Here is a 121,896-nt window from a genome sequence, read left to right as displayed (position 1 = left end):
CAGAAGGCTCTGGTGGCTCCTGGCGACAGCAGAGCTGGTGGTGGCACATGGATGACAGCAGGCCCTCAGCTGTCCCCACAGGGACAGCGGGACAGCCCCAGGCTACCTGCACACCTTGCTACCAGCGCCAGATGTGGCTCACCCCCGGGCCTCCGCGAGCCCCTGCTCCCCCAGCCCAGCAGCCATGTCCCTCCTGGCCCCGGCAGGGCTGTGACCACACCGGTGTCACCACCAGAGCCCAAACCCCCTCCCCAGGGCAGGTTTTGCCCAGCGAGCCCCTCCGGGCTGCCCTGCCCAGAGGGGACCCGCCACCATCCACAGCCGCAGGTGGAGCCAGCGCCCGGGGAGGCGGCGGGTGGCCGAGTCCCAGACCACACTGGCCCCCTGCCCTGCCTGTGCCGAGGCTCCCTGGCACCTCGGGGACCGGACACACCTCCGGCAGAGCGGAGCCGGGGGCTGGGGCTTTCCCTTTTTAGCTCCCCAGCTCGCCAGTGACAGCCACACTGCAGGACGGCGGCCGGCAGCCCCTCCGCGGCGATGGAGCGGGCTCCAAACCTGGTAGGTGACTGCACGGCAGCTCAGGGCTTGCTCCTTGTTTTCCTTCTTTAATATAATTATTTGCACGCTTGTTTATGGGTGGCTAGCTGGGTTTGTTTGCTTTGGAGATGCATGCTGTGATCTGCCAGGCCCATCGCTCCCACGCCTGGCACGGTGAGGATGCAACAGCCTCGGAGAGCAAAGCTGCGACAGCCCGAGTGGACGGTCCGGCACCGGAGGGGAAAACAGCCCCGGCTGAGCTGTCCCTGGCCCGGGGCACCGCACGCCCACGGGAAGGGCTGCGGGACAGCGGGCAGGGCTGCGGGGCGGCCTGTGGCTGGCTGCAGGGACACGAATAGCAGGGAACAGGACTACAGAAAGCAACTTTGTTTGCCGCTGGGCAGCCTGCCGGGTGTCAGCACACGGGAGCTCAGCCCTGCGAGGCCGGAGGGAGAAGGAAAGGAAAAAGCATCTTTCTTTTCTCTCTCACCGTCCCCAGAGCACAGAGGGAGGGAGAGGAGGGTTCGGATAAAGATCCCATTCTTGACTGTCATCTCTAAAGCTCCTTTGAAACCAGAGGCTGCCCAGGTACAGCCTGAGCTAAGGGTGTACCCATCGCTCCCAGCATGCAGCCACCTCAGGGTGGGCAGGGAAGGGACCAGGCACAGCTCGGGCAGCACGGGCAGAGGCACTTTGGGCAATGCAAATTGCCAGCTGCAACCAGGGCGAGGGGCTTTGCAGCCACATGCATCAGCTTGGGGCTTGGGCCAGGGGGCTCACCACAGCCATGTGCCCACCACCTCTGCAAATGGCCCTTGTGTGCTTCTATGGGTCTCACCCGCAGGCCAGTGTTGCCCTTCAGGGGTTGCATGTGCCACCCCAAAGTCAGTGCGGTCCTGCCTTCGCTCAGTAACCCATGGGAGGTGGGAAAGCTCTCTTTCCACACCAGCCCTGTGGCCTGGGCAGCCACACACCATCCTCCTTCCTCCTCAGCTTCTCCTCTGCATCTTCACCTTTGCCATGATCCTGGTCCCCGAAGCGAAGGACCAAAGCAAGGCAGCAAAGGGCAGGAGAAGGGGCCTGGCACGGCCCCCCACGGCCACCCCTGCCCTCGCCTGGGCCCTGGATGATCCCTATACCACCATGGCAGACTATGAGCGCAGCATCCAGGACATGGTGCGCCAGCTGAGGAACAGCTCTGAGCCAGGCGACACCAAGTGCCAGGTCAACTTGAGGCTCTGGAGGTCCAACCGGAGGAGCTTGTCGCCCTGGGCCTACAGGTGAGCTTGGGGCAGGGACCCTGGGGACACGCGTGGTGGCTCCATGCTAGCAAGTGCCACGGCAGCCACAGCACCAGCAGCATGGGGCTGTGGCGGCTCATGGGGAGTGCGATTCTAAGCAGCACCCCATTTCACCCTGTGGAGGTATTACCCTGCCCATCCCCAGCTACCCGCTGCCCCCCATCTCACCGTCTCTCCAGCCTCGTCTTGCTTTCCTTCTCCTCCAGCATAAACCATGACGCAACACGGATCCCAGCAGACATCCCCGAGGCCCAGTGCCTCTGCACTGGCTGCATCAACCCCTTCACGATGCAGGAGGACCGCACCATGGCCAGCATTCCCATCTACAGCCGGCTGCCTGTCCGCCGGCTGCTCTGTCAGGCGCCGGGTGAGGTTGGGCACAAGCCCTCTGGGAAGAAGTGTCACAAGAAGTACCAGATGGTCATGGAGACCATCGCCGTGGGCTGCACCTGCATCTTCTGAGGTTGCAAAGCTAACCCCTGCAGCTACCCGTGGGCATCTAACCAGCTTGCTCTTGCTTCCTGAGCTTGCCCAGCCCTCTGGGAGAGGGTCACCTGGCTGAGCATCAGGGTGAGAACCCCTATGCAAGGCGATGGCAGCTCCAAGAGCTCCCCAAAATTCCCCTGCAGACTCCATCAGCCTCAGCCCAAGCAGCCACTTTGGGGACACCCAGCATGGGGACAGCCCCTGCAAGTCACCCAGCTAGGTAGTCCCACAGCTGGCCTCACAGCGAGACACTGCCCTGAGCCCCCTCACCTCCCGGGAGGAGCTCAGCAGGGCAGGCTGGGGAGAGAGGGAGGAAGCTGCCTGCTGGTCCCTCCGCCTGGGCAGGATCAGGCCTCCTCCCTCCCCAAAGTCCCCATTTGTCTCCATTCACTCCATCAGTGCAACAGCTCTGGGAGCTACAAGCTCCTCTGTGCTGGGCCAGGCAGCCCGGGGAGCAGGGCAAGCGGACGGTGGTTTGGGCAGCTTCTGAGGTCTTCAATAAAGCACATCGCTGGTCCCCGTCTGAGCTGCCCCTCTGCGAGTGCATGCTGCCCAGCCTTCTCCCAAGGAGGCTCTTCTGCCCCCCAAAACACAGCCAAGCCCCATGCTCGGGGAAGCCTGGATGCCTCTGGAAACAGGGAGCACCTGGCAGCAGGCACCTCTCCCTGCAAGCCAGGACCTGCGACAGCCCACCCTGCCCATGCCCTGGGCACTGAGCCAGCCATCGGGGCCAGGCTCCACACACGCACGGCATGGAGAGGCCACGGGACCTCCTGGCCCAGCCGGGGCCAGCCCTACCACCGTGTATCCCGGGGGCAAAGCCAGGAAGGCAGCAGACCCTGCAGCGGGAGCCAGGGGGGACCCATCTGCTGCCAATGCCAGCCAGCCTCATCCTTGAAAGTCCCCTGAGGTCCCTCCCAAAACCAGATGCACAGTGACCCTTTTTCACGGGAAAAGGCACAGGCTCCTTTCCAGTAGAGCCTGGGGAGGGGGAACTGGGAAACCAAGGCACGCAGCACAGACACACAGCAACACTGGGCAGGGACTGTATTCCTGAAGGCAACACACGTTCAAGACATCTGGGACACAGTCTGTCCCCTCTCCCCCAGCCCCAAACCCCCTGGTGTCCCCAAGGCAATAAATACTCCCCAGGCTACCACACACAGAAGCTCCCAGCCCACCACCTCCCCTGGGCATCACAGCTCGGTCTTCACCTTGTGCATCAAGTCCTTCTGGTCAATTTTCTCCAGGTCCTGATGCCAGCGGTTGTAAGCCAGCAGGGCCACGTTTTTGGCTGCTACCGCTATCATCTCCATGGAGCTGGCCACCCACTCCACGCCACTGAGGTAGAAGAGGTTTTCATGGAGCACGATGGGTGGGAGGGACTTGGCAGCATCATAGCGGGGATACGTCTGCCACTCTGTCACCTGCACTGAGTAGTAGGACCTGAAGAGGGTCTTTAGCTGCTGCTTGTCCAGCGGCTGCTGAGAGAGGACACGCCACACTGCAGCCTCCTGGGGCTGCTTGCGACGAAAAGCTGCGGAGATGTTGACAGGACAGATGTTGTCCATGGCGTTGAAGAAGAGGTCGGGGGTGTCAGTGGTGAGGATGCTGGCAAAGGGAAAGAGCTTGGGGTCAGGGAAGCCGAAGTAGGAGGAGTTGAGGTAGCCATGCACCACGGAGGTGACAGAGGGCTGGAAGGCTCCAGGGAAGTCGGCGATGGGCGGCTCAAAGTTCTCAAAGGTGAAGTTGCTCCTGCTGGGGTGCAGGGGAGTTGTCACAACTACCATGTCGTAGAAAGCTGAGCCCTGGCCTTCACTGCCCTCGTAGTGCACCTGGTAGAGGGCTCTCCCCTCTGGAAAGAGATTGTGGACAGTTAGGAGTAGCCCTGAGCCCCAAGTGGTATTGCCCTGGTCCCTTTCTTTCTAGCAAGGCCTCCATCCTCTGGTTTTCCAGTACACACTAGTGCTGGACCATAGCATCTGATGGTTATGGATGAGTTGCTGATGCTTTAGGGCAGTGGAAAGAAGATTTTATCAAGTCTGGGGGAGAAAGTTTCCAGAGAAGCCCAGCCTAGCAGGGCCAGGAGGACTGGGGCAGCACAGCCTACCCCCCAAACCTCTGCTATCCAGCCCTTCTGCTGTGTCGGACAGGGGAGCAAGCCTACAACAAGGATGGTGCCATAGGAGAGACCTGAGGGACCTCAGGAGGGAGAGAGGGGAACCTCAGGGCTGAGGTCTGTACTGCAGGGCCCCCACTGGATCAGACAAGGGGAGGAAATGGACAGACCCCCTGGCCCTCGCCCAAATGCTTTACGAGGACCAGGATGCTCTCCAGCCTCCCAGCACTCTGGCTCTGCCCCAGCATCCCCATGCTGCCACCACCAACCTCCTGCCCTGGTGTGTGCTGGCCCACGCCCAGGCTGGCGGCACCCAGAGCAGATCCCGTGCCCAGGCTCACCCGAGCTGTGCAGAGAGACGCCCGTCACCCTGGCCGGGATGACGTTGGCTTTGGTCAGCTTCAGCAGACCCAAACACACCAGCTTGTTGCCTCCTTCCACTGCCCAGGTGCTGCCCTGGGCCCCCGCCAGCGACATGGCTCCTGAGGAGAGGAAGAGGAGGGTGGCTCAACAGCCTGCCCGTGGAGGGGATGCTGGGGAGGAGTCACACAGGGAGGAGAGGGGGTCCCCGGTTTCACCTGCGAAGGCAGGCACCAGCACCGACTGCCCGTAGCTGGAGCGCAGGACGGCCGCGATGACGTCGTCCACGAAGCGCTGCGTGACGCCCACCTCCAGCAAGGACTCGGCCACCGAGCGCTGTGTCATGTTGACGAAGGCATCACCCCCCAGCGAGCGCAGCAGCTCCTCCAGGCTGGAGAAGGCGTAGCCATGAGCCTGGTACTTGTAGATCCTGGAGGGGACAGGAGCACAGCGCACCTGGTGATGCCCCGGTGCCGGGGAAGACCTCCTGTGTCCCCCCATCCCTGTGGGCTCTCTCACCTCATGAACTTCTCCATCACCTCCTCCACCCACATCTGGAGGCGCAGGAAGCTGATGCCATAGTGCCACCAGAGCCGGAAGAGGTTGAGCAGGTACCAGTCGGTCTCTTCCAGGACGAAGTGCTCCCCGCTGAATATGGCACTCTTCCCTGCCACCTCGCGCCGGTGCTTGAGGCCTGCAGGGAGCAGAGGGGCCCCGGCCCGCTGGGCTCACACCCTGGGGCTGGCTGGCTGCGGGGAAAGGCCAGCGCCAAACGCTGCCGCAGCAGGGATGCGGGAAAAGATGCTCTTGGAGTAGCATCAGGGAGCGTGAGACCCCAGGGCACGGGGACCCCAGCCAGATCCTCTACACTGGGGAATCCCATGGAGTTGCTGCTGCCTACTGGGACAAACCGGTGAGAGTTTGTGGGCAAAGTGCCCCCCCCCCCACTACTTCCACCAGGACCCCTTGCCCTGATGCTCTGCTGGGCCACCCCGTCCCTTTCTCTTCCAGAACACATCAGGGCTGGGGCGTGGGGACAGCGAGGGGGTCACCCCATGCCTGGGGTGCCGAGGCAGACTGGAAGCCGCCCCCTCCACTGCCCCAAGTGCACAGCCCAGGGGCACCCCAGCCCCCCACCTCGGGGAGGGAGGCCCCGCAAGCGCTGGGGTGCGTGTGCTCACCCAGGATCTTGACGAAGTCCTGCATGTGGAGGCTGAGGGCGTGGATGGAGGCTCCCCTGCTCTCGTACTGCTGCTTGTTGACGGTGACGGTGGCCAGCCGGCCGCCCACCCCCGCCGCCTCGAACACGTCCAGCTGCACCTGCGGCCCGAAGTGCTGCTGCAGGAAGTAGGCGACGGCCGAGCCGCCCAGCCCGGCGCCCACCACGGCTGCCGGCGGAGAGGGGCGAGGGCAGCCGGGTCAGCAGCGCGCCCTGAGAGAGCAGCGGGGTGCCGCTGCCCCCCGCCCGGGCTCCCGGGTGCACCGGCCGCAGGGGAGAGGGGGGGAAGGGGCCAGCGCCGTGTGCGCCAGCGGGGATGCTGCGGGGATGCATCGCAGCACGCCCTGCTCCCACCGCGGAGCGCTGCCGGAGCTGCCCTCTCCCACCCCCGGAGGCCGGCAGGCAGGAGGCCGGGTGCTGCCGGTACCCAGGATGGGTGCCCCCTCCCCACCCCGCACGCCCCCGCCCAACCCCGCTCCTACCGATGCTGCGCGGCGGGGCGCGGGCGGCGGCGGGCGCGGCCAGGAGGGCGGCGAGGGCCGGCAGGAGCAGCGCGGCGGGCGGCGGGGCCATGGCGCGGACGGCGGCGCGGAGAGCGGGTCCCGGCAGCGCCCGCCCCGGCCCGGCCCGCCCCTTGCCGTAGGCCCGGCCCCCGCGCCCCCCGCTGCCGCCCCGCCCCGCCCGGGCAGCAGCGCGGCCCCCCCAGGCGCGGAGCCCGTTCCTGGCGAGCGCGGGCAGGCCTGCCCCGGCCCTGGGAGCCTGAGCCAGCGCGTCTGCCGGCGGCGAGGCGAGGAGGGGCAGGGCGAGCACGGGGAGGGATGCCCACAGCCTCCCACCGCTCGCCGGCTGCAAGGGAAGCGCTACCGGGGCAGCGCCGGGCTCAGCGCAGACACGCAGCAGTGTAAAAGCAGGCCTTGTGATGGCTTATCCCCCAGCACTCGTCCTCAGGGAACGCCAACGAGGGTCAGAGGAGACCCTCAGCATCCAGGAGCGCTGGGGGTGGCACATGAACCACCCCAGGCACAGCTCCAGCGAGGATCCTCGGTGCTCTCCGTTCCCCACGGGCGGCTGCGCATCCACCGCACGCTCAGCAGCATCCCCCTCGCCATCAACCCCACGGCGAACCAAGGGCCTGACCCCAGTTGCTCCCCCCGGCCTCACCTCTCACCCGCTGCGAGCACATGGGGGCTGCGCCGTAGGGCAGAGCTCGGGCCGAGCTGCTGCCGGTGTGTCCGTGTGCTCAGCCTGCACACGGGCGATGGCACGCGGTGCTCGGTACCCGGCTGGGGGGAGTAGGATGGATCCTGTGCGGCTTGTGCATCGGCAAGGCCATTTCAAAGCTTTTGCTTGCACTTTCCACCCTGGGTAAAAGAAGGTGCCCGACAGCAAGCAGCTTGTGCCATGGGGATCCCACCTGGGAGCCTGCTGCTACTCAGATTACAAAGGATAGCAAAAAGACTGAGCAAAAACTCTGGAACAGGTAGGACATGTAACTACAGCCCCTGAGCCTGCCGTGGCCCAGGGCTGGCTCTGTACCAAGTGACAAAATTTAGTTTGAGAATCCATCACCGAACTGTCTCAGAAGAAAGGCAACACAAGCACAGGCCCCCTCTATCCCCCAGCCAGGAGCTGCTTCAGAGTTCCTGCATGGGGGAGCATGCACGACCCAGACATTCAGGTGTGAACATATGGGGGGGGCACAGACAAAACCTACAGTTGCTCAGCTCACCCAAGTCCTTACAATGGGCACTATCAACCCACCAGAACAGGGAGGCGACGTTCCCAAAGCTGCTTAAAACACAGCACACTACCTTTGCAGCATGCCTCAGGTTTTAACAAGCTCTTACTTAACGGGCCTGATTTCACCACGGCTGTGGGTGACCAGAAATCTGTCTGTACACACAGCAAGGCTCCGAGGAGTCCGGGTCAGCGCCGCGCCCGATCACCTCCCTCTCACGGCAGACCGTGCCCTGCTCGCAGGCGTTCCGCAATACCACACCGTAAGCAAAATGCTCTTCCCCGTGCTCACAAGCCCCGATGCTTTTCTGCAGATGGTGGTGGCTGTGGTTTGAAAACTCCCAACTCTCGCTGTTGCTGCAGAGAAAAACCAGCAGAGCCAGAAATGAACTCATGCAGCAGCAGGCAGCAACGTTTCCTGGTCTGGTCAGCAAACACCGAGCAGTGCCCACACTAACTAGTAGAATGAGGAAGAGCCCCTGTAATGGGACATAGCCTCCGCCATCACAAGGCGACCTTGCTGCCAGATCTTTAGCACAGAAATTTAGATCTCACCCCAGAAAGGCCATTTGTGAACAGCCTTTTGCAAAGGCTTTTTTCTAGTGAGAAGTGCCCAGGGGCACTGTGGCAAAACCAGGAACAGAGGCACGGCTGTTTTTGCAGAGAATGCAGGAAGGGAGAATGAGATCTGTTACAATCACACCCCTACAGAGAAAGCCTGTTCTCTTCTCCAACAAATCCCTGAAATTATAACCCGCCTGCGGATACCACAAGCGCTAACACACACTGTATGTTAAGCCATCCTTAGCGAGCCATACAGCACGCCTGCTACAACACACCACACACAAGGGCAAAAACGCAGCAAAGCAGAGCTGTGAGAGAACAGGATGGCAAAAATAAAACCAGGTATCAAGATCTCAACTGCTAGCAGAGTTCTGCAGAATGAACCACCACCAAAGGCGGGCAGACGGCATTTCTCTACACAATGGTCCATGAGCGGAGTTACCAGGAGCAGACACGGGGGCAGCCATGGAAGTACCAGGGAATGACACACCTGGACAGTTTGTCAGTGCAGAAATCCCCAACAACACACCTGCGTGAGGAAAGACAGCACGCACACACGTGTGAGCATTTCTGGGAGTCCACCTAAAGCATTGTTAATAAAATGTTTAAGGACTACAGCCTTTATTTTAGACCATCGGATCAGGAACGGCGAGAAACCTTCTGCAGTCCCACCTGATTTGAGCAGCAGTCAGAACGAGCAGCAGTTTGGGGCAGGGAAAAAAGGAAAAAGAAGCAACTGCAATTCTTTTTTTTTATTAACAAATGGACAGTATCTGGACATCTAAAGGAAATCAGCCCTTTCCAACATTAACTCAAATGTTGTTGTCAATTACTTGCACCACTCCCACACTTCAGTCTTTGTCTTTCATACAGCCAGGACCTTTGGGTAAACAAAGAGCACAGAAACACACAAAAAAATACAATATATACAGGTTTCCCACTAACTAAATGGACTTAGATTTTTGGAGATTAGCAACGTTTTGTTCATTTGACTTTGCAAGTAATATCAAAACATCTCAAGTTTTAAAATAAAAAAATACTACAATATTCACAATATAAAACTTAAATACATTTTTTTTTTTTAAAATTAAAGGACTGCTAATAGCTATTGATGTATCACAGCTGTCTCTTTCAACAGAAGCTCTGCTGATGAAGCAGAGAATTTAAGGTTCACAAAGCGACATTCACATTCTGCACTGCCCCTGGTCGGAGTTAAGATGCTGCCACACTCACGAGACAGTGCCACTGGAGCCTCGTCCAGGAGCTCAACTCAAACACGTCCCACTGATGGGGTACGGCAAGGTCACAGAACATGGCAAATGCCCACGGTCAGTGGGCTGCCCACTTCCTGAGAGCAGGAACGCAGGTCCACACATCACCACCACATGCACGTCTTATCTAGTCGTCTGCACTCCCAGAGCGAGCTCTTCTGTTCATGGCTGGACAAACGGAGTGGAAATGACTAAGAGGTACATGACACTTCCTCTCCTCTGCTATTCGGTCCCTGCTAACGTACTCCTGTGTGGTATTAAAGAGTCGTTGAATAAAGTGACCAGAGAGAAAAAGCTGACGGGTGGGTCTCCTCTCTGGTGTAACTCTGCAGAGTGCAATGGAGCCGCACCAACGGGGACTCTGCCCCACCGTGCTGAGTGTGCAAGCTTTACACAAACAGGGAGCAAGAACTACAAAGGAGAAATACTATCCACCCTTACGCAATCTCATCCATGATAAAAAAGATCATTAAGTGTGCTTGAAAGGCAAGAGAATCAAATTTTGCCTAGAAAATCTGGATTCTCTGATGGAATCCAGGTTTGGTTATTTCATTTTCACTTCACCATTCAAAGGAAGCAGAAATTAGGACAAACAACAGCTACAGTATTTATCTCTTTGGTAACTTCTGTAAAAGAGTCTCTAAGCAATGGGTACATCTTACAGTATTCATCATAAAAGCCCAATAAGATCCTGTAGAAGTTTCATAGATTTAAAAAGCTGGGGCATGAACTGGGAAAATAGCTTGCCCAAAATTAAACGGGGCCTGTGGGAGGGTGAGAAAGACTGTGCAGGAACTGGATCCCTCAGATTCCTGCTCTAGCCAACAACAGTGCCTCAGTGAAAGCAGATCCCAGATACACAAGCTGAATCACCAACCTCTTAGTACAGACAGAAGGTCTGGAGTGCATTTTAGAGTATTTCCTTAAGGCAAAAAGGGGTGAACACTGGCTGAGGAGACAGGCAGGCTTGGCAAACAGCCTGGAGGTGGACCAAGCAGCTGTAGATACTTTCACAGTCAAGTGGCTCCATGGGTCAGTTTAAAGAGAATTTTGGATCCCATCACTTCTGGTCACACACTACTTTTAAATCCAGCTCAGCTAAGCTGCTGCCTTTCTATGACAGAAAACTACCTGTTGTGTTAAATGCCTTTGCTTTTGTTTAGTTCCTTACAAATAGTTTCACATTCAAAGTTAAGTTTCCATAACCAGCTCTTTCCTCATATTGCAAAAAGACTCAGCTGAGAACCCAACTGCTCCTTCCAGCTGAAGACACATTTCCTTAGAACAGGCTGCAGACAGTCCTGAGGGAGAACAGCAAGACTTGCATTGCCACGTTTCATATCTTACCTGTTCTTTGTCTTGAGTAACAGCATAACCTGTGACCCAGTCAGCACGTAGACTGGCAAAAAACTGAACAGAAATCCTGCGTATCTCTGAAATTTCCAACAGTGTGATAAAACAAGAGCACTGAACAAGCTTTTTCCAAAGTGATCTAACGCCGCCATGAAGCACTGTTCAGGGTTGAAATCTCAAGTACCTGCCTGAAAAACCTAACTACGCAGAAGCAGAAAACTGCGCTTCAAAAAGTATCCACCACCGAGTCACCCCCACACAGCTGTCACTAAAGCAGCTTGCACGGAGCATATCAGAAATGTGCATCTTCCTTAAATTTCTGGAATGACAACCAACTAGCTGCACATAGTCTCCCCAGATAAAACACTGTCGATAGCTGCTAATTGAACGACGCGGTAATCTTGAAGTCCACCACAAAAGGATTATGCACTTAAGCCTGCAAAGGAATGGGAGAAGAATAAGCTTTCTTCCAAACCAGTGATGGCATCCACTGCAAGTAAAGACTTTTTGGAAGTGGATCTCATAACTGTCAGGCCACAGATCTAATTCCAGAAAGCAAAGAAGGCAGGAATTAACCAATTGGTAAGAAACCACCTGAAAACAACCATTCCTGCCTTGGCTTTTTGTAATGCAGACCATAGGCTGGTTTATAGAACTCTTCTGTCATTATACTGCTCGCTGCTCTGTAAAGTGTTAAATTCTGATCTTACTCAGCGACTGCATCCTTTCAGCTGAGATAAATGGACTCCCAGGCAAAAGGACCACTGGGAAATACATATGCCATGCTGCGACAACAACATGCCTCCAACTAAGAGGACGTCTCGAGGTCAGCTTTCACTTCCTCAGCCTTCTGCTTCTCTTGCTTTCTTGTCACCGCTGCTAAAATTGGTTCAAGGGCACTTGAGACTTTTAGTAGAAAAGATTTTTCTCCTTGTATCAAAACTCAAAAGGTTTAATGTTTACTATGACCACGCAAAAGCAGAATCTGAATCTGTACTGGAAGTTAGTGTTATCCGAGTACCATTATTGGGAGAGCTGAGAAAATAAAACAGTCCAGATTTCCTGATCCAGGGCACATCTCCATTTTGCCAGCAGCTGCAATGAAGACCATACAGTTTATCATGCTTGAAAGCTGCACAAATACCCATCGGGGAAGAGAAATTACCCTCCTCTAAAATATGCTTTTTGATTGGAGAAAAAGAGATGTGAGAACAGTTTTCTGGCTCCACCAAGAACCAATACTCCCTGTTTTACCTTTAGAAACAAGGAGGCAAGTTGAAATTTTACCTGGAGAACAAATATTAGTCTGACCCAACAATGGAATTCTTTTTAAAACCTCATTCCTATTCAACTAGTATGACAGAGATTTCATTAATTTAGGATTGTTTTCCTGAAGTGACATAAGAAAAAGCTGCCCCTAAATGTCATTTCAAGGGATCATCTTCATCCCCACCCATGGGGTCTGGGGACAAGGGGAGACACCAAAACCAGCCTGATAATAATACTCAGCCCTTTGGGCTTTTCCTCTTCCAAGTGCTTTGCAAAGAAAAAGCCTTACCACATCCCTGTGAGGTAGGTCAGTAAGTATTATTATATTCCCTTAATACAGACATGGAAACTGAGGCAGAGAAGTTACTTTCCTGAAGGTCACTGCAGGAGTCTGTCTCAGAGATGGAACCAGAAGACGAGATTCCTTAGCTCTCAGAGAATTTCCCTTTCTCTCCCATATCTCCCCTCTTCCCCACACAAGTCTTAATGGAGAAATGAGCGATGGAGAAAGGGGCTACAGTGCCACGTTTCTGACAAATAGCAGGACTCCTAGTACTACTCCATGTATTCCAAAAAGGATTATTAAATATACAAGTACCTTAGAATTAATGGCAAAATGACTGCACACATTATAAAGAAGCCAACATACAATACAAACCTAGCTTAATAAATAAGTAAAGACATGCAGCTGCAGTTGTGACCGAGCGCTGAGGGTTCCTCAGCTCAGTAAGGTCCCAGATGCCAACAGGTAAACCCACGTCATTCCTGTGACTCTACTGCCACGCCGACGAGTGCGTGTCTGATGGTGCGACCATGGAGTTTATAGCCGTCCTGAGTCACCAGCGCTATCGTGCCCGGCTGCACTCCCTCGGCTGGTACATGGCAGACGATTTCATGGTCATATGGATCATATTTGCCACCAACAGGGTTCATCTTCTGAAGGCCGTGTTTGGCAAATACACTTTGTAATTTGGCCTCTATAAGAGACAGGCCTTCATAGATTTTCTTCAGGGTTGGATTTGGATTACTAGGCTCTGCTTCTTCTGCGGCACTCTCGGCAGTCTTCTCCAAGATATCTGCTACCTCCACAAGGTCCCTGCAGAAACTCTGGATCCCTACAGGCACAAGGAAGCAAGAGCTAAATGGAGGGCAGTTAACAGAACATGCAGAGCTACAGTACAATGACAGGCACAAAGTCATAGCAACTTGAAAGCACTTTTAAAGCTGCTAATTGATTTGAACTGTTACTTTAGTGAGAGCGGACAGTGTCTTCTGTATCCTGTAGCCAAAGCTTTATCATTCCATGGGTGGTAATTGAAAGACTCCCCAAATCAAGGTATATGCACGAAAGGTACATCTATACACATTGCCATATATATATACACATATATACATATATACATATAAAGCAGAGCATTAGTATTTCACTCCAAAAAGTTCTTGCATCTAAGACTTGTCATTTAGGACACTGTTCCATGCCCTCTCATACAGTCCCACAGACATAAATGTTTTGCCAGGTAACTCACAAAAATGCCCATACACATGGGGAACAAACACAACAGGGGTAAGTAAAAATAATACGTGACCATTCAAAAGTACATCCACAATTTTATTCTTAAGTTAAAACCACTGTGGAAGGACTGGACAAAATGGTCCTTGGGTTGGTCATGAAAAGTCATGCAGTCTTTTTCATTAGAAAAATGGGTTTAGGTTGTATACATTTCCAGAAGTGATATATTACATCATGCAGAAGTTTCAGGAAAACCAGCTTCCCTCACTTACATAGATGCCATAACTAACTTACTGGAAAGACACATTAGAAAATAGAGAAGAGAAACAATAGTCAGGTGCTCTCTACAGTTGTACAGACATGTTTAAACAGGCACAGAATGAAGTGTGAAGAAGCAACAAAAGAGCAGACAGAAGTAGACCAACTACCAACCATTTCATAGAATCACAGACTCACTTAGGTTGGACAAGACCTTTAAGATCATCGAGTCCAACCATTAACCTAACACTGCCAAGCCCACCACTAAACCGTGTCCCTAAGCGCCACATCTACACCTCTTTTAAATACCTCCAGGGATGGTGACTCAACCACTTCCCTGGGCAGCCTGTTCCAGTGCTTGACAATCCTTTTGGTGAAGAAATTTTTCCCCTGACACAACTTGAGGCTGTTTCCTCTCATTGTATCACTTGTTACCTGGGAAAAGAGACTGACACTCATCCTGCTACAACCTCTTTTCAGGTTTTCCTCTTGCACCTCTACAGACCCCATGAGAAACTGAGCAACCTCATGAGAAACATAGAGCAACTTCTAATAAAGAACCTAATTTTTCTTCAAATCTCAAGCATACTACATATAAAATTCAAAGAGCTTAAAAAAACCCTCTCAAAACCAATGGTGCTGATTAGCCCAGAAGTCAACAGCCATTTTATAGCACAATGGGAAGAACGGTACGAAAAATACAGCAGCTCTAATTTCAAAGCCACTAGAATTAACTAAAAAACCTTCTGAGATTCACGCATTGTGGAGAATAACAGTTTCTCACTCTCAGAGATGGTGCTGACAGAGTGCAATGATTAATCAGCAGTTTCTTCCCACTTCACCTGCCTCTGTAGCCAAAGCTACAAATTCAGCTCACTTCACTGATGCTAAAATATTTCTTATAGAAGTTTTAAAAACCATCTGATATAGGAATTTACAACCTTTGTCCCATGCAGGATCTACCTCCTAAAAGCTAGAGCAAAAGAGAAGCGGCTGTTAATATAGTACAGAAGATCACATCCTGATGACACAGCTAAGAGTATGAAATACACCCTGCCAGAGCCAGTTCTGAGCATACAGAAGAGCCTGTAATTTCAACCAAGTCTGCAGAACTACACGCAACTGCACTGGGCCTATTTTATTAAAAGAAAAATATCACAAAACAGTCACTGAGGTAAACCTGACAGGACACAGCTGGACATACAGAAAAATAGCAAGTAAGCCCAGACACTAAGAGTCCAGACCAGACATCATGCCAGACTACAATGAACGAGGGCAGGACAGGGGGAGAGAAAAGCGTTGATCAGCATTTTATGCTCAGGCGGGCAGGCTACCGCAGTAAACACAGCTCTGCCTCACTTTGCTCACCAAAGAGCTTGGCATCTTCCACAAACTTCTGCGTTCTCCTCCGGACATTCTCGGAATCTGCCAAGGCTTTCCGGTATCGCTCCTGTAACCACAATAGCAAGGGGAGACATCAAACAAGGAGGTAAAACCCATTTCCCAACAGTTGGCAATCCCTTAGAAAGGCTTCAAAAAGAGCCCACTTCATGTCAGAAGGTTGTGCTGGGCTCCTGCGTTTTCATTACATGCAAACCCAAGTCCTTCTCCTACTGATTAATCAGCACCACCACAACTCCCTCAAAAGACCCAAGTGAAGGCCAGAAGCATTCAGGGTGCAGCTCAATTGAGCACGGCATTGTCAGGCTGCTGCCTTCTGCATGACTCACTGCGGCTATTGAGACACTCCTTTCTCTAGCAGGCAAGCTGGCAGGCTCAGCAACAGATCTGCAACTGGCTGATTTATTGCTTGGTGCAGCAGTACTCTCATGGTGACTATCTCCAGAACTGCCTGTCCAGTGCTGCTGTATTTAATCCTCTCCTTAGTCACATCTGTTTTTCAAAGTCTCTATAACAGCATCCCCACCATTTCCACCACACCACTGTCACTGAAGAGGACTTTCCTTCTCAGACAATCTGGATCTGGTGCAACACAACATGTGATGCCAATCAGGATGAAGCCACTGCCATTCTCTCTATACAATGCTGTGAAAGAACAGACCAGACCATCTCCAACATACAGTTTTGCCTGCCAGGATCATACTACCGGTGTCCTGCTCCTAGTTACTACTGATGGATGGTGTTTCCGGGGTAGGCAGACTGTACTTCCGCAGTGCCTCCTCTCACACTTAGAGCACAGCTGCTTTGAAGGCTGCCACAGCCCAGAGGCATTGTGTGCGTGTTACAGGGCTTACAGAAAAAGCTAGGGCTGAAAGACAGACCAAATCAAGGGGACTGAAAAAAGACATCATGATGCCACCAGCAGCATACTCACAGTTAAATCCCGGACTTGTTCTTCCAATTTGATGGCTTTGTGCTGTAAGGCACAGTCAGAAAGAGGATGCTTGGGCTCATCACGGGGATCTTCTGGGCCACACTCATCTCCTGTACTTCTCTGCTGAGCCGCAGTGCTGAAAACACAGGGGGACCCCCTGAAATACAAACTAGTGACAAAGAAGGAAAGTTAAGTAGCAACAGAGGCAACAAGAATTCTAGTTTAGTGTCACTACTAAAAGCAGGCTCTCTTAAAAAAGGTACATATGATTCTAGATAAAATTTTAGCTCTTTTCAGAAAATATGGACATCTAGCACAGAAACACAGAGACAGATGTTATGAAAAATTCTTGTATTTTAGACTCACATGTCATTACAGGGGCTGTACACCACTTCTTTGACATACCTTGAAAAGAGTCAGATTTTCACAGGAAAACAAACTGTGCATTGCATTTTTGCTGACCTCCCAGTACAGGTGGTCAATACCAAATGTCAAACTTCAGAAACGTTTTGCAAGGTAGTCTTGAAAAGGAGGCAGGTAGTATAAAGCTGTTTTTACAGTTATTTAAAAAACCCCAAATGTTCTGAGCAAAATTCAGTAAAATCTTCAAACCCATGGCACTTAATAAGATAGGCAAGCAGAGCCTTGCCTGCTACTTAAGATGGTACAGTGACCACAAAAGGGCAAGTCACATCAGTGGAACGGCTGTGGATTTTGCGCAGCAATTCAGCAAGCAAGGAAAGACCAAACACATCTCAAACTGCTGGCTAACGGAGGATCCAGTTCTCAGATGCTCTGACCCATTTGTTCTCCTGGGTGCAAACAGATATAGTATTTGGTGTATTCGGTTTTCCTCGTATTGAGCAAAAAGGAGGAGAGTTTGAACCTTTTGCCACTCAGTTCTTCTCACAAAGCAGCAATCTCTAGACTGTACCCAGCTTTCATGTTCACTGCACAAAGAACAGTGAAGAAACCAAAGAGAATGGTCCAGACATGACCAAGTTGTGTGCAGCCCAAATATTCTGAGGCCTTCTGCCAGAACCTTCAGAGCACCCTTAGCTGTGTTTGGGAAAGGGACTGAATGTGCTGACTGAAAGTTGTCCCTAATATTCTCCAACAGTTCTAAGCACTTCAGTTGTTTCTCTCTACTGGCAATAAAAGAGTCACAAAGGCAAAAAAAACCCCAAAAGAAGCCCAAGCCTCAAGTGATGAAGCCTATCTTATTTCCAATTACCTTTTTTTGTCCCAAATACGCTTTTCAACTAAAAAGCACACTTGTCAGTGGTTCATGTTGGTACAGCAGGTGGAGGTCACCCAGGAGGCTGACTCCATAATTTGCTGATGGAGTGATGAAACAGCCAAAGAGTCAGATAGTTGGATTGAGCTGTATAAACACCGCCTAGGTGCTTAGCAGCCTATTCTGTACTGTAACAATCTCACAGGTTTCCCAAAAACTAGATAATAGAAGTCAGGCTGAAAACAGTTTGGTGAGAAGATGATCAAAACCAGCATGCTAGACACTTTGTAAAATAGAGAAAATATTTCTCACTTCATTGTCTTTTCCAGAAAGCCCTTCACCTGCAGTAACAACACTGTCACTCCCAAGAGTGAAACCAAGCGTTTTCACTCCCCGTCCTTGTTTTTACAAACCGACCTAGACAGGACCCATTCTTGGCAGCATGAGGCCAAAGCCGCAGTCTACCTCCCTCTCGTGCCTTACACCAGGAACAGAGTCTGCAGAATAAAATTCAACTTACTTCCAAACCAGCTCCATTCAGGAAACATTTTGGTATACACTTAACAAGGAATGGTGTCTCCTTTTTTGGGAACACCCAGGCTCTTCCTCTGGCAGGGGCTTTCAACATCTCCTTTAATAGAGGGGTTTTGCATATACTAAGTGCACATCTACCAACTGAAACGCAGCATGGCACAGAAATCACTGCACTGGCACACTCTCAAACTTCTGTGTTTATACAGCACAATTCAACACTGCACAGAGATGATAATTTAGGCCCCAGAATCGATGTAGCTGGGTTCATGTTACCAGGCCTGCACCATTAAGCTTTCTTACTTTTCAGCAAGATTATATTGCTCGGGTACAATGTCACAGAAGCTCACAGCTTTTGTTTCTGGGTCTATCAAATAAGTCATGAGACCTAAGTGTTGTTCAGCAATCCAGCTAAACTGAGCTTACAGCCGCAACTGGAAGGGACAGGTTTGCTCCCCTTATTCCAGTACTGGAGCTGCGCAGAATGAAGGTTCAGGGAGTTAAACCAGCTGAAAACTAACCCTACAAAACAAAGACTTTTCTGTCTGTGTCCCTGAATAGGTTTGCTGACAGATCAGATGAGTGCAAGTGTCAGTACAAAAGAGAAGACAAATATGTGAAGCCTAGTGAGATGTGGGAGGGAAAATATGGGGAAGGGGTGACCCCTCTGGGTGGCAGCCAGGGCTTAGACTGGCTCAGCTCTATGCCCAAAGCACAGTTTAAGAGATTTCTATCTGCCTAAAGGCCACCAAGCATCTCCTACCACTCCCTACTTGGCAGCCCCGATGTTCCCTCATTTTATCTTTAATACAAGGTTGCTACATGTCCCACAACACTAATGACAAACTTCCTTTTCCCACCTGAACACATTTGCATGTGCAATCTTTTTATTAAGCGGGTACTTAAAACATTATCTGTATGTCACACCACTCATTTTCAACACATTACACACTAAATATAAGTCAGAAAGTGCTTCTGATAAGTACACTTGCTTTAGAATAGGATGTTCCTCACAGTAATCTTTAAAGAACCAGGCAAGGGGCTGTCACCAGGCTCTTTTCATAAAGCTGCCCAGCCACTGCGGTTCTGGGTGCCAGGAATGCCAACAGAAGAAACCCCACATTTTATCCCTGGCTGCAGAGAGATCTCTCTGGGGCACAAGACCCCATCTTGAATGATTTTTAAGGTGCTTGCCACATTTGTTTTGTTGACGGGTTAACACAGCACTTCTTCAAAGTTATAGAAAGTAGACTAAACCAGAGGGGAGGCTGGAGAAGGACCCCCTTCACCAAGCCTTCAAAAGGAATCTGCGAAGCTTTAAACAACTGCAAATCTTTCTTTGTAAATAAAAGGTGTGTCCGTGGTAAGCACCAGCTACAAGCTTTGTCCTTTCATTTAAAGAGCTGCAGGGATGGGAATTAGCCATGCTACAGAATGAGCCAAAGAACCTGAAATGCAGCTGAGAAAGCAGCCTTGCCAGGCACTTCACAGGTTAGACTCCTGTGTCGTAAAAAAGCTATACAAATGAGTTAACTCTTTTGCATCCAAGAAGCAAAAGTTAGTGAGTCACTTCCCTCTGCAAGTGATTTACACTACACGAATGGGTGTGTTTAGGTGTGTAGGAGGAGAGGGGCATGAATGAGCTGGTGCCTCAGCGACGGGACCTGCCTACGTGAAGCAGAGAGCTGCCTGCATGGACTCCTTTCTCCAGCTTGTGAAACCAAGTCCCAGAACACTCCCCCGTGCAGTGACATGCCCTGGGTATCACGTGCTGTTCGGATGAGCCGGCCTTAGAAGTTGTAGGCAAGAAACAAGAGCCACAGACTAACTCTAAAGGGAACTCTTAAAATGGACTAATTATGCAGAACTGAAAGTGCCGCTCAATTTACTTCTTCCTTCAGGATGAAAGAAATACTCCACTAAAAAAGACAAGTGCTATTTACAGCCTGTCCACTGCACTGTGCTCCATCTTCTAAACACAGTCTTGATCACAGCTGCCCTAAAAATAGGCAGAAATCATCACTGGAGGAAGCTGACACATCCCGAAGTGACAGACATGGGGAAGTCCCAGTGCGTGTGAAGGGATTATACAAGTACGCTGGTGATACAGGAAGATTTACAAGCTGATGTCACAGAAAGCCAAATAGATAGGTGTAGCAGAGAAGTTGATTGCAGCCATCTGGTTTAAGCCAACTGTCCTTAAAGGTTAGAATTTAAATGATGAGAACCAGTCTCTCTGGTCAGAACAATAGTATTGCCTCTTTCTGGAGCACGGGAACGATACCTGAACGCCCCAAACCGAGTCTGTCATGTTTCGAATGAACACAAGGGTCCCACCCCATTTCTCCTTAAACACTCCCTCCTCCTCCTCCCAAATCAGCACGACAAAGTACGCAAGTGCTGAGACACACAGAAACATCTGCATTAGTATCTCAGCTCTGATGAACACGCTTTGGAAGGACATCTCCTAATGACTCCCAATTACTGCGCTCCGTTTCATCAGGGAGCGATACCAGAGATTAATACTACGTAGATTCCTCTTCGATGGAGCCGGAGAACAAGCTTGTGCAGTGCACCTCAACGCAGGACAGCTGTAAACCGGGCAGTAGGCTCCCAGACCGCAGCGAGCCCAGGGTCAGAAGTCCCCGAGACACGCACAGCATGGGTGCCTGGGCCCCCCACCCACCGCTTTGCTGTCCAGAGCCGCTCCTGCTGGCTGCGACGCAGGCACAGCCACCCAGAACCTGGGGACAGAGAGGAGTTTCACACCGATGGCAGGTTCTGGAGATCCTCCGGGAAGGAGGCCTGCCCAGCTCCCATCAAAGTCACCAATTTCAAACTCGGTGCACATTTTGAGAGGGCAAAGCAGTTTTCACACATATAAGAGCATATGAAGGAGGAAGGACTTTCAAACACACATCTTCACATTTAGTCCCACACACAGTTGCTTCTGTTATGTGCTGCAGAGTTATTTTTATTGCATTTAAGTGGTCTTTTCAGGCTTTTTCCCCCTGGGAAAAAAAACTCTAGAATAAGCTAACATGCATTTTGACTTTTTTTCATTTCACTGCCCACAAACACAGATGCTTCTATTACATGCTGCAAAATTATTTTATTGCATTTAAATGGGTTTTTTTGGTGTGTTTTTTTTTCCCCAGAGAAAAATTTCTAGGATAAACTAACATGCATTTTGACTTTTTTTCTTTTCACCTGCCCACATTTCACTCAAATAACCAAAGCACCTGTTCTGGATTTCCCTTTTATGAGCTGTATTCCACAATGTCCAAAAATATTACTGGACACTGTTTTTCTGTCTAAATATTTACATAATTAAAAGGACCCTCTTCCCTCGACCATCCAAAACACGCTGAAAGTCCACGTGCTGCATCACAACTAAAAATAAAACCCGAGAACATTAAACATATAGTTCATGAATAAATGGTTCAGATGGACAAGAAGAGATGCAGAAATCACCCGTGGATACGTGTAACGGCAGGAAACAACCTCACAACATGACTTACTGACCACAGAAACGCTTTTCCCTAAAAATTAAAATGCATTTTTCCTCAAAACGTCACTGTCTCTGGAAAGAGCTTACTTATTAAGAGCCTGGTTTTGTTCCAGGCCTTCTGAGGAACTAAGGGCCGGCAGCGTGCCTCTCACGAGGGGTAAAACGGAGACCTCCGGGGGGGACCCCGCCGGCGCCCCGGGCTCTAGGGCGGCGGAGAGGCGCCGCGGCGGGTCCGGGCCCGGGGCGCTGCCACGTCTCGCAGCGAGCCCGCCACGGGAGGGGAGGGGTCAGCGCCGCGGCCCTTCACGGCTGAGGCGGAGGGAGGCCACAGCCCCCCTCCTCCCGCTCTCACACCGCCTCACGTACCTGCCGCGCCGCGGCGCGCCGCCGACGGAGAGGACGGTCCCGAAGCGCCGCAAGGAGCGGGCGGCCATGGCCCCGCAGACCGACGGCGGGCGGGCGGACTGACGGGCGGAGGGAGCGACGCGCCGGCGCCGCCCGCCAACTACAGCTCCCGGCAGCCCCTGCGCGGACGGCGAGTCCCGGCAGGCGGCGGGGGGCGCCCCGGGGAGGGGCGGGGCGGGGCCTGGCCGGGGCGGGCGCGGCCCCCCGGGACACGCGGCCGGGGCTCGGCTCCTGCCGCCGCTGCCTCCGCCGCTTGGGGAGGGCGGGGGGTTCATAACGCGGCAGGTTTCACCTCTTGTTCCGTAAAGACTGCGGGGGGCCAGCAGGCTGACCTGGGGTGGAAGAAAGTGTTTCTTACCTCAGGGTGAATAAACATTGAAAAACCCCAAAACCTTGGCCGAGTGTGCCTTTGAGCTGAGCACTGCCTCCACGGGGGAGGGACTCTGTCAGCGAGCGTAGTGACAGGACAAGGGGTAACAGTTTTAAACTGAAAGAGGGCAGATTTACATTAGATATAAGGAAGAAATTCTTCCCTGTGAGGTGGCGAGACACTGGCACAAGTTGCCCAGAGAAGCTGTGGCTGCCCCCTCCCTGGAAGGGTTCAAGGCCAGGTTGGACGGGGCTGTGAGCAACCTGGGCTAGTGGAAGGTGTCCCTGCCCATGGCAGGGGGGTTGGAACTAGATGGTCTTTAAGGTCCCTTCCAACCCAAACCATTCTATGATGCGCTTCCACAGGCTGTGGTGGTCCAGCTCTTATTTCTCCCCACTGCAGGCACAGGCTCCTCCTATCTTTAGTGGAACAGGTGATGCTTTGAGGAGAGGGTTTTTACCCTTTTCTGAAGTGAAATGAGATGGTGCAGTTCCAGGTCCCAGAGGGACAGGAGCAGGGACAACCGGCACAGGAAAGCTGCTGCCGAGAAGAGGACGAGCACCACCAGGAACAGGTCTTTCCTGCACCCCATCCCTGGGAGCCAGGGAGCCCTTCCAGCCTGGGCAGCGGGCTACGCTCACGGCTCTGAGCTAGCTGCAGTCACTGACCCAGCGTACAAGATTCACCCAGCCTGCCTGTCCCAGCAGCTGCTGCCACCGGGGTGCCGAGCTCACCCCACACCCGCCCTGGCCCATTTCACTGTGAGCAGGAGTAGTCTACCCACCGTGCTCCCTACAGCCAGAGGAAGGGGCATGACAGTGCCAGTGTTTTATTAAAAGCTGCTTATCTAGTTACTAACAAGAGGGCTTTGAAAGAACGAGCTCCAAAGGTTAATTGTGACAGTCATTAGCATGAGTGGGTGATGGGCCTGCTCCCTTGTTCCTGGCACAAAAGACCGGGCCTTTCCTTTTTATTCCTGTCCCTTGTTTCTGCCTGTGCTAAAACCTTCCTCTTTCTCTTTTCTGTTCCAGTCTCCTCATTTGAAAGCACCTTTTTTTTTTTTTAAATTTTTAAACTTCCCTCTGCGCCATTTTGACCACATGCCTTGGCAAACTGTGTCTGACTGCAGTAGCAATAGTGTGAATGCACTGTTGGCCAGGAGACAACCCTGTCCTTTTCCCTTCTTTCCCAAAAGCTGACATGGGGCTAGGGCAGAGAGAGCTGGGCTGCCTCCAGCCTCAGCCCTTTGAAGCACTTCTAAGCTATTTAGCAAGGTTGAAAGGTATCCACTGTTAATTTGCTTTCAAATGCTGACACTTGAGCTTCGTTCATTCCCAAGGGAAGCCAGTGTGCTCTCACCCTTACTGCCTGGAGGACAAGAAGTAAATATTGGACAAAGGCACTTGGTTGAGGCACAGCAAGCTCAAGACATGAGGAACCCTGAGATGAGACCCTGCGGAGCTGGGAGCAGTGAGCAGGGCTAATGATCGGTGTCTCCGAAGTGTCTGGTCCTGAGCAGCTCATGAAGTCCAACACCGAGGGGGCCAAAAAAACCCAACAAGTCCGTGGTCGCTTTGGAAAGTGTTAGCCTGGCCTCCTGTGTCCCCAGGGTGGCACACACTGATCCTGATAAATCAGAATGCCTGCCGGGCAGCACCGGCTGCCAGTCCCCGGGCTCTCCCCTCCTTCCTTACACACCACCATGGGCACACACACCTTGCGTCGAACTCCTGGCCCCATGGGAGGCTCCCCCCAGAGATGGGTTTCCTGGTAGTATGTGATTCTGATCCATGAAGGACTCCCCTTCCCCACCCTCCTCCCAAATCCCCCTCCCACTCCCTTCCCCATGGTTTATAGTGTTGCCCACGAGGCAGATGGTGCCGCAGTGGTGGGCCATGGGAGGGCATCTCCCCCCGCATGCCTTCCCAGCACCCTCCTGGTGCCTCAGAGAAAGGGGGCTTGTAGCTCCTTCATGAGCCCCAGTGTCCGGCGGGGGCTTGGCAGTCGTTCCCGCAGCCCAGCTTAAGTCTGCTTCTTTTCCCACTCCTGCACAGAAAGGAAGAAAAGTGGGGGATGAGGAGACATCGCTGGAGAAGTGAGCACTGAGCCGTCCCTACTAGGAGCTTTGGACCACCCCAGCATCTTCAAAGCCTGGGGTCACTGCTGCCCCGGTCATCATAGAGATGATGCTCTCTCCCCTGCCCACCCAGGCCCACACCTTTCAGGTCTCCCTGCAAGCCGGGCTCATGCCAGCAGTGAGTGTCGCTAAGCTGGACCAGCCTGGCTGCAGGAGACCCCGGCAGGACCCCCTGCTTTTGGGAAAGGGTGCATCACCAGACCCAAATTTTACGGTCAAGGAAGGGGGACAGGATGAAGGATGAGATTTCCTGTGGGGACAGGCAGAAGAGGGGAAGCAAAGCAGGACCTTGGCCTTCCGCAGCACGTTTCCCTTGTTGGCAGGGAGGATGGAGGGACTTCTTTTCCTCAGTTCAGCTGCACAGTTAACAGGGACCAAGTGCTCAGGGGGACTCCCGTTTGGCTTGTTCGTAGCTTCCTGTGGAAAAGGGTAAGAAAGAAGGAGGAGGATTTAGGAGACCCAGGAAGCAAGGACAGCCAGGAAAAAAAGCACAGACTGTCACGAGGTCAAAACTTCTGTGGCCAAATCTAATTGATGCTTTGCTTCCCACCTCTGTCCACAATGGGACAAAGCAGCAGGAATGTCCCTTCTCCCCCTGCCACCCCAAGCACCGTCACTGGGGGAAGCCATAGCTGCAAGAGTGAGGAAGAAGGGATGCGTACCCCATTCTCAGCCTTGCTGGTCACAGCCAGCCCCAGGGCTGGCCCTCCCGCCAGTGACTGCTTCAGCTGCTCCTTCACTTCGGTCAGCTTGAGCTCCAGGTCGACGCGGCGCTCCTCCTTTTCCCGGCACTGCTCCTCCAGCACTGCCACCCGCTGCTCCAGGTCCTGCAGCTTCGTCCCTGCTTGCACAAGCACACCCAGCTCAGCACCTTTGTCTGGGGATGAGGCTGTGGGGGTGGAGAAGCCAACCATCCTTCTGGACAGGGACGCTAGATGGGGCTGCCAGTCCAGCAGCATGCTGCAGCCAGCCTGGCTCACTGCCACAATGCCACCACCAGCCCAGCGTCCCCATCCCACCCCAGCTCTGCAGCCTCCCCCCTCTACCCGAGTGTCTTTGAGCAGCCACAGTGCTCAGACAGCACCAACCTACCTGTGCTGCCCTTCATGGCTTCTCGCAGCTCTCGCTTCTCTTTCCGCAGCAACACCAGCTCACTGCGGATTGATGCTTTCTCCTTCTCCAGCTTCTCCTTCTCTGTCAGAAATCGCCTGGCATCCTCCTCGGCCCGGTTCTTCCCGTACCTGTACTGGTTGGCATCTGCACGCACAAGGAGAGCCCGTCATGAAGGCTCTGGCCCTGGCTGCACTGATGCCACATGCAGTCCAGCTGAGCTGGCACAGCCAAACCATCACCCATGTGCCGGAGCCGGCCAGCCCCAGCCTGGCTGCAGGTCCCCTTGGGGAAACAGCGTCCTCCTGCACTGGCCAGCGTCCCCCCCGCGAGGTTTGCAGCTACGGACAGCCACTCACTCGACGCGTGCCTCTTCACTTTCACTTGTGGGTCCACCCGCCGTGACTTCTCGCTGCAGGAGGAGGCATGGCGCTTCACCTGGGCTCCTGCTGGCCGCCCCGGCTCCTCCTCAGCCTGTGGCAGGGATGGGAGGGAGAGAGTGCTGAAATACCTGCCAGGCCTGGCCAAGGCTCCCTGGGGAATCTTCTGTAGCTCAGCCATGGAGCCACGCTCACCTGAACCTTCTCATAGGGGACGTCATCATACACCACACGGGAGGAGTCTGGCCGGTGATCCTGGGAAGAGCTGGCCCACCTGCAGGAGGAGAGATGGGGTCTTCCTTTCCAGGACATCCTTGCCAGCCCCTCCATGAACCCTTCCATCTCAGAGAGCTTCCTGCATTGCTCTCCCAGCTTCACTCACAGGCACTCTACCCTACTCTACCATGTGTATCCCTTGAGTCAGCATTGATGAAACACCTTCCACTTTCCATCCTGCCCAAGGAAAACTGCCCTGCTTCAGGAGTGACCAACCCCTGGAACACTGGCTCTCCCTGAGATCACAGCACAAACTGTGTCCCAGTCCATGCCTTTTCTAGGGAGCAGACAGAGGATCTCCATGCCCAGCCCAATGCTCTGCCCCCAGCATAGCCCCTCCCCAGCCTGTGGCACAGCAGGAGGACAGCCTTACAGGTAGGAGTGCCTCACAGCTGTCACTATGTTGGCAATCGTCTCCACGTCCACGTAGTCATAGTGCAAGGCCTCCGGTGCCGTCTGCGAGCCCGTCTCCACCAAGAGGAGACCCAGCCAGCGGCCCAGGTCTTCAGAGCAGCTTGCCTGCAGGAGAGAGAAAGGGTTGGGGTTCATGCCCAGCTCCTGGCCCCTCGCCCTCGCTCCTGCCTCCTGACACAAAGCTCTGCTGTGGGGAAGGGCCCTCCAACACGAAGTGTGTGTGCAAGACTTAGGAGTGTTCAAGAGAAAGTACACAGGCACATGCAGGAGGTCCCAGTCCCAAACCCCCAGCCACCCCCTACAACCTGTGTGCTTCAGCCCTGCCAGCCTCCTCCCTGCCTCCAGCCTGCAAATACCTCCACAGCTGCCCCTGGCTCACCCCAGTGATGCCCTGGGCTTCCTTAACGTGCAGGGAAGGGGAAAAAAAGGCACTGCTTGCATGTAAGTGTTGATCATCACAGGAGATGCTCCACCAGCTTGACAACCCCGTTCTCACAGGACCGGCACACCCTGTCCACCCCACTGCCTGCTCACCTCCAGTGCAGCCACCTCCTGCCCGTTGCGAAGGATGCGGAAGGCGAAGGGGTGTTTGGGGCCCAGCCCTGGGACCACCTCACAGCCCCGGAGGACGATGGCGTTCACATGAGTCCGCAGGTCAGTGCGGTCCTTGTGGAAGTATAGGGTGTTGCCCTTCAGGCGACACCAGCGCTCCTTCCAGCACTGGTTAACCAGGACGCTGAGGTAGCCTGGGGGGTAGCAGGACCAAGGGAAGACTCTCAGTGCCTGCTCGGCTGGACCCCGGGCAGGCTTTAATAAGACATGGCTGGTTTTATTAAGGTTATGGCATGGCTCCCTACTCATTTGGCCCTTCTGTGCCTCAGTTTCCCCACAGAGAGCCAGCTGGGACACCCTGGGCCCAGGCGAGATGCCAGCTCAGTGCTACACAGTCACCCAAGCTTGTTTTCTGGGATACAGGTGACTTCATGCCCCTTCCCCATGCACCACAGGAATTTGCAGAGCTGGGACTGGGCACCATTTTGTAGCCTGAGGCAGTCTCAGCCCTCCAGCAGCTCAAAGAGCTTGCCCCCACCCCACCGCCCCCCATACAGCCAGGCTGGAGGGAAGGATGCCAGCTCCCCACCGCTCCCAGCCCTGCGTGAGCTGAGCCCTGTCTGAGCCCCTGGCCCACACGAACCACAGCAGGGGATGTCCTCCTCGGTGGAGGAGGTCTGTGTGTCCTCGGGGGAAGGCTTCTTCTTGGAGAAGCTGATGATCCTGGTGATCTTCTTCCCTGCTGCCCGGCTCATCGAGCCCTTCAGGTCAGCCAAGCCACTCTTTTTGCCTTTCCCTGGAAGGAGGACAGGGTAGTTGTGTGCCCCCAGTGCATGACACGGCATCCCCCCTCACCGGGAGAGGATGCTCCCCAGCTGTGGTGTGCACAGCCAGCAGCTCCAGCGGGGGGGACTGCCCGCCTGGCTGGGGGCAGGGGCTGTACCGTGCTCGCCAGGCTCTCTGCGGGCTGCCGGGGAACCCGTCTCACCCGTTGCCACGCTGTCCGAGTCAGAGGTGTGCTTCTCCTGCGACAGCCGCTGTGGGGGAGAGTACAGGCACCCTGTCAGCAGTGTCCCCCAGCGCAGCCCCCAGCAATGGCCACTATCAGCCATTCCTCTCTCCCGCACAGGGCTGGGATGTCCCCTGGTGCCAGGGGAGCCCCTTTCCCCTTCTCCAGTAGCGGGGAGACCCATAAGCCCCCACAGCTGCTGCGAGGATGGGAAGGACTCCTCGTGCAGCACCAGAAGCTCAGTGCTCCCCCAGTCTCACGTTCCCCAGGCTCGGCTGCAGCAGCCCCAGCAGCACCTCAGCAGGGCGGTTAGAAACCATCACCTTATCCAGGTCCATCTTGCACGGCAATACCGGGGAGGTGGGGGCTTCGATCCCACCCGCTGCTGGACTGCTGGCTTCCTTTATCACCTGTGGAGACAGCCCCCAGCAGCCGCTCAAACCAGACCCAAGGGCCAGGGCTACTCTCCCTGGCTCAGCACACTCCTGTTTCACTGCCAGAGCAGGGCTGAACCATGGGGAGAGAGGTCCTGGTCTCTGCAGGACAGGACAGCAAGCTGTGCTCAGGGCTTGCCTGGGGGATTGCATACACCTTGGACCCTTCAAAACTGCAATCAGTTTTGCAGATTTTGTCATAGATTTTGGAAATCTCAGGTGGGGGACTTGGGTGCCAAGTCGCACAGTCATCCTGCCAGCACAGGACAGCTCATGACCCCCCATTTTATGGGCAGGCACAGTGTGGCTTGCCCTGGATGTGTAAAATAACCCCGTTCTCTCACATTTGGGGTAACAGCTGGGTTTGTGATGTGCACAGAGGCTCCTTTCCCACCCGTGGCCCTTTCCCCACAGCCCCCGCCTCCCGCCCCTGAACAAAGGCAGGAAAAGGCCATGGGGAAGAGGAGGGGGAGAGCAAACATCCCCACCCCGCGGGGACTATCAGTGCCGGAGACGCCCAGACCCTGGGAAGCAGCTGGCCAGCCCCCCCTCAGCTGATAAGAGACAGAAGCAAAGCCCCCTTCCCCTTCCAGGGGTGCAAGACCTTTCCCAGGGAAGCCTCCTCCCCGCCTCAGTGAGGGAGGATGCCAAGGAGAGCGTTGGGACCCCAAGCGAAGCAGGAGGTAGCCGTGGTACCTTCAGCCACTCCTCAGCCTGCTCCTTGCTCTGCACAGCCAGCACCAGCGCCTCAGCCCCCGGCAGCGAGAACCGCAGCTCGTGCTTCTTGCGCCGCCCATCCTTGGGGACGTAGATGACGTTGCAGGGGCCCAGGGGCACCTCCATGTGTGGCTGCCGGTCCTTGGAGCTTTTGTAGCACTAGGGGAAGTGAAGGGAACTGCTCAGGGCTCAGCCAAAACCTGCCTGTCCCACTGCTATGCCGGGCAGGGCCGGGGTCCCTCTTGGGGTCCCTCACAGGTGGCACAGATGGAGGTGGCTCAGTCTCTGCAAAAGCCTCGGCAGCGGAGGGCTGCAGGGTGCCCTCTCATTCCATGGGGTCCCAAAAAAGGGGAGCCCTCCATTCACTTGCAAGGGAAGCGAGAGCAGCCTCTGCATGTCCTGCAGGGCAGTGTCACCCTTGGGGCAGGGTCTTGGCTTGGAGAGTGCTATTTTTCTTCAGCTTGGACCCAACCATCCTCATAACCCACCACCGGGTTTCTGTTCCCCACCAGCTCTGGGCTCACCAGCAGTTTGTTGTCCCGTATGATGGTGAGCTGCTTGGTCCACTGTCCGAAGCGCTTCTTGCGCAACAGGAAAGCACAAATCCTGCAATCCTTCACCAGGTTCATGGAGGCTTCCTCTGACGGCCACTGGTGTGTCAGTTGCTGGCCCTTCCCCTCCTCCTCCTCCTCGTCATATGACTCGTAAGAGCTGCTCATCGCATCCGAGTCATTGTCTGGAAGGAAGTGGGCGAGTCACCCCAAATGGCACCCCAGGGTCCTGCCTGCCAGGCATGCTCGCTCACTGCCAGGGCTCCCCGTGCCCGACAGGCTCCGGCACAGCCTTGGGCTGGGTGCAGGGATGGATGGGCTCCATGTCATCCTCTGAAAACAGCAGTGTTTTGACCCCAGCCATCTCCATTTCCCTTCCAAACCAGGCAGGACGCTCATGGGCCAAACTCCAGTCCCAGGTGCATCTATCCAAACCCCTAGGCTGGCTTATTTCTTTGCAAGGCTCAAACTTTGAAAGTCTGTATTAAACCTTCTACCTGCAACAGAGGATCACGAGCTGGCCCTCTGCCCCACACCGCCCACGTAGGGCACGGAGGAGCTGGGCTCTGCAGTGGTGTCCCTGCCCTGGCCATTCTCTGCTGTGCCAGAGGCAACTCATGCAGGGCATGAGAGCTGCATAGGCAGGGACACCCCTTTCCCACAGTGATGGCAGACATGGCACCGATTACATCCCTTCCGCACCATGAGGGCTCTGGCTTCCATGACAAAGAGCACTCCTCACTCCTTGATTTTTGCCCAGCAGCCTCTGACACACAAGACATCCTCCTACAGCCTCAACCCCACTGTCCCCCAGCCCAGCCTCAAGCCTTGAGGCTGGACATCGCCGAAGCTCTCCCTGGTGAGGGCACCCAGATACTTACAGGAGTTTTTTTGCTCCCCGTTCATCCTGGTGACGGGGTAGTTGCTGTCTGCATCCTCGTAATAGCCATCCTCAATGGAGTTGGGGGGGCTGGAGCTGTCTGTGGAGGAAGCAGAGGGTAGCTGGGGCTGTTACACCTGGTTTCCCCCCAAGGATGCTCCAAGCAGCGAGCCTACGAGTTGGGGCAGAGCAAAGCACCTCCTCCCAGGGCATCTCAGCATTGGTCCCCATGTGGCTCCAACCCCCCCCCCCATCACACCCTTCTCGGCTGAGCCGTAGCAAACAACTCCTTGCAATAACAGCACAGCGGGATGGGAAGGGAGTTGGAACAGGAGCGATGCTGGTTGGAGCAGCAATGTTTTCTTCCCGAGGATGAACCATCATGCCTGTCGAGGGCTGCCAGCTTTGCCAGGTGGGCAGGCAGGCAGGGGGTGCAGCGGGCAGCCTGTGGGATTCCCCCCACCCTCCTGCCGCCCCAGCATGGAGCGGGACTCACTGCGGGAGGTGATGTACTCGGGGGCCTTGCCAGGGCCCAGGGGCAGGGCTTCCTCGTAGTAATCCTCAGGCGGGGGAGTGGTGGGCAGTGGCGGAGCAGGGTCCACAGGAACCTACAGCAGAAACACCCCCGGCATTAGCCAGGCAGTGGAGAGGGTCATGAGTTCCAACAGCTACTGTGGTGGCAGGGGACAGGAGGGGGTCCTAGCCCCAGCCACTGCCACCTCCCCGTGCGGGTGCAGAGCAGACCTCACAGCTGGGCGTTCAGGGACTTACAGTTTTTGCTGTCTGGCTCCTCGCCAGCTCCAAGCCAATGCCATCGCTGGTGTCCCCCTCCTCCTCCTGCATGTCCTGGAGGTCCCGCAGGTCACAGTCTGCCCGGGGGGGTAAGCGGAGAGGGTGAAGGGAGCAGGAAACCCCAGAGCTGGCCTCCTCAGCCATGGCCTTCAGGGACCCCCAAGGCAAGCACCCATGGCCCTTCTCTGGGAAGGTGCTGGGAGATGGGTATTGCTGGTAAACACAGCTGGTGCGTGGACTCCCTGTGGCCAGCCCCCAGACAGCTACAGGGGAGCAGGAGCATGCACCCAGGGTGATGAAGCCCACCATGGACACAAGGATACAGCTTTCACTATCCTTCCCCAGCATGCCCCAAGAACCCCTGCTGTCAGTGGGGGCCCCAGGGCCAGCACTGCACCCACTCAGTATGACCCCCAGGGCATCACTCTGGGTCAGCTGCACGTACCAAACTCCTCGAAGAGAGACTCCACGAAGCTGGTGCCATTGCTCAGGGACGCTGTGTTGACATACATGTAATCCACGTCCTTCCCTGGGAGCAAGGGGGATGCTCTCAGCCCGGGGATGGGCAGGGTGGCCGGGGCAAGCACCGGCACCCCTGCTCCCCACAAACACCAACCCAAGGACACCAGCTCATCCCACCGTGCCAAGGGACACTCCTCCAGAGCAGCACCTGGGGAGCGGAGGAGCCCCCAGGGATGCTGCTGCCCCCCGCCCAGGAGGGCAGGAAGGTGGGAAGGCTGTGAAGCCCCAGGTGCATGGCCCTCCTGGCCTTCCCGCGGAAACCCCTGCGCTCAGCAGAAACCGGTGGCAGGAAGAGCTCTGTGAAGTGGCGTTTCCGCAGGGAGCAGCCCCCCTGCAGCCACCGCAGGGCTGACGCCAGCCCCTGCACTCGGCGCGGGGAGAAGCTAGGAAGAGAGAGTGGGGATCAAAATGCCCCGAGAGCGCTGAGCAGATGCTGGACGCTGGGCAGCTCATCCCTGCCCTGCAGATGGTTTTCCCTACCCCACTGGGGTTTTGGCCCAGGGCAGCTGCTGGGGACACCCACTGACCCTGTGGACAGCCAGCAGGCACTGCAGGGGCAAGACACAGACCTGCGGGTGGCTGCAGCTTCTGCAGGATGGTGGAGACAGCCAGCTTCTTCTCCTGTGTGGTGGCACTCAGGTACTCGTGGTCCAGCAGCTTGAGCAAGACACTGAGCTCTGGTAGGAGCTGGTCCAGCACTGGAGAGAACAGGAAAAAGCCCATCAGCCAAGGTGCCATTGGGGTGCTGAGATTATGACAAGGCAGAAGGGGCTGAAATGTGTGGAAGGCCCCAGGGTGAGGGTCTTTCCCAGCTGGCCCAGCACAGCTCAGGCAGTGTTTGCTAAGTGCATACGTGCTCCTTCCCTGCACAAGCTCTTCCATCTGCACGCAGACGCCGGGATGAAGCCTGCTGAGCCCACGAATGGAAACACCAGCTCTGCAGGGCTACTGGACCGCTATCAAAGGGCTCAGCACACATATTTTTCCATGCAGATAAAACTACACCTTTGTTTTCCCGACAGTGTGTCATTGCTTCTGGTGGCCCCTCGCTGTGACGGACGCTGGGTGGTGGCGGAGAGAAGGAAGGAAGGAGAGGAAACCCAAATGCCAGCTCCAGAGCCACCTGGTAATGCCACCCAAGGAGATGTCCTCCCACCCCTTGCCTGCTGGGGGACATTCATGTTCCCCTGCTGTGCCCAGACCACCTGTGACCACCCAGCCCAGTGCCACCTTCACAGGGTCCCCATACACAGGTTAGAGCCTTCCTCCCCACGCTCACCACCAGCATCTCCTCTGCCCTGCTGTCCCTCCTCGCCTGCATCATCCCAGCTCATCCACATTGCTCCAAGGCTAGCCCACTCTTCCCTCCAGGCACGGAGTCACTGCCTCAAGGGACAGTCCCTGCCCCACACAGGCACCTGAAAGGTGCCCGGGGAGGGGATGGAGACTGCAGCACAGGAGGGGCTCTCCCCACCCGGCTCTGTGTTAGCTGAGCCTCAGTCCAACACCAACCCATGCGGCCCCAGAGGCAGCCAAGAGGGTCAGAGCAGCTGAAATCTTGGCAAAGAGGAACCACACCAGAAGCCGCTGCTCATTGGCTTTCCAGTATGTGGGATCCCAGTACCCACCAGCTCCTGGCTGCTGCTGCCCCTGAACACAGTATCAGCCCGGCAGACAGAACCAGGCAGGGGAGATAGGGAGAGCCCAAGAAAAAGCAGGAAAAGAGAATTCACCGCAAATCACCATCACAGGCGCAACACATAAAATTGCGGGTTTTCTCTTTGATGTGGTGATTCATGGGCTGGTTTTTGTGAAGCAAAAGCACGCTGCAGCTGTGGGTTTACCCATGCAGCAAGGCTCCAGAAAACACTTGGGTATTTGCACACCAGAGCAGGGCTACAAAAAAAATTCATCACTGAAAGCAGTATTTACGGTGCTGGCAACAGCTGACCCACAGTTTTGGGAAAATGTGTTGGCCAGGGATGGGAAGGATGGGGAGGACTTGAACAAGGTGAGCTCTGGAATCCAAATCTCTCATGAGCTCCCCCAACCCCAATTCTGCGCATGCACTGACATCTTCATCCCTGTACCTTATCCTCCTATAAGACAAAACTGAGCTGGATCCAAAGCCAAGCTCCTGTTTTACCTGGGACCACGCACCCACCCAGCTCTACTGGCACCCAGGGTAGCTCCTGCAGGGTCCAGTGCCTGCGGGAGATGGCCTGCATTGGAGAGGCCAGGCCCAGGGACACCAGCAAACCTGCAGCTCTGAAGGCTACAGAGGGCGGAAAAAAAAAGCTTCTGTTTCTTCAAGCATGAACAGGATCCCTTCTCTTGCAGCAACCAAAAGTCATGGCAGCACAGCTGGGGCAGTGTGCAGCTGGCTTTGGGTCTCCAGGGACAGGAGGAGAGGCCAGAGGTGACCACAGAGGCAGCTGGGACGTGCTGACTGATGGGGGGGGTTTGCAAGGAGGGGAGAGCATGTGCCCTGGCGGCATGGAGCGCTGGGGACACCCTGCCTAGGCTGTACCCATCCCCAGTCTGCCCCTACAGCCCTGGCAGAGCGGAGCTGGGCAGCAGCAAGGGCTGGCATGGGGCATATTTCCCAGGGGAAAGGCAGGATGCTGCACTGCTGCGGCTGATGGGATCCTCGTTATTCATGTTCTTTAATGAGCTTCTGCTGGGCCCTATCCAAACACCACATCCACTCTGTCCAACACCCATCAAAAACTGGGCTGCTACAGGTTTGACCCAGGATTGTGAGTGCTCACCTTCCACCCCTGTGAGCCACGGCCTGGAGCAAGTCTCCCAGGACTGGCGGGAAGCAGGCTGGCACTGCTGCCCAAAGCAGGGACAGCACAGTAAAACCAACTGCTGTTTCAAAGGTTTTCAGCTGAAGGGGATCCCAACATGAGTGGGTTGATGTGGATCAGTGCCCGGCCAAGATGAACCCCTGGGCAAGGAGGCAGCATGCCTGGCCCCAAATCGCCGCCTCCCTAGGACGCGAGGCAGGATGCGGCTCACAAATCTCTTCCTGCCGCCCTGGCCGATGGGCTTTCTATCTCCACAGACCTTCTGCTTCCTCCTCCCTCCCCAGCGCCAAGCTAAACAGCAGCCTCAGCCCTTTCAGTAAGAGCAGCTTTGCCAGCGCCCGTCTCCTGTGGGCAGGCCAAACCAGGACAGGTAGCCCCCAGGCAGGGGAAGAAGCCTCAGCACAGCTCCAGGAGGAGCAAGCAAGTCTAGGGAGCTGGCAGCATCTCCCAGCCCACAGGGAAGGAGGGGGCAACCACAGGGCTCCTACTCCTTGAGCTGGAAAAACACCCCACAGCAGACAGGCAGCCAGAGGACCCAGGTCCTGCTGATGCTTTGCTCACTGCCCCCCTCCAGCACACACCTCCCGGGGAGGGGACCTGCTTCGGCCATGTGAGAGCCTCATGTGTGTGATGAGTGAGGGTAAGCACTTGGCTCCCACGGCCCTCTCCTTGCCCCTCTGCAGAGGCAGGAAGGGAGGGAAGAGGGGCAGATCCTCCCTGGGATGTTTGCAGAGCGCTGCACAGGCAGGATGGGAGCAGCCTCCTGCTCAGCAATGTGGTGGTGGTCTCCAGACCAGGTGAGACATCCTCCCCTGAAGGACTTGGTGGGGCAGGGGACCAGTGGACCAGCAAGGAAGCAGCTGGGACAAAAAGCAAGATGCCATGAGTTCCCACAGAGGAGATGGGGACCATGCACGTTCCCTACATCAGCTTCCCACAGCACACCAAAGCCTAGGCCGTGGTGCTCCCCAGCATCCCCATCCCCTGCCATGTGTAGGACACCTCCCATCACACCACCAGCTCCTGTGTCAAGGCTTTGGACCAGCTGAGGACAAAAGGGCAAGCCGGTTTCTATTAATAGTGACAAAGCAGGCGGTGTGTGTGGCGAGGAGACCCTGCTGCACACAAGAAATGAGAGTGCCCGATAAGTGAGGTTTCTCACCCGGCATGGCAGGCGGGTGAGCTCATCAGCAATGCCCCAAGCACCAGCTCTGAGCCGGGGCACACGAAGCACGGCGCGGGGCGAGCACTGAAGGCGCCTTTGTTTCCCCCCAGCTGAGCTGTCCCCTCCATCTCCCTTGTTAAACATCCTCCAAAATACAAGGGCGGGGGGGGGAGCAGTCAAAGAGGCCTGTGATCCCAGGAGGGCACAGGGCCTGCTGAGCCGAGCCTCTGCCTGGGGGAGCGGAGGAAGGGAAGGAATTAATTTCCTACACTCGTTAGGCTTCCAGCCTAAATAAGGTTAATGGGCTGGCTGCAGGAAGCAAGGAGAGATTGCTACAGGGTTGCTGCGTGGAGGGCAGCCGGGGCCGATGTGACTGACCCAAGGTCACCTGGTGAGCAAGGACAGGCACGTTACCCCGGGGCGGGCAGGGGACTGGGCTCGTGTGCCGAGGGTGGGCACTGGTGTCGGTGCACAACCCTGCCCGTGGGGGCTCTGGCAACTGCGGCATGAAACTGTGGAGCCCAGGGACAGAGGCGGTGGCAGGACATCAAAGGGCTCCTGAGGGGAAGGCGGCACATCAGAGCTGCAGGCGTTGAGCAGGTGACACAGCCAAAAAGGGACTTCGTGTCCCCGTCTGCCTCGCCACCGCCTCGCTCGTGGGACACCTCCGGCCTCTCGTCTGCCTCTGGTGCTGACAAATGGCTCCCACCTGCTGCTTTCTTCTGGGGCTTCTCTTGCAACCAAAATCCTGTGGGATTGCACCACTTTGATGGGCTCAGGCTTTGGACACACACATCCCAGGACAGGGAGCGATGCCAGCCTCCCCTCCTAGAAACTCACTTCTCTCCATGTTTGCAGCCTGTCCCACTGCTGTGGTGGGATGGGGAGATGTCAGTGAGGTCTCTGAGCCTGGCAAAGCCAGGAACCATGGCAGCAGATGGCTTTAGCATTAGCTTACTTGGGCTGGGAGGACCCAGGTTATTTTTTCTGGGATGGGGTGAGTTGGGGCAGGACGCTGCTGCCCTTCAAGAAAATGGGGCAGTGTTTTCTCTGCTGCTAAAGCCTGCCCTAGAAGCAGCACCAAGCACAATGCTGGCAGAGGAGCTATGTCGCCACCTCTCTCCACTCTGCACCCAGGCCAGCTCTATTTTTACACCCCACGAGTGCTCTCCCCCTCAGGGACCCGCTTCCACAGTGCGGAGATAAGGGTCTGGGCACAGCCTGCAGCTGCAGAGCCCATCTCCCCCTCCCCGGCCTCTGCTCTGTCATGGGAGCAAAAATCAGGTCTTGCTCCAGCAACCTGCAGAGAGGAGGAAGAGGAGGAGGAGGAAGAGGCTCCAGCCAAGCCAAAGCAGGAGTTTCCTGGTGTATAGACCCAGCTTTTGCAGCAGGAGAGATAAGACAATGCATGTGGAGTTGTCACCCCAAGCAAAACGGTCTGCAGACTGAAAGAGAGTCCCGGGGAGGGAACATGATGTTTCACAGTAATGTAATGCTTTGAGGCTGCTGCAGTGGGAGGTGCACGGGGACCCCCATCCCGCATCCTCTGCCTGCCCCTGGCCACGCTTCCTCCCACGCCAGGTGAAGGCTGGGGGCGAGGCAGGCCGGGGGGAAATCGGATGCTGGGAGTAACGGCCATTGTTTGTAGCTAAAATAAAAACCAAGCAAAAATAAATCCTTCCTGTCGGTGCGGGCAAGGCCCTGGGATGCTCTGCCTGCCTGCGCAGGGCTGCTTAGAGCCGCCACCAGTGGTAAACAAACACTTATAGCTCCTGGGATGCCATAAATAGGTGGGTGTGGGCCAGGGAAAGGGGCACAGCCGGGGGCTACCCCAGCACCCAGTGACAGCAGCGGAGACACCCCAGCCCTACCGCAGGTTGCCTACCCTGTGGGACAAACAGGCCCAGCATTGCCAGAGGAGCCGCTTGCAGCACACACAAACCACTCTGCCCTCTCCATGGGCTGATGTTGAGCCACCTGCAAGCCTCCGCATGCTGCTTCCCACCTCGGCGGGACCAGCTTTCCCCCATTGCTGCTCCTTGAGGAAGGCCACAGCCTCCTGATCTCTTTGCCGAGCTCCTGGGGGCAGTTCCTGTTCCCATTCCCAGGGAGGTTTCTTTCCGATGAGGAGGCAGGCACACAGCTGGCAAGGAAGTGCCATGGCGGGGGCGGCGTGGAGCTCCCAGAATTGTTCCTTTGTGCAGAAGACAGGAGGACAGACCACTGCCTGCCTGCACCCTGCCTCCGGTGCGGGCAGGAGGAGCACCCTGCCAAGCAGGCAGGAGAAGGGCAGCACTCAGGCCCCGGGAGGTGGCAGGGACAAGCAGGGTATCCCTGCCAGCCAGGCTCAGCTTCCCAGCCAGCCATCACCAGCTGGGTGTGGGGCAAACTGGGATCACTGGGATGGGCTGGTGGGGCCAGGAATGCCAGCCTGGAAAGTACCTCCTCCTGCCAGCACGGCAGCAACTTGGTGTGCTCCAGCCCTGAGGGCTTTTAGAGAAAAGCCAACTATCAATGATCACACTTGAGCTCTGACAACATCCCATAACAGTGGAAGATTTTCTAAGGGGTAACTCAACGACATGAATCATCTGCTCCCTGGAAACAAGGGCTCCTTGAGTGGGGTGGATGGGGGGAGCACCTCTGACTTGGCATCCAACAATGTCAGCAGGAGCCTGAGAGCTTGGGGCTGGCTCCTGTGTGGCCAGAAGCCCGCAGAAGCCAGAACCCTTCCCAGCTCTCCAATTACCCCAGCCAGTGCCTCTTCCCACCCCCTTGCCATTAGCCCCAGGTTCCTGGCAGCCATCCCTGCTCCCCCAGCGGCTCCCAGCTTGCGTGCTGCAGCATCCCTGAGCATTGTGGAGCACAAGGCGAGCTCAAACCTTTTGACTTGTCCCCTAAACTCCTGGCACCTGCCTGTTGCCTCCCCACCACCCCACTACACACTCCATGCCCTGCCAAGCCAGGGTGCAGCAGGCAGGGCAGGGATGCACATCTCCTGGGGATATCATTATTGTGACCTTACAGTAACTAATATCCTTAACTGATAACCTCAGAAAATCAATGCCGGGACATGAACGTGAAACCTGCTTGCTCGAGGGGGAAGAAGGTCCCCCACCTGCTCTCCCTCCCAGCACAGTCACCCGCTGGCTTCTCTCCTTACACAATGAAGCCCACAGGCTTCACAGGGCCCCTCCGTCCTGCTCGAGCCCTGGGAGAGGGGGAGATGAGCAACCAGAGAGGTTAAATAGCAAGAAGGCTGCCCTGGCTGTGCCTGCTGAGCCTCCTTCATCTGTGGCCCCATCTGTTGCAGATGCACATCCCAATGCTGACAGCAGCTTGGGGGGGTCACCCCTTTCCTAGCACAGCTCCAGTGGTACAGGCAGCTCAGCTGCTTTCAGCAGTTCTTGTGTAAAGGGCCCTGCGTCTGGCCCAGCTTTGCCAGCAGTGGCTCAGCTCCCCAGTATAAATAGCTCTGCAGAAAACCTTATCGCATGGCCTCGCTCCCAGCTGCTCACCCATCCCAGCAGAGACCGGCCGAGAAGCAAGTCCAACCTGGGGCCAAGTAGCAGAGCTGCCCTCTCAGCCAGGCTCTCCCCAAGCTCTCCTGCTTCACCCTGGCCCTCTCTGCAGAACGGGTTTCTCAGAGTCCTCAGCACCCCCCAAAAAGGGAAGAGCAAGGGGAGCCACAGCACACACCTGAGGCTGGTGCTCTGCCCAGTGCAGCCAGCCAGGCACAAAGGAATCGGACACAGGAACAAGACTCCAAACATCCCCATCCTAGTGCACTCTTTTCTGGAGGAGAGACAGTTTCACATCCTCCCCACAGTCTTTAACTAGAAAACAGACGTTCTGAATAGAGAGAAGGGTAATTACAGGCCGACAGAGCTTGCAAAGGGCAAAGATTATCACTCACATTCACGCCCCTGCCAGCTCACACACTGCAGAAGCCATCACTCACTGTTGTGGGGCCAGTCAAGCCTCTTCTGTGTATAACTGGATTAAAGGAGAACCTGGAGAACAAGGGGGTCACGGTGGTTCCCTTCCCACCCAGCCCCGTGCTGGCAGCGCACCCCTCGCAGCATGGCCCAGAGGGAGGGGTGCTGCCCTGCAGCAAAGCCCCAAGCTGGGGTCGAGGCTCTCCTGGCGATACTCACACTGAGAGCAGGGCTGTGGGTGGAAAATCTCCCCCACAGTGGTAGCAACCACACACCCAGAGCTGTAGCCTTCCCTCAGGGTTGCAGCACCCTCACCCCACCTGCTCTGCTTGGCACCCCAGTCCCCTTGAACAGTGACTCATAGAGGGGTGTCACCTCCCCAGGGAGCCCCTGACAGAGCCATGAGCATTGGAGAGGCCGAGGCTCTCTGAACTGGCATCACTGCTGGAAGAAACCCCGGGGGCAGCCCTTGCTGGGCTGCAGGGATGTCCTTCCTCCCAGCAGCTTCACAAGCGGTGCAGGTAATCATTAACAGGCTGATTAAATCACCCACAAACATCTCCTGTGACCCGGGCAGATAACGACCCTCTGGTGCCCCATTCTGCAGCAGGAGTCCTTCTCCAGGGGCTGTCCCCCAGCTGCTGAGAGCTTAGGGGCGCTTTCTCCACCTCCTGGAGAAGATTGTGGAGGTTTACTTTAGCTCACCAAAAACAAACCCTCTAACCTGAAGGGGCTGCAGCTGCCCCTGCCCCACAAGTGGAGGGGGTGTTTCTGGATTACCCTCTCTTAGTGCTGAGCACAGCAAGAAGTCGAGCAAATAAAAGCACCTGGGTGAGATATCACTGAGTGACCCTGCTTGTGTCCCCAGGCAAGGCACCGTCAGCCTCCTCCCTCTGCCCTGAACCCTGGGGGGCTCCCAACCTCAGGTACAAGTTGTTTTCAGCCATGGCTCAGCCCAATCAACACAATTAGCTCTGCAAATACGCATGGACCACATTCAGTACTTCCAGGATACATTTCAAAACTCGGTGCAGCCTCAGTGGGTGCGTGGCAGGATGCTCTGCGGGGCCAGTCTGGGAGCAGGGCTGAGAGGCTGCTGGCTGGAGAACATGTTTAAATAATGAATGAAAAAGAGAGGTTTGAGATGCCCTTTAAAGGAATAGTCAGGCAGGGGTGAGACCTGCTGAGTAATGTATAAAAAACAAGCTTCAGGCAGAGGGGAGATGTTAGGATTAGTCAGAACTCAGAATAAACTGTCTTTTCTCCATTCAAAGTTTTGGTGTCGGCCTTTCCCAAACAAACTACACAGCACAGGGAGCAGCAGGTTGGCCTGGGCTCCCCTCCAGCACCAGGAGAGTCCCCGGGACCAGTGCCACAGCTATTTGGCCACTCCTGTGACCACCCTCCATGGCAGTCAGAGCACCGGGAAGCCTCGCTGGGTCACTCCTTCCTGCCTGCTGTTATCTCGGAGCTGGAGGGACCTGAAGCTCTCACCTCTCTGTAGCCCTTCATCTCCACCAAACCTCAGCCTCCAGGACAGCAGGAATTACAGCTAATTGCAGGCTGGGCAGTGGGAAGTCTGCTGACTCAGCACCCCGGTGCTGATGACGGCTCTCTGGCGGGCATGCCCTCCCCACTGCCCTGCGCCCAGGCAGGATCAGCCACGTTACCACCCAGGGCCGGATGGGTCCTCCAGCCCCCAAATCTCCAAAATGGCCACCCTGGCCCCACTGATAGAGGCGGAAAGCTCTCTGCTTCCCAAAAGGTTGTTCTCTGTGTCCTGTACATCCCCCTTCCCCCAGACCAAGATGCAGGGAGGCTGGCAGGGCTGACACGTGTTTCTAGGAGGAAGAGTCACACAAGGTGGTTGTGCCTGGACCTTCAGAAGCAGAGGAGGGTACGGGACCCTCACCTGACAGGGTATGGGCAGGGAGGGCGTGGGATTTGCAAGGAGCTGGTGGATTAGCCGCCAGCCAGCTCCGCTTTCCAAAATGCTGTCAGTCACGTTGCACAATGTGGATCGCTCTTTTCAGAGGTGGTGGGAGGAGAAACCACAGACCCCCTGTGGGGGAAATACCTCTGCAAAGTCAGGGGGAGGAACACAAGTGCCCATCACCTGGCCTCCTGTGTTAGCATCCCTGCCCCAACTGCAGCAATTCCCAGGAGCTCTGGGAGTCCCCCCTGCCTGGCGGGGGATTGGGACCCTCTCAGTGGCCACCTGAGCCCTGTCCCTGCAGGAAAGCGATGTTCCTGCGCTGTGACAGGCAGGGCATGGCAGAGAGTCTCCGCATTTGGGGGCCGGGGCCGTGCTGCCCCGGAGGACCCTCAGAGGGCAGGATAAGCGTATTTTCTCAGCTGAGAACAGCCCTTCCGTTTCCTTCCCTTGCCCCGCTCCGCCAGGAGCATCAGGTGCAGCGGCAAGGCCACGGCTGACAGCATTTCCTACCCACTTAACTCCTGCGGGGCAGGGGTGGAGAGGCAGGAAAGCCAGTTTATCCCGATGGGAAAGCTGAAAGGCTTGAGCACAAGGGGAAGATGTGACTGCTCTGGTTATTGCCGATGGCTCTGTCAGTGCCAGGACTGGTTCACCGTATCTGCTTTTAAACTCCAGGACACAAAAACCAGCTATCAAACCTGTTGCTGCATAACTTCTATTCCTGGCTCTGTCCTCTACAACCTCAGTTTCCCAAAGTGTAAGATGACACTGGGACCACATAAACGGGAGGCTGAACCCACTGGACAAGGAGCCAAAAAGGGGCTGTTCCCCATCACCAGGTTGGGTGGGTTTAATGTTCAAAAAACCCCAGAAGAAATCCAAAGCCAATCTTCAAGCTGCTCCTTACTCGTCCTGCTAATTGCCAGCAATCAGAGCTGCGTCTCCCAGAGCTCCCTGCTATCACTTCCAGGATCACATGCACATGAAACCCACTTCAAAAAAGAAAAAATATTTTGAGCATGGAAACCCCTTGCAGCAAAGATCTGTTTTCGTTCCTAACTGTTACGAAACATCAGTGTTTTCCCTGCCTGCCAAAGAGCTTGCCTTTGATGCGATGAGAGGCATATCAGCAGCAAAAATGAAAGGGACTGCAGCAGTCATGCCATGGGGGGAGCATGGGGGCGGGAGGGCCAAAGAAGTTATTTTCATCCTTCCCCACCGTGGAGACTGCAGATTGTTAGTGTGGCGTCTGCAGAGAGACCTAGCTCCCTGAATGCCACCGCTTTTAGTGCCGCAGCGTGACGAGAAGCTGTTGGTGGCTGCACGGGTGCCCTTCCGGTGGGTGGCAGGACCTGCTCTATTCATCCCGTGGGTGCCCTGGCAGGAGGTGCCAGCCCCTTGTTTGTGTGGCAGTGGGGCAGGGCTGGCAGAGACAATGCAGAGCTCCTTGGGAAGCTTCCAACCCAACTGTCCTGCTTTTGCTCTGGAAGAGTGACATTTAATAGATATTTTGCAGGACTGACAGTTGTGCCATTATTTTTAAGGTTCCTTATATGCAGGAGGAGATGTATGTTCCTCAGGGGAGAGCTTTAGCTGTGACAGACTAGATAGTAGCCAGTGTAGGGAAGGGTTAAGGGGTTAGGACATGAGGCTGGGATGCCAGAAACCACTTCAAGTCTCCACTCTGCTAAATCCTTATCTCCTGTCCCCAGCAAGTTATTTGGCTACTGGACAACAGGCAAATCTTGAGTCAAGCCCAGTTTTCACTCCCTGTCCTCCTCTGAAAAACCTTCCCACCGTTTGAGATGAGACAACTTCTTCAAAACCTTAAACAAAGTTGTCCTGGTTTGGGATAAGGACTGCCCGCCGGCTGCAGGCGAGAGGATTTCAGGCACATCAAGGCTCAGCGCTGCTCCACAGCAAAGGGCACGCCAGCCTCTCAGCTTGGCACATTTGCACCAGAAAACAGCATTTCCAGGTCAAGAGCAAATGCAGGAAAGAGGCAGGTTTTCCAGACAGCCCAGGCAGCTAGGACAGTCCCCAGGGTCTCTGGCTGGAGCACACTATCCTGCAGCAGTCAGTAAGGGCTCCAGCCCGCTCCTTCCCTGCTCCAGCAGCCCCTGCCACAGCAGGCACCCGTGAGGTGCAGGGCAGGTCTGTGCCCCTCCGGAGCAGCCAGGTTGGCTTCAACAGGGATCCAGCACCTACAGCGAGACCTGTTTCCCCCAGTTAAGGGCAGTGTTGCACACAGAAGGATATCGGAAGATACAGAGGGGCAAATAACTCCAGTACCTCCCTGCTCTGCTTGGCATCAGCATCCCTGGGGCCACCCTCCCACGCCACTTTGCCCACCACGGTGGGGCCAGGGCAGCACACGGTGGGCTCAGCCCCCTTCCCCGCACGCTCCCTGGCTATAAACAGGCGGTGGGCCTGGGCAGCTGAGTTTCCAGCGGAAGGAATGGCTGCAATGCGGGGGAGAGCTCGGCACTTGCCTGGCGTGCTAACAGCTGGCCCGATCTGTGTTTCTCACCCACTCCGCACCCCCTTCCACTGGGCTACGTGCGTGGGGCGGGTGGGATTCCTGCTGCCAGCTTGCAGGCGGCAGGTCAGGAATGATCTGGGCTCCCTCCCACCAACCCCATAGCCTCCCCATTCCTGTGGGCAAGCTGGAGCCAAGTTTATCCCTGACACATCTCTGCTGGCTTTGCTGGATTTAGACCCCAGATAAGTTTGGTGCAGGACCTAAATTCTGGTAGCACAAAAGGTCAGGGAAGAGTCTCTAACAAGGAGAAGCCACGTGCAAGCACAGCCCTGCTAGAGCAAAGGCTCATAGCACAGATCACCTCCCAGATCACACACACATGCACTTCTCCATGAGCACAACCTGAAACAACTCCGCAAACAGCCCGCAGCACCAATTCCCCCAGTTAGCTGCTGGTGTAGAGCTGAGCCCTGCACCGAGTGCTGCTCAGCCTGCCGGGGAAGGCAGCAGGCTCAGCTGGAGCATGGAAAATGATGAAGAAGCTGACGGATCATGAAGCAAGAGCAAGTGAGGATACACACTGGGGCTGAGCAGAGCTCCAGGTGAAGAAAGGGGCTGCCAGAGAGCAGGCAGAGGCTGGGAATGGGGCACAGAACTCCTACTCACCACCAGACCCGGCACCCCTTGCGCTAGGGAAGGAGCCTGGTGAGACCCCGACACCTTCCCTTCACGAGCCACAGCCCCCAGAGGGATCCAGCGGATCTGGGTGATGAGCAGGAGGGTCTGGAGGAGGTTTACATTAGCAAAGAGCCACCCAGGTGCCAACAGCAATTTGTTACAAGCACTCAAAGCAAAGCAGGCAGGCACTGCTGCCACTAGCACAGTGGGCACCAGTGAGAGGGATAAAACAGCAGAGCGGATCTCCCCTGGCAGGGCCAGCCCGCGAAGCAGCCGCACCATGGCTGGGCCTGTCATCATGATGCTCCAGGATGGTTTCTGCAGCATGCCAGGCACCCCCTGCCCTCCCCTGCAGTGAGGTCCCAGGTTTGATTTTTGGGGTGGGCTAGGATGCAAACAGGGTAGCCTCCCACCAGTTCACACAGCAAGAGAACAGGGAAGCCGAGACCCTCTGCTCTCCCCATCAGTGAGGACCTCTGGGACCTTGAAGGACAGCTCTGGCATCACATGTCGTTTGACAACACTCCCCCTCCTGCAACAGCACCCTCCTTCAGAGCTAGCAAAGCCACCCTGTCTGGCAGGCAGGGCGAGCTTGCAGCCGTGGGGGAAGGCTGTCCCTGTCACTGTCCCTGTGCCCTCCTGGGCTGCTGGGCAGTGACATAGCTCTCTGAGCACTGACACCGTGAGCTGCAGCCCAAAAGTCAAACTCCTCATAACCCTGTTTCCACTGCGGAAACACCACCCCATCCTTTTACATCGGGAAGGGGAACTCTTGACCCTTGGGTCTTTCTGGTGCTGCCCCAGAGCTGCAGATGCAGCACTGCCTGAACCGCCCTTGGACTTTAGTGTGGTCCCAGCCCCTGGCTGCCTGTTATCATTTTTGGGTGGTGCTTCTGTAGCACTTCCAAGGACCGGTCAAGGGCCAGGACACCCATGCTACACCATGTCACCACCTGCTCCTCCTCTGCAGCCCCAGGCCACTGTTCAGCTGCAGGGAGCAGTAATCCCCCTGCGAGCCTCCCTCTGCTCCCTCCAGGGGACCTGCCAGCCCCAGCAGAAAGCCAGGACCTTCTCTGCAAAGTTGGCCCAAAGCCCTGGCAGGTTTATTCATATCCCAGATCAAAGCCTAACAGCTACGTGAGCCCGATGCCACAAGCTGCAGGCGGGAATCACACACATGTGGGAACGCAGCCGCTTCCCAGCAGGGTGGGGATCAGGCCCTCCATGGCTTTACGAGACCACCGGCATCTTCCCCAGCTAGGGAAACTCTCTGGATCCGATCAGCTCCATCTGGAAACACCAGCCACCTCCCTTTCTATGACCATAATTTCCCCCAACAAGTGCTTACACCCCACAGACTTGCTTACAAGCCGCTGGCTTGTCACCCATCTGACCAGCAAAGGGAAACTGGTACCAGTTTGTGTCCCAACTGGCCCTGCCGCAGGGCTGGTGGGGGGGCAAAGGCACCCCGGGGGCAGGGTCCCACATGGATCCGGTGAGCCGCACCCGCACGCCTGTCCCGTCCCGTCCCGTCCCGTCCCGTCCCCGCCCCGTCCCCCCTTACCGCTGAGACGGTCCATGGTCCCGGAGCCGCGGGCAGCACCGGCCGCCGCGGGAGGCGCGGGCGGGCGAGTGTCACCGGTAGCCACCGCCCGGCGGGGCCGGGTCTCGCCTTCGGAGCGGCCAATCGCTTCGCCCGCCCCTCCTTCGGTGCACGGCAGCGCCGAGCACCGGCACGGCCCGGCACGGCACCGAGAGACCTCCTGGAGGTGCCCCCGCCGGCAGCACGGGCGGACAGTCTGTCCCCATCGCTGGTGACCCCCCGTGTGCAGCCCCGCAGCACCCACCTCCCTCCACCCCCCTCGCAGGGCCGAGGGTGTCCCGGGGTTCCCCCCAACCCCGTGCATCTCCCACGGGTGCTGCCCCCGTGAAGGGTGGGGGTCCAGAGCGGCCCACTGCCCGCTGCCTGCCCGCTGGGGTTGTTGGTTTGGGCAACTTCAGTTCGGGCAAAGATCCAGAACTAATTCCCTTGCCTGAACGCACCCCCAGTGAGCAGGCACAGCTCCCCCTCACCACCTCACTCCCTGCCTCATCCGTGCTGCCCCTGCTCCCCCCCACCCCAAACCCTTCATATCTTCTCCCTCCTGGTGTCCTTCACGTTCCCAGCCTCTGCCTGGCCATCGCGCTCGTGCCACCAGCACTGTCCCTCCCCAGCAAAGACCTCAGGGGACACCTGGGCTTCGGCGACTTGTGGGGTGTGCGAGGGAGTGTCCCGCACGTGGAGAGCCCATGGCAGCGGGGGCAGTGACTGCTGGCACCCCCAGGACAATTTCTGCCGGCCTCAGGACTGCAGCTGAGCCCTCCTCTGGGGACAGCAGGCTGTGACAGAAATGTGATTCGGTTTCACACGTGTCTAGTTATCACTTGGGAAAGCAAGGATTGAAATATTAGATGCGCATTAGCAACTGGCCTCGAGGGCTTCCCCGTTTGGGGCACTCTTAGCCCAGGACAGTACGGAGGCTGTGGCCCCTCTCGCCCCTCCCTGTGCCTGGCCGGGAGCCAGCCCTGCCCCGCTCTCCCCAGGCAGCTCCTGCCCGGACACTGCTCCCTGTCTGGCCCGTGTTTGCTGGTCTCTCCCTTCTGGGTCGAGCCCTGTTTTTCTCTCGTAACTCAGGGTCACCTCCAGGGCTGTGGTTGGGGCACAGGCGCTCACAGGCCAGGGCCACCAACGCCACTGCCTGCCAGGCTCCAGCTGCTTTGTGGCTGGGACTTGCAAAGCAGCCAAATGCGAGCGTGGGCTCAGGCAGTGACGGCTTCCAGGGCAGGTGCTAATGCCCCCGCCGCTGCTCGCCGGTGCAGATGGGTGCTCTCTGCACACCCCGGGGCAGTGGGAGCCCATGAGGGTCCCACCGGGTGTCTGCTGCCCCTGAACAGCACAGGCTGGAGAGGCTTCCTTGGCTCTGAGAGAGAGCCCTGAGCCCTGCCTCACTTTCCCCATCTTTGCCATGCAGGCAGTTGCAGGGAACAGTTAGTTACTGTCCATAAAATTCTTTGAAAATGAAAAGACTCCTGCTGTTGTGTTATTATTATTAATAATAATATCCTCCAGGCTTTATCACTGAAACTGCTGCTGGAGATGGAAGTTTCTTATAGCTACAAATGGTTGAGCTTGATTTAGGGAGCCGTAGTTTATATGAGTAAAATCATTATAAATAAAATTGGTTCATTTACTGCTGCACTCAAGCAGACAGGAGCAATTACCAGTGCAATATTGCCATCTCCACCTCAGTCCTCAGCCCCTTCCATGCCAGCCCCAGAGCTGGGGCTGCTGCTTGATGGGAGATCTCCTGCCCCAAGCACCCTGTACCCTGGCAAACCCCTGCAAGGGGCCCTGGACATCTCTCCTTCCTTACACAGGAAACTGGTGATGGCTTTCTGGGCAACAAGCTGGGTGGCCTCGGCACCCAGTGGTGATGGTACTGATGGCAGGGAAGGCATTCAGTCCACCTGATGGGAGACACCAGAACGGGAGGGTTTCAGAGAGGACCAGAACAGGCAGAAGCAGAGCTGGCCTGTGGCACAGTGGAGGTGAGACCCTTGATGTCACCTCGGAGGAAGCCTGCTGTCCCAGATCTTGCAGAGGTGCCCTGTGGCTCACTGGCCTGTTTGGGACTGCTCAGTCACGTGGTATTGCCTGAAAACTCTGCCAGACAAGCAAATAGGAAATCAGAGCACCACAGACATGTTTGTGTGGAAATAACCCTACTAGTTTTAAGAAAAAATAAGCAAAACAAAACAAAAAAAACCACAATAGTTTGCAGTGGAGTGAATGCTGAATGGCCCTGGTAATGGCCTTCATTTCTGGAGGTTTGCAGAGGGATTCATCTGGGAGTCAGGCATCAGTGACGGGGTAATTCAGGAAAATCCCCCTGAAAAGGTCCAGCAGTTAGAGGGATCAGGTCCCCCCCTCTGGCCCTGCCCCCAGGTCCTGGCAGGACTGCTCCCACCGCTGCTCATGTGGGTGCTGAGATCCCGGAGCAGCAGGGCTGGGTGCTCACACCACGTGTGGTGGCCCAGGACTGGGCAGCATCGCAACCTGTCCGCTCTCGGGCCTTGCTGGCCTTGGACAAACCTGAAGAGCAGCAAAAAACTGCACAAGGGAGGAAGCGGCTCGGGCTGTTTAGTTTAAGAAGGGCTTGGTTTTGGGATGGCCTGCAGAGCTGCCGTTCCGGCACTTTGGGAGGAAAAACTGGCTCTGTAGCAATACCAGGTTTGCAGGGAGAGCCAACAGCTCAGGACACATCAGTGCTCAGGCTTGCACCTTGACCCATGGGAGTGCACCCTGCTCCCTGGGGTGTCCCCACCACTTCTCCTGCTTGTCCCCTGCCCCAAGCTCTGTATTTCTGATCCTGAGGGTGAGGCTGAAGATGCTCCCAGCACATGGCCACATTAAAGGCAGTGAGAGCATTAAGGAGTCCGTGGTGAGATCCCCCTTTCCTGCAGTTGTACCCAGGGCCTTTTCCAACCCCTGAGTAAATACACAGACCAGCAGAGCAGACAGGGGGGACACCCCCATCCCACCCCCTCATTCCAGAGCCCCTCTCTCCCCCAGCCCTGGGTGCTGTGGCTGCAGCAGAACAATCCTCCCCGCTGTGCCCCTGTGGGGCAGCGGTGACAGACACCAAATGCTTCAGGGCCCACGTGGCTTTAGCTCCCGGGAGAACCCAAGGATCGATACAGAAACAGGGTTGGAAAAGAAAAGGAAACAAAGAGCATAAAATGATCTGCGAGACTCCAATTCACTCTCAGGGGTACAGAGGGCGCCGCTGCCACGTACAGCACCGAGAATCATACAGAGCTGCAATATAGAGAGATCTTTCTATGTATATATTTATAGGTATGTATATATTTATAGTGCACTACATTTAAAACAGCCGGGCCTGCTTCTTCAGCTCGTTCCTCTTCCACAGGGCCAGGCGGTCGAACTCGGCGATGGTCATGCCAAAGATCTGGTAGAATTCCTCCTGGGAGAGGTGGCGCTGGGGAGAGATGGGATGCTGGCCCAGGGCTGGGGACCATGGCCACCATCCGGGGCCAACGGCCACCAACACGGGCTATAGGGCTGCGGTGGGGTGTGAAGGCACAGGAGGGGTTCTGATGGCATCCCCTGCCCCTCTGGGTGCAATGGGGTGCTACCACCCCCACCAGTGCTCACTCAGGAGAGGGGGAGCACCTGACTCCCTCCTGCCCCTGCCAAACGCACTCATGCTGTGGGCATGGGAACAGCTCTGCCTGGCCAGCGGAGCAGCAGAACCACCGTGACAGTGTGCTGGCACATGTGTGCTCCTGGGGAGCCGTGGAGATGCTCCTTACACATCCACGAGCCCCTCACAGCTTCACGCTGCCTGCCGGGGCTAAGGGGACATCCTGCGGGATTGGGTCCCTCTGAGCCCTGAGGAGATTGTCGCTGGTGGAAAAGGCTCTCCTCACCTCTAACCGAGTCCTGTCCACATCTTTGGGCAGCTGGTTCCTCCCCCTCGTCTTCACCAGGAGCAGCTCGTAGGGATATATCTGCACAGGGACAGAAGACCATGGGGTAGCTCCAGAGCCAGAAGAGGACAGTTGGGGCACACCTGGGAATGAAGCCATGGGGACCACCAGGGAAAAGCCTCCTCCTGCTGTGTTCAGTAGGGTTTGGGTGGCACAGCTGCCTCCAGGGCTTGGGTGGAACAAAGCAGAGGGTGGACTTGCTCTTAGGGTGACCCTAATCCACCTTGAATCACCTTGGTGGCTCTGGAAGAGCCTGCTCACTCTGCAAAACCAGGAGTGACCGAGGGATGAGTGTGAGTAGGGAACCAGCAGCACAACCAACCTTCTCTGTTCCTCACCCAGGAGACACTTCTGCTCGGCTAAGTAGTTGGGACCCTGGCAGGAGGGGAAGGACTCTGGTCCGAGCCCCACAGTCCTGGGATGGGGCTGTCAGGTGGGGAATGGAGGGGGATGAAAGTAGGGCATTGCAGGCAGAGGGCAAAGCTTCCTCCTGAAGGGCCTGGGGACACACAGACACATCTCTGGGACTCCCCTGGGGTGGTACTTGCACCTCCAGCTGGCAGCCACTCCTTGGAGCCGAAGCATCTTACCTTGTACTCTGGGGAAAGAGAAAAGACAAGAGAGACATGGGCCATGCTGACCCCTCTGCTGCCAAGATCCTCCCCCCAGGGCTGCGGGGACCCTCGCCTGTCTCCCCCCTTCTCCCTCCAGCCTGGACCTCATTTTCCAGAGCTGCCTGCAGTGGGGTGGGCAGCCCCACAGCATCTGGCTCTGTGCCTACAGGGTCCCCTGCCCGCACTGCTCCCCAGCCCCGCTGTGCCTTACCTCGCATTCCCCAGTTGACGGCGTTCGTGCTGTCGTAGTGGAAAAGCTCGGCACTGGGAGGCTGTGGGTGGGATACAGGGAGGGAGGAGTAAGAGGGGGTCCTCTCCAGTCGCTCAGCACGGCACCTCCCATGTCCCCAGGGGGGGAAGGCACCCACCCACCCCAAAGCAGGACCTGTTCCCCACACCTGGCAGTGGGGAAACTGAGGCACGAGGCGGTGAAGTGACAAGCCCAGGCACACGGAGGCAGGAACTGGTCTTCCGACCCCCAGCAATCGCTGCCCCAGGATATAAAGCAAAGCTCTCCTGCTGGGAAGCAGCACCAGTGTCCCTCTGAAGTATGCCAGTCCAGATGCTCAGGGCAGGCACCTCTGTCCTGGACAGGGCACTTTGGTCCCCAGTAAGGGTCATTTTGGATTGGCACAGCCCAGCAGTGACAACAGGGGTGCTGACAAGGAGGAGCAGGACACCCCAGTCATGAAAAGGGAGCACTGGGGGCTTTGAGGAGCCTGGGGAGAATGATGAAGGATGCAGAGATGCCTGGCAGCAGCAGGATGCAGGCAGGAGGCACGCACTTACCCTGTGCAGCCCGTTCCTCCTGTAGGCAGGAAGGGAGGCCGACTTAGAAATGAGGGGATCTGCAAAGAAGCCACCAAGGTGCATAAGGGAGAATGCAGGGATAAGCCGCACACACTGGGAGAGCAACCACTGGGCCACCCTATCCCTGTGCTCCCACAACGCTACCCAGCTCCACATTCACCCAGCTCTGTCTCCTTCCAGCTCCAACTCATTTCCAGCCTGGCTTCCTCCCATGCTGATATTCCTCTCCCCAAAATCCCTTTCCCATGGCAGCCCTCCTGCCTCACCCTTCAGTGCAACACAATCTCTCTCAGTTTCTCTGTCTTGTCCTCTCCCGGTGTTGCCACCAGCTCTGCTCTGGTTCAGCTCTACCCTGGCCCAGCCTTTCAAGGGCTCCTCCTTCTCTCCCGTTCTTCCCTCCCTGGTCCCAGCATCTCCTCCAGCTCAGGCTCTGGATTCCACAGCCACGGGGGACCAGCCACAGTGGGCTGCAGGCTCATACACTCACCGCTGTCGGCCAGGTAGTGTGTCCGGGGAGCTGCAAGGAGAGCAGAGCCAGGCGTCAGGGAGGACCGAGTACCCCACCCCATGCAGAGCTGCCCGGCTGCCGGCCCCACGGGCCCTCCTTGGGGCTCCCTGAGCACCTCTGAACAGCCCCAGCTCCGTCAGGGCAGATGTGCCATGAGGAAGGAGAGCACGGAGTGGGCAGGGGCATCTGTGCTGCCAGGCTCCCCAGTGCCCCTGATCCCCCTGCAGCCCCAAGGGGAGAGGAGCTGGATGCGCTGGGTGAGAGCAGCACAAGCAAGGAAGGCAACTCTGGGGCCAGTCAGCAGGTCTGGGGTGCCAGGAGATCCCAGATGTGCCGTTAACGAGGAGGTACACACGCAGTGAGCCCAAAACAGGTCAGAGCAAACCCGGCGTGGCCCTGCTGTGAGATTCCCAAGGGACCCTTCAGCCACCCCAGGAGGCACTTCGCCAGGCTGCCCCGACAGGCTGCAAACACCCGCAGGGGCCGGGCGATGCCCCATCCTAGCCCGGGCACAGGGAACGGATGGAGGCCTCCAGAGAGGAAAAGAGCCTCCCAAGTCCAACTCTGGTGCCCAGCACCTCTCCCACCACCCCTTCCCAGCTCCCTGTTCTTCCTTCTCCACCCCAACAAACTTCCCACAGGGGCTGAGGCTGTGCTGGGTGGGCTGGACAGACAGACAGGGTCATCCTTACAGCCATTGAGGGAGCCCTCGTAGCCAACAGTGTGCAGGGCTTCTCTGCTGCTGGCCGAGCTGCGAGGGGGTGTCCAGGGGTCTGCGTAGGAGTTGGACCGAGCCTTCATCTCCTCCCTCAGGATCAGCCTGCCGATGCCGCTCTGGATCTGGGCAGGGGGGGACAGCTGCTTTGTACCCCTCCTTTCCCTGCCCGGCCCTCCCTGACCGCTGGCACATTGTGGCAGGGCATGGCACCTCCTGGCACAGGCTCAGCATCTCCCATCTGCTCCCCCATCCCTGTGTGTTGGGGTGGGGTACCTTGGCAAGGGGGTGTGCTCCCACTCTTTCAGACCCCATGCTGGCGGTGGCCAAGGAGGGAGAGATGGCAGAGGGCAGCAGGGGCAGTGGTGTCCCCTTCTTGGGTGGCAGAGTTGGTCTGTGCCTTCTCCCCAAAGCCCACTGCCCAGGAACAGCTTGCTGCGTGCTCTCCCCTGCCAGGCTGCGGGCAGGGAGATCACTCACCTTGTGCATGCCTCGGTCGTACCCATCCTCCTCACCTCCTGACGAGAACCTCCGGGCCCGGGGGGCTGCAAGGAGACATATGGAGGGGTCAGATGGGGATGAAGGTGAAGGCAGGTAGGGAAGAGACAGTCCCCAGCTGCATGGGGACAGCTGAGTCCCAAGGGCTGGTAGGATTCTGGGGTCACTTTGGCAGGTATCTTGGCCCAAGCCCACCAGACTCAACTCAGGGTAGGGTTCCCACCCAGGGAATGCCTGGGTTTGGGGGCAGGAATGGGTTTCCCTTTCCACCAGCCCAATGGGGGGGTTGTTACCTTTGGGGGAGCTTTGGAAGGACCAGTACTCTGACTCGGAGTGGTAGTATGGGTCCGGGGAGTAGGCAGGGCTGTACTTGGATGACTGTGCGATGTCTTCGCTGGTTTTGCTTTTTGTGGCTGCAGGGAGGTTGTCTGCAAAAGGAGCAGGCAGAGCTGTAACGAGGACCCTGAGTCCCGCTGGCAGGACTTGCAAAAATCCACCCCAGGATGAAGGCAAGTCCTCTTCCCTCCCCTCTCCCCAGTGGCCACGAGCAATTTATGTCTGGGACAGCACAGAGCAGAGCTGGGAATAATCCATTTTCAAACTGCTGACAGCTCCTGGAGACAAGGGTGCAGACGCAGACGGCGGGGAAGTGACAAGCAGAGGGGCTGTCGCTGATGTGGCTGGGAAGGGACCTAAACAGCTCATAGCCCACAGCACCACAACACGCTCTGTCTCATGCATAGTGTTCACCCCGGCCCCAGTACCACCAGTGCCACCAACCTCCCCATGCCCCTGTGCCCCAGGCTGTCACATCACCCAAGGGCTGCGCAGGCAGGAGGGGAGGGAGGAAGGCTCAGTCCCGGTGGGGAAAGGGCTCTCAGTGGGTTACTGCCAGGGGAAGGTGGCAGTGGGCTGTGGAGCAGTGGGGAGCAGAGGGGTGACCCCAGCATCTCCGGCTCTGGCAGGGGCCACACAGAGAGCTCTGCTCAGGCTGGATATTGAGCTGCGGCAGCACATGTGAGAAACCCAAGGGTGAGCCCTGCTCCTTTCTCCCAGACGCCATAAGACTTGTAAGAGAAGAAGCATCAAGGACAGGCTGTGGCAGAGCTGTCCCAGCACCTCAAGCAGGCGCAGGGGACTCTGCCAACAGCAGCTACTTACAGCAGCGGGTACAGCCAGCAGTGCAGCAGTGGGAGTTGGGCAGGTGGGAAGGGAGAGCCCAGGGAGAGAGAGGACACAGTTAATGCTCAGGGGGAGCTGCTGCCCCTCTATGCGCAGAAGCAAGCAGGGACAGTGCAAGCCATCCCTGCTGAGAGACACAACACCCCTGTGTCTCCTACCCACCCCTCAGCACCCCCCCAGGCCTGTTTCACCCTGGAGCATCCATCCAGGATGGGCTGCGATTTTTCTCCAGGGCTCCACATAAAACTGCAAATTTACCTTCTTCATCCCTTTCCCGAGGCTGCTCAGCAAGCAATGACCACCCTTGTCCCCTCTGCCACTCCTTCATGACCTTGCTCCCCCTCCCACAGCTACCCCTGGTGCCGGTGCCACCCACAGCCTTTGCCTCCATCCCTCACAACAGGGATGTGGTCCAAATCTGCCTTTTTCTTGCTCTGAACGCTCCACTCTGCTGCCCAGAGGGGAAGCAGGAGGATCAGCCCACCAAAGCCCAGCACACCAGCATCTCGCCTTGATGCCTGCTCCCATCTCCCACCCTGCCCCTAGTCGCGACTCAGCCAGACCAAGCCTAGTGCTTGGTACCCTGCCCTGCTTCCCCCGTGGGGCCCAGCCTGGTGCGCAGTGGGCAGACCATACCGTGTCGCTTATAGATGGGGGGTTTCCGGTAGATGTTACTCTCGCCGGCAGCTGGTGGAAGAAGAAAGAAAGAAAGGGAAGAAAGAAGGAAAGAGGGAAGGAAGGGGAGGTCAGCGTGGGCGTGCTGAGAACGGACGGGACAGAGGTCCTGCAGGAGATGCTACCCCCACGCCACGTTTCCATCACACAACCGCCTCCGAGTCTACGCATCCCACAGGAGCGCAGCACCGGGCCAGGGCCAGGTGGGCTCTGGGTGGGCAGCAGGAGCGGGGCTGCGGGGCTGCCCTCGGGCAGTGGTGTGCACAGAGGACATGCAGTCAGCACCCCAGCGTCAGCATGCACTGCGGGGCGGTGGGTGCTGCCAGCCCCGGGAGGGAGGCAACAGCCAGGAACCACCGGCCGCCCCTGCCAGCCGGCAGCAATGCACCACGGCTCGCGCTGGTGCGGTTTCTCAGGGGTGCCAGTGCCTGGAAGAACTGCCTGCGGGCTACCTGGGGTGAAACAACATCAGCCAAAGCCTCTTTCCGCAGCAGAGAAAGTAAAGAGCGAGCTGGGAGGGAAGGCGAACTGGCACCTGGCACTGAGAGCTACAGCCCCCGTGCAGGAGCCAGGCAGCAGAGCTGGCAGAGCAGGGAGGGGGCCATCCATAAACCACCGACCGTCAGCGGGAGGGCAGGGGAGGGCAGGCAGCAGGGCCGAACCCTGGCAGGGATGGGATGGGAACAGGGGACCATGGTGGGGAGCCTCTGAGTGTCCTCATGGCCCTGTTCCAGGGCATCAGCTATACATTGTGGAGGGTTCCACGCTTTGGAGGAGGACAAGGGCAGTGGGAGATGCCTACAGCTGAGCAGGGTGGTCTGGGGCTCTGGCCCCCCTGCATGGGTTGAAGGATGGATGGGCATCTCTGCCTGCTTCCCTCCCCACTCTCCCTTTCTGCCCACTCAGTCCCCGTCCCCATGGGCTCTGCATGGCCGGGAGCGGGTGGTGGCCCTTACCTGGTGGCCCCCTGCAATCCCTGCAGAAGGGGAGCAGGCATCTGGCAAGCCCAGAAGACTCTGGGGGGAGGGAGCAGCGGGCCCTATGGGGAGTATAAAATAATCATCTGTAGCGGATGGGTATGGAAAGGCCTCTGGCAGACACGCTTCAGCTTGTGATCCTGAGGGGGAGGCCGGGGAGGGGACAGGCTCTCCACAGAGGACTCGTCTTTGTGTGGGGAGTGGAGGAAGGTCAGGGAAGAGGGAGAAGAGGGACATTGCAAGGATCAAGCAGACTCTGGGCAGCTCTGAGACGTCCAGGTGGTGATGGGGAGGGAGGAGGGTTCAAGCTGCAGGTCCTGTTTATGGATGGCCTCTACCAGGGGTAGATCCTGCTGCCAGCTGGCTCTAGGCAGGCGGCAGAGCTACGCATGCGACACAGTGGGAACGGCACATGCGGGCATGCCACAGACACAGCGCTTCCCCGGGGACCGGGGCGCTCCAGAGCCTACCTGGGATGTGGAAATGCTTGGGCGCTTGGTATGAGGTTGGAGTGGAGGACCTCACATCTAACTGGCTATAGTAGGGGGAGCTGCGCCCGCTCTCGGTGCCTATGCAGTGCCGAGCAGAAGCAGCCATAAGTGACCGAGAGAGAGAACAAGAGGCAGAAGAAAACAGGTGTTAAATGCAGCGGTGTTAGAAGAGCAGGGGGCATGTGGTGGGGGTGACGGGGATGTGTGCCAGGCCGTGGTCCAGGATGGGACGTGATGGAGCAGGGGGAGATTTCCTGCATCTCCAGAGGAAGGCGGGATGCAAAGGAAACCCCGTGTGCAGGTGCTGTTACAGGGTATCAGGCCGGCCCACTGCTGGTGAGAGTAAAGCTGAGCGTGCTACAGAGGCAAACGGTGACGGACCCTTGGCAGTGCAGCGCAGGGGTAGCTCAGGGAATGCAGGACCTCCGGACTTACTGACATCGGATTTTCCCAGTTGTTCCTCCCTGGCTCCGAAGGACAGTCATGGCACAGACACACTTGGCCCGCACCCCCACAACATGCTCCAGGGCATGCACACATGTGTAAGGACCCCCCTTATAGCACTGGTGGACACAATTACTCTTGTGCACACCCCTTCCAGAGCTACCAAGCTGAGGGGTCTTTACTGGACATGGGAGTCACCTCCCTCCCCATCCCAAATTCCGTGAGCCCCAGCTCAGGTCCAAGCCAGGACAAAGGCCCCTCAGCCTCTCCTCACTGCTCGCAAGACAAGAGTCAGGGGAACCAGAGGATGCACACAGCAGAGTTGGTCACAGCTCCACAGCTCCTGTTGCTGTCAGCCCCCCGTAGACACCCCCAAGCCTCCTTGTCTGCTTGCCAGAGGAAGGACCACTGAGGTCCCCTGGGATAAACTCCACTTAGGGGTCTGAGCTTAGCCCAGCCTGGCATTGCAGCTGAAATCCTCACCTGAGCGGTAGAAATGGTGGGGGGACCTTGGGATGGTGGGTGACATGCCCTGGCGGCTGTAGGTGGGGGAGTCGATGTAGCCAGGGCTGGAGGCTCGTCTCTGCCGCGTGTCAAAGCTCTCGTAGATGTCCTGGGGATGGGGAAAGGCGTGGAGAGAAGCGGGGTTAGAGATGGCGGGAGGAGGGACAAGGTAGGTCAGTGCTTTGGGAGCCCTGCGGGGAGGCGTCCCATGGTCCCCATGCTTGTGGCAGCCTGGGAGGGTGCCTGCTCTGCGGTGTGACATGCGGGGCAGCATGCGTGTCCTCCATGGCTGGAGGGGGTCCCCAGGCTGCTCTGCCTCCCCACTGCCAAAGTGCAGGCAGTGAAGCCCAGCGTTTGGGACCAGGTGACAGTGTCTGGCCAGAGATTTTCACCCCCTTGCCTGCAGATCGTCCCCTTCACCTGTGCTTGTTCCCAATTACTGGCATCCCCCTCCACAGGGCAGAAGCTGCACTCTGGGTCCACTCTGCCAGGGAGGGCTTGCATGCTGCTCTCCCCAGGGCCCAAAGGACAGGATCCTCCTGGACAGGATCCCCCCCGCCGTCTCCCCCCACCTCCGGGCAGCACTCAGGCAGGGGGACATTCAGCAGAGCCCCAGCAGTCCCTGGGTAGAGGGATGCCCTGCGGTGGCAGCAGGTGACAGACGCCCCGGTGCCCACCAGGGGCATTACCTGTGAGTATGGGGAGAGGGTTCCCAGGGACTGGAGGCAGCAGGAGGGAGAGAGAGAGAGAAAGACAGCATGCAGTTAAGGGGAGCAGTGACAGACTGGGGACACAGTGGCCTGTTTTCCCTGTGTTACAGCCTCATCACAGCTGCCAAGCAGTGAGGGTGGCTGGTGGCACAGCCGGAGCTGAACCACGGCAGGCCACCGAGCAGGGAGCCCTTGGCCAGGAGGGGAGCTGGTGTGAGGATGACACCTCCTGAATCGGCAGCCTGCACCCTTTCTCAGAGACCTCGATGGAGTGGCTGCAAGGGGAAAGGCAGCTGCTGGCCCCATGGTGCTCCACAGCGGGCCATGGCCACGCTGCCTGCACCATCACCAGGGGAGCTGGAGGAAACCAGCCTTGTGACAAGCCTTGGGACTGGAGATGTAGGAGAAGCTGCTGCTGGCCATTGCAAAGTCCTTTTCCAGAACCACCTCAGGTGCCCCATCTCTGCGCGAGCTGCTCAGACCCTCTTCTTCCACAGACTTACTGAAATCATCCAGCAGCCCCAGCCTGCCTGGGAGAGCGGGGCAGGGCAGTCCTGTGCCATGTGCTGCTTGGGCATCATCTCATCACACGCTTGCAAAAACGCACTGACCAAGCCCCCTTGCCCTGGCTGCGGGGCCAGCATCCAACAGGGGCAGCCCCACGGTGCTCCAGAGACACCGTGCTGGGGCTGGGTGGCCAGGAGGATTGCCTGCCAGGGGCTGGGCTTTGGGCTGAGCCTGCTGGCCATCTGTTCCTCCACCCCAGAGGGATGCACATGTGCTGTGTGCGCTCCTCCTCCCCTGCTGAGGGCTGCGATGGGTGAGCTCCTTGCCACATCACCTCCAAGGATGACATCTCCTGCGCAGCATTGTCTGTCCCTGCACAGTGGGTCTGTGGCACAGTGTAGGCAAGATGCTGCCATCAGCTAATAAGGTCACTGGTTTCTTTCTACTCTACAGCAGCAGCACCAAGATTTCTCTTCCAGCCCAGGCCCTCTTCCCAGTGACAGTGACCCCGACTCCTGCCTCCCTGCAGTATTCCCACTGGAGTGAGCAAACCCACATGCAGTTTTCCCCATTGCCCCGAATTGGGGTGCAGTTCCCTGCACAGCCCAGCACTGGGCATATCAAGACTCAGTACCTCCCCATAGCTATATCTCTCCAGTGTCTCATCCGACGTGTATCTGTGATAGGGCTCGTAGGAAATGAGGTCAGGACGCTGCACTTCATAGATGGCTTTAATCTTGGGAAGAGCTGCCAGGTCTTTGTAATTAAGGATCTCATTATCCACTTTAGCCTAGGGAGAGGGAAAGATGGAGACAGAGAGATGGAAAGGAAGAGGAGGAGAGAAGGAAGGAGAGGCTGGAGCACACAGTGTGGAGCCACCACAGCGCAGACAGAGGCCACTTTCACCCCAGCAGCAGGAAGAGGCAAGAGGAGACGCCTGAGAGGCAGCAGCAGGAAGGGGCAGAGGAGAGCTGGAAGGGTGGGACTGTGCCCCTCTGAGTGCTCCTGGTCTGTGCTGATGGCACTGGCGGCACGGCATGCTGCTGGGGCAAGGGGGCATGGCTTGTCCATGCTGTCCCCAAATGATGGGCTTGTCCCTGGGGGATGCCTCACACTGCAGAGCAGCACTGGGAACTGCTGCTCCCTTCCCTGGGGCCAGAGCATCTGTCCTGCCCTGTGCGGATGAGGGGCAGAGCTGTACTTACGCAGATGACACGGTTTGGGGAGCCGATGCTGGAACCGGGGGGTGAGATGGAAGTTTCTGACGTCCTTCTGTGCTGTGGAGGCAGAAAAGCAGAGGGCAGGTGAGAACACGGTGAGGAGGGACAGCTGAGCAGACACAGTGCTGGGTGCAGCAAGCAAATTGGTTTTGGGGTTCAATTTCACTCAAGGTCCAGTTCCTCTGCCCTTTCACCCACTCGCTGCCAGCGCCCATGGCTGTTGCAGGCTGCCCTACCATCCAGCTTTGTGCCCTGGCCTCTCTTGGGGCCAGATCCAGAGTCAGGCAAGTGGCCTGGCAAGACCCAGTGGGCAGTTGTCCCCATGGCCAGCCAGGTGCAGAGATGGAGCAGCAACTCAAGGGGTGCGGGGGGCTGGTGTGCCATGGGCTGGTGCCAGCCAGGAGGCAGGTCCCCGCTAACAGCCTCAGCCATGGCCTCCTGCCATCCTCTGGGCAGCAGGGACAGAGCTCATGCCAGCCTTGGGAAGCCACCCTGGGCCTGGACACTGTCACAGCAGTTCACCTCCAGCAGGAACATGGGGGCAACATCATCTGGGATGTGCCACCTCTCAGAGATGCCCCTCACCCTGCTGCCTACCTTTAGCTTCTTCTCTGCTCTTGCTGCCTGCTTGCAGATGGGGTGCCACACTTCAGAACCTGCAACGCAGCAAAGGGAAAGTGTTTCAGCTCCACGCACAGCTCGTCCCCGCTGCTCAGGATCATCCAGTTCCTCCTGCCATAGGGGAGTCCCGTCCTGTCCCTGCCACCTCCAGCACTGACCTGCAGCCCGCAGTCCCCCAGGGCAGACATGTCAGTGCCCTCCCTAGCAGCAGCTGCATTGAGCAACCTGTGTTATACGAGTGCAACCCTTGCATGCTGGGGGGGCAGCTCCTGGGGGGCCCTGCAGGGACAGGAGGTAGGAACTGGAGTCTCTCGATAGGGAGCAGAGCAGGAGGGAGGCAGTGAGCTCCAAGGATGCAGAGGCGGGGTGTCACCTGCTGGGTCTCACCAGCTTTCCTGGGTGCCTTCTCCCCTACGGCATGGCCACAGGCACACACCCATTGGGAAGGCAGGGCGGTAGGCACTGGGTGTCTGTACTAAGAAACGAAACAGCTCCCAAGCACCCAGATGTAGTGGCCAACACTACTGAACTATGACAGCAAACCCAGGCATGTTTTTGGCACAGCCCAACCCATGCTCAGCCAGGGAGCTCCTGCTCATTAAACTCAGGGTGACACTGAGCCCAGGGCATCCACAGCCCCTCACACACCCTCCAGGCTGGAACCAGCAAAGCCACCGAGCTTCACCCAGATGTGCTCTGGAATGGATGCTGAGCATAACCATCCTGCTGCCCATAACAGGGTCTTGCTGGGATCCCCAGTCCAGCTCTCTTGGTGCACAATTCCCCCTTTTCCACCCCTGGGATCATTAGTGACTCAGGGTAACAGGCTAGCACAGGTTACTGAGAGAAAACAAACCCTTCCTCTGCACTGGAAATAGCTCTTAAGGCAGCTCCAGGCAGGTATGAGCTCCTGCTGAAACCAAACCCAAACCATCCGGCTGTGCCGAGCAAAAGCCTTACCCCTCCGGTGCTGTTTGCAGCGTAACCTGGACGGGGGACTTGAGGGCAGTGGGGAAGGGGTCCTGGACCACCCTCCCCTGGGGCTGAGGAGAGTGGGGCGCCAGGCACCCTGTGCCCACCCCAGCCTCTATTCGCTGGGCACAGGCCAGGGACGCATCCAGGCATGCCCAGTAGTGCTCCCCAGCTGTGCAGGGAGACTCACAGGGAGCAAAAATCTGCTGCTGAGGAACAAAATCTCCTCCAGCGCAGTGGCAGGGAAGGTTTCATGGATAGAAATGATTGTTGCATGGCCCAGAAGGAGCTCAGAGTCTGGGGAGCAGTGGAGAAGGGATCTCTGGCATTGCTGCACAGAGACCCTTTCAGCACCAATCACCATAAGGACCCGAACTCCAAATGCCCCACAGCCAGCACACCTCTGCACAGCCACGCTGGTCCATGTCCCAACACAGGGCAGGGGAGTCCCTCCTCACTGCAGCAGGGTCCCTACCTGTGAGATACATCTCCTCTCCTTCCGTGAACATCTGGTGGCAGCGCACACATCTGGCACAGGTGGGGTGGTAGTGCTTCCCTCCTGCCTGCAAGGGTGAACAGAGAAGAGGGGCCCCTGAGCAAGGCAGGACACGGTGACCTGCTCGCATCCCTGAGGGTGAGTGGCCCTGGCATCACTCGCTGCTTCAGACAATGACAAGGTGAATGGGGCAAAACTGCCCTCAGTGGCCTCGGAGACCGCCTCAACACACGGAGAAAACCAGAGACCACTTCATCGCTAATGCTTCTGACCTGCTGGACTACGAGTCAGACTGGGAACCTTCTGCTCTTGAACTCTCCAACACACAGGAAAGCAGAGCCAGGAGGTCCCAAACCCCCAAGGAAGGTAGCCCTACAAACCTCACCCCTAATTGTCCTTGCACTCTGGAAATAACTGAGACCCTCTGCAGTAACACTCAGCCAAGCAGCCATGCTTTGCACCAGCTCCTTCTCTCTACAGCTTTGAAGAGAAACAGCAAATTTGGCCCAGAATGTCACAGCAGGGAAGCAGTAAAGGGAGGAGGGCCTGAAAGATAAACCTCCCAAAACACAGGCTTCCTCTTGCTGTCAGAGCCTCCCTGGCTACCATTGCCAGGCCCTCACCCTCAGGAAACTTTTCTCCTGTGAAGCCATGCCCAAACTTCAGCACTAGCAACATGCTACTCCTCGGCTCAGCGGGAGCTGGCCTGCTCCCTTTGCTCTTTGACAGGGATAATAGATTTAATTGGTACCTTGTTTCCACTCAAAAGTGTCTACTAGCATTTCAATTATAGGCTCGTTTTCTGGGCTGGGAGCTGGGACACAGGAGCTGGCTCAGGGCAGGAAGAATCTGGGCTGTGCTGTTAGAGCTTGACCCCAAAGGACATTTTATTCTTGTAATAATCCAAGAGAAGAGGAAGGGCAATTTAAGGTGGCAGAGGAAAGACGAGGCTCTTGCTGACAAAGAAGGGGGTTATGATAGACAGGGATGGAGCCAGTTGGAAACAGAGAGGATCAACAGGAAAATCTGCTGCGAGGATAACAGAATCTGCCAGTTGACTGCCCATAAAAATCAACCTGGAATTCTATGTCCTTGGGGTGCACATGGCAGTCAGTGGCTTTTCCCCTCCAGTTTACGCCAAATAGGGGTAGAAGGTTTTAGGGCAGGCAGCAGAAGTAAGTGGGAGAGTTTGGACCCCTCTTCTTTTCATTGCAGTGCACCCCAATCCACGGAGGGGACAGCCCTGTGCCCCAGGCTCCTCCCTGTGGCAGCTGGGAGCAGCGCAACATACTCCTGGGCTGGCCCCACTGAGCCCACAGCCCAAACATCCACAGTTCACACCCAAAAGCCTGGTAACATGGCAGGAAAGTCACCGGTGGGAGGGCTGCAGAGACAGACCCACCATGAATGCAGAGGAGCGGCAAGGAAAGCCCCAGCCCCAGTCCCCAAGGCTCTCCGGTGGGCTGGGAGAGGTCCCCATGACAGCCCCAGCAAGCAGCTGCCCTGAGCCCCGGTCCAGTCCCAGCGCCCCACGGCAGGGGCTTGCACTGAACGCTTCGCCAGCCTGAGCAAACACACCAGCTGGTTCCAGGCTACACAGATCCTAAACCAATTTTACCCCTAAAAGCCTTGTCTGGAGCCCCCGCTGCTATTGACATTGTGCCAACGGGCTCCTTGTGTCTCATGCCCATTGCACCAGGGGGGAGACCCACTGCCTGCCTTAGGATGGCCGGTTCCTCCTGCTCTGCCCGAGCCTCTGTGCACAAAGCCCTGCCTGGGCAGCTGCCCGCGCAGCACCGTGCCAGCACCCCTCTGCATCAGGCACCCACCAGCCAGTGCTGTGCACCCCTGGCAGGCCCACTGAGCTGCATCTGTTGGAGGAGAAGGGAAGAGAGATGAAAAATAACCCAGGTAAAGCCCAGCTCCCACACGCTCCAGGCCAGCGTGCCTGCAGTTCCCATCGCTTGTATTTCCAGCTGGTTAGACAGTGAACGCAGGGGACACGGGGCCCTAGTGACTGATGTGCCGCCTCCCCCAGTCCCTCTCTGAATCTAGGATGGGTTTGGTGCTCTTGGACCCTCTTAGTACCCCTAAAAGCTTGGTGTGCTGACAATAAGGGAAAAAAAACAACCATATATATACACATGCATCTTTTCCTATCTAGAGTATATGGGCTGCTGTCAGAGGTCAGACCGTGCCAAAAGGGGATGCTTTGCCGATCGGGGTGTGGACGTGGAGGGAGGCCGGCTGCTCCCCCAGCGGTATGTACCAGCCCAGTGCCAAATCTTATTTCGACACAGACTTTCTCCAAAAACCACCCAACATCTCAAGACCCACCACTCCTCGAGAAGCAACTCTCAAACCATGCACAAACCTTCTTCCTTTATAATTAGTTAATGTTACAGCTTGTAAAAGGCTCATAGAGGCTTCGAGGGAAGAGACCTGCTCATTATCACTTGGAGTCCCTTAAAGACTCATTAATCATCCCAGCCTGGCTGCGCAGCTCAGAGCGGTTGGGAAAGCCTGGAGGCTGCTGGAATAGCATGAGAAGGCTCCTTAAGGCCTAAGAGTGTTTAAAGGCACCCTTTCCATTTCATGCTCTGCCGGAGAAGACAATTAAAGCTTCTGGTTTTACAAATCATTCAATACTGTCAGCAGGCATGTACCTGGGGAGGGTGGGGAGCACGGGCTCAGCCCTAGCCGTGGGGAGGCAAGGGGTGCTTGCCTGGCACAGCCCTCTGGCACCTGAACTCTAGGTTCCTCTCAGCTCCGTGACAGTGCCTGCGAGGAGGTGGCACCTCGGCTCTGCCCACGGGGACCCCGGCACCAAGGCGCGTTACTTCCAGTCCATGGAGTCCCACTGTGCAAGGAGGGGTCCCATGCCCAGGTGTGGGTGCAGCAGGCAAGGTGCTAATGCGAGATGACCACTGCCCAGAGCATTTCCTGGGGTTCAGCCAGCTTCTTCCCACGGCTCAGCATGGGCAGGCAGAGCTGGCTGCCCCTCCAGCCAGGAAGAGCTGATGCTGGGAGCAGAGCTGGGGATGGAGGGCACAGGGGGAGGCAGAGAGAACTCAAGCTACTGCCAGGAGAAGAGCCAGGGGAGATGGAGGGGGGGGAGAGCAGGGAAGGCTGTCCCCTCATCACCACCCCAGAGCTGTCCCCAGCTTGCAGGAGGGCCACCTCTACCCCGCCACCTATCACACTTTGCAGAGCTGCTCTCTGTCCGTCCCCTCAGACATGCAGCTGCAGGAACATCCTACACTCATCCTGACTTCACTGTGGTTGCACCAAGCGAAGAAAACCCCGAGAGCAGTGCAACAAGTGGCTCAGAGGCAGTGGTGCCTGATGGTGCCAGCCAGGCTGGCAGCACAGCCCCTGAGCCTGGGGCAGGGGTCCCAGGTCCCCTCTGGCTCCTCTCACCCACCCTCACACACTGAACATCCCACACCATGTAACGCCCAGCCTGCTTGCCCTGCTGGCATGGCTGAAGAAGCTCTGTCCTGGCATGGGGTTACTGGGGATGGAACTGCCCAGAGGAGCAGGGGCAAGGATGCGATGTCAGGGGAGCCTCTGGCTTTGCTCTGCTCCATTCAGACGTTTGCTGATCAAGTGGCCCCATGATGGGCAGCTGGCCCATGGCAGCCACTGCTGTGCTGAGCTCACACTCAGAGCAGCCAGCACTGGCACTGCTGTTGAAGCCTGGAGTCAGCAGAAAGCTTTCCCAGCCAGAGGCAGCTCCCTGAAGAGGGGGAAGATGCTGGAGGACTCCTAGCACCTGGCTCCAGCTTCAGGAGAGGTTCCCTGCCCAGACTGGGTGCTCTCTGGCCAGTCCAGCTGGGAGGACTAGAGGGGGTGACCACTTCTTGGTAGGCTGTGAGTGGAACAGGCTGGAGATGTCCTGGAACAGCTCTCAGCAGGCTGGAGACCTACACAGCCACTGCCACTCCAGCCCACAGCACCTGCAGGCTGGCTCGCTGTGGAACCACGATACCTCTGATTTTTGGGGTACACCTTCCTATCACCGCTGTCTGGGGACAGCAGAGATGTGGGTGCTGGTGCCACCTGGGGACCACTTCCCTCCCACTCCGCTGTGCAGAAGGGAGTGACTGAGCACACTTTCAGCACTATGCCACCACAGCCTGGCTACGTAGAAGGTCTAAAAATCACAACAGGTTTCATTCTGACACCTTTCTCTATGCCTCTTGAGCCTTTTGTTTACTCTCAGACCTGATTTTCTGTTTTGTTTTGGTTTTTTCCCCTGCAAACATTGGGGTAGAAACAGAAAGCATGACAGGACACCTCACCTCCAGGAGCAGGGGCCACAGGCAGGATGTGACCATCTGGCTGATGGGAAGGACCAGCCCTGACAGACCTCTCTGTCCCTCCCCAACAGCAACCCCCACTCCCCTTGCTGCCTGTGCACCTCCACCATTGCCCAAAACGTGCACCCATGCCTCGCTGTGGGATCCCCATGGGATCTCTGCATCCCTCGGTGGCTCTGCCAGAGCAACTCCTGCTGGCCAGCAATGTGATGAGGAAAGCCCCTTCCGAATTTGGCCCAGGAAAGGGGACCCCCTGCTCCGGTTGCTGCCCTGCTAAAGGGTGTACCATGGGCATGGCTGCCTGTGGGCAGGGCACTGCAGCCCCTCCTTAGGCAGCGGGCAGCCATGCTGGATGTGTTTCCAAGGCAACAGGCAGGCTGCCTGCACAGGGATGTGCTCAGAAGGAGGGCTGGGGTGAGCATGGTGGGGACACTCCAGAGCCGGGCATGGTACCGGCTGGCTAAGGCTAATGTCCCCATATCCTGGGCTCCAGACATGTGCCAGCACACCCAGGCCACTGCGTGCTCTGGCTGCTTCTGGAACTCCAGTACCCCAGCCACCTCCGCAGCACGGTGGTGCTCCTTCTCCCCCTCCACACTCCAGAGAAGGTGGTCAGGCTGTGTCCACACACCCGCCGCAGGAAGAGCCACAGCCCCGAGAGACCGAGGGCAGCATGGCAAGGGTGCAAGATGACAGAACTCCCACACCTCCCCAAGGCATGCACCTCTGGGCAGGGCACAGGCAGTCCCCATCACAGACTGGGATGGGGTGGCTGTGGCCCTGGGACTCACCTCCAGGACCCTGCCGCTGATGTACCGGTCGCAGGTCTCACACTTGATGCCGAACTGGGCATGGTAGTCGGACTCACAGTACGGGATGCCATCCCTTTGGGAGAGGGAGGAGAAGGGGGTGAGCAGCAGGTGAGCCAGGCTGGGCACCCCCTTACGAAAGCCCTAGCCCTGGGGTCACAGCCCGGCAACGGCCAGCACAGCCAAGCCTGCCATCAGGACGGTGGCACTCACTTGCTGATGTACTCGCCGGTGAGGATGATCCCGCACGTTTGGCACTTGAAGCAGCTGACGTGCCACTGCTTCTCCAGGGCCAGGAGGGACTGGCCTTGCTTGATCTCTTCCTTGCAGCCTGCGCAGTCTTGGGGCACAGAAGAGGGAGGGAGTGTGGGACCCCCGCAGCTCCCTGGTGGGGTCTCAGCAGTGCAGCAGGAACACCCACATCTGCTGGCCCACGCTGAGGCACTCCGGCCATTTAACCCGGCACACCCCTCACACCCAGCGCAAAGCCCTGCCCCAAAGGACCCCCTTTTCTAGGGGATGCTGCTGTTATAAACACCCTGCTCCTGAGACCACTCCAGAGGCAGCCTCTTGCGGACCATTTCTTTACGGGAAATCATTTCTTTACAGGAATATGCCACCTCCGCTCCTTCCCAGCAAAGGAGCCAGGAGGAAAGCCTCCTGCTGGAGCTGGGACCTCTGAGGCACTGCTGGCACCCAGCCTCTCCAGCCAAGCACCCACTGCAGCACAGAGCTGGGTCTCTGTGAGGGGTGGTGAGCTTGAGCCAGGGCAAGTGCGTGGGCTGCCGGGGCCATGTTGTCCTGGCAGGTCCCTGGGGCTCCCCTCGGGGCAGGGGTGGTGGGAAGTGTCCGGCAGTGAGCACAGCAGAGGAAGGGCTGTGCTCTCCGGCAGCCGTGTCCGGCCCGCTGCAGTATTTACGAGACTCCCTTCCTTCCCTGCTTCCCCTGGCTCCCATCAAGGCTGGGAGCAGGAAGCACATGGGCTTCGGACTCCTGACCTTGACTCCTCCTTGTCCTTTCCCTCCCTGGGCAGCAGGTTTGCCCGGATGGGGTTTCTCCTTAACCCCCTCCCTGCTGTGACACCAGGGAGGTGCGGCAGCACCGCACAGGCAGCCTGAGCAGGCAGGCTTTTCCACTCAGCCATCTCTGTACCAAGTCCCTGCCTGCTGGACAAAGCTAAGTGGGGAGAATTTTTGACCCCTGGCAAAAAGCATGCTGGCCAGCTCGGCTAGGCCAGGATCCATTCCCTCTCTCACACAGGTCCTGCTGGTTTTTGAGTTGCTCGCAGGGCCATGGCTGCAGGGAGAGGCTCACCATCCTTCTTCTAGGGATGTCCTCCCTGCAGAGTGCACCAGCGCAGGCTCCAGCAGGCACACCCCCCCTGCCACCCCTTCTGGGTGGCACTGCCAGGGCCACATGCAGGCAGCAGGATACATCTGGCTGCTGCCTGCAGCTGCCTATGAATAAAGCATGGTGCCCTCAGGTAACCCTGCTCTGCAGGCCAGGGAGGAGCGCTGGCAGGGAAGGGAGAGGAAGGCAGGCGAGAGGCAGAGCGCGCAGCTGCCCTTCCCCTTGCCCTGCCCGCGGCCCTGGCCCTGCTACGGGAGACAGCAGGGTGCTGAGGGCTGGCCACAGCCTGCCTCTGGGTGCCAATGGAAGAAGATGGGGGAAGCCCTGTCCTCCGGCTGGGGCTTATTCAAACTCTGCCACATCCCCTAACTCCATCAAGGCCATGGTGAGAGCTGGGGGAGGCAGCTTGGGGGAAGCTCCCAAGGACCCATCAACACCAACTCGTAACTCAACACAAACAGCCACCACCAGAGCCGCTGTGGTGATGGGGTGACAGGGACCACTGGTGACACCATGGTCCTGGGTCCAGTGCTGGCTGCAGGACCCTGCTCCAGGCACTGATGCTCCACTGTGGCTGAGCCACAGCAGCAAGGGCCCCCACCCGCCCCCCCCACAGCTCACCCAGCTGATGTGGCAGGGTTTGGGTACCACAGTGTGGCACAGCTCCTGTCTCTCCCTGCCTCCTGCCACCTGCCCATGCACTGCACTGAGACAGCTCCCCTGGGCCTTGACAGCAGCAAACATGGGGCACATGAGAGGCACGTTAACGCTGGGCACAGACCACATGTTAATGCTGAAGCCCCCTTGCTCCAGACACAGGCTGAAGTGAGCCCTGCGTGCAGCAGCTCCATGCTGCAGGGATGCTCTACCAGCCCCCAAGCACAGCACCCATGGGATGCTCCACAGTGGCCCGGGGCAAGGAAAACAGCAGGGACAAAGCATGGCATGAAGGGAGGGTATCCCAAAGAACAATCTGGGGTCAAAAGCAAGACCAAATCCACCCAAAAGAGCCTGTCCATTGCTCTTGTTGAGTTTTAGCTTGTGTTCATCAGTGCAAGAAGATGAGCGCAAGAAGCCTTTCTGCACTTGTAGAGGCAGTGAGTAACGCCAGCATTAGGAAAGCCAGGCAAGCAGCCCTGGGGCTGGCACCTGGACACAGACCTTGGTGCAGCTAGACACAAAGCAACATCTGGGCACTGCCTCAGAGCAAACTTGGCTCCAAAACCTTCCTGCTGCCCCAGACAGCACCTGCCAGAGTGGCGGCATCTGCCCAGGTCACAAACAGGCCAAGGGAGTTTCCCAAACCAGTGGTGACCTGCAATCTTGGGTGGGGCCCCGGGACTGCCCTGTTCCTCCTCTGAAACCTCTGTGAACGCCCATGGCTCCATGCAGCGCTGCACAGTGGCCCCAAAGCCCGTCCTGTCACCCCCCTGAGCACTGTCAAGGGGCACATGGTCCCTCTCCTTGCAGCCATCACATAACACAAGAGCAGTCAACTTACGGCTGGGCCCGTGGATCTTGATGGGTTTGGTGCTGATGAGAGAGTGCGAGCAGTTTTGGCAGACACAGTCCTTCCCACTGAATGTGACCTTGTCTCCGATGGGAAACGGCTTCCTGTGGCCAAGGAGAGGTGGGGAGGTGTGAGCTGCTTCCTCCCTTCCATGCAGTGCTTGGGGCTGCCCGTGAGCTCCTTCCCCAGGGGCCAGCGGGACCCGTGGTGCTGGGGAGCAGAGGGGCTCCAGGCAAGGGCTACAAGGAGAGGCAGCGAGTGCACATGTGTGCTGGGGCAGGAAGACCGAGGCAGGCATTAAGGCAGGTCTCCAGGCTGCAAAGGGAAGGGTTGAAGCCATTTCATTGCCTCCCAGGGGTTTCCACTAAGAAAACACAGAAGAGGTGCCTGCTGTGGTGCTGAGCGGGTAATGAGGGGCTCCGGGCTGATGAACAGCTCTCTCCCTGGTGCACAGCCATGGGCTGCACAGGGCTTCTACAGGGGGTCACGCACCCTCGGTGATGGCTTCAGCTCACCTGCAGGTGCTGCAGACGAAGCACTTGGGGTGGTAGGTCCTCCCCAGGGCAGAGATGACCTCTCCGGTGATGAAGTCCCCACAGCTGTCGCAGCGGGTCCCGTAGAGCTGCTGGTAGTCGTGGGTGCAGATGTACTCCTGGTTCTTAAAGAAGAAGCCCGACTGGGCCAGGTCGCAGCCGCACACTGCAGGGGGAGGACATGCAACGTCAAGGGGGCAGGTCCAGCCCCAGGGCTTGGCCGGGGTCTCCGAGCCCACCTCTGCTGCCTCTCCAGCAGCAGTCCCAGAGCACCCCTGAAGCTCCAACTTTCTGCAGGTATCTCAGAGGGTTTCGCTTCCCACCAGAGGCGCCGGGGCCTCCCCCAGCACCACAAGATGTCAGTGTTGGGCTGTGGTGGGCGCAGGACGGGGCTGCCCGCACCCAGAGCAAAGCCCAGCGCTGGGCAGGAACCCCTGCAGCCCTCACTCACCACGCACCAACAGCCCGGGAGGGCCCGTGGGATCCCCTCCTGGACCCACGGCACCTGGATGGGACTCAGCCTCTCCATCTGACACTCTCACGGTGTCAGGAAGCCGAGAACAGGACTGGCAAAGAGCAGGGCATGCCCTAGGGACAGCTGGGGAGAGGCCTTCGCCATGATGAGCCATCCCCACTCCCCAGCCCAGATGTGAAGCTGTGCCCTGATGGGAACAGGTCCTGGGACACACGGGTTGGTGCTCTCACTGCTTGTTTTTCCAGCCCAACCTTGCTTCCTTCCCTGCTGTGGGAACCATGGGCGGGGCACAGCCCATCAGAGTAATCCAAGGAGACATGGCAAGCCCTGGCCCTCAGTGTCATCTCCCTCCTATGTCTTCTCCATCCACAGAGAGACCTCGAGAGCATCAGATCCTGGAAGGCACCTCAGGAGAGGCACAGGGACCAGGTCTTTGGGCCATTGCACGATGCTCATCACCTGTCCCGCAAGGTGATGGGGTGGAGGTGGGAACTACAAAGCAACTGAACACCTGTTGGCACGATCCACCTTGGTCTCTGCTTTACCCTTCACCCCCAAGCACCCTTCAGTCCTGTCCTTGCACACTTCACCTGTACCCATGGGCCAGCCTGCACAGCAGCCACGTTCCCCCGGGCATAAGACCTGCTGGCTGCAGGGTCCAGAGGGGCAGAGATGCAGCTCCTCTCCTGCAGAGCATCCCCTGGCAAAGCTGCTCCCTGCAGCTGTGGACACACAGCCGGGGGGTGCAGGCCAGCATCCACTGCTCTCCGAAACAGCCTGCCAGTGCTTACTTGTCAGTGATGAGGGACAGGTCACCATCTCTGGGGCAGCATTAGGAAGCAGAAGCAAGAAAAACCAAGGCAGGTATGGGCCCTGTTTGCTGTGGGACCCATAGCAGACACCCAGGGGCTGCACCAGCCGTGCCAGGCTCCTGGGGACATGTCAGGGACAAGCAGTGGGGCTGGCGTGGGAGCCAGCAGCAGCCAACCAGAGGTGACAGGGGGTAAAAGCTGTGAGGGAAGGTGAGACAGGAGGATTTCCTCTCATTATTTATTCCCTTTCACTTGGAAATCAGGCAGCGAGCACTGCCAAGCTCTCCCTGCCAGCTCCCAGACCCTTTGAAGCTGATGGCTGTCTGGGCTCTTTGTCTGGATGTGCAGCTCCCACTCATCATCCAAGCTGGGAAGGGGCAGAGGGCTCAGCACGGTGTAGGTTAGCCTCCAGGGCAACCTGGGGCTCACACCCCCTCCCAGAGATCTGGCGCTGCCATGGGGGACAGGGCTGCAGTAGGGGTGGTGACAGCCCAGGGGAAGAGTCCTCTCCAGCCAAACTCTCTCTTCCCTGGGGAGGAGCAGCAAAGCATGGCCAAGGGGACAGGGATTTATGTCCTGCTTAGCACTCAGTGCTGGGAGCTTGGAAGACCAGAGACCTTTAAAAAAGCCCTGGTAATTGGATGCTTTACAACCTATAGAAGCAGCCACTGGCCTGGCTGGGAGCGGCTGCTTTAATAAACATGCTAAGGAGCCCTTCAGTGTCAGCTCTGGGCCGTTAGCTTTTACAGCTCCACAGCTCTCCTCCTGTGCTCAGGGAGGATTCAAACAACCTCTCTCCTCTATTTCTGCCAGCCCCTGGGGGCCACTGAGCCCCAGCTGCAGCACATGGCATCCCACGGCACCTCGGTTGAATCCCACACATGGGTGGCAGTGATCCGTCACCCACCCCCAGCCCTGTCAGGAGTCGCTCTGGGCATCTCCCTCGCCTCGCTGCTTCTCAGCCAGGCTGGTGACACCTCCTCCTCCTCCTCCCCTGTTTGGGGGCAGGCAGGTGGCTGAAGGGCACGGCGGCCCTCCCAGATCACAGATGGACCACGGGTATGTTTGGGACCGGCACAGCGCGGGCTGTTGGCATTCAGGCAGCTCGAGGGTAGTGACAGTGCCCAGGTCGCAGCCACCCCTGTTCCCAGCCTGCCAGCTCTGGCATCACCTGCATTGTGCCATTAACTCCCCACATCCGCCTCTGCGGGAAGCTGCCACCCCTGGGCGTGTGACCACATTTCAGTGGGACAGCCAGGTCTGTCCCCAGCCTCTTCCTTTCCAGACTGCACCCAGGGCCGTGGGGCAACCTGGCCACCAGCTCTTTGGGCGTCACCGTCCTACCTTGGCAGGTGAAGCAGCGGATGTGGAAGTGATTGCTCTGGACACGCACCACCTCGCCCTTGCAGGTGTCCCCACAGCGGTAGCACTGGATGACGGTGGAGCTGCTCCCAGGGGTGTAGGGGTTTTGCTGATAGGGAACTGCTGGCAGAAAGGAGGGAGGGAAAAGCAAGAGAGGGGAAGGGTCTGTTAGCATTCAGGACACAGATAGGCAGCTGCAGAAGAGCCCTCTGACAACTGCGACACAGCAGCTGAACATCAGGCCATCGCTAAGGGCAAAGGACAGCTGAGAGCATGCCAGCACCCAGGGACTCTGAGGTGGGTGCACATTGCTATCTGGATTTGGGACCTCCCTGTCCCCACAAAAGAGCCACTACCCATGTTTGACTCACAGGTCTGCAGTCCTAAGCGCTGTGCAGCACAAGTGCCCAGGCACTGCTCTCTGCGCCTGCGAAGATAACCAGGTCACCTGCACCATCGTCCCAAAGCCCTGCAGAGCTCCCCAGATGCTCTCCTATCTCCTAAGCATGTGCAGAAGGACAATGCAGGGACCAGCTACCCACCAGCTCCGCTCAGCCCTTGGGCAGTCCCGGCTTGCTGCTGACCTCAGAAACATGCCAGCAAACACTGATTTGGCACCAGCGTGGGAAGGAACTGTTGTTTTTTGGAGCTTCCACTTGTTTGGTTAGGAACTGGATGAAGAAGTCATTTTTCAAGGAGCTTTCAAACATCACAGCAATTGAGTGTTTGACCCTGGTGGGACTCTCACCTCCTCAGCAAGGAGCATCATCCCAGCCGTGCTGCTCCTTCCGGAGCAGCACCACAGCGTGTGCAGGCTCTGTGCTGAGCCGAGGGCTGCAGGGGAGGGGAGGGCAAGCGCCGACCTTCTCCTGCTGGGTCCTGGGACTCACCTCCACTCCTCATCCCCCTCCAGCAGCTCTGCAGACCACCGTGAAGGGCTGATGCTCTGCAGCCTCACCCCACACTCCAGGGGAGGAACCATATGGAGCAGGGGTTCTTTCTGCTGTCTCAGCACAATCCCCAAACACACAGAGAAAACATTTTAAAGAGCAGCTCCTGCTTTGCCTGGCCCACCTACAGGTGCACGGGCTGCTCACAGGAGCTCCAGGCTGGCTGGCACCATGCTAACTGCTGCAGGCAGGGGCCAAGCAGAGAAGGACTTATTTGCTGTAAGATTTCAGAGAGCGAGTTGCAATTTGGGCAACTTGAACAGTGAAAGGCAGGATTTCAATGGACCAGAGACTTTTTGACCCAGTGCTGAACTGCATTCCCAGGAACAAGAGAAGCAACTGATTGAAACCTGGTATGTGAACTCCCTCCAGAGCAGGGATGAAGGGGCACAGGACAGAGGAGATCACTCATCAGAGAAGCTCCTCGTTCACCGTGGGGCAGATCATGTGACAGGGAACAGAAACAGCCCATTATTGGCTTCAAAGGCAAAGGAAGAAAAGTCAAAATGACATTGAGACTGTCTCACAGTAAAATCCCATCCCACATGCCAAGCACCCAGAGACACGCTCTACAGACGTGCAGCCCTGCTTATCACTGGGAAAACGGGCTGACCCTCCCTGACCACTGCTCCATCCCCTGGGGCTACGGAACTGCCTCACCAAGTCTGACGTAAGGGCTGCAAGGAAAGCCAAGGTGCTTTGCTATCAGTACCCCCAGCTTTCTGCAAAGCTCAGGCTCCAGCCTTGATGTAAACTTCCAAGAGTTGCTGGGACTATCATCCTGATCGTGCTCTTGCAGGCCAAGAGCTCTCAGAGGCCAACAGAGGTACCTGAGGTACTAAGGGGGACTGCAGCACCAACAGCATAGCTGTAAAACAGGAGTCAGGCCTGGAGCTCAGACCAGCAGAGACACTAACTAGTCTAGATCTAAATCACTTTGAGGTCCCAGATACGATGAAGGACACCTGTGAAGGGAACAGGGTACCCCCACCCATGCTTTTGCAGGCACATTTTGCAGGGAGGTGCAAGCCCTGGGAAAGAGAGGTCCAGGACCAGGTGCCCATGAGCTCTGCAGCAGCCTGGGGGGACCCGGGCCTGACCCCAACAGGATCTCCTGAGGCTGGAATAAATGGGGGATGTCTTCTGTAGGGGTCTCCAGCAGAGCAAGAGTTACAGCACTGAAACTTCCTCCCACGCATCCCATGTTCGCACCCTCCCCGAGAACAAAACAGAAGCCAAGCCCTGGGACACAGCCACTGCAATCCACAAAGCTTGGAGAGAAAAGCAGGAGGGAGGTGGGGAGAAAGGCTAGGAATTAATCAACACTTAAACAATCATTAATAATAAAAAAAGGGGAAGAAAAAAAATAATCAATGTCAGAAAATGCAGGCATCACTTATTCCGGGCTTCTGGTCTCTCGGGGAAACTTCTTGGTGTCCATAGCAACACATCACCAAGCTCCTGCACTGGTAGGTCTGATGGGAGGGAAAGCAGAGAAAAAGGAGTGCAGGATGGAAGAGATCCTTATAGCTGCGTTACACCGCTGGCAGAGATGAAACCGATACGGTCACTCCTATTTGTACCCATGGAGATGGGTCAGAACCCGGCTTAGGGCACCATCGCCCTCCCGCATGCCAGCATTGTTCAGCACTAAGCCAAAAGCTCCCTGATTTGTTATTAACCTCCGGCCCATGCTGGAATTTTGCTCTGGGAACATTAATGCATTGTTTTGCTGGGGCTCTGCTTGTTTTTGAGCAGGCAGCTGCCCGCCTCGTGGCCTTGCGCAGGAAGTATTACACATCACAACACCCCTGAGCAGAGGGGCAGCTCAGCAGGGCAAAGCTCATTACACCAAAATAATCCAGTAATAGTGTAAGTAGCATTAGTGGCCTTGCAGGCCAAGATACAGCAGTCGGGGTGAAGGGGTGGGAGCTGTTCAAGGAATGCCTTAATCTCACCCCAGTTTGCTACCGTTTTTGCTTGTAGAGCGGAAAATTAAGATGGCTTCATTCAGCAATTAATGCATTTGTGCTCCACAGTGCAGTGCAAAAGGCTGCCCAGGGCCGGGTTCCTGCGGAGTTGCCCCCATGTCCCGCCTGGTGCTTGATCTGCAGAGGCTGAGGAGCCGCTGTGGCTGCAGCCAGGCAGTGAGCTGCCACACTGGGCTGCATGGACACACAACAGATCTCCCACTGATCCGGATTAAGGTGGCACCTCTGGTCAGGGATTGGTGCCCTGTGCAGTCTTAGGGACAGACAGCAGCAGCCATAGGCAAGGGAGCTTGTAACCTGTCATAGGGGAGGAGAAGGTGCCCCAAACAACACCCAAGGCTTCACAGAGGACCTTTGTCACCCAGGAGGGCAGAGGGACCTTGCCCAAGAGATCCTCCAAGCCATTCTGCAGCGAGCGATCTGCAGGTTCCTGCTGTGCATCCCCAGGCAATCCCCTCCTTCGTTCCCAGAGCACCCACCTTTCACTTCGGAAGGGTCAACAACCTTGTTTGCCTTCCTGTCCTCTTCCTGCACAACATCCCAGCCCTCCACCAAGGAGCAGCAGGTCGGAGGAATGCTGAACCCTTTACGCTGCCTCTGAAACACTCTAAGCCCTTCAGAAGAGGGACATTGATTGGAGGTGATCCTTCTCTACTTTGGAGGGATGGCAGCTCAATACCAATGCAAGTAACAGGGCACAGCCCCACAAGGTGCTGCAGGGCTGAAAGGGTGACACAAAGCAAGTTCCAGCAGCTGCTTAGGCCCCCCACCTCCTACCCAGGCAGTCCCATATACCCCACCAACAGCAAACCAGTACTAAGTTTCCAGCAGTACAAGCTGCAAGAAACAGGACACCCAAGGGCATTTATAAGGATACATCCACCATCCCTTACTGGGATCAGACCAGGTCCTGCTGGTTTCCCATCTATCTCCCTCTCCCAGCCCACTGGCTCTCCAGGAAGGTCAGTTAGGTAGAAACTGCTGCAGGTGAGGTTTGCATCATTAGCAACAGGTAATTGGAAGCTCCCACCCAGCTTAGTGAGCCTGCCCTGATGCCCATGTTTGCTAGCAGCATGCTTATGAGACGGCATCTCCACAGGGGGATGGGGATGCCTCATTTAATTAATTACCAGTAATTAATATTTGCACAATGTTTGGAGAGCCACAGGTGAAGGGCACTGTGGAAAAGCAAAGCATTCATCCTTTAATTAATAATGAGAGGTGGTGTCACTGTGGGCGGCTGAGGCAGGTGGGTGCCAGGGGGTGCTGCTGGGGCTGAGTGCTGGCATGTGCAGCGAGGTGTGAGCAAGGGGTCCCTTCTGGGTGCTGTGGGTGTCAGCATGGGGTCCAGCTCCAGGGGGTGCTGGGTGTGTGCCTGGGTAAGACCCGAGTTGGGGTGGATGCCAGGAGGCAAGGGGGAACAACAGCAGCGTGCCAGGGCAGATGATGCTGTCAGGAGTCCTCACACCTCCATGGGGCTGAGCTCCCTTCCAGCAGCCGCTGCCTCCCACTCCTCCCCGCTGCCTGGCCCTGAGCGATTCACCGCAGCCGTCCCTGCACACTCCCTGTGCTAACTGGGGCTGTAAACCATCCTCTCGCAGAAACCCACTGGGGGTGATGGGACCAGCATGGCATAGGGTACGTGTGGGATGCAGCTCCCCTGAGGAGGGTGAGGGAAGTTGGGCACCCCCACTGGGCACCTGAACCCCGCGGTGGGCTCAGCTGGCAGACCCCATGCCCTCGTGTTCCTGTGCCACAGCCCTGGGCGAAGGCTAGAAAGGGGCTGGGAGCATGGCGGGGGCTGGGGCGGCTCAGGAAGAGGAAGCCTGGCCCCGCCAGTGCGCCGGCCCTGGAGGCGTCGAGGTCGAGGGGCGGCAATGACTGGCCAGAAAGGAATTTTGCTGGAAGCACTGGAGGCTGAGGGAGAGGCTGGGGTGAAGCACTGGTGATGGGACACGATGTGCCGGGCTGGGAATGGAAGTGAGGGGGCACAAAAGAATCTCCAGCTGGGATGCGGGGAGAAAGAGGTGGTGCTCCAGGAGCCTGCACCCCAAATTCTCTTGCCACAGCACGGATGCAGGGTGACCTGGCCGGCTCTGAGCCCCGGGAGGTGAGCGCGAGGGGAGGATTTCCCCTCCAGGCAGGAGCTGTGCTGCGCCCCAAGGGCAGCCGGGGAGGAAGGGTGGGAGCTCCAGCAGCTGTGGGATATGGGTTTCTCATCAGCAGCAGGGCTGAGGGCTCCTGCCTGCTGTCCTGCTGTGGCCAAAGAGCTCGGCCGCAGCCATAAAAACACCTTGGAGAGGAAGGGAAAGACGGGCTTGGAGCCAAATGATGCTGATGCCGCGAGCAGGCACGGGGAGAGCTGCAGCTGGCTGTCCTGTGGGGCTGCCTCTGACCCTGGCATGTGGGAATGAGCCTGCTCCAGCCACTGTGGCCAGTGGCCTGTCCCAGCTCCCTGCTGAGAAGGTGATGCTGGGGAAAGGCGCTGGGGGCTGTCGGCAGCGAGAGCTGGGTAAGGAGCACAATGTGGGCACGTGCACCCTGCCATGCCGGTGCTGGCGGCCCAGTTGAAAGATCAGCTGAATTACCCCTGAAATAAAGGAAGGGGCCAACAGTCGAGATGCTCAGCTCCAGTGGCGAATCTGACACCTGCTGTGACATCTGCATGGCCACCTCGGTGCTCAGGCAGCTGGCCACTGCTTTCCATCGAGCTTCTGCAGATAAGTCATTCTGATCAAGGACAAAATTACATATTTACCTTTGGTCAAAATACTTTGTCTTCTGGTCTTTCCCTTAAGTAAAATCCAGAAATGTCACATGATTCCATACTTACTATTTACATAAGCTGGGGCAGGCCAGGTGGTTCTGATAAAGGCCCGGGCCAGGGGCAGGTACCATGGATCTGCTGTGGGATAGTTTGAGCCTGGAGTGGCTCCAGCTGCTTCCCCCAGTGTTTTCATTGCACCCGTCGCTGTCCCCATGTGTGCGGTGCAGGAGTGGGCTGTGATGGGCGCGGGCAGGGAGCGGGGCAGTGGGCTGGGAGCAATGGGGACCACCCACCTTATGCGGACCGTGCACTGAGGTATTTCCAAGCCATCAGAGAAGAGTCCTGTTAGGTGGCACTGAGTGTCGTGCAGGCAGGATTATGAATACTCAGCAAGTCCATGCCAGCCTCGCCTCTCCTCTCCCAGCTCGCAGGCAGTCATCTGCGGCTTACGGCTAAAAACCCTCCCCTGTGTCACAGCTCCTAATCTAGCCCTAGGCTTCCCTAATTAGATCATGACCAATTACTGTTTCCACCTGCCTCATGCTGTCCCCTTGCCCCCCCACTTCTGTCACTCCCGCACTGCGTCACCTTCCTCGGCGTGACACGGGACATAAACAAGGTGTGGGTGCTGTGAGGATGGCGGCCAGTGGTGCTGGAGTGGCAGATGCCAGCGCGGGCGAGGGCACGTGGCTGCCGGCAGCAGGACGGCGCTGGGACAGGGACACTGGGCCAGCTCCAGCATTGCATGGGGGAGGGAGTCCCCTTTAGCCGGGTATCACGGGGAGGACCTGACTGAGGGTGGTTGGGTATCACCAAGGATAACGGCAGCTAAGCTCTGTGCAAGTCCTTTCTTTGTGGAGGTGGCTCAAGGGTGCAGGGCAGAGGTGCTGCCCGGCAACACCCTCGCTGCTCCCCATATGCCACCACCTGTCCTGTCTGCATCTCACCACCCCACTGCCTCTCTGGGGAGGGCTGGCAGCCAGGCAACAGGCTCCTAATGAGCTCAAACGCATGCTCTGGTCCCGCTCCAGCCCCCAAGCCTGGTGCTCACTGCAGATTTGAACCTTAGGATGCTTGAAGGCTCACACCCTGCCTCGGCAGGATGGCAGGAGGGAAGGATGGGGGCCAGGGGTGTGGGCAGAGCCCAGAGAGCCAGTAGCAGCACACAGAGGGGTGGAGCGGGCAGAACCAGCCTCTCCTCTTACTCTGCTCCCCAAATTCCCAGCACTGCAACGGGAAGTAAAGCAGACAGTGCTGGGGGGGGTGGTGTGTGTGTTCCCCAGTACTGGGGGTGTTCCCCAGAGCTTATGTTGAGCTGGAGCTGGGAGGAGGCAGCAAATGAGAAGGCAGCAAATTGTCACTGTCACACAGACTCAAGTGGTGGCAGCCTCTGTGGCTGGCCAGTGACATGGGAAGGTGCCCAAATGGATGCCAAAGCCTCGTGCTAACAGTAAGGGGATGGCAGAACCACATGCTGGGGTGGGAGCTAGTTTGCGGGAGGGACACAGTCAGAGGAGCCAAAGAAGGGTAGAGAGACAGAGAAAAAGAAGGAGAATAGAAGGAAAAAGGAAAAAAAGATGGAGCAGTGAATAGTGAGGGCCCTACCCACACAGCAAAGTTTGTTTCTGGCTGCATTCATGGAAATTATTCTCCAAATTCAAGTGCTGAGGAAGCCAGCGATTGTCTCTCCCCACTGACCCGGCTGCCGGCAGCTGCCTGTGCCTGCCTGCAGGATGTTTACTTCCCCAGCACAGGCAGCGCCGTAACGTGCCAGGGGAATCCAAAGACCCCACTGCCGGCTGGGGCTGCAGCAGATTTTACCTCCTCCCCTACAGAAACCTGCAACCCCCTGGGGAACGCCCCTGTCACCACCCACCCCCAGCTCCACTGCCAGCAGGGCCGGGGGGTGTGCTGGGAGAGGGGCCCCAGGACATCCCTGGTTTGTTGAAAACACTGACTGTTGCGATCGTGACTTTTCCAGATTCTCAAGAAAAAGAAGAAGAAGTTGTTCTTCTAGTTCTTGCAGCTGCAGGGAAATTTGAAGACCTCAGTGCAGAGCAACATGACAACAGAAAGCCTTGTGTAGTGTTCACAAGCTTCCCCAGCCTGACAGCTATTCCCTGGGCTGCCCAGAGCTGGTGAGCCAGGGAGCGTATTGTCCCAACAGCCCCCAACCACCAGCCCGGCAGCAGCCAGGGAGCCCCACGGGGAACAAGCCTGTGCCTGGCATCCTCACTTGCAGGGTTGCAGCGGCAGTCTCACCCAGAACACCACTGAGGCACGAGTCGTTGTCCAGGGAAAGAGGCCCTTTCGCCTCTCACCAGGCAAAGGAGGAGGACGAGCACCCCGCCACAGGCTAAACAGCATCCCCAGCCCCACACTGACCTGTGCCATGGGGCGGGTGCCCGGAGCTGGGCTGCACCCCTTGCTACTGATGCTCTCACCCCAGTAGCAGCACCTGCTCAGAGGCACTGGGGTTTTTAACAGCATTCGCTTCCCAGCGCAGAACCATCCTTTAAAGTTTAATTGTCACTCACCAGCCCCTGCTACTAAATAAATGAAGAAGCTGAGGGCTTGGTGGGCACAAGCCTCCACCGCCTGGCAAGCGCTGCGGCATGGGGCCAGCATCTCTCCAGAGCTTCACTAACACCTTCTCTTTCCTGCAAGGGCCCTGCTGGGATGACTGTGCAGGGACTGGAGGAGGGTGAGGGGCCGGGAGCGTGGCTGTGCACCCCCGTGTGTGGGAGCTTGGGGGGCACAGAGCTCGGGAGGGGGCTGGAGCAAGGCCAGAGGTCTTGGGGGTGTAACACTGGCTGATAGTGCGTGTTCGGAGGAGTTTAACGTGTGCGGTTGAACACATGTGCATGGCTTGCATGGTACGTATATACCCTCTGCGTTGGCTGCTTTTCTCCCATCTCCAACAAGCGCTGCCGGGGTCTTTTTTTCCGAGATAATACTTGTACAGCTTGTCATGGCAACAAGATCTCCTTGAACTGCAATTGCAGCCGGGACGCCTGGTGCTAGCACGTTTGCCTGTCTGCAGACATCACGGAAGCCCCTTCCAGCAGAGCTCTGGGCTCCACAGACCCCCAAACTGGGTGTGAGAAGGACTCCCATGGGAGGGTGGCGTCTGCCTCCCCACGCCAGGCCCAAGCTGCCCCCGAAGTGGAATGCAACGGGGATTTGGGGATTTTTTGCAGTGATTACCAGACAGCACCAGGCAGTTCCTCCCATTTCATCCCCTCCAAGAGGGGTCTGTGGGATGCTCAGCCCCACTTCACTGGGCCAGCTACTCCCCACCTTGTGCATGCCCACCCCCCCGCAGTAATTTACAGGAGGAACAGAAGAACTGGGTGATGTGGGAGAAGGAAGGCTGTGCATCCAGCAGCCCCCTCCTCGCAGGCAGGGCAGGGGCAGGGGCTGCTCCTCCCACAGTCACCCTCCCGGGCACAGCGCTCAGAGCTGCAGGCAAAATCCTCCTGGCTGCTGCCCGCCTCTGCTCCCAGCACCTCACTTGCATGGGAGCTGCTCTCCACAAGCAATATTGTTCTCATCCTAACATGCAGTATCACATCCAGAGTGTCTGTCCCATCGGTGCCCCCGGCTGCATCCCAGAACTGACACCGAGTGCTGCAGATAACCACGCAGGTCAGAGACGAGGCGTTCAGCCCCTCTGATGGCTCACGGAAAAGAGATCCCCCAGCACCTGGTGTACCATATCTGCATGCAGGCTGAGCGCGCCGCAGCTGCCTGTAGATCTTACATGGCGTGCCCGGTCTCCCAGGCAGGCATGGTATTTCCACCGAGCGTGGGGCTAGAGATGTAGTACTCAATGGGGAATCACAGGCTCTAGGAATGGCAATAAATCTCCAAAAGGCACAGCTCAAATTTCACCGTAACTATTTCATTCCCCTTCCTATTATCCCTGAGAATATTTTAGCAGTTCTTGGTGTCTTGGGGAGAGGAAGAGAAAGGATAGATTGCATTTTAATTAATAATGGCTCAAGTGCATGGCTACCCAGGGCAGGAGCTGTGGTGAGCTGGGAGTTATGCCAAACAGGAGGGGACAACATGGCGGTCCCCAGGTGCCAGTGGGCTGGTGCTGGGTCCTGCGCCGGGGTGGCTCTGGCAGCACGGCTGTGAGCAGCCCCCTTTGCCCCATTCCCAGGCAAGGATGCTCCACACCTCTGCAAGCCAGGCAGCTACTTTCCTTCTTCCTCTTAAAATCTTTGCAAGGACATTAGCTAGTCACAGACCTGAAGCTCATGCCCTGCTCTGACACGAGGTAAGACTCATGAAGGAATCCCAAAACAGCCCAGTGAAGGGGGAGCTGCCCCAATGGTGAAGCTAGGGAGTGACAGCCATCTACATGGCCAGCCCTGGCTGCAGCACCTGGAAGCAGCTGAGGCTCTTGGTTGCCAGAGCCTGGGTTCAGCAGGGCACCAGTGAGGACCATGGCAGTCCTAAGCACGCTTTTAGGTTGAGCAGGACTGCTCCTTGCTGGTGCAGCTCCCCAGCGTTTGGCTATCCAACTGCTATCCAGATCCACTGCAGTGGTATGAAGCCCCCACTAGCAACTTGGGACTAGCAGTGCTGAGACGTGGGATACACTTCTCCATCCCCCAATGGCTACGAGGTGACTTGTGCTGCCAGCTCTGCTGGGTCTCCCACCCCTGCAAGAGCTGCCTGGCCAGGAAAGCACCCTGGCTTGCACAGGTATCAGGTGTAGCAGGGGTGGAAGGGACCAGATCAGAGCTGCTCTGGTCCCATGAGCAAGCCTCCAGGGCCCCAGGGCATCGCTGCAGCACAGGAGGGACCAGATCCCAGTTCCACCAGGCTCCCCACAGCCACGCTGAGGTCCCTGCACAAGGCACTTTCACCGCAAGCTTGGGTGCCTGGTGGCTTTGCTGCCACAAGCCAGTCCTCACAGGACATGCAGGGCTGAGAAAGGCTTGATTCAGAAACCCCAAAGCACCCTGCAGCTCCCACAGGAGCCCAAGTGCCACCCACGGTCTGGGAAGCAGCCAAGCTGTGCCGGGACTGCCACCGAGCCGGTGCAGAGCCGGCAGCTGGGCAGAGCACCAAGGCAGCACACTGGGCTGCACGGCACAAGCTGGTGTAGGGCTAGGGAGCTGCGTGGAGCCGCACAGGAGTGCAGGCAACTATCAGTTTGCTGTGCTTTCAAGAAAAACAGAGCACTGAAGCCATGGGGGAGAGGGTCTAAGAGGCATGTGTGTGTGTGCTGAAGGAGAGATGGAGGACGCAGACAGCAAACAGGCAGCCCCAGGGGCCGAATCCAGAGCACATGCACTGCCCAGAGCTCTTCTCTCTCCCCCTCGCCCCAGCAGATGACAGAGGTACCTCACCACCGCGGGGAACACTGCACTCGGACACCCCGAGCAGATGCCTGCATGCACGCACATCAGCTCTTCACTTGGGAGGCTGCTAAGATGCTGGATCTGGGCCCAGAAAGCCAAAACAGGTCCCTTTTGAGGGACTGCCTCTTAATTCAGAGGATCAGACGCAATTTAGGAGGTCTGATGAAGCAATAAGCAGCAGGAACGAAGCCCAGGGTGATGCAGGAGCCAACGGGGAGCTGTCGGGAGCCCCTGGTCTTGTGCTGTGCATCCCAGCCCTGCACCAGGGAGTCACAACCCTCCAGGTCCAGAGCCCTCACAGCACCGGCTGAGAGAGGCGAGACCAGGCTCCTACAGCACTGCACAAAACCCACCCTTTCATGCACAAAACCAACAACAATCTGGCCAGGGACCCAGCGGGAGCTGACAAACACGCTCCTGCCCTCTTGTCCCCTCGCACATCTCTCTGCAGTGTCCCAGCCCCGACCCGCAGCCAGAGGCATCCCTGCCTGCTGCATGCAGCCGGGGCACTGTGCCTGGCTGCTCCTGCTGCCGGCGTTTGCCGCTGCTCCCATCGGCCACCGCCTCCCTGGCAGATGTGCAGCACTCTCTGAGATCAGCATTTTGGGCTGCAGAAAGGTTTATTTGAGGAGGGTGAGGAGGGATCCCTGCTGAGAGGCTGAGATGGGATTTCATCCTTACATCTGGTTCAGCTTAAAAAATCTTGTATAGATACAAATAAATTGTGTACGAGCCAGGGGGCGTGAGGCGGATAAGTGCATCCTGAACACAGAGACATCGCACATCCATGGCTTGAGCTCTGCCTGGGTCCCAAAGCAGGGCTAGGGTGGGTAATACCCTGGGACAGGGATCTGGGTGAGCACAAACCCACCCGAGCGGTCACAGAGACACATGGCTGCTCTTGGTGGCCCTCTGTAGATCCCAGGTGCAGGAGGACCCCTGAGGCCATGTTCTCTGGGGGACACCATGCTGCAGCATACAGCCAAACCCTTGATAGGAGCCCCTGCCTCTGCCCTGCTGCCAGACCCTGCCATCCCCAGAGCATGCATGTCCCATGAGATGACACATAGTCCCAGCCCAAAATCTCCAGTGCAATGGGATGCTGCAGAGCCAGAGCAAATACAAAAGCCTATCCCACATCTCCTCCTCCACTGTGGCCATCCCATGACATCCCCCTCCCTCCATACACAGGGCCACTGCATCCCACCCATCCTCTGAGTGTGGGGCCAAACCAGAGCTGCCATCCCCAGCAGGAGATTTGGGCCACCCAACACCCACGTGGGACCCACCAGCCCCACTGCTGCCCTTGGCCACCCCAAGCTCTCTCCTGCTTATCTGGGGTGATGCTGGCTGGGGAGGGGACCTGGCAGGGTGGTCTCACTGAAGGCAGCCCACTTGGCAGCCAGGCACTGGCCAGAGCCCATCTCCTCCTCCAGATTTTATTCATGAGGCGTGACAAGTGGGTGAGCTACAGCCAGCCAAACAGCTCACCCAGCAGCCTCAGACAGCGAGAAGACAGGAAGAGCTCACCTCGGCTGGGGGTTGGACCCAGCCCCAGCCCACACGATGCTATTTTCCACTCTAACTGGGCTGGAGAGGTTTGGGGGGGTCCATGAGAGAGGACGCCCTTGGGTCCTAGAGTCAAGGGTTGCTAGATGCGCGTGATAGAAGAAACTAAACTTGAGGTCCTGGCCAAAAGATGAAAATCATTAGCTCATCATTTTGCTGAGGCCAAATTTCCTGCTAAATAGAGTCTGTGTTCTGTGCTGGGAGGCGGTCCTTGCTGTGTAGGAGTGCAGGGAGCCCAGGGGGACTCTCCCCTCCACTGCCAAAGCCCACCCGCCACCAGCAGCCAGGGATGCAGCAGCCTGGGCGAGCTTTAGCAGGAGATATCTGTCCCAGCCAGAAAAAAAGAAAAACCAACAAAACCCCCCAAAAACCAACCAAAAACCACCAAAGGGGCTTTCTGAGGAAGGGAAAGGGCAAAGGAACTGTCAGATGGTCTCCGACACAGTGGCATCTCCTGCTGAGCCTCGGAGGGGGCTGTGGAGTCAGTGCCAGGGTGTCCAGGACAGGAGCTGACACAATGGAAACATTCAGGCTGGTTCCTCGCACGCACACGAACACGCCAGAGACAGCCAGGACAGAAAGGAGCTTATTTCTGGCTGATGCATGGAGGGATTTTCTGTTTGCTGCTGTGTTTTGTATTTGTGGCTTCCCGTATGGAAATGCTTTTTCCCTTTAACCTCCACCCACAAGCCCAATGGATTTTGTTGCAGTTTTCAAAACATATGGTGCATGCATCAAAAACATAAAAGATGCTATATTTAAAATATTACAAAGCAAGCCAGGAGCCAGCATTTTCAAACTAGGGCAGTGTCTGAGAGTGAAAAATGTGGGGATTTAGGATTTTCTATACCAGATCAGAGAAACAGCCCCGTTAGACAAGATAGAGCCAGGTTGGCAACCCGCCACCTTGCAGCAGACTGTTGCTTACATAGTCTGGTACCCACTTCTGGGAGAAGATCCACTTGGTTAGCCCGCACGTCTACATACACCCTGCTACTTCAGAGGGACCCCAGTGCTGCTGAGTCCGGCACCTCTCTACCCTGATCATTCAGTTTAGTGTCCAGCCGGTATTTGGCAAAGTGGTCTGCACGTGATGCTCCAGAAAGACAGCCCCAAACCATAATGCACTGAGCTAATTTCTTCCTGGTTTCTTCTGCAATCAGTTGATTCCCTGATGGGCTGAATACCTCCTGTATTACTCCACTAATCGCTCTGTGTGTAGCATCATTCATCTGACCAATACAAGCACTGTAAGGAAGAGAAATTCTTGCCTTTTGCAGGCACAGGTTAGAAAACCAGAGACTCCTCCATGTCATTCCTCCAGGCTGGAGCTTGTTCTCCTATTTTGCAGAGTGCAGTACACTCACTTGTTTTATTTTAAACCATATTCACTCTGGCATTGTAACTCCAACCTGGGAGACTGCGTCATAGCCAGGGAATGAAGGGTGTTGGATTTGCTATTTTTAACTCCTTCTGCTCCATGGGGGGAACTGAAATCAAATCTCTATGCAGACACTGTATAGATATTAATGCAATGAAATGGGAATTTGGACTGGAGCTGACAGCTGGCAAAGCAAGCCCTGGCGTCACAGAGGGGACAATCTCCCCATAAATAGGATGCATAGAAGGGGTATATGTTACAGAGCAGTCTCAATGCCATCAGCATGTGCTCAGAGGGACAGGAGGTTGAAGATCAGCCACCCCATTCCAGGGTATGAATTACGGCTCAGGGTTGGCAGCAGAACACCACCAGGAGCTTCCCTGGCAGGCTCCAAATTCCTCTATCCACTCTTATATCCTGGGAAGGTGCTTTCTAAAACAACTGGGATTATCAGCTGTGCTCCTGGAAGCGGGGCAACACAGCCCAGGGCTGCAGGGCAAAGGGCACTGCACATCCCCTTGGAGCCCTGCTGAACCATCAAACTGCCTGCAATTCATAGGGTTGGAAGAGACAAAACATAGACCTGCAATTAATACAGACCATTCCACAAGAACTGTGCAAACCCTCTTTCTGAGAAGGGCTCAGCAGAGCCCCAGCCCTCCTGGCCCCAGCAGTGTCCCTGCAGCTGAGCGCCATGTGGCACAGAGGGTGTTTACCACTTCTCTTAATCTACTGTGATCCCCACTCTAATTCTGTTAAAGGTAGTAAATGGAGCCTTTAAGTGGTCATAAAAAGATTGTACCCACCCCCCATGGAGCTTATTTGAGACACCTGGCCATACATATGGGTAGCATAGAGGGGAGCACAGCAGGCATCAGGGCGACAGCACCGTGCCAGGGAGAGCCCCATGGCCACCAAGAGGGTTCAGGCACCACAAGCACTGCAGGACAGCAGAAGGCATCAGACAGGCACACCAACCCACAGGCTCCTCAGGACGGTGCTAGAAAACACCACATTACCAGCCCCTTGCTGCCTGATGATTGTCACACCCACCCCATCCTTAGTGCCTGCAGTTAGGGTAAAACCCCATGGGATAGAGCATCTTTTAGAAGCTATGAAGAGCACAGTCCCTTGGCACTGCAAGGGACAACAAAAAGATACCCCAGTGGGGATGCTCTCCTACCAGCAGCACCCCTGCACATGGCGATGAGGGGCTGGCCAACAGCCGTGACAAGTGCCCAACGGCAGCATCTGAGGACTCTCTGCGAGCCACTGCCCCAACTCACCTAACAAGGGGAAAGGTGGATTCAGAGGGAGGAATCCCCCTCGCTGCAATGCAGGGGTGCACTACGGAGTCCCCGGGCAGAGCAGGCTAGAGTGGTCATGGGCTACCCCTGGTGCAGAGCCAGCGTGAGGCTCTTGGCAGCCTGAAGCTACAAGCCCTGCCCATGGCTGTCTACCAGCACACGTAGGTGTGTGCTCACGCAGGCCTGCATGGCCAGCCACCACCACAGCCCGACCTCCCTGCTCCTCTGCCGGCAGCTGCCATGGGCTCAGGTCTGTCCTGCTGCCCCGGGAGAGGCAGATCTCCCTCTGGGCTCTGCAAGGGCTCTAAGAGCTCCTGTAGAGGCTGGCGATGCGCTCCGGTCTCACCCAAAGCTGTTAGCGTTTGGTTTCTGCCATGTGTTGGTTTCAGTTGGCCGGAAACTGAGCTTTCGATATTAAAAGACAGCAGTTTTTGTTCTTCTTGCCATCTGTATGTTTGTGTATTTCCCCTACCACCATAATTAGCAGGCTGGGCTCCAGCCAGGCTCAGGAGGAGATCTTAGTAGACGTCTTCCCGGCAATTTGAACAGCTTCATCGTTTCTTTTATGACTCCCCGAGTGCAGTCCCCATCACCGAGATCATCACAGTCCAAGCTGTCACTCCCAGCACCCTGGCAGAGGCAGCAGGGATAGGGATGCTGTGCTCCAAAGATCATCAGTCCCTGCAGCCGTGGGGGCCAGCACCCGAGCAGCACAGGTGAGGGCTGAAACCCCACACCCCCTGCCTCTTGTGGTTCCCCCCAGCATGGACCCACGTCACCAGCACCTCCAGAGCTCTGCCACGAGCCCAGCTCTCTGGGGTGTGCACCACTGTGGCTAGTTGTGTACTATTTGCAAAAACAAGAAGATAAAATAAATTAAGGTGGCTCTGACAACAGAGTCCAGTTGATGCCTGGAATCTCCCTCCAGCTCTGAGGGAAGCTGGCAGCACTGTGTCCTGCTAGTACAGGGCCAGCTGCCTCCTCCCTGCAGCATGCCCCCACTTCTTCCCCTTCCGACACATCCGCTGGCACTAAGGCTTGAAAAATCACTGAGGCTGGCCCAAGCATGGTCAGGACTCAACCAAGTCCAAGACGACCTCAGTTTCCATCCCAGGCCAACGCTGTTGAAAGCCTCTGCATGGGTTTCAGCAACTGCAACTCTCCTCCCTGCCCCTCCCCGAGCACACCCACACCCGTGCGCCTTGGGCAAGCCCACGTTGCTCGGGGTGCAGAGTCTCCCAGGGTTGCTCCAGGTGCCCTCACTGCAAACCCCAGCACAAAGACAACGGCCAGGGAAGGGCCATGCAGTGATGTTTGCAAAGCAGTTGTGTTTGAGCAGCGCTGGCGGCAGGAAGCTGGGATGTGCTGGGCTCTCCATGTGGGACCACAGGAGAGGAATGTTGCTGTTACTGTAACTGCTCCTCCTTGGCAAACCATATTCTGGTTTCAGGCTGTCTGATAAACAGACTCGAGCTTGCACATACACAGACATCTGCCTGAGGCAAACAGCAGGACAGAAATGTACAAGCAAATTTGGCAACTTCATGTGAATTAAATGTGTGTTTAATTGAGATTTATGGGGGGGGTTTGCAATAGCAATTGATTATCAAAATCAGATTATTTATGGGGGTTTAGCAACTATGCAAGAGATTAATGTTGTTTCCAGAATAAATCCTCAGTAAATATATGTTTCCCCAGTAATCAGCTAATAACACGTCATCCTAATTATCTCATGAAAGGGGTACAGAAGCTCTGACAAATACTGAAAAGATATTTTGTTGTCTGCAAATCAGCACCAGTAGGCCACAAGCCGCACTCTGCCTCCAAACCATGGCTCCACTTGTGTCCTCCAACACCAGACCACGGCCAGGGCATGCATCCAAGTCCCTGCTGCCAGCCTTAGTCCTCCACATGAGCAAAGACTATATCTAGGATCCAGATAACACTTTGCCCAAAGACAGAGGGAGGTTTGCACCCCAGGGCCCTGAGCCTGGCCAAGGCAAGGTCAAATCACTGCAGTCACTTGCATGGCAACCGGTGATGATATCAACAGAAGAAATAGCATGGCTCCTAGGATGGGAAAAGGAAGCTTATTCCCAAGAGCAAGGGGAAAGGTGCACATGTCCTGCAATGAGGTACAGCTCCATATTGATACAGTTTTATTCTCCTCTCTGCTGGCATGCGGTGGTGCCATATTAAACCTAAAGGGACTGCCTGTGCTGCAGCAGCTCCTCTAGTTTCCTTAAGTAGTGCTCACTAAAAAAAATATTTATTGAAGATTAACACTTCTGGCAGCAAGAGGCCAGTAAAGCTGTGCCATGCAGCCAGCCCTGCCAGTTCCTCCCCCAGCCCCCTGCACAAGGTGCTGCACAGCCCCATCCTGGGCTGCTGAGGGCCACCCTGTGCCCTGACCTGTCCTCTCCCTGGACACCAGGATGTGTCACAGGGATGTCCCCAGGGACCTCCATCCCCAGGAGACCCTGGCAGCTGGCCCCTCTGAGGGGCAGGAGGGTGTCCTGTCACTCCCCATGGCCAGGGCAAGCACAGGACCACTACTCTGGGATGCAGAGATGCTCTGGCAGTCACCATGGCAACCCCGGTACACAGCCAGGGTGAACAAAGCTGACAGGAGAGAAACAGAAAAAGGGAAGAGAGAAGAAAGGGGAGGGTGGAGGGGGAAGCAAAAAAAAGAAGGAAATGGAAACAGTCTAAAGTCATGGAGAAAAAGCTGGGGCAGGAGGGAGTGATGGGGTGGGGAAATACAGGCATTGTGGAAGAGAAAGAGAGATGTCTTTAGGCTGCTCACCTTGGGACGACCTTCAGCAAAGCAACCCAGGGTGTACACTGAGTGCACCACCAAGACGGTGTCTCTCAGCCCTGCTGTGGCTGTCCCAGCAAAGGGTCCCTCCAGGACACAGCATGTCCCTCTGCCAGTTCCCAGGCGGGCAGCCTGAGGCTGTGCTGTGGGATATCCCGCTGCAGCACAGACAGGCAGAACCCCGCTAGAGACCCAGCAGGCTGGTCTCAAACCCCAGACCCTGAGGCAGCTCTCAAACCCCAAACTGAAGAGAACCTTAAGACACAGGTGGGCGTCTGGGGCTAGGTTATTCAGCACCATCCTTCTTCCACTAGTACACATGGATCGGCCCAGCTTTTGGGTCACAGCACATCACAGGCAGCATGCTAGCTCAGGGCTGCCCACGCTCCCACTCCCCACTGCACCCCAGTTTTGGGGTCCAGCCTCATTTCTCAACTCAGCTGTGCTAGCTCTTTGTCCTACCACTTCCCAAGCAGAGCAGGGCTGCCTGCATTCCCTGAGCCTCCACAAAGGCATTTCAGTGGCCAGACTACCAAGACCCTCAAGTAGAGCACAGGGCCCTTCAGAGCAATAGCCAAGTCCCAACCCCACATCAAGTGGGCCATCTCCATGGCTGGTTGTGAAAGGAGCCCTGAGGCAGCAAGGGACAAAGTATGCTTTGTCACATGGCTCAGGGCTCACCTGAACCCCTAACCCAAGGTCAGAGTAGCAGGTAGAGATGCAACCACAAATACATTGACATAAGCCCTTGTGCTGCAAGAACAAGCTGTGTGCACTGCCAAAGCATGCTCTGCTCTCACTTATCCATCCCACTTCATTAAAGGCAGAGAATTAAAAAATCAGTCATCAGGGTTTGGGGTCAAAAAGCAGCAACTACAACCTCTCTCAGCTGGAATGGAAAATAACATCCTACTTGGCTGTTTATTCTAATGAAATAACGTATCCCAAAGGGAAGCTCCCCCTCTGCTGAGCCGCCCTCGCGATAGCTGAATGGTAAACACAGAACCAGCCTCTTGCAGGCAGATAGCAGGTGCTGGGGTGGTGCCTCAGCCCACCGATCTCAGGGATGAGAGTGGGTACCTGGGGGCAGGAGGTGGTCAGCAGGGCTAGCTGTACATGAAAGCCTAGCAGGAATAGGAGAAAAACTGAGAAAACTCCTGAGAGAAGCACTGGGTGAAACAGTTCAGCCATTTTAGCAAAGAGAAAATGAGAGGAAACCCCTGAAGTAATTTGTGCAGATGCTACAGGAGCAGCTGGAGCAGGGCAGCAGGCGATGAGCACCCAGAGAGCTGCTGCTGCAGGAGAGGCACACCCGTCCCTGCTGAGGCACGGGGCTGTCTCAGCAGGTAAAAGCACACCTCTGCCCGGTGCTCACACAGCACAACACTCTAAGGGGGCTTAATATCCCCCCAGCCACATCCTGATCCACTGCTAGCAGGACGTGGGGCGGCCAAGTGATGGGGCCAAGAGGCACCAAGCAGGGCTCAGTGCTGGGCAAGGACAAACCGGGCTGGGGACCATGAGGGATGTGGCAGGACGAGGCACATCTAGAACAATAAACTCCCATGAGCTTGCGAGGGGTTTTGGCACAGACGTAATCCTCTCCCCTCCTCCTTCCCGCACTCCAGCTCTCCTCCACTCCTGTGTACGCCCAGAAACTCGACTTCAAAAGGAGAGGGGGGCTGCCAGCGCGGGAAGCAGCAGGCAGGCAGACACGGCTGTCTCCTGCTAAAAGCCTTTGGTGCCTTTCATCAGGGCCAGCGGAAAAACAGCCTTCCAACCATCAGGCTGGAGACGAATGGCCAAGCCCTGGCATCAGATCCTGTTGCCCTCCAGCCCTGTGCTCCCAAATATGGGCCAGCCACAGAGCTTTAACCCTCCCTCCTGGGCAGGGTGGGTTTAGCCCTCCCCATCCCACCTCCCTGCTATATATATATATGTAAATAAATCCATCTGTGTACAGTAAGCACCAGAGATCCTCTTAACCCTCCACACTGTCTGCTCTTGAGTCAGGGCTAAGTGCTGCTGCCCCATGCTGTAGGCGCAGGAATTGGGGCACTCTCCGGTAACGAACCCATTCATGCAGCTCAACTCACCCATGCCGAGGTCACAGCTCCCTTCCCCGCTGAGATGTCCCTCCCAAGCTGAAGTGATGGTCTGTCCCCAACAGCCTCTGGAAGCCACATCTCCTAGCTCCTCATTAGTGACAATTAACAGGCAATCAACGGGCTCAGCAGAGCTGGCACTTTCCAGGGAACAAGTCCCCTTTCAACATGGGGAAAATGAACATGTGCTTTGTTGTGCATGCTTTTGGCTTAAATGAGCCAGAAACTGCCTGCCAAGGAAGAGAGTTATTTCCCAAACCGGACCCTTTATGCCACCTGACCAGCCCAGCAGGGCTAGGGCAGCCACAGATGACCTCTCTTGGCAAGCCCTTGCTCTGCCACGCGCCTGCAGGATGCTCTCACAGCAGCCCAGCAAGGTGGGAGCAGCAAGTGGGGGTAACCCCTGCCTTGGGGAGGGTAACAGGCACTTGCCAGCAAGGACTGTGCTGCTGCTCAGAACCACCTGTTGTTCCTCCAGAAGTTATTTAAGACAAGGTGAGAAGATCCTAAGTCAGCAGAAGCCAGCCAGGGCAGAAGGCATCTTTCCACCCTCCCCAGCCCAGGGGCTGCCCTAGGGATTGGTGAAGGAGGTAGGGTAGAGACTTCAGCACCCACAGAGGGTGCTGGCCCTGTACTTCAGCTCCACTGCTACAGCATAAAAAAAAAGCTGTGGGCTTGAAAAATATAGCAAGATCAACACACAGATGAGTGGCAACCCTCTGCAAGAGGCCAGCACAAGGGCCAGGCAGCACACACTCTCCAACTTTGCTATTCCCAAGCCTGGAGCTGGGCAGAGCTAACACATCACCAGCCTCTGCTTCCCTGGGTATTTGCCTAGCTGATGAGGAAGAAAAAAAAAAAGACAAGAAAGCAAGCAAGAGGGAAACAGCCTGGATGTGACAGGCTGGCAAGTTTGACAGAGGAGTCTTGTTAGCAGTGTTTTTTCCCTGCAGATCGAGCGGGGGCAAAGCCAAGGAATGCTTCCCAGCAGCGTGCACCAAACGAGCCCGGCTGTGTGCAGCTTTAATCACCAGTGGCAGAGCTGGGGTGGGCAGCAGCAGCTGAGGGGTCCAGGAGGACAGACAGCAGAGCAGTCCTGATGGCTTCTGCCACAGCACGAGCTCCATCCTCATCCCCCAGGATGGGAAACTCCTGTTGTCTCTCCAGACACCCTTCCTCTAGAACAAGGGGTGCATCTGACCCCATGCTGTGCCTGCTGCAGGCTGAACGTGGGGTGTTTCACCCCGAGGCTGCAAAGCCCCGATGAGAGTGCACCGTGCCTTGTGCCACCAGGTATTTGGGACCATGGGTCTGGGCCAGCTTGGGTGCAAGCCTGCAGCTCAGGCGGGGCCCAGAGATGTGCGTATCAGCAACGACCACAGCAGTCCTCTGCCAACTCTCCAGGGGAAGGAAAGGAAGGATCTGGCAGATCTCTAAGCTGACTAAGAGCTCTGAGTACCCAGTGGCTCTGCTGTACCAAGCACAAGCCAAAGCAATTAGCATTTCTTGGAGACACTCCGTGTAATCTTCCCTGAGTGATGGGGAGAGCTGCCACAAGCAGAGGGAAGGGCCTGGAGCCACTTCCCGGGACTGTGGAGACTCTGTGCTGGCAGTGATGCAAGGCAGAGCAGGGCTGTCCCGCTGAAGGGATGTCCTGCCAGCAACTCTGGGACCACTGCTCCAGCCAGGCGCTGGTGAACTGCACCCTCACCCAGCCCCAGCCCCACCAGATCTTGCCTCCGGCTGCTGCAAGCTGTCAGGCAGCAGAAAGCCAGAAGACAGAGCAGAGAGGCAGCTCTCAGCATCTTTCTTGGAGCACAGCCCAGGTGGGAAAGGCCGCCCTGGGGAAATCCAGGGCCAGGACCAACCGCATCCATCAGCTCCCAGGCAAGGCCATGAGCCTGAGCCTCGAGGCAGGAAAGGAGCACAGATGAGCCCGGAGCTGTTTGGGGAATCACGCAAGAGCAGCAGCAGACAGACATCCAAGAGTCACGGATTATTTTTAATGGCTACTTGTAGAACGCAGTGAACGCCCACAGGAGAGAGAACCCGAGCTGATGCTCACCCCATCCCTCTCCCCAGCACGTGCAAGGAACATATCTCACATCCAGGCTTTTTATAGGGTTTCCCATTCCCGCTGGGCATGCAGCTCAGAGGCTCAGTATGACCACACCACCCCCTTCTTCAGTAATCACTCACATGCCGTTCACTAAAGTCTTTCCATTCCCTCTCTAGTCGTTTCCTCTTCTCTCCTTATTAGGGATCCACCTACCTATCCATCTTCTCATTCTCTCCCCCTCTGTGGCTATTTTTAAAATGCCATAAAAGCTTTCAACTGGTAGCATCCTCAGGGATGCGAGGGATTTTATATGTAACCCATCACGAGCCATCATCACCACATAACTCACCATGCAGGCGGTGACTTTTCTTTTTTCAAAAGCAGGGGAGGGAGAACATCCACGCTCAGTCCCTCAGCTCTCCCTGGCCAGCACTGCCAGGCACCTCCCATCCCAGAGGGGAAGGATCAAGTCCACCCTGCTCCTCTCCCAGGGGGGTAGCTGGGCCAGATGGTGGGGCAACAGTGCAAGTCCTCCCAAGTAGCATCTGTGGGTGTATGAAGGCATGGTTTTGCTCATTGAATAAAAGGTTCTGAGCTGGGGATCATCCAGCTTCATGCTTTAGCATCTGCCGCCAGATGAAGGAGGGTTTCCTTGCTGAGAAAATGGCTGTGTTTCTCCCTGTATGTCCATGCACACTTAAGATGCTATACTGCTCAGTTCCCATGCTGGTTCATGGTCAAGAGGTGAGGGATATGCTGGTGCTGCCAGTACAACTCCCTCCAAAGGCATATCCTGCCCCAAGAACCAAATCTCTGGCAACAACCTGGGTAGACAGGGAGGACCAAGGCTTTCCTGGTCAACCCCAACCTCCAGCCAGCCTGGATGGAGGGTGTGAAGCAGCATTCAGGGGCCACACAGGCACTGCACCAGCACCACAAAACCCACTTTTCTCTCCCTGATCTGGTTATTCCCTACAGAAGAGCTGCTTTCCCCTTCCCTCCTAAAGGGCTGGCCAGAGACCTGACACATATACTAAAGACACCCCCTTGCCCTGGCCTATCCATGCCACTTGCACCCCAGCACAGCTTGGCAAGGGCCAAAGGCAGGTTGCTAAATCCTTACTGCAGGGGGAAGGATCCCTCATAGAAGCTGCCTGGCTGCCGCTGCCAGCGAGGTGTGGGCACGCTGACCCAGCCGCAGGACACCAGCCTCAGCGGCTGCCAGATGAGATTAGGCTGTGCATAACCTGAGAGGTGTCCCGCAGCGCGCTAATGCGATGACACGCTTCGTGTCACTGGCGGGACCCGTTCTGACCAAGTGTTGGGTATGTCTGCGATGGAGGCAGCAGGTCTCCAGGAGCCTGAACTTGGTCACATCACTCTCAGATGATGCTTGGATGATGCGGCTATTTATAGCACGTAGGAGGTGAGAGGAAGCTCATCTTACCTTGCTCCACCTTCTTCATCCTCTGAGGACCAGGAGCTGATGCAGAAGGTGCCGAGGAGGGGGAAGCGTGGTGGTGGGGAGGGACACCCCACAGCCCCAGCACGGCGCAGGGCAGTTGAGGCGGAGGGAGGGAGGGGTTTGCAGGGACCAGCGCTGTGCCGTGATCTGAGCGTAGATGAGAGGCTGTGCCAGCTGCAGAAGAGAGCTGGGGAAGCCTGTGCTCTATCACACTCTGAGGACTGCTGCGATACGAGCAGAGAGAGGGAAAATCCGGAGCAGAGCTGCCTGCTCAGATGGCCGGAGAAGCCAGCGCTGAACTGCACAGCACGCTGCCTGCCCAATGCTGCCCAGGCCTGGCTCCCACAGCCCTACGCAGGCAGGGCTGCATTTGAGCTGGGTGCTGAGAGAGTGGGGTCTGCACCACATCTGGAGGGGCTCTGGGACCTCTGTCTGCCCCAGCCCCGATTTCTTTTGGCCAGACAAGGAGAGCCTTTCCACGCCTTTGTTGTACTCAGCACCTGACCACGGATCTCCAGTTTGCAGGACAAGCACAAACCATGGGAACCTGCTGCAGGTCCTTCCTGGCATCCCAGAGACCTGTTTGCTCATGTAGTCACACACAGGCATCTCGGCTGACGCAGACCTTGCAGCCACACCAGCCTGCTGAGAAAGCCACTCACCACCCCAGCTGGGCACCACTGTGGTCAAGCCAGCGGTGGTTATTTTACCCAGGAAGAGCACTTGGTGATTCATTGCAGCAGGAGACAGGCAGGGCAGCAGCAGCTGGCAGACAAGCCCTGATCCAGCCCTGCCTCATGGCCAAGGCAAGGAACCCCCTTCTTTCAGAAAGGGGCTGGTGGGGGCAGACAGCTGCCCCTCTCACACAGCTCTGGGGCTTGGATGGGCTGCAGCTCCTGACAGGCAACAGAAATGGGTTTCACACCTCCTCCTCTTCTAAAGCTTTTAGCAAGGAAAAGTCCTTGACCAGCAGATGAAACACAGCTGACCTGGGCCAGCCACCCTGCTGGGACCCTCCCTGCCTCTGCTGAGAATCCCAGCTGGGGAGCAGCTGCAACTGGGAGATCCCCACCACAGTGCCTGACATGTCCCAGCAAGTGCTGCTGAGCCAGGGAACAACCCACCTGGTCCCCCAGCTGCTTTAAAAATAGCCCCCCTCTGCAAGCAATTGCCCCTGGGCTGGGCAGTCCTCCCCGGGATGCCCCTGTGCAAATGGGTCCCCAGGGCTGGCAGCGGGATGGATGCCAGGAGAAAAGCAGCAAGATCTCCAGGGTCAGCTACTACAAAACACAGATGCTGAGAAGGACAGGCAGGGCTCTCAACGTGCTTTTACGAACAAAATGCTACAAGCGTGTTTGTGAGGGGTGCTGCACTGTGGAGCCTTGCACATGAACTCTGGGAGGTCACACTTCACGTCCTGATCTAGGTTATGCTTGTCTCGTCCAGCAGCAGCCTGACTGCATGTATCTGAGAAATAGCCATATTCACTACTGTGAGAACAGATCAAACCCTGAAACTTAAATTCAGATTGCAATGGACTCAAGTTAGGCTGAGGAAGGGCTCTGGTGCTGGCATTGCACCAGCAAAGCCTTTCTTGTCCCACAGCAGTGTAGTGCTCTCCAAAATGTGCCACTTGTTGCCAAGAAAGAACACAGAAGCCAACAGGATGGCTTCAAACCCTCAAGCACATGCTCCCCCTTTATGCTGTCCTGCTCCTTAGAGAAACCTTCCCCCGAAGGACTTTCCCAGTTGTCCAAGTCTCAAAATCAAGATGATTCAAAATGGAAGTGGAGCAAAATGCTCATGAACAGGAAAGCAAGTGATGCTTAGGGCTCAGAGGACCTTGCCAGGGTAGAAAGGGTAAGAAGAAAGGAAGGTCAGACAGACTGCATAAGGAAGCCATAGTACTAGCCCCTGTTTTCCTTCAGATCTCCACCCATGGCAGCAGAGAAGGCAGATCAATTCCCAGGCCAGGGCTTATGGCCAATACTGATAAAGCATTAAGGCGACTATACCCAAACTGAAAAGTACATATATAAACTATGGGTTACCGAAAGCCTGAGCCACCATCAAATAAATGGGAACTGTGCACCCATGTTTGCTGCCATGCTAGATCAGTTTGGTCCTGTTAAGCTTCAGACAGCCCTTTTCTAGAAAAGAAGGCATGTCCATCAGGGCTGTGCATCAGTGCACTCAAGCTCTTCTACTTCCCCAGTAATTTACTGAGCCTAGACTCAAAAGGCACAGATGCTGGGCACAGGAGGACTTGGGACAGCCCAGCTGTCCTCCAAGCAAGAACCACCTTCCCTGCTGCAGGCTGCCAGTCACCCTGCCACACTCATCCCGAGCTGCTCCCCAGCAAACTTTACCTAGGCCTGAAGCATTTGGACTTGGGCTCTGCCTTCCCTGCAGCTACTGTGGTCACTCCTAGTCCTCTTTCATCCCTCAAAGCTCCTTCCCCCACCACTCTCCTCCTGAGTCCTTGCCATCACCAGTCTACCCCCAGTATGCTTTCTGGAGGTGCTGCAGTGCTCACAACCGAGACACAGATGTATTTAGTCTAAAAATATCTAATTAGATGTTTCAACCACTTCATTATGGCACTGTCATGATAGGACTGTAGGGTCTGGCACGAACTTGGTGGATTTGCCTTTACTCCCTCACAGCTTTGCAGAGAGCAAAGGCAGCGCCACACTGACTCCTTGCTGATAACAGGACAGTCTGTCATTAGTCCAGCCTGCTGGCATCACAAATACAATTATCTGGCTAAACCAATCGTCACTTTGTCATTAGAAAACTTGCTATTTATTTTATAAGAGCATGGTAGGTCCTTGAAATAATTCAATTGCTCCAATTGACTTTACAGCATGCACTTCATTGGCCTGCAGGGCCACTTTCCATGGCTTCTGCTCTTCAAAGGGCAAGCTGCCAAGAAAGATGGTTTGCAGGGGAGCCTGAACAAAGCTTGGTGAGAAGACAGAGTCCATCCACCAGCCTGAGGACAGAGAGAAGCTGTCTGGGCTCTGAATTTTCTGGCACCAAAATGAATGCAATGGATGACTGTCCCTTTGCTAGGCTGCCCAGGAGAACAGAGGGGACAATTTTTATCAGATTGTTTGTGGCAGCAGAATTAGGATTGGGTATTAATTGAGAGGACCAAGATGTGGGTGGAAGGCCTGGAGCTCCCCATGGTGCCCAAATTCTGCAAAACACAGTGCTAGAGCCCTCCTTGGAGAAGCATGGACACTAGATAATGTTCATGGCTGGGTTTGGAGAGAACATACTAGGAAGGTAGCTTTTCATCTCTTGCAAGACTGTTTTGCATCAATGTCCCTCCTTTCTTCTCTGTCCCACCTGCACCCATACCTTGAACTCCCGAGTCTACTCCAGCCTTTCTGAAAGCTCTCCTCCATGACAACCTGCCAGAGAAGGAAGAGCTCTGGAGACTTGCCTCTTTCCCCACTGCATGTGAAGAGCCTGTGCAGCAGCTCTTGGGGAACAGAGGTGAGGAGCATGAAGGCTTATCCAGAGCCAGATCCCATCTCACCAAGCCCCCAGGGACTAGGCAGCAGCACCAGTGCTCTGGTCAGCATCTTACTCTGCTGGGTCCTCCCTCACCAGAGCTGTGCTTTGTCCCCAGATCACGGCATGCCTGTATTAGCCTCCAGCATTGCAAAGATGAAACGCAAACCAGTGTTGACCAGGAACCATGAGTGCTATGACCAAAAAGGCTCATCTGTACGACAACCCCCTAGGCCTGGTGTCACCCCTGCAGAAGCTAGAGCCTTCTCACAGGGAAGACGCTCACACTGCTCACACTGACAGGCTGATCCCTCCAGGTTCACTGCACTTCTGAACACAGGAGAAACACCATGTCCTCCTCAGCAGGTCCTGCCCCACTGGGTGGGGAGACCTGGTGAATCACCCTGCCCGATGAGCTGTACAGAGCAGAGCTGGAGCTCCCGGAGATGTTCAGCACCATGTGATTCCTCTTTAATTACACAGGGACTTAATAGAGTTTGCTGGTAAACACCTTGTAACCACATGTGCCTAGAGATTACTGGGTAATTATGCTTAGTGGATCACCATGTAACAGGGAGCATGATTTAGAAAAGACAAAAATAACCAAGCAAACATGCTGCATTCATCAGTATCTGTCATGAAACGTTCCGGCCAGCCTTTCCTCATGTCTCCTTCCCCAGCTTTGAGACTAGGGGAGCCTCCCAGCAGGAATTTGAGAGGTGCCAGGGGTTGGGATGGTCCAGGGAAACTTTCCACTTTGCATACCAAACCCTCTGCAAGAGCTCTCCATGCTCCAACAGGCTGTCAGCTGCTCAGAGGAAAGAGGATGGGGGATAGATGGTACTGGTTCCCCCCATCCTGAATTAACTTGCCATGGGGACAGATTCTGGTCTCCCTCTCCAGGACACATGTTGGAGACAGAAAGGAGTCTGCAAGGTCTCCAGTTTGTGAACCAGTTTCAATCGCCCATTGCAACACTGATTCAGAGCCTGCCACATCTGGTTCAACCCAGGAGTTCACTGTGGTTTTGCCTCCCCCAGGAGTTGTGTGCGTGTCTTTGCTCAGACCAGGGTGGCCCGTAACAATAAGGGGCACCTTGCTCCTGACAAGGCCAGTGCCAAAGCTTCCAGCAGCCCCCCTCCCACCCCAGCAGAGCTGGACCAGGAGAGACAATGTGCAAATGCCATCATCTACCCATAGGTCCCACTGGGGTGACCCCTACTCACAGGTCATACTCACTGCATGGACTTGCAGCACCCAAACCTAATGGCTGCTTTCAAAGCAGCAGAAGGGATTACTCACACCCATTTCAGAGAGTCCTAAATCCCTGGGTCAGTTGACAGCTTCAAATGAGCACAAACACAGCACTGATCACCTTCAACTCCCTGCACCAGGCCAGTTTCCGAGGGAGAGGTTGAGCACAAACCATAGCTTTCAGGGGGTGATTTTAAGGGATGTTCTCTGGGGCAAGGGTTTGTACTACAGGATCCAGCTTCAATGGAAATGCAGAGCAGCACTGATAGACCTGTTTATGAATGTATGAATCCATTTGCAACCAATTAGCAGTGCTAACCAGAGTGGGAGGTATAAATACCGTAGCTAATGTAAATATCAACACTGTGCCCTGCAGATGCTTGCTGCACACCTGGTGACCCCAGGAGGAGAGGCCACCTTCCCATACAACCCTTGCACCCTCAGGGCCACTTGGTCTGCTCCACAGCCTCAGGATATGAGTTTACACCAAGATCAAGGACCTTTTCCTTTTCGCCTTAAAAGCAAGAGTGCCATATGGCTTTGCCTTCCCTGCATCATGGGAGAGATGACAACATGGGGCTTCCAACCCTGGGACCCATACCAGGGTGAGAAGCAAACCCCTGTCCCTTCAACAAGGGCAGGCAAGGCTCCTGTGCACAAAACATCTTCCGAGATACACCTGTACAGCCCGGCAAACCCTGCTCAGAGCTCCCTGGAGGCCTCACGGATAATTCTGCACAACAGCATGGCTTGAGGCCAGCCACGGCCCACAGTCCCAGGTTTCCTGTCTCATGTCAGCTTCAGACAGGATAGAAGTGTTATCAAAATGCACCAAGTAAAATGGAAAGGAGTGGTGGGAATTCACGGATCAGACAGTGACATTTTAGCCTCAGCTGCTCATCTCATTGATTTGCCAGACCCAAAGTTTTGGTCCTGAAGCCACAGGTACACCTGTATGTCGTCACCCCATCTAGCTTCATCATCCACACATCCATCTTCCTCCTCTTCCCATGACTCCCTCTCTCCTCACATATGCACAGGTAGGGTCTTGTGCACCAGCAGAGAGACCAGACTGGGGAGGCTGGAGGGCAGCTGAGCCCTCTGGCTGGATCCCACCATACCTGAGCCCCCAGGCACTACAGGGGCTGGGGGAAAACAATCAATGCAGAGAGCAGCAGAGCTGGCCATGCCTGGGAGCTGCAAGCAGGGCTGGGAAGTCTCTGACCAACAAGTGGCACAGAGCTCCCCTGAGCCACTGGCCACTAGCAAAGGGCTGCAAAAGCCATTGCAGGTCACTGCCTGGTAGCATCAGGGGGCTGTGATAGAGATGGCAATGGAGGGCACTGACACAGGCTCCTGGGCTCCTTTCTTGCTTCACAGGCACACGGTCCTGAGGGATACAGGCTGGGTAGGGATATGCAGAGCTGGGTGAGGCCGCAACGAGAGGGAAGAGACAGCTTTTGGCAACGTTCACAGAAGTCACAGAGCATGCTGACAGAAGAGATGGCCCCACACCCCATGCCTTGCTCACAGAACCAGCTAGGAGAGGATTGTTGCTAAGATCAGACGTGAGCCAGCATTTAGGTATGGCAAGCCCTGCTTTGAGCCCCTTGGCTACTGGGAAATAGTTTGGAAGCCCAACAGGGCAGAGCCTGCTGCCTTGCGGGGTTTGTACAGCCCTTGTACCAGGTGTGGTCCCAAAGGGACCATAAGTAATCAACCCACAGCACAGGAAGTGACCAGTAGATATTAAAAAGTTCCCAAACCCTTACTAAAGCACATGGCTACTTTGAAAGAGGTAATGGCAATATTTAGGCCAAGATGGCAAAGCCATCCAAAGGGCTGGGCAAGGGCCACGGTGGCAGTCTGTTGCTGGCAAATCCAGAAGCTGAGGCACGGCCGAGCAATGTGCCCAAGGTCACAGAGCAAGGCAGTGGCAGAAGGAGGAGCACCTCCCCAGAGACTCCCAGCTCTTCGCTCGCTGCCTGCCCGGTGGCCTCCTGCCGTGAGTCATGTCAGAGCAACAGGCAGGCAGCACGTTTGGGTTTGCTGGCACCTCTCTCTGTGTGGGGGAGGACCCAGTAAAGGAGTTTTGCGGCGCAATCTGATAGTTATAACACACCAGTGCTGTAAACAGCCCTTATCACTATCAGCAGCCAAGCTGGCTATTAAGAGCTGGAAAGGAATCCCAACAGGAACCAACACGCATTTGTCAAAATTGCTTCGAGGAAGCTTAACAGTCCCACCTGACCGCTGTGGTCACTGACCCCAGCGAGCACCGTGTGCCACCCCAGCCCTCTGCACTGGGCCTGCGCTCATCACCCAGAGAGACAGAGGGAGGAGGACCCTTTGTTCAGGCATCCAGCAGGCTCAGAAAGAATCAGTCCCTATTGTTTCCCACCTGGGCACAGCCAGCCCCACTCCCCCAGGAAGGGGGCTAGCTCCTGTCCCAGGTGTGGCTCATGCAGAGGGCACCTGGAAAGTTTTCTCGCCTCTGACACAGCCTAACAGAGCTGGAATCACCTGTTCTGTTGCCTTGCAGCATGCCAAGGCATTTTTCACAGTGTTTTGCTTGGGAACCACCCCAAGCCCTCAGATTGAGAAACCTCAACACACCAGTGCAATGGAGAAGTCACTGCTCTGCTGCTTTCTGCCTGGGGGAGTCCTCCTTTCTTCACAACGCCTCTAGGACCCACAGGAGGGAGGGCACCTTCCTTGGGCAGGTTATCCCAGAAGGAAAACCCTCAGGTGGCCATCAGCATCGACTCCTTCAGCTGGGGGCTCACTTCTTCCAAAGGAATGGATCAAAACTGTGCTAGCGAGGTGGGTACAGCTGTCACACATCATATCAGTGAGGAAAAAGAAATGGTGACTTGATCAAACCTGATCAATCTTTACAGACTTTGCAACAAGGACGCAAAACCAGAAGTAACCAGATGAGTAGCAGGTGCCAGTTCTCATCTTATATAGCACATTTCCAATCTCCGCTTCTTTAGAAATTCATACATAGTGCATGAGTGCCTCTGTCCCTGTCTCTCACACACACAATAGAAACACCCACATCCCCAGCTGCAGAAGGTACATGTTTTTCAGTATTGCACCTGTGCTTTGCTCAGGTCCCTGATTTCTGGGTCTCTCCTTACCCTGCTCCTCCTCCCCATCAGCTGTTCCCCGCGTCCATTTATACGGAGGCAGTGGCATCAGCAAGCGAGCCTGCCGCCTGTCAGAGTGCTCCCGGCTCCCTCTCACCATGTTGCATATCGACATTTTAGTCCGTGATCTGCCCTCCAAACCCCAGAAACATAAGCCAAGAAAAGTACTCAGTGGAGATAAGCACCATGGCTTAGGCTACATGAAATGAGGGCCAGCAGAGCCAGATCCTGTCAGAAAGCAAAGGGCAGGCAGGAAAATAAAAAAATATCCATCCCATTAGGCTTGTCAACCCTGTTGTGACATTTTCTTTCCAATTCCTCCCAGCCAGATCAGTGCAAGACAGCCCCATCCCCATAGCTCAGGCAAGGGAAAGCCGTACTTACTGCTAGTGCTCATCTTGCTGGCTCTCCTCTGTCCTTCTCATTCAACAAAGGGGGCAAAGATGCTCTTTAAATCCTCTTTTCCTCCCAACCCCCGCCACCGTCACTGGGAGGAGGTTGCCTCTCTCCTTCCTAGGAGAAATATTTCCGTGCGATCCGCCGGCTAACGCATCCCAAGGCAGCTCCGCCACCAGCAGGGCTGTCTCCGCGGATGGCAAGGTCAAGGGTGTCGGGGCGGGCAGGGGGACGCCCGGGGCCGGCCCGGGGGAGGGTCCCGGCGGGGCCGCGCCGTCCGGCCGAGCCGCTGCCCGCTGCCATGCACTGCGCCGCGCAGCGCGGCCGCTCCTCTTATAGCGGGGTGTGGAGCCGCGCGGGGGCCGCGCAGCGCCGCGCAGCGCCCGGCCCCGCCCCGGCGGCTCAGCCCGCGGCCGGCACCGCCCGGCGGGGCAGCGCGGAGCGGCGCGGGGGGCAGCGCGGGGGGCGGCGGCTCGGCCCCGGCCCCGGCCCCGGGGGGCGGCTGCGGGACGCGCCGCCTCGGCACCGCCGCCATCTGCTGGGCACCGCCTGCCCGCTGCCCTGCCCGCAGTCCTGCCTGCAGTCCTGCCCTGCCCCATGCCCTGCCCCGCCCTGCCCCATGCCCTGCCCGATGCCCTGCCCTGCCTGCAGTCCTGCCCGCGGTCCGGCGCTGCCTGCTGCCCTGCCTGCAGTCCTGCCTCCGCTCCTGCCTTGCCTGCTGCTCTGCCCTGCCTGCAGTCCTGCCTCTGCTCCAGCCCTGCCCGCTGCTCTACCCTGCCTGCAGTCCTGCCTGTGGTCTGGCCTTGCCTGCTGCGCTACCCTGCCCTTCCTGCTGCCCTGTCTTCAATCCTGCGGTCTGCCCTGCCTGGTGACCTGTGAGCTGCCCTGCCATCAGCCCTGCCTGCAGCTCTGCCTGCAGCTCCCGGGGCCGTCAGGCTGGTCCCTCCTTGCCATGGGGCTCCCCACATACTCGCCCCCAGCCTGGTGCTGCTCCCACCCAGCCCTGGGTGGGACCAGCTGCCCATCCCACCCTGCTCACTGTCCAGCTTGGCCCTGTGGCAGCTGAGCCTGCCAAGAAACGCTGTCCCAGGACAGAGGCAGGGGGGAGGGATGCAATTTATGCTGGAAACTGAATTTCCTCTAGTGCCAAGGTCCCCCTCCAGCAGTTGTCCGGGCTGGCCGCCCCCCACTGCCCCGGCAGCCCCACACAAGGCCACCCGGGTGTCTGTCCCACGCCAGGAGCAGGGAGGGGGCTGCGGGTGTCTGCACAGCACCCGGCTGCAGGATGGAGAGGAGGCTCTTCCCTCGCGATCAGCAAGCAGCCTTCGCTGCTGGCAGCACATCAGGATTCCTGGAAGGGCTTCAAAGCCATTACTCCTTGTTTTGGTTGTGAGACGCTATCTATCAGAATAAAGCCTTACCCAGCGGAGCTGCTCCCAGGGCTGTGCCTGCCCTGCCTGCGGAGCCCCCGAGAAGCTGCGCTGTGGTTCAAAGAGGCGAGCTACGATCTTGCCGCTAATGAAAGGGGTTTTTCATGCAGCGTGACAGGCGCCGCATCTCTCCAGCTCCTGGGGCTGGAGTGCCGCCCAGAGAGGGCCTTTTGCTTTCCCTTTCTCTTGCTGTTTTGTTTGCGGCAGCAGATGTTTGCGGTGACATGACAAGACAGGTAGCAGGTCGTGTGAGCTACGCCTGTGCTGCTGGTGATGCAGCCAGCTAGCTGCAAGCCCTGCTGCCTGTCCCCTCGGCTCTGTCACCTCCCCAGAGGTGGTGGGTGGGTGGGAAGAGCAGGACCAGCAGTGGGGGTGGGGGTCCGGGGGTCCCTGCAAGGCTAGGGGGAACAGGCAAGGAGAAAGCAGTGCTGCTGATACAGCATGGCAGGATGGCTTGGGCTGTTCTATGAAGCTCATTTGAGGTCTTCTGTGAAGTTTCCCTGTGCCCTGGTGTCCCCTCCTTGAGGGAAGAGCGCAGGACCCCGGCATGGCAAGGCTCACACCTATCGTATCAATAATGTCCATTCGGGGAGTCAATAAAGCAGACACAATGTGAGCTGGTCCCTACGGTTCAGTGAGCTAATTAAGCTTCTTCCGCTGACCTGGTTTCCAAATCTTGTTAACTTGCTGCTTTCAGAATAACTTGAAATTTCCAGCAGAGACAGGCTGGGATTGCAGAGGGCTGCAGAGGAGGACGGGGTGCTTTGGCAGAGCTCAGGGGGCACCAGCACAGAACCTCTTCCCCTTCATCCCCTCCCAACCAGAGGGTTCCAGCCCCACGGAGCTGCGCCACGGGGAAGGTGCAGCAGGCGCTGCCAGTGGGGCAGGCGGGCAGGGCATCAGGTGCCCCCCGCCATGAGATTTTTGGGTTTCGGCACTTGTTAGCTGACAGCAGGGATCTCAGATCCTTGCCAACCCCCCACCTCAGCCAGTGGCTCCTGCCCAGGGACCTGGCCCCTGGCTGGGCTGCAGCAGGGGCCCATGGCGCAGGGCACTGGTTGGAGCCCCTCATCATCAGCACTGTCCCATGGTGTTTTGGAAATCCCATTTCCTTTTCTTTGAGTGAGGAAACCAGCTACAAAAGCTGCCATAAAAGGGTGTTAGGGATGCCTGAGACAAGAAGTCAGAAATAAGGAAATGTCAGGATGTTAACGCAGCCTCCTTTCATCCCTTTGTGTCTGTGCATTGCAACAGTCTTTCACGGCAATTATTAGATGCGTATTTTTCCCATCAGGCGCCTGCCTCATTCAGTACCCAGCATGTACCACGTAGCTCAGGCTGTGCGGAGGAAGCTGCTGCCTGCAGGACCCTGCATCGTTCAGTGAAAAGGGACATGATGGTAATGGGGGTGAGAGGATGGAAGAAAAAGGGTGCCAATTGCATTGAATTTTACTGACAACTCCCCTGGACACTGGGTTGCTTATCTCTGCCTCTGTGCCCTTTTGAGATGTTAAGAATTACCTAAACCAAACTTTCCCCACCCAGTCAATAACTGTGTTCTTCTTTCCCTGATGCCTGACTCGGAACACCAGCTGGCTGATCACTGGGAGAGCTGGAAGTTACTGGCTGCATGTGGAATCACTGGGAGCTGGGCTCGAAATGTATCTTGTGCTATATCAACACCAGGAACTCAGAGAAGTCAGGCTCATCGCCTCTCCTGCCGGTGGCTTGGGAAGGCACCACCCCGTGTTTCTGTGTGAGGCTGCGCTCAGCTGCTGTCCTTGGGAAAGGATGTTGGTCCCCAGGGCTGGACCACAGAGCAGGGTGCCTGGGGAAAGCCCTGGGGAAGGGGATCCCTTCTCACTCCTGTGTGACTTGGAGACCAGGTGAGGAATGGAGAGGGGAATGGAAGGGAAATATCGGGTAGCAGGTCCCAAGGCCAGGAGAGACAGGGTTAGGAGAGGTCAGAGAGTTAAAAGATTACGTAAGTATCTCTGTCCTCAAAGCGCATGGGGGGATGGTTCATCAGCAGCCTTAGCTCTGGCATTTCTGGTTTACTTGAAGCCATAGCATCCCTTTCAGCACACCTAGGTACAGACACATGCATACATACGTGTTTGCAAACACACACATACGGTCACACAGAACAGCTTTCAGAGGTCTCTCTGTAGGAGCCCCAGGTTTTCAACCCGCTTTTTTTCCCCTTCAACTGGTAGTCATCTTGGTGAACAACCTTCACTGCTGGGCCCTGTGAATCACAGTTGCAGGAGGAGTGGAAATGCCTTGGCCAGAGATCCCAGCTGCAGCCCTTGCTCCAGGGTGCCGTAGCACAAATGTGTCTGGCTGTCCCAGAGGCACCAGCTGCCTGAATGCGTCCCTGCCAGCCCGAGCTCCTGGCAGACCTGCCTGCATGTGCGCTGGCAGCGAAAGGCTTCCCTTTCTCAGCAAGAAGACTTAAGTCCAAACAACGGCAGCGAGATGCCTGTGGGGACCCCAGCACAACGTAGCCCAATGCCTCGCACAAAGCACTGGGCAGGCTGCAGAGAAGCAGGACTCTGACTCATCGGAAGCTGGTGACATTTCCAAAAAAAGACTGTAAGTCCAGGGCTGTGATGTTCCCAAAATGCAGCAGAGAAGCCTAAGGGGTCTGGAGACCCCATTATACCACAGCACATGGTCTATGTCATGGGATGGAGGAAATTCTGCCTCACTGGGCAGTTCCCCACCCATTTTTCTCTTCTCCCCTGCCTCCCCAGTGAGGTGGAATCTGCCAGAGGTAAAGTCAGGAGTGGTCAGATGCTGCTGCCCACTGCCCCAGTGCAAAGCCAGGATCACTCTTCTAGTGATGACAGAATTACTCTCCAGATGATAGAGATCAGCATTTTATTTTGGGAGTCCCTGAAAAACATAGCAAGTGGACCAGAGACAGTGAACTGGGCAGTGGGTGTTTTAAGAGGGAGCCCTGGGAGGCTATGGTGGGACCTGACAGCAGTTGGAGCCTCATCCAGCACAGGACCCCACTTCTCTTCCTCAATCACAGCAACCACCAAGTCATTCACCAGTGGTTTGGCTTTCTTCCAGTTTACACAGCAGCACAACAGCCCTTCCCAGCAATTCCCCATGTCGGCAGGAGGAGACACAGACAGGCAGAGGCAGATGTTCCCCAGGCTGCCTGCATTAAAGTGATAATCAAATGATAGATTATTTTCAAGCAAACTCACATTTTTAGTCATTAATTTCAGTGCTGTGCAAATAGTTTCAGCGAAAAAAAATATACCCAGACAGCAGAGAATGGTTGTGAGCTGGATCTGCTCCAGGTGATGCTGGTGTGCACCATAGCCCATCTGTAACCTGTAGCCATCCTGGCAAAGCCAGGAAGGGATACCTGCACCATGCACGGAAGGAGCTACAGGTGCTCTGGTGTTAGCCATCTTATCACAGGGGCTGAGTCCCTAGGTCAAGTGCAAAAAATGTTCCCAAATCAAAAGCAGATGAGTGAAAACAAGTGCTGCAGAAGGTCGAGAGTGACTCGTCCTGCATGTTGGGAGTGCTGGGTCCCCTCCTGAAAGATCGAGACACCAGGAGAGGAGAGGTGCTGCGTGATCTGCCTAAGGGCGGGGTGATAGCAAAGGCTTTAGGGCATTGGAAACCAGTGTTTATCCTAAAACCTGCAAGAGTCTTTCACTCTCTAGCCCTTCAGGAGACCTAATGTCCCTGTGCAGACCTCTGCCACAGCAGCATGCTGGAGCAGCCAAGGAGCACGCTGTGGTGGCACACAGCAAGGCTGGGGCTCCCAGGCAATATCAGGGCTTATTGCCTGAGGTCAGGCCTCTCAGGGCTGCTTTGTTTCCCCCTCTGCATGTACACCATGATGCTGCAGCCCCTGCTCCTGGCCCCGCTGCAGGGCGAGCAGGGACCCACTGGGGACAGCTGCCCCGCAAAGCATGGCTAGTGGCTCCTGCTGAGTAGCGTCAGCAAAGCAAGGCCAAGGGAGATTTATACCAGCTGCAGCTCTGGTCCCCGAGGTACCTGACCTGCTTTCCCATTGCCAACTATGTTTCAACCTATTAAAGGTCATCGGAAGTTGGGTTTATTTTTAGTTTTCCCTTTTAAGTTGCCCTGAAGCAGTGAGGACTGATGGAAGGAAGAAACATCCTCCTTCCCATCAGCCGTTAGGTCAGGGTCCTGAGATGTTGATAATGGACAGACTTGCCCATCACAAGCCGCCTGTGAGAAGCCCAGCCCTTGGACCTCTCCACTTGTGGAAGCTGGCTGGCACACCTCCCATCTTCCCAGAGCTCCTCGGGGAGCACCAACTTCTCAGAAAGAGCAGTTTTGCCTTGGCAAATGCTGCTTCTTTCTTATTGCTGGGGTGGCCTTATCACAGTATCTTGTTTTTCCTTTTGTTCCTTGTATTGTTTCATGGGGAAACTGAGAATCAGGGTGATTCCAGGAGAATCTGGGGGACCTTCAGGCCAGAGCATGGCACTCCTCTCCCCAGGGGCTGGTGGCAAAGCTCAGACCAGGTCTCCGGACCTTGCTGCCTGTGCAGTTCAGAAGGAGACCAAATGATGTAATTAAGGAAAAATATTTTCTTTTTATACTTCTAAGCATATGGAATACTGCAGAGTGGCTAGCCCCTGGTAAACAGTGGCTTATCTGTTTTCTAGGAAATCTCACTTTTTTTTTTCCCGGTCTAAAAATGGAATGCAGACACTTAAAATAAATTCCCGGAGAACAAAACTGAGAAAACACAACAGGATTTGAATCAAAGTGTTTGGATTAATTAGCTTAAACTGAAAGCTTTCATTCTGATTTCAGCCTTGGCTTTATGTACCAAAAATTAAAGCAGCAAAGCTTTATAAGTTGAAAAATCAAAGTGTTCCACCCTGAAAATATCAAAACGAGATGCTTAGCCTCACTGAGCTGCTTTGTGCTTTCTAAAAGAAAATGGCATCAAGACCAACACCTTTACAAGGATCTTGGATCATTAAGAGCTTCAAAAAAACCTAGATCAGCATAAGCAATTAATATCTTAATCAGTTTTTCTCTTTTTCTTCGAGAGGAAAGTCTAAAAATATTGATTTTTTCCAAATCATCAAAAGATTTCTTTAAGTATGTTCTCTTTACTGTATGGTTAAGCTTGAGCTTGAGCTGTGTGAATTAGATGGGGTCGTTTACACGAATCACGTCTTTGCTCAGGCTCCACAGTGGGCACTACTCCTATAAATGCTTGCTGGGCTGGCAGCACTGGATTTGCTTTTTGGTGCTATATGTGCAGGAGACAGTTATTCAGCCCCTTGAAACTCATATCGTGGAGGTTAGAAGGAAAAGTAATATGGAGGTTGGGATATTATACATGTTTGTAGTCTAAAGATGAACAAAATGTGTTTTCATGGCCATTTTCCTACTGTGGGTGAAATTGAAAAATGAAAAATTGGAGATCTGGGGGGTTGTGTTCACTTTGTCATTTTTTGTTCTCCTTCCTTGTCCTGTACATTTCTGTTTCAATGGCAAAATAGGAACAGAGTAAAAGCAGAGGCAGGGGTGAATAATAAAGGAAAAGAGAGACTCGATGTGAGAAATACAGGGAAATTGAGAAGTTAAAATGAAATATTTTGAAAATTTGATTTTCTAGAGATATTTCCAGATGAAACATTTCTTTCAGAAACCTCTCCAAGGAGAACAACTTTGACATTTTCAGTCAGCTCTATCCAACACAGCACCTGAATGAACCTTGGCTGCACATTCCGGACAGGGTTTGCCCGGTGTGTTACCTGACCCATAGTATCTTTAACACAGAGACAATAAAATCACCACTGGAAATGAGTGTGGCTTCACTGACTGCTTCTTAGTGCCGTGCATGAAGGCTGGCTTTTGCAAGTCAGTAAACGGCGGTTCCCAGCTGTGTGCTCGCAGCAGTCCCTTGCAGATGGACTCCAGAGAGTCATCTTCCCCGGAGATGTCCTCCAGACCTGGCTGGTCACACTCCTGTCCTCACTGAGCCCGAAGTTGCTGCTGGGGATGCTGGTCCCCTATTTTGGAGCCTTCCCTCATTTTTCCTTGCCAATTCTGCAGTCCCATGCAGCTGGCCCCATCCCGGGGTTATCTCCCCAGCCAGTGGTCCACCCTCTGGACCAGGTGCAGGCTGCTGGTGCCCGGGGGCTGCGGGCAGCAGGGCTGGGGCCTGGCTCCACAACTTTTTACAAGGCTTGGGCTGCACGGGGAGTGGGACGGTGGTGGCGCGGTGGTTGCTGCCATCTAATGGCTCTGGCAATTAATATGCAGGAGGGAGAGCGCCCGGCTAGACTGTGCACCTCCGCCAGCCCAGCGTGGTAGCCATTGGCTAGTGAGCTCTGCCCTGGGGCTGCAGGGCTGCTGGGGGGCATGCTGAGCCTGAAATGCAGCACAGTGTCCCGTACGGTGACACTGGGCAAAGAGGGGAAGGCAGAGGTCGGGCATTCCTATTTCAAAGCCTAGGACAAGATCCTTAGAGGCAATGCTTGCTGGTCCCCCTTCCTGGGGAAGGTCGAATGCACCCTCACACCCTCCCACCTGCAAACTCATGGAAGCAGCAGGATTTGCATGCTGAAAGTCAGCATCCCAAACTCACCTCGGGAGATGCGATGGGAGTCTCCCAGCAGCCAAGAGCACCTCTCAGCCGATTGCCCCTTTTGTGATGGGGAGCTGGGCAATGCAGTGAGTCCCAGGCGGGGCTGTGCTCCCAACACTGGCTGTGCCTGGTGCTGCATGTCCCGTGACGACAGACCCCCAGCCTCCCAGATGGGGATCCCCACTCCCCAGATGGCAGAACCTCAATGCCCTCACACATCTTCACTCTGCCAACAAGGGCAGCCTGGTGCCAGCTGCCGTGCCCTGTCACAGGCCCCACACACCCCCTGGGTGGAAGAGCAGCACCTGGCTTGTGTCTCGAAGCCAACAGCTACATGCCAGCAGCTCCCAGACCAGTCTACAACTTGCAGGAAACCAGCTCAGGTTCACCTCCCCTGGGCATGTAGCTCTGATGCAATGGCTGTCTGAGCACCTTCACAAAGAAAGGCACAGTGCCACCTTTCTCCAGTTTATTGGACAGGAATAGCACAGCCTCTGGGCTTAGCAACAGCTCCCCAACACACAAGGGACATGTCAGAGAGACCTTCTTCTGCTGCCCCCAGCACAACCTGATAGTCATGGGCTACCTAGGGCCACAGGAAAACCTGTCCAGCACACACAGCACCACAGTGCAAAAGCTGAGACAGCCACTTGCACATAGCCGTGTCCAGCCAGTGCTTTCCCGTGTGCCTCTGGCCGGTGAGCAGCCACCTCACATGGGCCAGCAGAGAGGATCCCCTTTCAGGTCACTCCAGGTCCAGAGAGGTGGGCAAGGCAGGACGGCTCCCAGTCAGATCCTGCCTGAGCTCACCACCCCAATGTGGGCTGCAGGCATTTATCTGCACCCCAGGTCCTGCCTGGCCATACACAGGGAGGTCTCAGTGCTCCTCAGAGGCTGGAAGCTGTCTACAAGCTATCTGCCATCAATGCTCCTGCATTATTGATAAGGTTAAGGCCATTTAATGTTCTGGGCAGTGCTGGGCAGAGATACTTCCAGCCTGGGAGAAGAGCAGGAATGAGAGGTCAAGGAGAGAAGCTGTGACTGGATGGGGCAGCAGAAAGGGTGGAGCTGGGGGACCTCTTTGCAGCAGCTCTTCCATCGGCCAAGAGAGATCAGGTGGTCAAGAGACACTTTTCATCACCTGGGCACCCTCTTCTGCTGTGAAGACTGGGTAGATCTGTCTGCCAGCCGTGAGTCTGTCGTTGTGGGGCTCATTCCTGGGGTGGGTGGCTGTCTTGGCTGGGTGCAAGGCAGGGCCAGGCTTCATGGTGGTGGGAGAGCTGAGAAAGCAGTGCTGGGAGTGAGAGGGGGCACAAGGGCTCCAGGGGAGGCACTAGTTAGAGGGGCAGTGGAAAGGGCTTCTCTTCTGCAGGTGACGTGGAAAGCAGCCCCTTCTCCATCCCAGGAGAGTCAGGGGTCTGGGACTGGGCTGCCTGGGGATGTGGGACAAGCTGTGAATGTCAGAAGCTCATGACACATCTCCTTGTGTCCCCTTGTGTCCTCCATTGGGGCGCAGGCATCCTTGTGCAGGATGGAGTTGCTGTGAGGAGGAGAGCCTGGCACCCTACCCCTCATCCCTGCAACCTTGTTGTAGTGCAGGCAGGAGAGACCTGACAGGAGTCAGAGGGAGATGGGTGGAATATCCTGAGGGTGCATGGTGGTTTCACGAGCTGTTAGCTCAGATCTCACAGAGAATGCGAGGTCTGGGCTACCTCTGTGACCTTGGAAGAAGTTGTTCTAGAGGCAGAAAGAGGTTTTCCCTGATAGTCCTGTGCCTAAAAACTGTTGTGATGTGTGATACTGTGGCAGTCCCTGCTGCAGCCGTTGCCAAAGCAGTGGTGGTGCTGGAAGGTGCTGTAGCTCTGCCCACGCCAGGGCAAGGGTGCCTGAGCAAGGCAGTGTGCTGGAGCGGTGACTGCTGTGGGCAGGATGGTGGAGGAAGGGATGCAATGATCAAAAGAGCTTGAAAAGTCTTTGAGAGGCAGCACTGCAGCGCCATACCCTTGTGACTGCTATTCCCTGTGGCTCTCCTACACCTTATCGTTAAGCCCTCTGTAGCGAAACTGGTGCCTCTGAGACACCTCCACATGGAGTTTTACAGTGGGGCTTTCCCTGATGCCTCCAACCTTCCTGCAACCTGAACTGGAGAAAGCCCAAGATGTTTGCACAGGGGTGAACTGAAAGGCTCCTTTCAGCAACACAGTGCCCAGGCAGGGGTTGCAGCGATCTTCAAACCCGGGAGCTCAGCTGGCTGGCTCTGGTCCTTCCTTCTTCCTTCCCATGCCTTATCTGTGGCCTCCACTTCCCTGGCTCTGTCTCCGCACAGTCTGCAGGCTCCCCTGGGCGGTGACGCCGCTGCCTTTGAAGCGGTTGTCATGGTCGGAGAGCTGCAGGCAGGAGAAGGGAGAATGCTCGGGGTTCACACCCCAATGCCAGGGAGGGGACCTCAAAGCAGCATCCTGGGCTGCTCCTGCACAGCTCTCCTGGGCATGGCAGCTGCTGGATGTGCTGAAGGGTGGTCCCAGCCTCCTGACCCACCCGGGCACAGCCGACACACACGGTCTGTTTTCCAAGAGCGCTTACTTCCTCCGCCTCTGACTGAAAACAATGCAAGAGGAGCAGGCCTCAGCATTTCTGAAAATTAAGCGCTGAGTTCAGCTTAGTTCAGCCCTGGAGCCTGCTTAACCCTTTGGTTGCAGAATGGAGCAGATTTCCCACTGCAGGCAGCAGCTTTGGACTACGTGTGCTGCACAGAATGGAGAAAAGTAAGAAGCATCTTGGAGGTGGAAGAAAAGTCTTGAGTGAGGCCCATCAGCAAAAAGAAATATCTTAAAGCCAGGCCTGTCTGGCTGCATTTCAGTGACTTGCCACGCTGGTTTTGCTGCAAAACCATTGCACTTCCCCTCTGTCCCGCGGTCGTGCAAGAACCCCCTCCTTCCCCAGCTGTCCCCAGCTGCTGGCACACCAGGAAACATGCTGTCCCAACGCCACCCAGTCTTGGGCATGCAAAGGTATGAGTGGAGGTACGTGGGGGCAGGTCCCTCTCTCCCACGCTCCTGTCCCCACACCCCAGCAGGCAGGCACTGGCGTGGAGCCTGAAGGGCCCAGGATTGCAAGGGGAGGGGGGGCCATGGCACGGGCAGGTGCTTATCACTGCTCTGCGCCCATTTGCAGAGGGTGAAAGCAAAAGCAGAGAGTGCAAGAATGAGGAAATGTTCCCGCTGGCCCTGCGTGCTCCTGCCAGTGCCCCTGTGGCTTTCCCAGCTGCAGTCCGTGCTGGGGCTGGGTGGGCTTTCCAAGGAGAAGGGAAGGAAAGCACTGCTCCACCGAACACCAAAACGGGTCCCCCCACCTATTTTCAGAGAATCAAAACCATGAAACAGGAGTTTGTTTGACCTGAAACAAAATGTTTCATCTTGTTTGTTTACTTTTTTCCCCTACTGAAGTCAGGTTTAGGCTGACTTCCTTTTTCTTTCAGGTTCATTTTTAAATAACAAAGTAAAAAGCAATGAGGCTGCGTTTTGAACCTGCCAAGGAATGGGCAGCTTCTGAGCGTTCCCAGAAGGAAACAGGAATATTAGAAAAGCTTGATATTAACTCCTTCATTGTTTTCAAAAGAAAAAAAAATCCCTGTACTTTTCTCTGTTAGCCCTGTTTGTGGAGTTTAGCCAGGGTGCTCAAATACTGCTGGGTCCACAGATCTCTTGTTCTGTGTGTCTGTATTTGCATTTTGCTAGAGAAGAAGGGGGTTTCAGAGCTGAGCACCTCCTCCACCTCCCTGGGATGCCCAAGCCGTGGCACAGGTAGAGCCTCTCCCAGGGGCTCTGCCATCACAGAGGCAGTCGGTGCACAGCGAGGACGGAAGGACTGAAGCCCCAAGGACACAGCGCCAGGGCTGGGAGCAGGGGACAGGTGAGTGCGGGAGAGGCTGCTCATGCAAAGCGGCCCCTTGCAATGGGAGGGAGTCGCGGCCGGTGTGGTCACTCTCGGGCTGAGCAGAGCCCCAAGCTGCTCCCTGATGCCGTGTCCATGGGCAGCCTCGCTGGCCCTTGTTTACTGCAGAGCCAGGGCGAAGGTGGTGCCTGGGCGTTCGTGCTTCCCCTCGGGAGCCAGCGGTCTGCCGGCGTGCTGGGCTGTTTATAGCATAACTCTGGGTAACTCATTGACCTCCGCGCTGGCGACTCTGCTGGGAAGCGGAGGTTCCCAAGATGATAAGCCACTCTTGGAAGAAATTCCTTTCCTCGTGCGAGGGAGTGGCGGTGCTGGGCACGCTCGCCCGCCTTGCAAACACGTACACAGCCCTGTGCACACGCACGGGTGCGCGCTGTGTCCCGGCGCCGGCAGTGTTCCCTCGGGGGGACCCAGCTTGGAGACATTGGAGATTCGCGGCCAAGAGTTCTGCAGGAGGAAGGCGGTGGTGGGGAGCAGAGCGAGGGGCCCCGCGCAGGCCCCGCGGAGGAGCAGGTCAGTACAGCCGCTTGCACCGCTCTGCCCCTGCAGCCGCCGTGCTGGGTCTCTCGCTGGGTGCCGGTCGCATGCCTGTGCCCTTCGTCCCCAGCTGAGCAAACACGGCCGGGACACGGCGGTTGCAGGTGGCTGGAGCAGTCCAGTGCAGGGACACAGCTGCGTAAATCCAGCTTGGGGTAGAGGGTTTGCATTTTTGGTCCCTGCTGAATTGGAGGCTCAGATGTGGTGGTGATGAGCACACCGGGAAGGGATAGGTTTGTTTTGGGTCTTTCGTACCCAGAAACTGATAGGAGAAGGCCAGGAGAAATCACAGCAGACACGCTGGATTTAGGAATTGGATTTGGTCCCAGGGAAAGGTGCTGCTGCATGACAGCCCTGGAGACCAACAGTTTCTGCAGCAGCTGTGTCCCCCAGACAAAGGGTGCCCAGACGGTCACCCTGCCTCACGTTTTGTGCCCTGGGGAGGGAAGTGTGGCTGGCTGGTGCTCTGCCTGCAGAGGCTACCTGGCCTGGCTACACTGGGTTCACAAAGGCAGCAGAGACCCTGCAGAGCTGACACAGGCAGAGACCCACCGCCAGCACAGGCTGAGACCCCCAGGAAATTGCTTCTGTACTTACTAGGACTAGGTTTTTCCAGGGAGGCCAGGCTGAGGGCTTCAGCAGCAGCAATGGGGGCTCTCCAGGGGAGATCCAGGGGCAGTGAGCAGCAGGGTAGGAAGTGGAACAAAAGGTTTTTGGGTTGATGGCCAAAAGGAAAATTCCATTTCAGGTCAAACAGGAGGTTGATACGTTTGCTTGCAGAGGGGTGAGTTTAGGCACTAAGTTATCTAGGTAAACCTAAAAGAAAAAAGAAATTTCAAAACCACAAAGGAAGACATTTTTGTTTAGAAAATGAAACATAACATTCTGTTGATTTTTTTAAAAAAAATTCGTTTCCTCTGGGTAGAAGAATTCGACACTAATTGGTGAGCAGGTATTGCTAAAACCAACAGCATTCTAAGTGAAGCAAAAGTCTTTGTCTGAAAATACCTGCCCTGTTTGAGCACTGACCACTTTGACAACATGGGCCCAAACCAGCAACATCTTTTGTGTGAAGATGTGCCTGCCTCCATCACAGAAACACAGGCTGTGTGCTCTGAGCACAGGCAGACTGAAACCCATGCCTGGATCTGAATTTCCCCTCCAGTTCCTCACCTCTGGAGCATCCCTAGGTCGACAGGGAGTTTTCTAAATGCAGAGCTTTCCAGGACCAGCGTGCAACAGGAACAGACAGTGTCCTTGCCACAGGGAGAGCAGTGCTGGCCTGTCTCAGCAGCTCACCTTCGTGCAGGTCCCCGCAGCACATGGGAAACATCAGCTCGACTTTAGCACACCAGGAGAGAGCTGCAGCACTTTGCACTGTAATGTCTGGGGCTCAGGAGGGCGGGTGAGCTGCAGCAAGGAGGATGAGGAGGATGGTCCCTTCTTCAGGCAACCCCAACATTTTGACATCTGGTTTCTCCTGATGAGGACTAGAAATCCCCATTCTTTCAGCCTTTTCCTGGGCAGGCAGGCTGGTGCCCGGCCAGGTCTGCACAGGAACATCGCTTGGTGCAACCCTCCCTGCAAAGCCTTTTGGTTTGACTTCACTTTTGTTAGAAGTTTCCCAGCCAGCTCCATGAACATGGACTCTATCCTGCCACAGCCTGTCCCTCAGCTAGATACTCCTCATGCTTTGCTTTAGGGGTATTGCAGTAGTGCCAGGCAGCCCCCATCACGGCACAGGAATCTGGTGAGAAATTACTCACTGGTGTAATTACTCACTACTCCAGGGAAGCTCAAGGCCTTGTCATGCATTGGGATGCAGCCTGGCTGTCTGGGAGAGCCAGCAATGCTCCTGGAGCACACCACAGCAAACAAGTCACTGCAGTGGTAGCACTGGCATTGGCTGGTTGCTGAAGTAAAGGTCCATCCCTAAAAGACCTCCCTATCTGTGACTTGTCTCCCTAGACCTTTTGGTTTTTATTTTGCAGGGGCTGTGTTGCTTTTCCCCAGAGATGCTCTGCAGACATCTGACACCCATAGCGCAGTAAGACCACACAGCTGGTCCTGAGTCCTGATCCTGGAAACTGGGGAAGGTCAGAGCATGTGAACAAAGAGGGAATAAGACTCCATCCTGGGCAGCCCAAGGGATCCCACACAGCAGCCAAATCCCTTCCTCCTGGTGTTTGGATCTGGGATTCAGACAGTTCTGATCCCAGAGATGAGATGAGCCTGATAGCCCCGCAGGAGCTCACAGTCTCTCTGTTTGCAGAGAATTCATCTGTGTCTTGCCTGGACGTAGCTCTGCTCTGCTGAGGTTAGCGTGGAGCGGGCAGTGCTGTGAACCAGGGAGAGTGCCAGCTCAGGAGGGCAGAACAGTGGTCCAGGAGTGGCTGCACAGCCAGCACCGGGTGGAGGATGCTGGAGAAGCCCCAGCGGGGCGTCTCCGCAGGTAAGACAGGTGCTTGCAGCAGTGTCAGGAACAGGGATGCCTTTGGAGGTGGGTAGAGATCCGTGCTGAAGCTGTCTGGAGGGGTCAGCTGGAGGCTTGGGCAGGCGTGGCAGATGGTGGGGCTCCCCATGCCATGGCCAGTGAGAGGAATGAGAGGAATGTGCCACGTGGGCCAGGCGACGCATTCCCAAAGGCAAGGGCAAGACGGGAGCCCAGGGCAGCGGCGGGGCCAGCACAAGGCAGCAACGCCAGCTGGCAGGATGAGAGACTCCAGAGTGCTGCATCCAGCTCTGTGGCCCCCTGCACAAGAAAGATATGGATCTGTTAGAGAGGATTCATAGGAGGGCCATGAAAATGATTGGAGGGCTGGAACTCCTCTCCTAGGAAGAAAGGCTGAGAAGAGAAGGCTCCGGGGACACCTTATTGCAGGCTTTCAATACCAAAAGGGGGCTTAAAAAATGATGGAGAGAGGCTTTTTACTGGGGCCTATAGTCACAGGACAAGGGGCAATGTTTTTAAACTGTAAGAGCATAGATTTAGATTAGATATAAGGAAGAAATTATTTGCTGTGAGGGTGGTGAGACACTGGCACAGGTTGCCCAGAGAAGCTGTGGCTGCCCCCTCCCTGGTAGTGTCAAGGCCAGGTTGGACGGGGCTGTGAGCAACCTGGTCTAGTGGAAGGTGTCCCTGCCCATGGCAGGGGGGTTGGAACAAGGTCTTTAAAGGTCCCTTGGGAGACTTCAACATACCAGATGTCTGCTGGAAATGCAATACAGCAGAGAAGAAACAGTCTTGGAGGTTCATGGAGTGCGTGGAAGAGAACTTCCTGACACAGTGGGTGAGGGAGCCAACTAGGGAAGGTGCCCCACTTGGACCTGTTGTTTGTGAACAGAGAAGGACTTGTGGGTGATGTTATTATGGTTGGGGGCTGTCTCGAGCATAATGATCATGAAATGATAGAGCTTTCAATTCT

At 56.4% G+C, this 121,896-nt stretch overlaps 6 protein-coding genes across 23 annotated transcripts in view; 2 read left to right on the top strand and 4 right to left on the bottom strand.

Moving 5' to 3' along the window:
* The first annotated feature begins 434 nt into the window (after positions 1 to 434).
* On the top strand, positions 435 to 2,300 carry IL17B (interleukin 17B). Its single transcript, XM_074838844.1, is given in 3 exon segments — positions 435 to 558; positions 1,531 to 1,852; positions 1,984 to 2,300. Coding segments are annotated over 3 exon segments (660 nt in total). The 5' UTR covers positions 435 to 537.
* A 1,054-nt stretch (positions 2,301 to 3,354) lies between these two features.
* Positions 3,355 to 6,607, bottom strand: PCYOX1L (prenylcysteine oxidase 1 like). Its single transcript, XM_074838294.1, has 6 exons — positions 6,505 to 6,607; positions 5,985 to 6,191; positions 5,323 to 5,497; positions 5,022 to 5,233; positions 4,785 to 4,925; positions 3,355 to 4,179 (listed from the first exon to the last, which is right to left on the bottom strand). The coding sequence occupies exons 1-6, from the start codon at positions 6,593 to 6,595 to the stop codon at positions 3,521 to 3,523; spliced, it is 1,485 nt and encodes a 494-aa protein (XP_074694395.1). The 5' UTR covers positions 6,596 to 6,607; the 3' UTR covers positions 3,355 to 3,520.
* A 2,453-nt stretch (positions 6,608 to 9,060) lies between these two features.
* GRPEL2 (GrpE like 2, mitochondrial) lies at positions 9,061 to 23,070 on the bottom strand. 2 transcript variants are annotated; one of them, XM_074838200.1, is made up of 4 exons: positions 21,965 to 23,070; positions 16,320 to 16,488; positions 15,344 to 15,434; positions 9,061 to 13,331 (listed from the first exon to the last, which is right to left on the bottom strand). In XM_074838200.1, the coding sequence occupies exons 1-4, from the start codon at positions 22,276 to 22,278 to the stop codon at positions 12,976 to 12,978; spliced, it is 930 nt and encodes a 309-aa protein (XP_074694301.1). In that variant the 5' UTR covers positions 22,279 to 23,070; the 3' UTR covers positions 9,061 to 12,975. The 2 variants fall into 2 exon arrangements, with proteins under 2 accessions (XP_074694301.1, XP_074694302.1); XM_074838201.1 differs by having other exon boundaries at positions 15,353 to 15,434.
* Positions 23,071 to 23,186: 116 nt separating this feature from the next.
* Positions 23,187 to 46,776, bottom strand: AFAP1L1 (actin filament associated protein 1 like 1). 3 transcript variants are annotated; one of them, XM_074838197.1, is made up of 19 exons: positions 46,724 to 46,776; positions 32,717 to 32,845; positions 32,071 to 32,154; positions 31,605 to 31,702; positions 31,330 to 31,441; positions 30,835 to 30,933; positions 29,927 to 30,138; positions 29,382 to 29,561; positions 28,575 to 28,661; positions 28,186 to 28,279; positions 27,886 to 28,038; positions 27,225 to 27,436; positions 26,650 to 26,795; positions 26,196 to 26,274; positions 25,980 to 26,094; positions 25,603 to 25,767; positions 25,173 to 25,399; positions 24,799 to 24,927; positions 23,187 to 24,419 (listed from the first exon to the last, which is right to left on the bottom strand). In XM_074838197.1, the coding sequence occupies exons 1-19, from the start codon at positions 46,737 to 46,739 to the stop codon at positions 24,396 to 24,398; spliced, it is 2,361 nt and encodes a 786-aa protein (XP_074694298.1). In that variant the 5' UTR covers positions 46,740 to 46,776; the 3' UTR covers positions 23,187 to 24,395. The 3 variants fall into 3 exon arrangements, with proteins under 3 accessions (XP_074694298.1, XP_074694299.1, XP_074694300.1); XM_074838198.1 differs by having other exon boundaries at positions 25,173 to 25,354; XM_074838199.1 differs by having other exon boundaries at positions 25,173 to 25,351.
* A 3,249-nt stretch (positions 46,777 to 50,025) lies between these two features.
* Positions 50,026 to 106,259, bottom strand: ABLIM3 (actin binding LIM protein family member 3). 14 transcript variants are annotated; one of them, XM_074838674.1, is made up of 23 exons: positions 105,929 to 106,259; positions 73,809 to 73,949; positions 71,160 to 71,343; positions 70,636 to 70,748; positions 67,998 to 68,124; positions 67,767 to 67,860; positions 62,633 to 62,720; positions 61,162 to 61,220; positions 60,550 to 60,621; positions 59,979 to 60,134; positions 58,817 to 58,846; positions 58,107 to 58,236; positions 57,159 to 57,257; positions 55,673 to 55,723; positions 54,148 to 54,282; positions 53,837 to 53,901; positions 53,334 to 53,481; positions 52,621 to 52,650; positions 52,113 to 52,171; positions 51,535 to 51,595; positions 51,300 to 51,307; positions 50,650 to 50,730; positions 50,026 to 50,198 (listed from the first exon to the last, which is right to left on the bottom strand). In XM_074838674.1, the coding sequence occupies exons 1-23, from the start codon at positions 105,939 to 105,941 to the stop codon at positions 50,085 to 50,087; spliced, it is 2,058 nt and encodes a 685-aa protein (XP_074694775.1). In that variant the 5' UTR covers positions 105,942 to 106,259; the 3' UTR covers positions 50,026 to 50,084. The 14 variants fall into 14 exon arrangements, 12 of the variants coding, with proteins under 12 accessions (XP_074694775.1, XP_074694763.1, XP_074694765.1 ...); XM_074838662.1 differs by lacking the exons at positions 50,026 to 50,198; positions 50,650 to 50,730 and having other exon boundaries at positions 50,827 to 51,307; XM_074838664.1 differs by lacking the exons at positions 50,026 to 50,198; positions 50,650 to 50,730 and having other exon boundaries at positions 50,827 to 51,307; positions 54,148 to 54,267.
* Positions 106,260 to 120,466: 14,207 nt separating this feature from the next.
* Positions 120,467 to 121,896, top strand: part of SH3TC2 (SH3 domain and tetratricopeptide repeats 2) — a 22,661-nt gene continuing 21,231 nt past the window's right edge. The window contains exons 1-2 of one of the 2 annotated variants that reach the window (XM_074838718.1): positions 120,467 to 120,567; positions 120,744 to 120,923. In XM_074838718.1, coding sequence (XP_074694819.1) covers positions 120,890 to 120,923 — 34 coding nt within the window. In that variant the 5' untranslated portion in view covers positions 120,467 to 120,567; positions 120,744 to 120,889. The remainder of the gene's footprint in view (positions 120,568 to 120,743; positions 120,924 to 121,896) is intronic. The other variant, XM_074838719.1, reaches the window with a different exon arrangement.

This window comes from Strix aluco, chromosome 13, assembly GCF_031877795.1.
Source record: "Strix aluco isolate bStrAlu1 chromosome 13, bStrAlu1.hap1, whole genome shotgun sequence".
Taxonomy (NCBI): Eukaryota; Metazoa; Chordata; class Aves; order Strigiformes; family Strigidae; genus Strix; species Strix aluco.
Note: the sequence above shows the minus strand (reverse complement) of the source record. Positions and strands in the feature narration are given on the sequence as shown.

Excerpts from the sequence above, each read along its gene's own strand:
- GRPEL2 (XM_074838200.1), bottom strand. The coding sequence starts at position 22,278 with ATGAACCCCCCGCCCTCCCCAAGCGGCGGAGGCAGCGGCGGCAGGAGC. Across the intron at positions 15,435-16,319 it reads AACAAGTCCGGGATTTAACT|GAGCGATACCGGAAAGCCTT; the intron begins GTGAGTATGCTG and ends TTGTGGTTACAG. Across the intron at positions 13,332-15,343 it reads CAAGCTCTTTGGTGAGCAAA|GGATCCAGAGTTTCTGCAGG; the intron begins GTGAGGCAGAGC and ends TTGTGCCTGTAG.
- PCYOX1L (XM_074838294.1), bottom strand. The coding sequence starts at position 6,595 with ATGGCCCCGCCGCCCGCCGCGCTGCTCCTGCCGGCCCTCGCCGCCCTC. Across the intron at positions 5,498-5,984 it reads GGACTTCGTCAAGATCCTGG|GCCTCAAGCACCGGCGCGAG; the intron begins GTGAGCACACGC and ends TGCTCCCTGCAG. Across the intron at positions 5,234-5,322 it reads GTGATGGAGAAGTTCATGAG|GATCTACAAGTACCAGGCTC; the intron begins GTGAGAGAGCCC and ends TGTCCCCTCCAG.
- AFAP1L1 (XM_074838197.1), bottom strand. Across the intron at positions 29,562-29,926 it reads TACGGGACAACAAACTGCTG|TGCTACAAAAGCTCCAAGGA; the intron begins GTGAGCCCAGAG and ends CACTTCCCCTAG. Across the intron at positions 24,420-24,798 it reads ACGTGCTGCGGAAGGCCAAG|GAGTGGGAAAAGAAGCAGAC; the intron begins GTCCTGCTTTGC and ends CTTTCTGTGCAG.
- ABLIM3 (XM_074838662.1), bottom strand. Across the intron at positions 58,847-59,978 it reads AGAGATATAGCTATGGGGAG|TCCCTGGGAACCCTCTCCCC; the intron begins GTACTGAGTCTT and ends TGCTGCCTCCAG. Across the intron at positions 51,596-52,112 it reads GGAGGAACGGGCTGCACAGG|CCTCCCAGTGCCGAGCTTTT; the intron begins GTAAGTGCGTGC and ends TCCCACCCACAG.